Source organism: Rattus norvegicus, chromosome 1 (assembly GCF_036323735.1).
Source record: "Rattus norvegicus strain BN/NHsdMcwi chromosome 1, GRCr8, whole genome shotgun sequence".
Taxonomy (NCBI): Eukaryota; Metazoa; Chordata; class Mammalia; order Rodentia; family Muridae; genus Rattus; species Rattus norvegicus.
In genome coordinates this window covers 65,095,816-65,238,582 of record NC_086019.1, presented here as the reverse complement: position 1 = coordinate 65,238,582, position 142,767 = coordinate 65,095,816, and the positions used below count along the sequence as shown (strand labels likewise).

Sequence of the window (142,767 nt, the reverse complement as noted above, 5' to 3'; positions counted from 1 at the left end):
AAGTAAAGTGGAAGGATGTCTTAACTGATGAATGGCGTGGCCCAGATCCTGTGATTTCGAGATCTAGGGGAGCGATTTGTGTTTTTCCGCAGAATCAAGAAAATCCAATTTGGGTACCTGAGCGTTTGACTCGAAGATTGTCTTCTGCTCTTCCTGAAGATGAGACTACGAACCCTACTATTACTACTGGGAATGGTAATACAGGTTAATTCGCCCACTCTGTGGGCTATTGCCAGATCCTGGCCAGGACCCATGCCAGTTCATAGCAATTCTACTGTTTTGAGAATAAGACTGGCAAGCATAATCTCTGGCCTTGGTTCCAATGGATGCTGTCCAATGAGCAAGGGGCATATACATCCCTGACCCCCTTTGCTAGGTTGATGGGTGAGAACTTCGTGCTGTATAATGTTTCAGCTACCAGAAAAAGGTGATACCAGGTTGATCAATATTCAATATAATAACCTCTTGGTAAATAATACTGCCACTAGTACTTCAGTATGTGCTAGATCACCTTTTTTCTGATAAGCACTAATGTAAGCAGTGGTGCTTTAAATTGTAATAGCTCTGATGTAGTCTGCTATTTAGCTGAATGCTGGGATGGCACTAATGACACCGCAGTGATGGTTAAGATTCCCTCCTTTGTGCCAATCCCAGTGGAGGCAAACCCAGATAGCTTTCCTATTCTTAATTTGCTGAGAGCCAAAAGAGATTTTGGAATTACGGCAGCCATAATTTCAGCCATTGTGCTGTCTGCTGCCGCAGCTACCACAGCTGAAATCGCTATGACCAATCAAATACAGACAGCTGAGACTGTCAATCAGATTGTAGAAAGAACTGCAGTGGTGCTAGAGATACAAGAAGAATTTAATACCCATTTGGCATCTGGCCTTCTATTAGCCAATCAAAGGATAGATTTAGTTCAAGAACAAATTGAAGCACTGTATCATATGACACAGCTGTCTTGTGTTTCCTCCCTTAGAGGTTTATGCATTATTCCTTTGTGAGCTAACTTTTCTCAGAATTTTCAACAGAGCAAAGAAATCTCGAATTATCTGAAAGGAAACTGGTCCATGAAAGCAGAGCAACTATCAAGACAATTGCTGATGCAGATTGCTGTCCTCAACAGCACTAGGCTGGACCCCATCACAGTTGAAGACTTTACCTCATGGATTACCAATGCTTTCTCCCTTTTCAAGGAGTGGGCGGGCATGTTTGTCCCGGGGAGCTATTGTCCTCCTGGGATGCGGAGTAGGTCTCTGGCTTATTGGCTGTTTAAAAAGAGAACATGCCAGACACAAAATGGTTGTTTACCAGGCTATGACCACCATTAAAAAGGGTGCTTCTCCCAACATATGGCTGGCCTCTTTGAAAGATCAAGAGTTCGCCCTAGATCATTTTTGTCACAGTCATGTGGAGTCATTGTATCCAGGGACGGGCAACTTTCCTCGAACTCGGACCAACCTAAGACACGGGGCCCGGTGGCGATAGGGTAACTCTATGACGGGTAAGGCCGAGTTTGGATGAGAACGACCTAAGACAGGAGCAATGACAAGATTGACGTGACACCCAGATCTAGACCAGTCATTTTATTAAACAAAAAAGGGGGAGATGTAGAGAGCGGCGCGGCGAAACAAAGATGGCGCCGACATCCAGCCTTGTCTGGATATAAACGACTTACTGCGCATGTGCAGGCTTGTCCCCTTGCTAGGGCTCCCTCTAGTGGTGAACAGCGGTACTGCACATGTGCGGTTTATTCACCAGGTGTTAGTTGACCGTTAATATGCTAATGAGGCGATTCATTCTCCGCCAATCCCTGGAGGACAAGTAGTGGGGTGATCCAAGCCCCACCAATCCCTGAGAGATAATTAGCATACTGCTGTCTATATAAGCCGAGCGATTTTGCTGCTCGGGGTCCCTGTTCAGAAGAGCTGTAACACTGAGAAGAGCTGTAACACTGAGAAGAGCTGTAACACTGAGAAGAGCTGTAACACTGAGAAGAGCTGTAACACAGTAAAGGCTTGCTCGCAGAAGAATCCTGTTGCCGCGCGTCGTTCTTACTGGCGGGACATTGGGCGCGCGACACTGAGCCATCTCTCCAGCCCCCTCCCCCTTTTTAAATATTTTTATTTGTTTTTTTTTCCTTTTTTTAATGCAAGTACACTGTACTTATATGCAAGTATGCTGTCATCGTCTTAAGACACACCAGAAGAGGGCATCGGATTCCATTACACATGGTTGTGAGCTACCATGTGGTTGCTGGGAATTGAACTCAGGACCTCTGGAAGAGCAGTCCATGCTCTTAACCACTGAGCCATCTCTCCAGCTCTAACACCAGTTTTATATTACGGTCACTAGTAAACTTCTGAGTCAGAAGCTTAGAGAAACATTTGGCAGTAATTAAAGTTCACAAACTGACAGAGACCTTCTGATATGCATCATGCCTTTGTTTTGTTGTCCATGCTTGCATCTCTGAAAACCAAGAAACGCATTTGCCTGATTATACACACTTACTTAACCATGAATACCTACTAAAACTACAAAGGCGAGAAAAATTATGACCCACATAGAGCATATTGGCTGCCCAACAAGGTCTATTCTTCCTTTCCCTCAAAGAATCTATAGGACAAATAACCATGTGCAGACTCATATGACAGGTGCATTGAGGAATGTACCTGGTCTATTCATTTCCACAACGGGGACTCAGCTGTCAACTGATAAACCTTCCTCTCCTGCCTGGATTGTTTTCTCTCTAGAAAATTCTAGAGATATCATGGTAGAATATTTACCAAGATTCTATCCCTAGTAGCCTCCGCCCCACTCCCCCCACTCCCCACCCCCCCAAAAAAAAACAGAACTGGAGAAATATACCTTAGAGGTCAAGTGCCCCTGGCTGCTCTTTCAGAGAATCTAAGTTGGATTCCCAGCACCTACATGATGGCCCACAACTGTCTATAAACCCAACCCAATGGGATCCAGTGCCCTCTTTTGGCCTTTTATGGACACTACATTCCTATGATATACAGACATTCATGCAGGCAAAACCCTATATACATAAAAAATAACAAATAAATTAAATACTGAAGAGATTTTAAAATAACCAGTCACTCTTGCTGCTTTAACCAGAACTAGAAAAACTTGTGGAGTGAAACATTTTTTCTGATAATCTTGGTAGAGTAGATTTACAAATTGTTAATAGGTTGGCAGAGTAACCATATCTCCTCCTCTTTCTCTGTCTCTCTGTCTCTCTTTCTCATTATCAATACCATAGATGATGAAAATGTTCAATTAATTATAAGTTATTAGCATTCTTATTATTTTGATGCAAACATTCCAATTTTGATCAAAAGGAGTCTCTTCAGACTAGCCCTTTATTTTTGCTTTTGACTAGATTATTCATTACATTTTAATTCAAGTATAAGAAGATTTGACTTAGATTCACCTAGACACATTTAAACAGGTATGTTCACTAAAAACTAAAGATGGCTATATCATTGAGAAATTTTATCTCCCAAATATAACACACTGGTCAGCTAAGCAGATCCACTCCATTCTTATCATTCAGATATGTTGTCATTTTGTTTTCTCCTGTATTCATTTCTTACAGATTTTCATATTTTTACTAACACAGAGTCATTGAGCTATCCTAAAGTGTCTTTAGGGTAACTTTCTTATATTTAATTAGGTATTTCTTTATTGGATTCCTTTCTTTTTTTTTTTTTTACAAGAACACAAATCTACTTTTATTTATTTACTCTCCATTAGTTTAAATCCGGGATGGGTACAGCATCACACAGATTCTGTGTCCAGTGGCCTTTGCAGGAAGGTTGCTTTGGAATTTGGCACGAACCATGCCACTGTTTCCATGGGCCCGAGTTTCTTTTCCCCAGATCACTCTGGTTTTGTTTGGTTTGCCTCCAGGAGTCACTGTATTGTTTTTTGCTTTGTACACATAAGCACACCGCTTGCCTAAGTAGAACTCAGTTTCATCTCGGGCATAAACACCTTCAATTTTAAGAAGAGCCGTGTGCTCTCTTTGGTTCCTGAGGCCTCGCTTGTAGCCAGCAAAAATGGCCTTGCACCACAGCCTTCCAGACATACTTGTTTTTTAGAAGTCCTGTTCCCAGCAGGCCTCCAAAGGCGCCAAGATGGCGGAAAGAAAAAGTGGATTTCTTTCTTTTTCTTTTCTTTTTTTTTTTTAAATATTTTATTTATTTATTATATATTATGATTACACTGTCGCTATCTTCAGACACACCAGAAGAGGGCATCAGACTCATTTCAGATGGTTGTGAGCCATCATGTGGTTGCTGGGATTTGAACTCAGGACCTTGGGAAGAGCAGTCGGTGCTCTTAACCACTGAGCCATCTCTCCAGCCCTTCTTTTCTTTTTTGAGGCAGGATTGCATTGTGCATCCTGTTTCCCTGGCTGGTCTGGAACTAACAATGCAGTCTAGCTGGCCTTGAGTTCAGAGTTTCACCTGCCTCTCTTCCAAAGCACTGGGATTAAAAGCTCATGTGCTACCCTGGCATATTGTTTTTGTTAAGATTTTTTTTTTCTACTAAACTCAAAGACTAATACAAGGATTTAAGCAATAGGTTTCAGATTGGTTTTATTTCCTGGTATAAATTTTATGTTCATGGTACCACATTTTTAGCGCTCACTGTCTTATGAGGCAATATCTTGAAGCATTTTAAATTAGGTAGAGTTTAATAAACTTTCAAAATTGTGAGTCCAGCTAGAAGTTTCAAAAAATCAAAATGCCATGGGAACTTTTATGTGAATAGTCTGGTTTTGTTCAGAAATGCTCTTACAGGCTGTCCTCTGAGCATTGCCCTGCAGAAAGAATAATTTCAAGTACATATAATGCCAAATGCTTCCTCTTATATACCAATTGTAAAGAAGTCATCACTCCTTTATAGTCCTTCCCAAATATTTCTTGAATGTCTCCAATTATTTTCCTTTGAAATGTAGAAAAAATATATTTTCCCAAAATGAGTTTTTCCCATCTCATAAGTGAAATTTTGGAGTCTTTCAGCTGATAGTGTGTTGTTTGATCTATAAATCAAGATATAGCTAAGACATGTGGTTTACCCTGATAATTAAGCCTAAGTTCCCTATGTAACCAGGTGGTAACTTGCAACAGTGTAACCAGATGGTAACTTGTTACAACAGCCCTGAAAATATGGGAAGGGGTGATGAAGACATTTCTAGTCCTAGCTTTTCCTGTCCCTGGTCTACTATTAGGCATATTATTTGACAAATAATTTACCCAAAGTTTTCAGCAAGAAATATGGAAATGTAAAAATATAGTCACAGTCAATTGATTAGACACAGAACGAGGTTCTCTACATACAAAACGAGATTTTTGCATATTTATATAATTTGACTAGATCATCTCTAACATTTCAACTTCTGAAATTCTATGAATCTTTGATAATAAATCTAGTATTAAAGTCTCGTGGTGATCTTCACACCGGACTGAAACTAGCTTCTTCAACCTCAACTTCTACGATATTTGTGGTTACACTTGTGTCCCACCATGCCTTGTGATTCTAAGATTCTATTACTGGAAGACGCCACGAGGAGGCAAAGCAACTCCTTTTACCTGAAAATTCATCTTTTGTTGGACATACAGATGACTGCCAGTAGCTAGACCCACAGGATTCACATAACACTGTTAAAACGCGGTGTCTGCACTGAAGAGCACATAGTTTGGCATAATGGATGGTGACCTGAATAGCACGAGTTGTTGTTGTTGTTTTGCCTTCTACTTTTAAAATGGTGTGAACTTTTAAAATGGTGTGAACCCTCTTCCTTGTGATAAACAGGTTCACCTGACCGACACCACTGTCCCTGCATCTCTGAGTACCACCGTCTCTCCAATCCCAACGTCTTTATCCCTCGGTTTTTTCAGGTCCACTTATTCCCTAAGATTTGCAAAGGATTCACTACATGCGCGACTACACATGTTAGGTCATTGGACTTCAAGTAAACGATTGAGAAAGTATGTTCGGTTTAATGAAGCAGTGCTTCCTATAAGCGTTCTGGGAAATAGTCCTCAAAGTGTTCTGGCTGGGACATCATTGGATGCTGGCTTAGTGTCTGGAAGGCTTTAGACAGCACAAAGCATTTTGTATTTGAGGCAATTTAAACAACGACTCTTCGGGCTATATCACCTGCTCTCCAGAGCATTCACTCACTTGCGCAATTTATACAGCGGGTTCAGGAAAACAATGTCTCTGCTTCCCCCTAAGACATTCGGCAAATTCCTTACACCAGTGAAAAGATAGTATGAAAATGAAGTAAAAGTGGCAAGAAGACAATCCAAGACTTGCCTTATCTCTTTGACCTTTAAAATCTAGTTTACGGCTCTTCGGGAGCTCAGACACAATTATCCACAGGCGCGTCCTTAGTGACGAAGTAAGGAGTCCGATCTGGACTCGAATATTAGTTGAGACATTTGTTTGCTGTGTGACTTTGGGTACTGTCCTTCAGTTTTTCATCCCTAAAAACAAAACACAGCGTTTAGTGTAATATGTTTTAAATATCTGTAGCACAGTTAGCATAGTCTTTAGAATATATGACACATTCAACAAATATTAGATAGTAACTGGATGCTCGTGCTGATTTTATCTCCAAAATGTGAGGACTATTTAAAAAGCGTGTTGACACTCCGTCATTACTTCCCAAAGAGACAGCCAATGGTTCCTTGTCAGCGCAGTCAATGTCAGGCATACTCAATTTAACTCACGTCTTTCTTAGTACTTCTAAAGTCTGTTTCTGGCCCCGCCCCGCCCTGCCCCTACTTTTCTTTTTCTTTGTTCTAACTCTATCCTTTGAAGCAAATTGGTCACAAGTTCCGTGGTATCCTTCACATTTCTACTTGTGATTGAAAATGTGTCAGATTCTATCTGCCATAGTGTTATTGAAAAAACATAACTTTAAAAAAATGGCAAAAAAGGAACATTTAATAGGGACTGGTTTAGAGAATTTAGCAACATACAACAGGGCTGGAAGTCATGCTTGGCACTGTTTGCACCGCTGTGGGACCTGATGTTACAGGGCTGGAGAATAATAAATGTGAATTACTTGGTAATTACCCAGAGTCAGAGCCCTGCACTTGATATACAGGGGCGAAGTAAGAATTAGGAATTTAAGCAGCTCATCTTGCCTCTGCCATAATTTCACTGTTTGACACTGGGAAAAAAGTCATTAAGTGTTTATGATCCTCAGCTTGCTGGTCTATAAAAGAAGGACGTTCTGGGAGCAGGGGTTGTTACTCAATGGTAAAGTGCTTGTCTTTGAGGTCCAAGACTTGATTTCAATACTAGAGCAAACCAAACCAAACAAACAGACAAAAGAAATGTGGTGCTTTGCCTCTTAACCACACATAAAGAAGAAATGATAACATCAACACTGATTAATACGTGTTTTTGTGGAATAACGTGCACTAGTATGAATAGTTAACTTTAACATAGTTGCATAAAAGGCTGATTCAAACAGCCCCTTCATATTTAAAAATTGAGAAATTCCCTTTTCTGCCCAGGTCCACGGCTTCCTCGGCTTTTATCAGTCAGTGGAATGTGTCACAGGTAATTAGAGAATAAATTGTTTCCTGATCTTACTGAGTGTGAATCCAGTTGAAGTAGTTAGGAACTGCTTAGGTGGCAATGTGACAATATAGGCTTTGCTGTACAGATCCAGAGTCCTTGATGATGTCAGGTTTTGAGCTCTCTGAAAAAGCCAGGACTGTATTAAGTAAGGCAATGGAAGCACCAACAACTGATATTTTAAGCAATAGCAAACTACAGTGATATAAATTATAAATATGAATGCCTCTAAATACAAAAGTGCCACACCAATGAATAGCGAATACATTTTTACTGGCAATCACTCAGAGTAAAAATAATACCTTATGGTTGGGGATTTAGCTCAGTGGTAGAGCGCTTGCCTAGCAAGCACAAGGCCCTGGGTTCGGTCCCCAGCTCTGAAAAAAAAATAATACCTTATTTTTAGCTTTAGGACATGCTTACTATGTTCTTAATATTAACAAAAACTGGAGTCTTCCACTAGGAGCCTTCAGATGAACCCTCAGCTCCACCTGCACCATGTCTGACTGGATGCTGCCATACTCCTGTCTTGATGATAATGGACTGATCCTCTGAACCTGTAAGCCAGTCCCAATTAAATGTTGTCCTTATAAAGTTGCTTTCCATGGTATCTGTTCACAGCAGTAAAACCCTAAGACAGAAGTTGGTACCAGGACTTGAGTATTGCTGTGATAGGCCTGACCATGTTTTTGTTTAGAAGAATGGAGATTTTGGGACTTTGAATTTGGAGCGCCATGGAATGTTTTAAGTGGGGCTTAATGAGCTATCTTGGTAGGAATATGGAAGACTTTGTTGCTGTGAGTGATTTCAACTGTGCAGACCTGACCCAAGAGGTTTCAGTGGAGAAGAAATTCAGTATGTGGCCTAAATTTTCGTGAAAAATTTGGCTACTTTTGCTCTTGTCTGAAGAGTCTGCCTGAGGCTAAGGTGAAGAGATTCAGATTAATTCCATTGACAAAGGAAGTCTCAGAAACACCCATCATAGACTTTGTTCTCCAGTTAAGTCTCATGAAGAGCATTTTAAACAAGCTTAGCAAACTGAGAAAGGGAAAATATAAAGTACATGGTTCAAGCATTAAAGGGGTACGAGGAAGTGAAATGAAGTTTAATCTTGTGTTCAAGGATAATAAATTAAAGTAAGGGAGTAGTGACTTTGGGACAAGATCCCACCCACCTAAGTTTAGGTTCAGGTATGGTAGTATAAGCCCTTAATCGCAGAAGACAAAGTCAAGCAGACCTCTGAGTTGAAGGCCAGCCTTCAGCAAGTTCTAAGTGAAGAAAAACTTAAATCCAGACTTAGTGGAACATACCTTTAATCCTAGTGTTTAGGAAACAGGCATGCAGTTCTCTGAGTCCAAGGTCAATGTATAGAGCAAGTTCCAGGAAAGCCAAGCTTAAGCAGAGAGGCAGTTGGGAAACAGAAAGCTGGTAATAGAATTAGGGGGTAGGGGGGATGGGGCATGTTCCAGCCTTAGCAAGCAGCAGAACATGGCAGCTTCGTCCATGTGACTCTGGCTTTAGAGTGAAAAATAGAAGGGACTACTGGGACAATTGATGCTGGCTAGCTGGAGCTAAGAAATTAGAAGTGATTAAGAAAAGACCAACATTACTAAGGTTAAATCTTCCGGAAAGTGTTTTCTGAGAGCACAAAGAAGTTGTGTTCTAGAGTTGCAAGGTTGTACCTCATGCTGTAGCTGGACTTGGTAATGTGTAAGAGTCGCCCAGGTGGTACTGGTTTGGAAGTCATGAAGGGGTCATGAAGAGCAGCTGAGGCTGAGCACTGTGAGAGGCCATGGAAGGCCACTGGTGAAGGTGCAGCCTCAGTTGCAGCTGACGGCCCAGGACTGAAGGGGTCATGCAAAGGAGTTGAGGCTTAACACCATGAAGAGAGCCTATGGGAGGCTGTTGGTGAAGCCTAGCTGCAGCAGAAGACCCCAGTGTATTAGAGATGCCAGTACCGTGGGATGATCACCAAGAACAGCAGCAGCAGTAGAATGGAGTCAACCAGAGCCTAGAATTCTGCAGAAGGCAGAGCTGAAGTGATGCTAGTCCTTTGGAGGAGCCCAGAAGATCATGTTTGGATCCCAGACATTGAAACAAGAAACTGTAACATTGGTGCTTCCTTGGAGACCCCAAGATTTTTGAGGTGTCAGAGCCATAGGATATCTCATGAGGAGTGCTGGAGTGGAACCAGCCCAGGGGAAAGAAGTCTGTTGCAGTCAACAAAGATGAAAAAGGAGGTGGAGATATGCGAACTGCTTTGACATCGGACATGGGGATGCAGGGTTTGGAGTTTGCCCAGCCGGTTCCCTGTCTTGATTTGGGGACTGCAGTTAAGTGACTGGATGGATTTCAGAAGAGACTTTGAATTGTGGACTTTTAACATTGTTGAGACAGCTGTAGACTATGTGGACTTTGGAAGTTGAACTAAATGTACGTTTTTATTATGCTGTGGCTAGATATGGCCCCCACAGACTCATGTGTTTGAAGAAGCCTATGGGAACCAGGGAGTGGAATGTCATAGTTTGAATATGCTTGGTCCAGGGAGTGGCACTATTTGGAGGTGTGGCCTTGTTGGAGTAGGTGTGTCACTGTGGGCATGGGCTTTTACACCGTAGCCCTAGCAACTTGGAAGCCAGTCTTCCACTAGCAGCCTTTAGATGTTGAACCCTCAGTTCCACCTGCACCATGCTTACCCGGATGCTGCCATGCTCCTGTCTTGATGATAATGGACTGAACCTCTGAACCTGTAAGCCAGCCCCAATTAAATGTTGTCCTTATAGGACAAAAAAGAACTGTTCATGATTTTCAAAAGCCTTTAGGAGCACTTATAAAAATTTTGATCCACAGTTATTTATTGCACCGGGAATGACCAGGAAACAGTAGAGTTGTAAAATTGCAGGAATGTTGAATTATGCAAGACTGAATTTTAACAGGAGGTCTTTTGAGAGATATACATCTGCCTAGTCACTTTGGTTTGGCAATTAGGGTCTTTTGGAAAAGGAATTGAGCCACACTTGCATATATAAAGGGGTGGGGGGCCATGATTTTCACTGTGAAGAGACAGTTTAGATAACAGTAGCCAGGGCATGGCAGTATGCATCATTAATTCTAGCTCTTGGGAATCTGACACAGGAAGGTCTTAAGTTTGAAGTTAGCCTAGGCTACAGAACAAGTTTATGTTTAAGTCTTGGCTATATGGTGAGAACTTTTCTCAAAAACTCACTAACACACCACATTCCTGCGCACGTGTGCGCGCGTGCACACACACACACACACACACACACACACACACTGTGTATATTAAATATACACAGTGATATTTACATTCATTTAAAATGAACGAGTCAGAATTTCCTTTTTTTTTTCCTGGAGCTGGGGACCGAACCCAGGGCCTTGCGCTTGCTAGGCAAGCGCTCTACCACTGAGCTAAATCCCCAACCCCCACGAGTCAGAATTTCAAAGCATTTATTACTATCGGATCAAAAATCTAGCATCGTCTCCCTTAATTTTTGTCTTCATTTAAAAATGAGAACTTGTAGTTGTCTTCTTGAGGTTTATTTTCTTCAAAAATGACTCTAGCTTTTGTCAGTTCAGATGACAAAACTGTCTCAAACTTTAAATATAATCAATATTAGTATTTGCTGTGTTGAAAAACAAAAAAGGAGCAATACCAGATTATGATCTATTATATCTGAGGTAATGGTATTGATGGCATAAATGAAATCATTACAGGCCAATAATTGGGGTCTGGTGGCTGAGCACAATGTCAGAAGGCCCATTGAGGAGGAAGCCAAGCTTGAATTTAGCCTTGTCTTCATAGCAAGACATTGTCTCAGAAAACAAGACATACAAACAAGACAAACAAAACAAGACAAACAAAACAAGGCAAACAAAGCGTAAGCGAGAGGAGCTGGAGATAGCATTATTTTGTAAAAACACAAACTTTGGAAGTGGTAGTACATAGGTAGGGGAGGGAAATGAGGTAACTGCAGTATTGTGTCACGGTGAGCACAATAAACCAGCTTAGAGGTGGCTAGTTCCCAGGGGTTCAACTCTACACTTTCCTTTTTCACCTTAATATTATCTCTTTGTTAGGGCTGGACAAACTTAAAAAGATTTTATAGATAATTTAGGTAATTTCTTTTTGGAAATCACTTGAAAATTATCATCATCATCATCATCATCATCATCATTTTTAAGGTGGAAAGCACAGCACTCTACTGCACATGTGGAGTCAAACACAAACTTTGTAGAGTGGTTTCTGTGATGGTTTGAATGAGAATTGTCTCCATAGGCTCATGTTCGAATGCTTGGTTCCCAGTTAATGGGATTGTTTGGGAAGGATTAAGGGGTGTGGCCTTGTTGAAGGATGTGTGTTACTAGGGGCAGGTTTCAAAAACCTATGTCAGGCTCAGTCTCTGTCTGTCTGTCTGTCTGTCTGTCTGTCTCCTGCCTGTGGGTCAAAATGTAAAGTTCTCAGCTACTATCCCAGGACCAAACTATAAGCAAGCTCTCACTTAAATCTCTTCTTTTATAAGAGAGTTGCATTGGTCATGGAGGCTCATCTTAACAATGAAGCAGGACTAAGACAGTTCTCTGTTTCCATCTTTATATGGGTTCTGGGTGAACTTAGGTCTCTAGGTTTGCTTACGTCATGAAGTGGCAAATATATTTACCTGCTAAGTCACCTCACCAAGCCTCTTGAAGACTACTTTTAAATGTAAAATGTTTTAAGGAATGCTATTTGCCCAATCAGAAAAGTCCCAAGAACAGGTCCCCCACACACACACACACAGTTCACTATAATGAGCAGTATGCGAGTAATCTGGTGCAGAATCGTGTCAATGTTTTTGAGATACTCTTTTCCATCTCAGTGACCGTTGGGAAAATTTTAGTGTGCCACCTGCGACACAGAAGTTATCTTTGGAAACTTTGATTCATTTTAAGGATAAATTAGGTGCAGAAGGGAACTATTCTTTTTTTTTTTTTTTTTTTTTTCTCTTTTTCGGAGCTGGGGACCGAACCCAGGGCCTTGCGCTCGCTAGGCAAGCGCTCTAACACTGAGCTAAATCCCCAACCCCAGAAGGGAACTATTCTAACAGCAGTTTCCTCCTCTTCCTCCTCCTGCTTCTTCTTCATCTTTTGTCTTCTTCTGGCCATACGTTTGAGTGTGTAGCCACCCTTGAGAGAACTGTTGACCAACCAAGGATCACGTTTAAAGAAAACTGACTCTTCTTCCCTCAGAAGCCACCATCTGCCGATACTCCTCAGCCAGGATTTGAGTTTTGTGAATACTTCCTGCTGGAGAGTGTTGACTGGATAGACATTTTGCAGCAACCATAGATGCTGTGAGCCCACAAGTGCAGAGAATTTACTTCTTCTCTCATCCTCCCTGATCTCTATGGCTTACAGTCCTCCTGCCCTCCCCACCTCCAATCGTTCTTGAGCCTTCGAGGGAGGAATGATACAGATGTCCCATTTGTGGCTGTGCACTTCACAGGCCTGTGTACTCTGCACTTGGGCCGGTTGTGAGTTTCTTATGTAACCACTGTCCACTGCACAAGGAAACTTTTCTGAAGAGTCTTAAGAGCACATGGATATAGGGATACAGATTTACAGAGTAACTTGGTACTGTATCCATTTAGCAGAATAATTCTATTAGGTTCGCATGTGGGGGTCTATAACTTTCCCAACCATTGAGTTCTTGGCCAGATTTAGAATACCGGGTATGGGGCTGGAGAGATGGCTCAGCGGTTAAGAGCACCCGACTGCTCTTCCAGAGGTCATGAGTTCAATTCCCAGCAACCACATGGTGGCTCACAATCATCTGTAAAGAGATCCGATGCCCTCTTCTGGTGTATCTGAAGACTGCTACAGTGTACTTATATATAATAAATGAATAAAATATTAAAAAAAAAAAGAATACCGGGTATGTGTTTCCTCCTGTGGAGCTGACCTTAAACTCAAGCAGAAAGCAATTAGTTAATCCCATAACATGTATCACTCTTACCCTCACTGGCATATTTTGCCAGGTTGGTTCTTATTACCGTTCTCAGTGTTCATAGCTGTAAGACTGTTGTTAGTGGCCCCTACCTCCAGCCTCCTGCATAGTACCTTCTGGCATATGAAAACTAGGCATTGGGGAGAAAGTGTCTTGGTCAGTGCCAGCTTGCTTTCTATATGCTGATTGGTCAGAACATGTGGTTCTTCAGCAACAGTCTCACAGCAAGTTCTAGCGGACAGCCAAGAACATAGGCTGTAACCTGTATTATTTTGGTTTCACCTCTAGCCAACACCACGAGGGTAAGTATTCTCCTTTACCTTTTGGTATAGGACTTTTTATTTAGGTAATAATGGCTTCCAGGGGTATCATTGTCTCCTGTATAGGGCAGTTCAAATATATAATGCATACATTACAATATATACAATAATAATATGTTATACATATATATTTTATTATTCATGTTATTCATTACATATATACTTAGGAAATTTATAAAATAGGTTTTCATATAGTATTTTTAAACATTATTATTGTCAATCACTCCTGTTCCCACCCCCTCTTCCACCCTCTCTTCCTGTTTCCTTCTCCTTCTGCAATCCTTCCCTGGATTCCCCCACTATCCCTGTTCCCATCAGTGGTCCTTTTTTTTTTTTTTAAACTCTTCCTGGGTTCAAAGGATACACCAAATTAAACACATACATCTAAAAATCCAGTACCAAGATCCGCCTATCAGTGAGAACATGTGATGCTTGTGTTTTTGAGTCAGGATACAATGAGAAACAAAACGTGACGTTCCAACGCTATGAAGTTATGAATTATAAAGAAACAATATGTCACATGCCTATAATTGTAGCATTTGGGAGTTGGTAAAATGAAGAGCCTAAAACCAAGGCCAGTCTCAAGGAAAAACAAGCTAAGAAGCAAGCAAACAATAACCAATACTCAGCAAATAAATGTCTCATTTAATTACTTTATTCTTGTGGGTTGAGACATCTCTGAACTTCAGTTACTCTTTGAAAACATCTATACCAGGCAATCGCTTTTACTTCATGTTTCAGTTACATTGTGCACATACCCATTCTATATCATTGCTTCATAGTTACCAGTAAAGGAAAAACTACTTTCCATGTTCCTTTCAGACTTTTATTCTTGATAAAATTATAACTAAAATTAACCTTGACTACACTTTGCTAAGCTTATTGGTCTGTACAGCTGAGAGATAAGCACAACTTTGTCAATTTCAAATTACTAAACATAGATACTGTAGCAAAACTCAGAGTCAGTAATCAGAAAGTTGCTCCTCTCTGTTACTTTGCCCTACACTCAGTCTTTAGACTTTCCTGTCACAACCGTGTATTAGCATTTTAAATGATTATGAAGCACGTAAAGGGTAAACATCTCATTGTAAATCAATAGTGCAATCCTGTCTCCTTCAACCTAACCCCCCCACTCCCTTTTAAACTCCAGTTCCTTGTAGAGTGTGTTCCACCGTATAGGGCTCATTCTGTGTGCTGCTTGGGGTTGTTAACTTTTCTTTAATCTTATTTCAAATCCTCCTCCACTTCCTGGCTGCTGGGGTGTTTTGTTCTTCACTGACCGGGTGGTGGGGGCGTGTGAGAAGTACTGTGTGCAAACAGAGGGCAGAAAAGGACATTGTGGACTCTAAGATTAGATAGTTTAGGTAGCTGCTGTATAGGGTACCAATACCAAGGAAGTAGTCCCAAAGATCTGACTTCTTTCCACGAAGTCTCACTTCTTCATAGTTGAATTCCACGGGCTAGGGCCATGCCTTGAACACACAGGTCTTTAGAGAAGACTCAAGACCAAACTATAGCACCTAGGGTTAGATTCCCCACTACCAACATGTTTCAGGACTTTTTTTTTAGCAGAGTGAATTTTCCTCACTTATAAATAGTCATAATTTTAACCTAACAAAGCTTTATGGTTATGGGTATTAAATGACTTAATTTAGGGCTTTACATATGCTAGGCAAATATTCCACTACTAAGTGACAGCCCCAGCCCTCCTCATGCTTGATAATAGGTGTGTGTTCCATGCCCAGTTTACTCTGTCCTGGTAATGGGACTCAGAGATTCGTGGAGACTAGGTAAGTTCTCTGCCAAATGAGCTACATTTCTAGTTCAACTATAGGAATTGTTATTGTTGTTGTTGTTGTTGTTGTTATTATTATTACTATTAATTATTGCTGTTGGTGTGTCCCATTTGTGACTGTGCACTTCACAGGCCTGTATACTCTGCTTTTGGGCTGGTTGTGAGTTTTGATGTGTGTGTGTGTGTGTGTGTGTGTGTGTGTGTGTGTGTGTGTGTGTGTACACTTGTGTGAGTTAGAGGACAACTTTCAGTAATTGTTTCTTCCACCATGTGTGTCCCAGGGATAGAACTCAGATTGTCAGGCTTGGCAGCAAGCACCCTTTACCCTCCTAGCCACCTTCCTGCCCCAACATCAGAATTCTTTACAATCATAATGTACCAGAGATAAGTGAAAAAAATGTTAATTTTGGTATTAAAACACTGAGAATTCAAAATTGATATCAGTGAAGGGATTTATCCTCTTTTTTCTTCTGCTCATAGCAACTGAAAGATCTCTGGCTCCGTGTAGCTCTGGGATGTGGGGAAGCAGAGAGTAAGAGTGGGAAGGTGAGGAGAATAGGGGATGTGGTAGTAAAATTATAACAACTTGATGGGTCTGAGAAGCACAGGTGATATGGCCCAGTTCTCTCTCTCTCTCTCTCTCTCTCTCTCTCTCTCTCTCTCTCTCTCTCTCTCTGTGTGTGTGTGTGTGTGTGTGTGTGTGTGTGTGTGTGTGTGTGTTAAGGCATGTGGGTAGGTAACAAAATCACCAGGGCATTATAGGGAGGTAGTAAATATAAGAGGGAGTTCCATGGGAGACACAGGTTCCTGGTATTCCTCTGGGCTGTAACCTTCCCTGGTTCCTCCTTGTAACCCTCTCTTATTTCCTTCAAATTGGTGGTGAGGTGTTCTGCTCAGTCATGTCCTCCCGCAGGAGACATGGTAGACTTCTGAAATTGCTAAGTCCTCCCTCCTATAGTCTGTCTCCATTGGGCACCTCATCACATCAACATACAAGAACTAAGATGAGAATATACAGAAGGCTGCAGAGGCTGTGGGAGGAAGGAGATATGGGAGCTTCTGATGGACGGTTTTTCTTCCTGTGTTTAGGTTGGCCCTTTGGAATTGCTATAAATATCTTGAACGTTGGAGAAGTTAGATGTGGCACATTTGTTTTTTGGGTTTTTTTGTTTGTTTGTTTGTTTTTTGGTTTGTTTTTTTTTTTTTTTGTAGTGGGGGAGTCCCTCAGTGGTTCACACTTCTTACGTAGTCTCCAACACTAAAAAGTGCTACCCTGGGTAGCCAGACAGATATTGTGAAAATGGTGAGTTATACAATATCAGCTTCTGCCCTATCTCCCCTGGTCCTTCATGCCTGGGGCAGCCTGTTGCTATGGTATTGGGCTCTTCAAACTACCCTACAAGTCAAGAAGCAAGGAGCTCAGCTCTCCTTCTGATACCCGTGTTCCAGGAAAGCTTGAAGGTGTGTTGCCTAGCCTCAGCCAAGCCTTCAGATGCCTGCGTCTGAATGGTACTGAATGTCTTAAGAGACCTTAAGCCAGACACCACTGAGATTCTCCTGAATACCTGACCCCAAGCAAACTATGGGATAATTCATCTTTGTTGTTTTAAGTCACCAGGTGTTGAGGTAATGTATTACAGCAGTGGAAAATTAATACACGGACGAAGAAATTAAAAAGAGGCTCTTCAAGATTTCCAGGTTCTGAGGATTCTGCAGCAGCAGTAAACACCGTGCTCTACCCTGAGCAGTTTGTTCAATATTTTCAGTTCCATGCACCTGCTTGGCTTTTTCACAGTAAGGACTCTGGACTTTATTACCTCACCTCTCTATTACAAGGGGTGTGGTGTTCTGGTTACATTTTTATGTGTAGAAAGGAACAGTGCAAGATACAATGGTCTACTGTAACTCATCAGCCCCATTTACATACACACATAACTAGATACAGTTAGCAGAGACTGAAAACTCTGAAGAAGATTGTTCTCCACCCATTTGCTGTAACCACCAGGACTGCGTTTTCTTGCTGAAAAGTTCCCCAATCCTACTGGCATTTTCTTTTATTGTTAAAGAAATTCATTTAAACCCAATTATATTGTAATTTGCCATCATATTTCTGCCACCACCGCCTCCTCCCCTTAAAAAGCAATTTTTAAAAAGCTCTGTTCATAGGGCTGGTGGGATGGCTTGGTGGGTAGAGGTGCTTGTGCGCAATCACGACAAGCAGAGTTTGAAAGCCCATCCTCCTAGGTGGCAGAGAGACTTAACCATGAGAGTTGTCATCTGACCTCCACAATGTATGCTGTGGCATAAGTGTGCCTGAAACTTTCAACTCTCTCCCTCTCCTTCTGCCTTCTGCCTCTCTCTCTCTCTCTCTCTCTCCCTCTCCCTCCCCCTCCCCCCTCTGTCTCTCTTCCTCTCCCTGTCTTCTCCCTCCCCCAACACAGAGACACACAAATACACATTGAGAAAACTTTCTTTTCATAACAGAGTGTTCTAAGACCTCCTTCGTATTCCACATTACAGCTCATTTCAAACACAAATCCTTAAAATTATTGCTTAGCTGATTAGCACACCATAGTTTTATAGACAATGTTTATAAGCAATTTAAAAAGCAACACATATCAATGATCCTAATAATGAAAGCTCTTCTGATTTTTTTCTGACTTTTTCAAGTGAAGAAAAGTTTATTAAAATTAATTCATTAACAACAACAACAACAACAACAACAACAAAAGCATCACAGGGCAGTGGTAGCACAGGCCTTTAATCCCAGCACTTGGGAGGCAGAGATAGGCCCACCTCTGAGTTCAAGGGCAAACTGGTCTACAGAGTTAGTTCTAGCACAGTCAGGGATACAAAGAGAAACCTTGGAGAGAGAGAGAGAGAGAGAGAGAGAGAGAGAGAGAGAGAGAGAGAGAGAGAGAGAGAGACAGAGAGAGACAGAGACAGAGACAGAGAGACAGAGACAGACAGAGAGAGAGAAGGAGGAGGAGAAGGAGGAGGAGGAGAAGGAGGAGGAGGAGGGGGGGAGGAGGAGGGGAAGATGGGAGAGAGAAAAGGAGAAGTGGTGAGAGAAAGAGAGCATAGTATTCACCAGGGCAATTTCAAACAGAATGGCCTCTCTCGTTCAGACGCAGCTGTTACAGAGTAAACATCCTAGACATGAACCACAATTAAGCACAGTCAGATTACACCTATTGCTTTTCCTTTAGTCGCCAAGCATGGTTATTTTAAAAAGTTAGCTTCTAGCGCCCTCTGATGGATAAGTCTATGAGTGCTTAGGCTTGCTGTGTCTGCTTCCTTAGGGTTTAGGAAAATCAGGATGACTTGAGTTCTGTGCCAATGTGATTCACTTCTTGCTCAGCCACAGAACTGAGGAACTGAGATATATTTTTATTGTGGAGTAGGAGAAATTAATACAAGAGAAAAGCTTGGCTTCCCTTGGCTTTGGCAATAGGATACTGAGTCTCCAGGAATGCATCTTTGAATATGACACTTTTGTACTTTGATACATTCGTGTTATTTCCTCAAAACAAACTGGAGCCTCACATTAAGGGAAATAAGTTACTCCAACAATTCAGTCCAATAATTCAGGTTCCAGGAGGTCTCCTCGGGAGGATGGAGGACATACAAGGGGACGTCATCATAGGACAAGCACATTTGATCTGTGTTTTGACTTTTACTTTTTACACACAGTTTTTTTACTGAGTGAAAAAGATGTCTTGGTCTTTCTTTTTTTGCCCAAAGGCTCTTTGCCTTCAGTGTTGAAGCACTAGTTTATTATCTTCTCAACAGACAAGAATGCTTGTCTAAAACTTAGTGACAGCTAGTACCCACCAAAACTTATGCTAAAGTTTAAATGTTTTAATTAATATTCATTTATTGATATTCATTTTTATCGTCCAGTGGGTACTGGATATGCAAATATTTTCTAGTATTAAATTTCTAAATATTCCAATTAATTAGTTAATTTGTATGTATATTGTGTGTTTGGATGTCCACCATGCCATAGTGGACATCTTGCAGGAGTCCATTTTGTTCTTTCTGTCTGTGGTAGGTCCTGGGGGTTGAACTTGGGTTGTCAGACTTAGTAACAAGTACTTTTATGCACTGAGCCATGTTACCAGCCCACGTAATTACACTTCTAAATATATAGGCTGGAAAATCAGTTCTAATGCCAAATTTCACTCTTTATCAGCTTAAGAAGGATGATTTAAAGGATAACGGTTTGAAAACCACCGGCACGCAATTGGAATGTTTTCATACAATTTTGGTGGTTACTCTTATTCTCAAAGGATTGGACATTAACTGGCGTTTGAATTAGGTTATTAGTTGTGGTTTGGAATTAGTCATTAGGACATAAATGGGAAAGCAAATAAAATACAGGAGAAAAAGGTGTGTAGACAGTCACTTAAATGGGGGGGGGGGGGAATCAAGTCTAGCAGGAGGCAATGCTGGCTAGAGAATCTCTCTCACTCCCGAGTCACATGAGAAAAGTTTGTCAGAGTGAACCCAAACTACAAGCTCGTGGTTATTAAAATAGCAGCACTGGGATTTGGAGTGATGGCTGCAATATCTTCTGCAGAGATGCCAATTACAATTCATCACCCACTAATATTTATCAAAGTCCTATCTCAGGACCTTTTTTCTAAATCTCACCTACTGGTTTAAAATGGGGCTAAGGAATATAGGACGCTCAGGGAACAGACTAGAGTGATTGTAATAACTGCTTTTTTGGCATTTTCTAAAGACTTGGAAAAATGGGGTTCAAAATAATCTATTGGGCTTTTTAAATAGCCCCAAATCTCACTACCCTTTTTCATGCATATGAAATTTATTACCACTATGTATTTAGCATTAGGATTACAACTGTCCTTGCTTTTGTATACATTTACATAGGAGAAAGAGACACGTTGGCTTCATTGACAACCAAAAGCAGATAAGATATAGACGCCTGGATTTTCCCAGGATTCTTGATCAGCTGGACCCCAACACATTCCCACTGGCAGAATTTGACTATTTGGTTTCGATTTTCTTTCCTCTCTTCCCCTCCCCTCCCCTTCCCTCTCCTTCCCTCCCCTCCTCTCCCCTCCTCTAAAATTGGAATTAAACCTAAGACTTCATGCACGCTAGGCAAGCACTCTGTCACTCAGTTATATCTTCAGCCCAATTCCCATATTTTCTAGCACAGGTCCCTTTGCACACACAGAGGGTGGGGCCTTCTGGGCTATAGGTTTTCGTGTGTTGCTCATTGTGGAACTGTGACGTCAGCACATGGTAATCCTACATGGGAAAGGGAAATGGCAAATTCTCTTTATGTTCTGTGTCTAGAACCAAGCCCTGGTTCAATCGTCTCCCACCTGATCAAGTGTCTTCATCTCCCGGTTCTTTATTGATTAATTTCGGCATGAAGCCTCATAAGATTCATCTTCGACAGATGGCTAGGATGCGACATGTGTGTTAATCAAGGCAATGGGTAATTGTATGTTCAACTTGGTTTGGCCATGGAATCTAGGTAGTGTGTCTTAAAATAATATTTGTATTGTTTTTTGAGAATCTAATATGTGCACACTCTGTATTTTTATTACTTTTTATTATATTCATCCTCTACTCCTCACTCAAACGCCCTGATCTATCATGCCTTCTACCCACCATATGTCCTGTTGTTTTCTTTTTAGTAGCCCGTGGGTTCCACTTCTGATATTCTAGGGTGTGGGGCCGTCCACTGGAGCAAGTTGACATACCAGGGCCACACTTTTAAAGAAAACCGTCTTTCCTTCCCCAGAAACCACCAACTATGAATAACTCCTCGGCGACATAAACCAGGCTTATTGCTTCTTTTGAGGTATTTTAAGTGTGATTAGCTGTTGTTGTTGTTTTGAGATGGGACCTCGCTGTGCCAACTATGTTGAATTTAAACTTAAGATCCTCCTGCCTCAGCCTCCCGAGTGCTGGCATCGAAGGGCACACCACCATATCAGTAAGATTCAGTTTGGGTTTCGATATAGACTCAGGGTGCTCAGTGTAATCTGACCTCAAACTCTTGGCGACCCTCCTGCCTCAGCCTCCCGAGTGCTGGAAAGACAACCACACATGGCTCGAAGATACATTTCTGAAAGTCTTTCTTCGACTGGGATGGTCGACGATATCCTCAATATACCGAGGTGACCGCAGCTCACACAAACACCCCCTCAAAACACAAAGCTCAAAAATAAATGTTATCTTTGAGTTAACTCTTTCTTATCAGATGCTGAAAATGCCGTAGCCACTCCCACGTCGCTCTCCCGGAAGAGATATGCAAGTAATACCATTATACAAGATATGCAATACAGATAGAGGAAAATTTAGGATGGAAAGAGATTTTAAGATAAAATGTATTAATTTTTTGGATTAATTGCACAAAATTGCACAATTGCACAAAATTGTTTTGTCATATGAATCTGACAAAGCCTTGGGTAATTAAGATTCCCCCTCACTGTAAGCTCCTGGCTCCCACTGCGATACAACATCCTTCCCTTTGCCCACTTAAAAATTATGTTGTAGGGGGCTGGAGAGATGGCTCAGCGGTTAAGAGCACCCGACTGCTCTTCCAGAGGTTATGAGTTCAATTCCCAGCAACCACATGGTGGCTCACAGCCATCTGTAAAGAGATCCGATGCCCTCTTCTGGTGTATCTGAAGACAGCTACAGCGTGTACTTATATATAATAAATAAATAAATCTTAAAAAAAAAATTATGTTGTAGGGAACTAGAAAGACATCTCCATGGTTTACAACACTTGTTCTCTTACAGAGGACTCAGGTTCGATCCCAGTATACACACGGCAACTTACAACCATCCAGAAGCGCAGTTCCTCTGCGTCTGGCACCCTCTTGGAGCCTCTGAGGGCACAGGGCATGCAACTGGTGCACATATCTACATGCAGGAAAAATATTCATACTTACAAAAACAGATAAACCTTTTAAAATTACTTTGTAATTTTTATTACAAATATAAATTTGTTAATGCATTTTCATACTAATATAGCTGATTATAAAAATTTCCAAAATGAACTGTAAATATTTATATTGTGAGCATGTAAGCCGTCCGTGACTTTCAGCAAAGACTTCTGAGTGGTGTGATTGAACATTGCATGTATTTGGGTTGTCATACAATAGTGACAGCTGTTCATTTCAAAATGACCGTCTTTTTCGTCTCAAGAAGGGCAGGTAAAAGCTACAGAAAAAAATGGAAACTGGACTTAGTGGTGTGTACCCCTGCACCCAGGAGGCAGAAGCGAGAGGGTATCTCCTGAGTTTGAGGCCAATTTGGACTACATATTGAGTTTCAGGCTAGTTGGGGATACAGGGTGAGATCCTGCCTGAAACTAAAAAAGTAAAAACTGTATAGTCAGAGGAACGCGCTTCAGAAAACAAATACACGGAGTTGAGTCATTCGTAGTTAGAACTGGTCCAAAAATAAAGTTACCATTGACTTTCAAATGGCAATTTCACGGGTAATTTCACGATGTTCTCAGTGTGTTGTTAAAGGACTGATCATCCTAAACGACACTGTTTCCTAGGGCTTCCAGGTTGATTGAAATTGATACTTCTGAGATTGGGGTTTATTTGTGCTTCCTTTGCTCTTTTAAATGAATGCTATTGTTCCCCCCCCCCTCCAAGGTATTTTTTTCTGTATTAACTTGACTATTTCTTATTTACATTTCGATTGTTATTCCCTTTCCCAGTTTCCGGGCCAACATCCCCCTAACCCCTCCCCCTCCCCTTCTATATGGGTGTTCCCCTCCCCATCCTCCCCCCATTACCGCCCTCCCCACAACAATCACATTCACTGAAGGTTCAGTCTTAGCAGGACCAAGGGCTTCCCCTTCCACTGGTGCTCTTACTAGGCTATTCATTGCTACCTATGAGGTTAGAGCCCAGGGTCAGTCCATGTATAGTCTTTGGGTAGTGGCTTAGTCCCTGGAAACTCTGGTTGGTTGGCATTGTTGTTCATATGGGGTCTCGAGCCCCTTCAAGCTCTTCCAGTTCTTTCTCTGATCCCTTCAACGGGGGTCCCGTTCTCAGTTCAGTGGTTTGCTGCTGGCATTCGTCTATGTATTTGCTGTATTCTGGCTGTGTCTCTCAGGAGAGATCTACATCCGGTTCCTGTCGGCCCGCACTTCTTTGCTTCATCCATCTCGTCTAATTGGGTGGCTGATTATGTATGGGCCCCATGTGGGGCAGGCTCTGAATGGGTGTTCTCACTGTTAGATAGGGCGAGGCACGGCTGACTCAGCGTGGGACTGGCAGGGCTAACAAGTCAGGTTCCACTCTGCTTTCGTTTTTTCGATTGAGCCAGTTCTTTGGCATCTTACTTGCTCTAAAGAAGGTTTATACATGGCTGTGAATCATTACCTGTGGCGGGCAGATGCGTTCTGCTGCTCCCAATACTCATTTCTTTACAATGATGGTACTGGTCATGTGGCAAGTAAGGCTTGTCAAGGGCTTATACATCCAAAGTATGTGTCTTGAAAAACTCCCGGATTTCAATGTAGAAATCACACTGCAAAAAAGTTCTAGATCCTATTGCTTGAGAAAAAACAAAATCAGGTAGCACAGCTCGTGGTGTGGAAAGCTGTGTGGAGAGGGCGGTCATGTGTTAGATCAAAGTGCGCCAGTCAAGTTTCTTATTGAATGTATCCTTGTGAGCAACCCCACTTAACAGTACCTGGAACAGGGGTTGGGGATTACGTCAGTGGTAGAGCACTTGCCTAGCAAGCGCAAGGCCCTGAGTTCGGTCCCCAGCTCCGGAAAAACAAAACAAAACAAAACAAAACAAAAAACAGTACCTGGAACAGAACCACCCAGTCAAACAAGAATGTAGTAAGTAACATGTCAGTGTATTTTTAACCCAAAGCTTTGGTTATGCAAGGTTGCAATAGATTATGGAAAAAGGAACATATTCATCACACCATTCTTACCTCTATGATTGGTAAGTGCTATTTTCAGGGTTTTGTGTTTGTTTTTTGTTTCGTTTTGTTTTGTTTGTTTGTTTGTTTGTTTGTTCCCTGACAGGATTTCACTATGTATCCCTGGCTGGACTTCAACTCCCAGATATCCACCTGTCTTTGTCTTCCAAGTACTAGGATTAAAGGTGTTTACTTGTAGTGTCTCTCCTGTTAAGCAGGTTTCCTCTAAGATATCAGACAATCTTGCTCGGTTATTTGCTGAGACAGCTTATCTCACCATGGGCAGGCAACTCCGGAAGGGAGGGACTATGGGAGGAAATGTATACTGCATGCTGTAGCTACTCCTACCCCTATCAAAGGTCACTGCCATTTCTTTCCACAGGAAATCTCAAACAGCCATGTGTGTCCGTAGACTCATTCTGGTCTAGCATCCAAGATCAGGCCGCTGTCTTTTTTTCTGTTTTCTGTCTCTTTAAACTGCCTTAGAAATCTAACTTATGGTGCCAAATCTAATGTACAGGGCACAGTCCTGGAGGGACATTCTGTATTATGATTAGTTTTAATGTCTTTTCCTAAGAAAATGATGTCTGAGTCTTTCTCGGAAAATCCTAAAATTAACTTTAAAATCTAACATATGGTGCCAAGTCCCAGGAAGGGAATTTGAACCCACTAATCACCCACAGGCTCCCTGGCTCTCACTTGCTTAAGGATCCTGGGCCGAATGGGCCTATAGGGCCACCATTTCTCTGAGGCCATTTCTTTCCCATCTCTCACTTACCTCAGTATAGCTCTGTCACAGTCTGAGGCCACACTCCATCTCACAGACCACACATGCCACCTAGCGAAAACGCCGGGACAAGGTGAGCATGGAACCTAAGCCAGAGGTGCCTCTGTTACGTTGGCCACGTGCTTATGGGAGCCCCCTTTGTCTTGAGACTCAATGACATCCCAGTTCCAGTTTACAGCCACACCTAGAACTGAATGCCTGCTAAGCCTGAATAGTTTGTCTCTTTACAATGGTTAACTAAGATAGCATAAGACTCTTAACTTATGCCTTTGTTTTTTTCTGTACCACCAAGACATATCCAGGACATATCTTTATAAAAGAGGGGAATAAAAAATCTTGTTAAGCTTTTCAAGTTGTCTGCCCCTGTCTGAAGACACACAGTTAGGAACTCTGGAAGAGAGAGATGTGGAGGAAGTTCGGTGCATGAAACTGAGGAGAGGTAACTGGCTGCATGGCAGACACAGAATAGTAAGTGGGAAACAAGCCTCACTTAAGGCTTAGGAATTACTTCACAAATAAGTCTCTGTGTCATTATTTGGGAACTGGGTCGGACATAGAAAAGCGTGAATGGTTACACGTACGCACAAATTGGTTGTACATATGAGATCACTGGATTTAGTCTTACAGAGATTCAAATGTATTCTGGGTATTGCTAATACTGCAAAGTTTTTTCTTTTTTTTTTTTTTTTTTTTTTTTTCGGAGCTGGGGATTGAACTCAGGGCCTTGCACATGCTAGGCAAGCGCTCTACCACTGAGCTAAATCCCCAACCCCTAATACTGCAAAGTTATACTGACTGGTTGTGTGTCAATTTGACCCAAGCTCGAGTCATCACAGAGAAAGGATCAGTGGAGGAAATGCCTCCTTGAGATCCAGCTGTAAGGAATTCTCAATTAGTGAGGGAGGGAGGAGGGACAACCCTTTCGGGGTGTGCCATCGCTGGGCTGGTAGTCCTGGGTTCTATAAGAAAGCAAGATGAGAAAGCCAGGGGAAGTAAGCCAATAGCCAGCACCCACCCCTTCATGGCCTCTGTATCAGCTCCTGCCTCCAGGTTCCTGCCCTGCTTGAGTTCCTGTGAACAGCAATGTGGAAGTGTAAGCTCAATAAACCCTTTCTTCCTCAACTTGCTTTTGGTCCTGGTGTTTCATTACAAGAACAGAAACCCTAAGACAGATGACTGTTTGGGGAAATTCGGTATTTTAAAAGGGGGTGGAGGGAATGGGTGTGCCTGATAGGCTCACTTTAAGCAAATTCCCATGTTGGTTGCTGCCATCAGAATGGAAGCAATCATGTGCTTAACTGCCGTGTTTGCTAATGTTATAAAGAAGGTTAAGTGTCATGTGACTTCACTGCTGTCTTAGTTAATGCAACCATATGGCATAAACCAATTTATGGTAGCAACTATAAAACTTCCTAGTCCTACTGATCCATCTGGTTATAATCCTCTCCCTCACCCCCCATTTCTTAAATTAGACTAAGGCCTCCAAGATAGTTTGTTTTATTTCCCCTAGACTTAGGAGAAAATACCAAGCTTCTGAAATATTTTCAATAATAACAGATTTTTTTTGTATGATACATTTGTCCAAAAAGTAAAAAATAATATTTAAGAACAAAACCATGAACAGGGTTTAAGGAAAATAGGGTTTATGGACAACATATGTTTGATGATTAAGGTTTATAAATTCCTAAGGTTTTAAAGGTCTATTCAGGCTAACAGAAACTGACTTAAAGATGGCCATCTAAATACTTATGTCTCTGCTAACTTTGTTAAGCTTTCGCTATTTGGAGAAAATGAGTCATAAAAAAACTGTGATATCTTGTAAAAGGACACCATAAAAGGGTCAGGAAAATGAAGTTCTCAGTCTCTCCATAGACTGTATTTACAGTTTAAAGTTTATTTTTATACTGAAGCATCTTTAATTCAAAAATTATAATTTTAAGCCTCAAACTTAAGAGGGGTAAAATTGTAACAGGGTAAGACAGTGCAAAAGTTCCTCAGTCTTGTATTTTTGCTGAGGCCATTTAAGGTTTTACTAGAATTTGATATCCCTGATAGAAAGTCCCATAAAAAGGAACCCAACTCTATTCTAGGAAGCCAAGGTCAGAATGTCCTAACTAACTTCTGTCAGATTGCTTGCTCACCCTTCCCCAGAGCTGCAGAGCAGGATGCCAGGGTATAGTTTCTGCCTTTAAAACCCCCGGTTTTCTGGGCATTCTGGGCTATATATGAGTGTAGTTACAGTCAGTTGGAAAGAAGACTTACAACTGGCTAAAAACTCTGAGTGGTCGTCTCTGGTAGACTCCTTATAGCAAAATCAAATCCCAATCTTGTAAAAGTTACTAACTTGCTGATTGGTGGTGGCTTATGCCTTTAATCCCAGTACTTGGGAGGCAGAAGTAGGAGAATCTCTGAGTTCTAGGCCAGCCTGGTCTACAGAGTTCCAGGACAGTGAGGACTACATAGAAAAACACTGTCTTAACCACCACCACTCCCCCCATGCCCCCAAAAAGGAAATAGGTGGTTCAGTCATATCCACTGGAATCAGGGGGAATCATGAAGCCAGCACCACTGTTTGATACAATTCCAGCCAAGCTGAGCTGAATGCTACAATCACTGTCTTTCTGTCTTTCACTTTGGGGTTTTGGTCTCTGTGTGTTGCACTCCCGCGGACATTCTGTATTATAATTAGTTTTAATGTCTTTTCCTAAGAAAATGATGTCTGAGTCTTTCTAGGAAAATCCTAAAATTAACTTTATCTGGCCCTATCTGGAGTCTCTCTCTCTCTCTCTTTTTTTTTCTTTTTTCTTTTTTTTGATTTATTTATGTATATGTGAGTATACTGTCGCTGTCTTCAGACACACCAGAAGAGGGCATCAGATCTCATTACAGATGGTTGTGAGCCACCATGTGGTTGCTGGGATTTGAACTCAGGACCTCTGAAAGAGCAGTCAGTGCTCTTAACCTCTGAGCCATCTCTCCAGCCCCTGGAGTCTCCTTTATGCTGTGGAGAATGTTAAACACAGATAAGTTCAGAGCTAGGTGAGGGGGCTATACAGGGTACAGCCCTGGAGGGACAGAAGCCATACAGGGCACAACCCTGGAAGGACAGAACTCAGTAAATATAATAGACTGACTAAAATAAACTTTTCCTGCTTTATATCATAGATGATGAAACGTATAGTAAAAGAAGTTAGGTATTAGTATTTGTTATTCGTAAAAAGGCCCGTTCAGATACTTTCTGTATGTCTGGAGTGATTTCAAAGCCCAAACACTGCCAGCCTAAAAGACAGGCTGTCGGGCTGGAGAGATGGCTCAGTGGTTAAGAGCACTGACTGCTCTTCCAGAGGTCCTGAGTTCAAATCCCAGTAACCACATGGTGGCTCACAACCATCTGTAATGGGATCTGATGCCCTCTTCTGGTGTATCTGAGCAGCTACAGTGTACTTACATATAATACGTTTTTTTTAAAAAAAAGCAGGCTGTCATATAATACATGTGTTCGCTCTGGAGGAAACATTCTTTAGGTTCTTTAAGTTGGAGTTATAGGCCTGATAATAAAAATAAAATCTGTTCTATTTGTATTTTCTAATTGTAACTGAACTTGTAGCCCTGAACATACAATATAAAATCAAACATATACTCTGTACTTCATGAATAACCATTAGTCTGTCCTTGTTCTGTGAAATCTGAATAAATAAAGAAGCTCCTGATTGCTTGTCAGCCAGAGCTGGGAGATTCCCCAAATCACCTGTGCCTGACTCACTCCTCCCCGGCTGACTCCTTATCTCCTGTAGGGGGCACTGTTGAAACAGCCAGGAGCAGGACCCTGGCAAGAAACCCTGACTGTGGGGCTTGGGTGGAGTTACTCACTACTGTAATCTGTTAAAGATAACTAAGATGTACAACTTAATGGTCAGTCACCTTATAAATGGTCAAATTCTTTAATGTACTCAGAACTATGTTTATAAGCATGGCAAGTCATTGACAGAGACAATCTTGGCGAGAAAGACCAATTTACATCTCCCATTATACACTCTTCTGCATATGTTAAAATTAAGCCTAAGGGGCTGGGGATTTAGCTCAGTGGTAGAGCGCTTACCTAGGAAGCACAAGGCCCTGGGTTCGGTCCCCAGCTCCGAAAAAAAGAACCAAAAAAAAAAAAAATTAAGCCTAAAACAAATAACTCAAAACAAATTTAAAGTGAACTTAAAGGTTAAATAACATTCAAAATCAAATATTCTTTTAAATTTTATTTCTTTTTTTTTTTTTTTTTTACACTCCAGATTTTATCCCCCTCTGGGTCTACTCTCTGACTGTTCCACATCCCATACCTCCTCCTCCGGTCTCCACGAGGATGCTCCCCCATCAGACCTCCCCTCTCCTGGGACCTCCAGTCTCGAGAGTTAGGTGCATCTTCTCTGACTGTACGCAGACCTGGCAGTCCTCTGCTGTATATGTGCTGGGGGCCTCATATCAGCTGGTGCATGCTGCCTGGTTGGTGGTCCAGTGTCTGAGAGATCTCAGGGTCCAGGTTGAGACTGCTGGTCCTCCTACAGGGTTGCCCTCCTCCTCAGTTTCCTCCAGCTTCTCCCTAATTCAACCACAGAGGTCAGCAGCTTCTGTCCATTGCTTGGGTGTAAATATCAGCACCTGACTCTTTCAGCTGCTTGTTAGGTCTTTCAGAGGGCAGTCATGATATGTCCCCTTTTGCAAGCATTCCATAGCCTCAGTAATAGTGTCAGGCCTTGGGGCCTCCCCTTGAGCTGGATCCCACTTTGGGCCTGACACTGGACCTTCTTTTCCTCAGGCTCTTTTCCATTTTTATCCCAGCAGTTCTTTCAGACAGGAACAATTATGGGTCAGAGTTTTGACTGTGGGATGGCAACTCGATCCCTGACTTGATGCCCTGTCTTTCTGCTGGAGGTGGTTCCCTCTCCCCACTGTAGGGCATTTCACCTAAGATTCCTCCCTTTGAGTCCCGAGAGTCTCTCACCTCCCAGGTGTCTGGTACATTCTGGACGGTCCCCCCACCCTCTACCTCCCAAGGTCTCCTGCTGGCCCTCAGGGCTTCAGTCCTTTTCCCCCACCCAATACCTGATCATGCTCCCCTCTTCCCCTCCCTGTCCCTTCCTACCCAGGTTCTTCCCTCCCTCCCCAGAATTGGATGAATGAGTAAAACAGTTTAAATTTATAATACATTTGCATGGCAAGATGTCCCTGGGCCCCAGTCCCTCTCTTGCTTGAAGCACAGTCCCTCCAGAGTAAGTCGCATTCCAGGACAGGATGCACAGAGAGGGAAGACCTGCCAGAAGCCTACTATTTCTGCCCACAGCTGTGTAGGCCTAACCAGCACTGGTCGTGTTGGCCAACCCAGGCAAACCTCCTTATCAACAGAAAAGATGAATTGCTGCTCGTGTCTCACATGACAGGGAGATGGATTCTCTTGCCCAATGGAAGACCTCAGAGTCTATATCCACATCCTAAATGTCTAAAACAAGAGAGGGACAAATAGCAAGTGCTCTGCCCTCCAAGTCTCCAGTACTGGCATACGAGGCTGCTGTCTGTGAACAGGGGCACATTGTACCTAAGTCCATCACCTGACTCGGATGTGACCTGCATGCTGGTTCAATGGGTCATTCCCTTTACCCTGGCACACCTTAGCAAAAGCTAATTCTAGGCTCAATACCCTGACTAAAAGAGGCTGCCAGATACAATCATCAAACTCACCATTTTGGAAAGTTGTTCAGGATACCCAAGTAGTGTCTTCGGAACTTTGCCAGACAGTCCTATAAAAATGCCTAAGTAGCATCCTCCTTCTCTTTTAAATTATCAACTAGATGCTGAATTTAACTGACCTCCTTTTACACCACTTCCAGGTACTTACATGCAGGAGTCTGATGTAAACTAACAGTTATTATAGTTAAGGTATCCCTCTGCAGAATGCCAGTACATGATCTAGCCATTTGTACAATTACATTTAACTTGGTGACAAGTTTATATTTAACCTTATATTAGCTTTTGTTGATCTTGACATAAAAATTATCTTCATTCACTTTGCCTCTTGATGTTCCCTACACAATTGTACAGCTATTACTTCATGACTTATGTTCTGTATCTTTGCCAGTTTACCATGGCCCTTGGGATGGACCCTCTTCTGAGGCACTCTAATTGCTGCTCCTTGTCCCTTGTTGTGGTAAATTAAAAAAAAAAAAAATCAGGCACCAACCCATGCTCTTGCCGGCACTGGTGGGCAACATGGCATCTGCGGGGTATTTTCATCTTAATCAGCAAACTGTCTCAACCTGACTCACTAAGTTTCTCAATTTCCATCCCATGCTGTTGCCAGCTACTCTCTGGCCCCATCAGCAGCCCCCACTCTTTCGACTCTCTGCTGTGAACTCTGTTCACAGTCCCAGCATCCACTTCCTGTGGTTATTGTCAAAACTCCCAGGAACACATTAAAATCAAAACACAATAAGCTTGTAATTTATCCATCAGATTTATATCGTAAATTCTCACCCCACAAAATGCACACACAATAAACACTGAACCAATTAATATTGATATAAACTGCCCAGCTAGGTAAGACAAATTGTCCTCTAAAAATGCATCCCTTATACGATATTCATATCTACCTGTGGCTATTTGAAGCCACGGGGGTGGGTCATCCATCTCCTTCTCCATCTCCTCTTCTTCTTACCTTTTCACTGCCCGATCACAGGCCTTGCCTTACCTTGTGCCTGTCCTCACTTGCATATAGACAACAATCCACATTTCCCCCTCTCTGTCTAATTAGAAAAGGAACTTTTCTCTCAGATGTAAGCTGAGCACAACTATTACTACTCTGTAATTTATAAAGTATAAGATATACCTAACACCCAGTCCATCATTTTCATCAATTAAAGAGAATACTCTGTTATCTGTTCTAACTTAAGAAAGGCTAAAAATTCATATGTTATGTCTTGGCTAGCTTGTATACTATCTGAAAGCTATCCAATTAAATATGTATTCTCAATGTTAAATAGCCTGGGTAGGCTATGAGACTATAATTAGTCTTCAACACCATCAGAAATCTGAGAACGACCAACACTATCTGAAAATACAGGAAGCCTAACACAGCTTGCAGAACTGAGACAAGCTGTAGAGACAACTGCCTACCTATACAGTACCCCATTAGCCACACATAAGAGCATCAGTCTTCAGCCTTCCCGCCCAGGATCATCTGACAGACCTTTGTAATACAGAATTTTTTTTAAGATAGTTTTTTTTTTCTTTTCTTTTTTTTTTTTTTTTTTTTTGGAGCTGGGGACCGAACCCAGGGCCTTGCACTTGCTAGGCAAGTGCTCTACCACTGAGCTAAATCCCCAACCACAGAATTTTGAAGGACCAATTATTCTAACTTGGTAGAGATTATCAGTTTCCCTAACAGTAATCTCAGGGACATAAATTTGTTATCTGGCCCTTAACTCACATGCTTAATCATCTCAGATCAGTTTATAATAGCAGTTACAGGACTGGGTCTAAGCCTTGTATTCTTAAATGTGTTGTATATGCACAATACCTATATGAAGTAACAATATCAATCTCAGTTTTATATCAATACGAAATTCATATGAATGAAAACCCTAAATTTGTATCAAATAAATTCTGTACCAACGTAAGAGATTATAATTTTAATTTAGTAACAAATATAAGGATTTCTACCAAATGAGATTATGGCTGCACAATCAATTCTGGCTAATTTCTTCCTGTTAAATTATGACCATTTCCAAATTCCCATTAGGCTCTGGACACATTCCAGAGCTATATGGATCAGATTTGATAGAGGGAGACTCCTGGAAGAACTAGATTCGAGAGAATAAAACAAAAAAGAAACAGAATTTCATCCTAACCAGTCTGTACACCCTACAGACTGATACAATCCACACAGATATCTTGACGGTACTAAACTTTTGTTTTGAGATTTATATATTACAACATGTACAACTTTAGTGAGTCTCATAGTCAGACTTGCTGAACTGACCTGCTTGAACTCCTGATCTCAGGGACTTTTGGCCAGATCCAGTCAGGACAAACATCAGAGACTGCACCAATTGTTGGGTGGCCTTCTTAAGGCCATTTTCCCTAGCCCCCATCAAGATATCTCAACATCCATATTCAGCCTGAAGAAGTTGTGAAGAGTCGTTGACCCAGTGTCCTGGACTTGGGAGGCTGAGGGTGGTTGTTCTGAGTTGTCTTTCTGGGGAATTTAGAAATGGTCAGAATTTAACAGGAAGAGATTAACTGAACAGTTTGCTGATTAAGATGAAAATACCTCGTAGATGCCATGTGGCCCACTGGTGCCGGCAATAGCATGGGTTGGTGCCTGATTTTTTTTTTTAAATTTACCATAATAGTCCCCTCATCAATCCTTTGTCAGCTCAAAACAGTTAAACAGAGATTGGTGCCCTCAAAGTCCTGAAAGTAGTTTGGTGACCCCTGAGTCATGAGCCATCCAACTCTTCCCCATCTCTGTCTCCCCGGGGAATGCAGAATGACAATATGATCCATAACAGCCAATCAGGTTAAAGCTCTCCTCCTGCTAAGTGGCCAGAGGACCCCTCTTCCACAGAGCCAGAACTACCCGACTCCAGCAATGGCACTCCTCTACAGCCCTGCCCCCAACCCCCTGCTGTTTTTTATATCCCTTTGTTTGAGATAATGCAGTGTCTCCCTTATAAAACAGGGTTCCTCCAAGATTACAAATAGTCTTATTATCTGCTGAAATGCCTGTCTGAACTTTGGCTGGCAGCTCCAGAAGAGAGGGACTACAGGAAGACATGTAAGCTAGGAGCTACAATCATTCCCACCCCATCATTGGTAGCGGCCATCTTTTTCTGAAGGCAATCACTCTCCCACACTTCTGAGTAGACCCACCACTCACTATATATGCCAATAAACATGGGCCTGTCTATGGAAGATCATACTGCTGTCTCTTTTTCTGTCTTCCATCTCTTTAAGCTGCCTCAGAAGGTGCATGCTAGATAACATGTACCATCCCACATGCTAGTCTTATATGCATGGTAGCCACACTTGAGTAAGAACATTTAGCATTCTGATAAAAATTAGGTTTAACAGAGTTAGTTCCATCAGCATCACCTTGCTTCCAAATTAAAGTCACACCCAGCTTTGGGAAGGGAGACTGCAACTTAGAAAAACACTTAGAATTTTGTCACAGCATTTACCTATGGTATGCCATTTATGGAATAGTTGTCAATAATCCTCACTTCCCGGTTCCACCCTTTTATATGCTACACTTGGGTACTAGATCTATTGGCTTTTCTTTGAGCATGAGATTCAACAAAAGAGCTAAGATTGCTTTGTCATAACCACCTGTGATATTTACCTTCTGTGACATTTTTGGCTCTCCTCACTCTTCTTGCTGTGATAAAGCAAACGGTTTGGTTGTGAGCTACTCAATGATCATGATGGTAAAATGTGGCCACTGGTTAGTGGAGATCTGAGCCTTCTTGTCAAAAGCCTGCAAAAAGCGAGATCCTGCCAGAAGTCACCAGGGGAAAAAAACATGGGTTAAGAAAGAATTCTTATCCTCAGGTTACTTTTCTTTGACTCTGTATCTTTTCCATTAATTGTTCCATATCTCTTACCACAGAGATGAGCAAGCACACTTCTGCAGACTACAAAACATGCCTCTTTGTACCAAGACCCTTAACTTTAAAATAACTTCAGGGGGCTGGAGAGATGGCTCAGTGGTTAAGAGTGCTGACTGCTCTTCCAGAGGTCCTGAGCTCAATTCCCAGCAACCACATGGCGGCTGACAACCATCTCTAATGAGATCTGATGCCCTCTTCTGGTGTATCTAAGAATAGCAAGAGTGTAGTCACATACATAAACTAAAGCCAGTGATAAAGTACCTGTGCCATTATGTTCCTGGTGTTAAGAATGGATAAAGATAATTCATTCTCCCACAGAGCTTCGAGTCAGAGCGTTTTTATACTAAACCAACCAACAGATTAACTTGGATGTTAATTGTGTTTTGAAGTCTGGACTTCAATTCTGTCTTAGTGTTTTATTGCTGTGAAGCGCACCATGATGAAGTAAACTCTTATAAAGGAAAACATTTCATTGAGGCTTGCTTACAGTTTCGGAGGTTTAGTCCATTACCATCATGGCACTGTCACGGCAGACATAGTACTAGAGCAGGAGCTGAGAGTTCATGGTTTTGGGCAGCCGAAGGAGACTGTGTGACGCACTGGGTGTAGCTTGAGGATATAAGACCTCAAAGCCCAACCCACAGTGACACACTTCCAACAACAAGGCCACACGCAAACAGTCCTTATAATGCTGTGCTATTAAAAACATTACAGCAATCTCATGTAAACAGCCTTCTCACCAAATGGGAAAACGTCTGGTAGGGGATGCTACAGGCTGCCACTGGGAATCCTCTCTGTTGAGTGTGCCTCAGGACCTAACCTGCATCCCCAGGGAAGTCGTTCTGCTGTGGCAGGCTAGGAGGACTGTACTGTTCCAGAAGATCCTTGAGAGTCTCATGTGAGCTCTGACAAAGCAGGCATGTGTAAACTTGGCAGTGGTGCTGAGACCTCTAAAACCCTGGGGATGAAAAAATTTCAGTTTCCCAGGGAAGAAGCAAGGCTCCATGGGAGCGTCACAGACAATGAGTCTTTAATAAAGGATGGCCCTGACATTTGGCCAAAGGGGAGGAGAAGCCCAGAGCTAAGTCCTGGAATTTCTTCAAGGCATCAACAAAATGATAAAGCTAATATATAAAACTTAGATAGCAACCAATGTGAAGTGTGTTAATGTAACTGTGCTTACCTAGCCAATCATGTTAGAGATTACCTAACTCTTCCAGAAAATTCCCCTAGCTCTGCACAAAAGGAATTTGCTAGCTCCTCTTGGGGGTCACCATTTTGTAACAGTAATTGACCTGCACAGATAGTATTCTTCCTCTTTGCCTTTGCAAACTTGAGCTGGGCTCCTCCTTCAGCGACTCTCACACTTTTACGGTGCCAAAAACTCAACAGTCACCGGAGCCAGAGTCACAAAGCAGCCAGTGTCAAGAGTTCCTTTGTCATTGGAGATAAGCCAAGAATTTGAGATGAAATGTTTTGAGGGCACAGTAGTAAGATCCTGGGGCCAGCACCAAAGTTGGAGTTTTTGTGCTGTTCCAGTGGGCACTCCTACTGCTTTATCAGGGCTCGCTGCTTAGGGTTGATTCATCAACATATCACAGCCTGCCTTAAGCTTGCCTCATATAGGAGCTACCTTGAGATGGGCTCCTTAACACATCTCAGAAGCATTACATTATTCCAAGTCACACAAAATGGCTTCGCCTATCCTAACAACTCTGGACATGAAGAGAGGAAGGGAAAACTCTTTAATGATGTTGGTCCGTTGGCTAATGCTCTAGGAAGATTCCCGCCTTGAATAGAATATTTCACAAACATATAAATACCTTAGGCATTTACATTTTACCTATGCTGTCATCCTCAAATCTCAGACCGAGGTTACATTGTGAACAATTTGAATGGAGACAGGAGAACTCAAGTTCAGCCACTTGGGCAGATGGAAAATTTACACGGCTAAGATATTGTCAGGATTATTTCTTAAGTACATTGGTATTGTTCTTTTTCAGATAGTTGTTACCCAGGTCACCTTGCCCACATAGAAGAATTATGATTTTTTTTTAAATAAGATCATAGAGAACATAATGATGGCTGTGAACCTCGGGCTGCCTGTTAGAGCATGTTCTTTGGGGATGGGCCTAACAGCTGGTGATCTTGGTGAACACACATTCTAGCATTGTTAATTTTGTTTATCTCTAACACACCTGGGCAGTGTTCCTTAGCTTTGTGGTGTTCTATTAGTGCTCACTTGGCTAAGTTCTACTTTTTTCTGATTTAATGCTTCCTATTAACGATTGCTTGGTTAAATCAATTCTTACATTGAGTTTCTTCTATATCAGTATGTGCTGATAGTTGAGTCTTTATGAGAGGAAGATTAATGCGTACGGCATTGATTAAGGAATAGTCTGGGGATCAACATGAAAAAATGGGACTGCTCTGATGAGTTCTCAGTGAATACTTCAGCTAACTCTACTTTCCAATCAGAACCTTAGTATACCTTTCCTTAGTATAGTAGACTTATTTCAGCTGAGAGTCTAATTTACTGGAATTTAGCTTTGTGTGTGTGTGGTACTAGGACTCAATGTAGAGCTCCATGCATGCTACCAACCCCTTTACCACTGAGCTACACTCCCAGCTTTCTTCTTTCATTTTGAGACAGTCTCACTAAGTGGTACACAAAGCCCTTGTATTTTCCTCCTTCTGTGAGCTCCCAAGAATCCAGTAGTACGGACTTATGCCACCAGTCCCAGCTGAACTTGCCTGGTTCTCTTTGTTTGTGTCTGTTTTTAAGATTAAGATTCATTTACTATATATGCAGTATTCTGCCTGCATACCAGAAGAGGGCACCAGATCTCATCTAGATGGTTGTGAGCCACCATGTGCTTGCTGGGAATTGAACTCAGGACCTCTGGAAGAGCAGTCTGTTCTTTTAACCTCTCAGCCATCTCTCCAGCCCCTTGCCTATTCTTAAAATGAACTTCAGAGCCCTATCTGTAGATATGTGTGTCGCCCAACAGTAGGAAATTGAGTTCCTCAGTTTTGCTTGTATTAACAATCAGTCTCAGATTTCTGTCTTTTGCGGAGCTGCATTTGAGGTTTAGAAAAGCCTAATTCCTGTGTATCTGTACTTGCTCTTTTCTTTTTTTTTTTTTTTTTTTTTTTTTGGTTCTTTTTTTCGGAGCTGGGGACCGAACCCAGGGCCTTGCGCTTCCTAGGCAAGCGCTCTACCACTGAGCTAAATCCCCAACCCCTGCTCTTTTCTTATATATCTCAACAGGCATGTATAAATTATTAAGCCACTTCTTTCCATTGCCGTTCTTAGTTCATTGCTTGTCAATATTTCAAGGACTGAACTGCTATGTTTTAGTAGAGAATGTGTGTTGTCACAGGACAACTTTGTGCAGTCTTTCTCCCTCCACCTTTATGTGGAGCCATCAAGCTCCTAATTCGTTTAGGTTTTACACCTACCATTACAGTTCTTTAAATATTTACCCTAAGCAATCTCTGCCAAGTTTTAGACCAACAATTGGTGAGAGACGAACTAAGAAGTCAGTCAATAGATTTAAGCTGATTGTGTCTACTTATTTCAAACTCATGGCAGCCAATAAACAGTGCACTCATAGCACCCCCAAAAGTCCTTAAATCTTGCAAACTATATTTTTAAAAGCCTAATATTGCTTAGGTAGGAACATTGAAGGGAAAGTCAAACTAGAGTTGGGGAGTTGCACTTGTGCCTGTTTATTTTGCTCTAGCAGTGGGTAGTTCGTATTCTTATCACTAGAAATTTTAAATTAGGGGTTGGGGATTTAGCTCAGTGGTAGAGCGCTTGCCTAGGAAGCGCAAGGCCCTGGGTTCGGTCCCCAGCTCCGAAAAAAAGAACCAAAAAAAAAAAAAAAAGAAATTTTAAATTAGGGGAGCTGGAGAGATGGCTCAGCGGTTTAAGAGCACTGGTTGCATGGGTTGAGGATTGTGAGCTGCCCCACGATGGTGCTGTAAGAGACTGTGTACTCTGCAAGAGCAGCAAGTGCTCTTAGCCACTGCGCCATCTCTCCACCCCTCTTATAAACTAATTTGTATTAATAACGATTTATATTAACCAAGGCACTCTTTTAGCACGTCACGAAAATTTTAGTAAACCTATGTGCTTATTTATTAAAGTTATTGTTAAATTAGAGGCTTTTTAAATATTATTAAAAAAAACTTTCACAGCTTGACTTTTAGGTTCTTTTCCGGAGACCCACATTTGCTCTGATTTTGTCTATATATTTGATCTAGCTACTTATCTCAAGCGAGACTTGAGCTCAGGGTACTCCAGATAGCTGGACTTCCGGTTCTACCCTCACCCCCCCACCCCCACCCCGCGGTTTCCCAGTGTCCAGCTCCAACTGGAGATTAGTGAAACTCCACTCTAGAACATACCTAAACGCTTAAAGCCCTGCTCCGTGGTTTTAAGACCTTTTGTAGACTGGACACAAGCCAGGGAACATAGCTTGCCAAAAGTGGAAAGTCTGGAGAAACGGACGCCGCGCAGAGAATAAGTATGCGCCTGCGCGCTGGACACCACCTGATTCGTGCAGGGGCCTGGCAATCCCAGCGAGGGGCGGGGCAGCCTGAAGGAAACCAGGGGCAGGAATTGTACCCTGACTGACAGGCAGAGCTCCGCCCTCCGCCTTTCTGTTCCCGCCCCTTGGCCAGCTGTCTGTCAATTGGTGGATTCTCCTGTCAGCCTCGGAACTCCTCAGAAGGACGAACGGCGGCGGTGGCTGCAGAGCCACAGGATTCTGGACCATGAGTACAGGCGAAACCTTCAAGACCAGCGAGACTTTCTAGGCTCAGCCCGTGAGACCCCATATCCCCTAAATTAGATTCGGACCCCCTCAGCGTGACACAAGTGCGCGCTCACACGCACACGCCCCGTCACCTCAGCTTCTCCAAGTGCCCTTTGGCTTAGGTCCCAAATGCACCTGTGCAGAACCAACCCACCCTCTGCCTGAGGAACCTGGTAGCTCGCCTCAGAGACTAAATTTCCAGACAGGAAACCTGGACTCTTAGCGTAGAGACCCTCCTAAGTTCCAGAGACTCTAAACGCCCTTAGACTCGAGGACCTGTCACTCCTTAAGATAGGCTTCCAAGGTCCTAAATGCTCTCATCCAGCAGGACCCTAACTATCTTCAACATGACAAACCCCAAATCTTCTTGACATAATCGTCAAATCTTGTCAGTTTGCAAGCCCCCAAACCTTATTTCACAGCCTGAAAGACTCCCCTAGCCTACAAACCCAATTCCCTTAATCTGATGAACCCCAATCCTCAGCCCGAGGTTTCCTAAATTAAAATCTCAGCCAGAGGGTCCCTAAATTTTCACCAGAGGGACTTCAATCCCGTATACTCAGGATTCCCGAATCCGTCTACCTGAAAACATCTCTCAGACCCAAGTGCTCTGCCCTGACTGACTCCTTGGGCCAGATGAAGAGAAGTGGAGGTGGTGGCGGGGGGGGGGTGTGTGGACCCCAATTGGCGGGAAGAATCTTTCTTCACTTGCTGTTGCAGGCCCTGACCCGGATGTAGGGTCGGTGCCTAGGTTTAGGGGTCAGTCCAGAATCGGAGTCTGAAGAAGCCGCTGTGATGGCTGCATGGATTCCCAGCCTCCAGCTCCTTCCCATGTGCTGGTGGGCATCCCTGCTCGCCCTTAGTTAGTTCTTCATCCATAGGACCATAGGACCCTGATCTTCTCCAGGGAAATGTCCCGCACCATGAACACCAACAAGCCGGAAGAGAATAGTACTGAAGGAGATGCAGGGAAACTCGAGTGGAAACCCAAGGTAGAACAAAGTTATCCTAGAATCAGTAAGATCATGGGGTGGACAGAGGCAAAACCCTTGAGAACCATAGACTCTTGGTCTACACTACCATATTGATCTTCCTATGACAAGATGGTGGTTCTGGATATGTGAGAGAGGAAAGGCTCATTAGCAACTGCTCTGTCAGCATGAACATCCAGTTTTTGCTTAAAGGGGCTTCTGGGAATGGGAGGAAAACCTTGATCACTGAGACCACAGTCCACAGTTCCAAATCCTGCCCAACATGTTCCCATTTTTGTTTTTATTTTTTCCTCCAGGTCAAAGATGAGTTCAAAGACATTTCCATATACTTCTCCAAAGAAGAATGGGCAGAGATGGGAGAGTGGGAGAAAATTCGCTATAGAAATGTGAAAAGGAACTATAAAATGCTGATTTCTATAGGTAACAAGAAGTCTTGGGTTGAACCAACCTAGATAAAAAACAAGTCTCCAATTCCCTTGTTATGTTAGTGCTGTCTCAGGTATCTAGAGTGGTACAGTTCCCAATGGAGACAAGTTTAGAAGAAATGTGTGTGTGTGTGTGTGTGTGTGTGTGTGTGTGTGTGTGTGTGTGTGTGTGTGTGAGACAGAGAGAGAGAGAGAGAGAGAGAGAGAGAGAGAGAGAGATCTCATTTCCACACCAAGAGCCTACCTGGCCTTGTGATACTTTTCGTCCCATCCTCCAGGACCTGCTTCATTTTTTAAGAGGAACATCTTGCTTCTTTTCAGGTCTCAGAGCCCCTAGACCAGCTTTCATGTGTTACCAAAGGCAGGCAATCAAGCCCCAGATAAATGACAATGAGGATTCTGATGAGGAATGGACACCAAAGCAGCAAGGTGAGAAGGGGCTAGGAGAGTTTAGAAGGGAGGCGAGGAGTCAGGAGGATTTAGAAGTACCCATCTGATACCAACCCACATTTAGGTTTCAAAAATGTCTCAGAATTAACTCCTGAAAATTGGGGGTTTTTTCACCTAAGAATCAAAGGTCAGCAAACAAACAAGATGCAATGCAAAATACAGTAAGAAGCTATTCCTGTACATTTTAAAATATGTTAAAACTATACACTATTTATAAATACAATAATTATAAAATATATACAAATCTGGGCATGAACAAGAAATATCAAACCCAAAGTAGTTAGCATAAGTGCTTTTCTTAGTCTGTAGTCTGCTTGCTTATCATTAATAATGTAAATATGATACATGCAAATGTGTCTGTCTCTAAGGTCTTATTTTCACTTTTTATATGTACATAAAGAAATCTGAATTGTAAAGTAATTCTATTTTCATTTTTGAGGGACTTAGTATTTCTGGTAGCTGCACCATTTTATATTTCCACCAAAGGTGATCATTCAAGCATTCCAGTTTTTCCTCATCCTTGCCATTAACAAAGAGAAGATAAGTTCTGTCTAATTGAATAAGCCTAAATAAAACACCAATGACCCCAGCAGAATGATAGGGTTGATAATATTTTAGAAATAATTTCCATATCACCCTTGGGTCATCCTTGAAGTCTTCACTCAGTTATTCAGAATTCTCTATTCCTGGTGAGAATCCCAAATGTAAAAACTATATAGCAACCCAAACCCTGATTTCCCATACCTTTTTTTCAGTCAGTTCTCCTTGGGTGCCTTTCCGGGTGAAGCACAGTAAACAACAGAAGGTAAGTGATTTCCAAAGCCTACAGACAAGAAAACCTTCCTCATGGATCCAAGCACAGGTAAGAAAAGGAAAAAGCTTAGAGTACTCTGGGAATTGCTACCTTCCCAGTCTCTTCTACACACTATCTCTCTTCCTCCCGGTCATTTGAATTAATAAGAACATCACTCACTTGAGTGTTCCTACCTCGGTTTTATTCTGCTATGTCAAAGGGAGAAATTTACTAATGTACTCTAAGGATAGTTTACGAATATACAGAGGATTTTTACTTTGGATGGCATGGATAAAGGAGATATGATCCTCTTCCTCATAAAGACTCATTCTGATAAGAAACAATAGCTCTCATCCCTAAGAAGATTCAAGTTTGATAGCAAGGGCTTCACAAATGAGAAAATGACTTAATCAGGCATGGTGGTGCTTGTCTGTAATTACATAGAATCAGAGTCCCAAGAAATACTGTGAGTTTGAGACCAGCCTAGTCTACTTAAGGAGTTCCAGGCCTGCCACAGGTATCCAGCATCATAGTGAGTTTTGGAATGGGGAAGAGAAAAGGATGTAAGATTTCAGATAGGCAAATAATTTCCATGGAAATGTCATCTGTGGGAGAGACTATAAAAGAAGCTAGTAATCTCACATTAATAATATATTCAATTGCACATGTTCTAGTCAGAATCACAAAAAGAATTATTATATGTGGGTGGTTGGAGAGAGGGCTCAGTGGTTAATAGCACTTCTTGTTCTTCCAGAGGTCCTGAGTTTGGTTTTTAGCTGTACAGTTTTAAACTGCCTTTAACTCCAACACCAAGAGATTGAATGTCCTTGTCTGACCCTGACAGAACCTGTGCAACACACACACACACACACACACACACACACACACACACATACACACACATGAAAATAAATCTTTTTCTAAAAAAGATTTATTTATTTTATGTATGCGAACACACTGTCTCTCTCTTCAGACACACCAACAGAGGGCATCGGATCCCATTACAGATGGTTGTGAGCCACCATGTGGTTGCTGGGAATCGAACTCAGGACCTCTAGAAGAGCAGTCAGTGCTCTTAACCGCTGAGCCATCTCTCCAGCCCAGAAAATAAATCTTTAAAAATAAACAATTAGCATGTATATTTATGAAGAAAAATTAGTGAATTTTCTGGAAAAATTAGTACAAGAATTAGTTAATCTAATTCCAGAGTCATCCTAAGTATTGTGTAACTCAAGGACTTGAAGGGCTAAGGTAGGAGGAATCCTGTGAGTTTAAGGTCAGCCTCCATAATGAGACCCTGTTTCAAACAAGCAACCTAATTCTAGAATCAACTATTTCCAACATGCCAATTTACAATTTTAGCATCACTTTGTTAGTTGTAGCGGTACATTTCTACCACCATCTCTTCATTTTCTTCCCAGAGATACTGCTAAGCTCTCACTTCCTTTTACAGATGTGTGTTTAACTTTAACTTTGTTTTCTACATTTCTCATTTGATCACTATTTCCTACTTTGTAAATATAGTCTCTTTCTCTCTGTAAGCTTTATCTTCTTCATGGCAAGCTTTGCTGCCCTTCCAGGTACTCTTCCCAAATATCCCTGTCCCAAGCCTGAAAGAAGCCTGAAGGGAGAAAGCCTAGCATATGGCCTTGTGCGCTGAATTCATTTAAGTTCTTCCTCGTCTCTTTCTTATTCAGACACTCCACACATTAACTAAAGTCACGGGTGAAAATTTATAAAAAGCTTTAAAGAACTACAGAAATGCCTATTGTGGTTTTTATATGTGACTCTAATTAAAGGAAACACCCAGAATGCCATTAAGTGATAAATCTAGTGTGAAGGAAGTATTTGGAATAGAAAATTTGCTGAACACAAGTGGCTCAGAGCATGCCCAGAAACCAGTGTGCTCCCCTGAAGAAGGGAATACCTCCGGACAGCACTTTGGAAAAAAACTGAGTAAGAATAAATAATTTGGGAACTTAAATCCTCTAGATTACCTAGGAAGGTTAATGGGAATGGTCTGGAATGGTCAGTGTAGTAACTTTAAAGAGTTCTAAACTTGGTCTTGTCTAAGCTGTGGCATTGGTTGTGGGCATGCTACTAAGTAGTATGTTGGAACACTGACTTTAAAGGCACGCACTTGGGTTGTTATTTGCATGGAGGTGCTGGGACTTGGGCAAGCTCTGTGACCTTGTGAAAGTTAATATGTGGAAATAAGGATATGGTAGCTCTGTGTTGCTCTCAAACAGCAAGTGGAGCATAAAGTAACGGGTCCAATAAATCTCTGCGGCAATAGGAGCCAAATACTCTCAGTGCTGTTTGCCCAGGCCTTTGCTCAATGCCCAATTGCCGTGTGCCCTTACAAATATTTTACAAATGAATCAACATGTGAATGGACCTTTTTAAATAGAAAATGTGGGTAAGTAGAAATTAAACCCGAAGAGTCGGAAATTAAAATTCGATTAGACATCTGTTGTCAGATAAATGTGAGATTTTAGCTTCTTTAAACACAAAGTTAAAGGGGGAGCATATGGCAGTAAATTCCACATTCTTTTTAAACATTTTAAAATATATTTTAGATTTTTAAAGATTTATTTTGGGGTTGGGGATTTAGCTCAGTGGTAGAGTGCTTGCCTAGGAAGCGCAAGGCCCTGGGTTCGGTCCCCAGCTCCGAAAAAAAGAACCAAAAAAAAAATAATAAAGATTTATTTTCACACGCATGTGGATGTCTGCCTCCACGCATATATGTGTACTATGTACAAGCCTGATGCCTGCAGAGATGGGATGGGAGTATTTGATTACCTAGAACTGGAGATACAGATGGTTGTGGGCCACGGTGTGAGTGCTGGGAACCAGACCCAGGCCCTTTATAAGAACAGCGTGTGCTTTAGCTGTTGAACTAGTTCCCCAGGCCTAGAGTTTAGATTTTATGAAGAAACAGGGATAAATGCTCAAAATTCACATACTTCAAGTCACCTTTGTTCTCCAATCCAGAACTCAGGAGAAAGAATGTTGAAGTGAATAGGTACAGGCTGCGAGAGAGAAAGGACCTTGCATATGAAGAGGTCAGCGAGCCCCAGGATGATGACTACCTCTGTAAGTGTCCACCAGGCTATCTTATGTAGGAGACAGTTATGTCCTAGTCTAGTGATACATCTGGTCATGTGGAATCCAGATCATGTCTACTCTAGTGACTTTGGGTACAGATTGTGAAAGTGACAGGAGTGCTGCGTTCTTTCTGAAGACCTTTAGATCTGGGGATGTTCACACACCTTCTCCAATCCTTGCTGTTTTTATTTTAGATTGTGAGAAGTGCCAGAATTTCTTCATCGACAGTTGTCCCAACCATGGGCCTCCTGTATTTGTAAAAGACAGTGTGGTGGACAGGGGGCATCCCAACCACTCAGTCCTCAGTCTGCCCCCTGGGCTGAGAATTGGTCCATCAGGCATCCCTGAAGCTGGACTTGGAGTATGGAATGAAGCATCTGATCTACCAGTGGGTCTGCACTTTGGTCCCTATAAGGGCCAGATTACAGAGGATGAAGAGGCAGCCAACAGTGGATACTCCTGGCTGGTGAGAAATGCCTTCTTTCCCTTCATCCTCTGTCTCCCCCCTTCCTTTTTGTGCTTCTGGTGTGACAAACTAGGATATGGACAGGGACAACATGACTAATTGTGTGTACTGAATGGTCTTTGTACAACATGGGTGGGAGTCCCGCTTCAAGATCTGAAGGTAAGTAGGGTTAGCCACTTTCAGGCTAGCGGTAGTGGTCCAGAGACAAAGAAAGCACACGTGTACATGATGACTCAGAAGCCTCATGTGTGGTCACTGTGAGTGGCTGAGTCCAACACTCAGGGAGCACTGGTGAGTGTGCAGTGACATGATTTCATTATTGTCATTCCCAGAGTCTTAATGTATTTTTTTCTGAAACTTAGATCACCAAGGGAAGAAACTGCTATGAGTATGTGGATGGGCAGGATGAGTCCCAAGCCAACTGGATGAGGTAAGGCCATTAGGTCTCTGAGTTCCAAGAAAGACTGTCACCCATAAGACTTGTTCCTTACTTTCTCATCATGACTTCTCCCATATGCTCTGCCCATTTTTTCTCTGCACAGTACTTCTTTTATATTGTGAAAGTAAGGAAAAATAAATTAATATTATCATTAACTTTTATCGAAGCACAAATCTACTCAGCAAAATTGGAATACTGGAGCCTATATTCACTGAAAACACTGGGCTTACAATTTATTCAATATTTAGGAAACATTTATTTTTTGAGTCCTAGTTCAGAAAATAGATTTCATTACTTGAGCAGGTCATACAACTTGAGTCCTTACAGGAGGCATATTCCAGATATTTTATTAAAAGACAGTTTGACCATAGGTCTCGTATTTTATGAGAAGTACACAGTGCTGAAACAACCTATAACAGAGGATCTTTAGATCAGGAGCCATACTGGGTTCTAGAAGGATGTAGGTTTGGATGCTGTGCACGCTAGTTCTTTTCTATAAGGATGAACTTAAATTTCTTATCCTCTTGATCTCATTTCTTGATTATAGGCATACACCATACCTATTTTATGTGGTGCTGGGAATGGAGCCTAGGGTTCTGTGTATGCAGGCAGGCGCTCTTCCAACCGAACTATATCTTCAGCCTTATTTTCTGTGTTGTCTTGCTAAAGGATCTCTTATGCTTTTATGGTAGCCTGGGCAGGTAGTGAGGAGAACTTTCAAACAAAGTTGGGATGAGTGTAGGATGGAATAGAATGACCTAGAAGCAGCATATATGACTGCTGCCAGGCTCTAACATATACACTGGAAGACTTAGAGTGTAGGAAAGCAAGAAGTCATTGCTTTCTCACTAGTACAGATAGAAAACTGAAGTAGGGCTTTGGAAACTGGGCTCTTGGGGAAAGAAAGGCCTTTGAGACAGATGAACAGGGCTTAGAGCTAGGATACCTGTAACATCAAAGGATAGATGAGACTAGAAGGTTCTTTGGAATGTGGTAGGGAGATTGGAAACATCATAGCATGGGGGCACTGGACACCTAGAAGGGACTAGTGCAGTCATGGAGCTGCCTACCTGCTATTTTCTTCCTTTTCCTTCCATTCCACTCCAGGTATGTGAACTGTGCCCGGGATGACGAAGAGCAGAACCTGGTGGCCTTTCAATATCACAGGAAAATCTTCTATCGGACCTGCCGGGTCATCAGGCCAGGTCGCGAGCTTCTGGTCTGGTATGGGGATGAGTATGGCCAAGAGCTGGGCATCAAGTGGGGAAGCAAGATGAAGAAAGGATTCACAGCAGGAAGAGGTGGGTACCACTATGATTCCCTAAAAGAGAAAGAGAAGATGGATTTCTCCTTGAGAATTTTCATTTTCTAACTACTTTTTAAAACATGATTTATGGTAAATTGAAAATGTTTAAATTCATTAGGGAAAATGAAAATGACAAACAGTTCTATAGGACTTATAGTGTCAAGTGCTAAAAGCTCACCATAAACCAACTGCATAAAAATCAGCATCTAGAACATCCAGAAATCGGGGTTGGGGATTTAGCTCAGCGGTAGAGCGCTTGCCTAGCAAACGCAAGGCCCTGGGTTCGGTCCCAGCTCCAAAAAAAAAAAAGGAAGAAAAAAAAAAGAACATCCAGAAATCATAATATAGTAGGGAAAAGGAAGAAAAATGAGAGGGGGGTAAAACAAGAAAATGAAACGTGAACAGGAACCCTCAAAGGCATTTTTAGGGATAAGATTTCACAACAAGGAGCAGATACAATACTGGCCAGGAATGAGACCCTGGATGCAACAGAAAGCAGCTCATAAGTGGGATAAATGAAAGATAAGAAATATAGTTCAAAACCCTAGATTGCTTAATACAGATACTATTGCCCCACCCATCCCACTCCAGATTCAGAATGAAGTGTGGTCAAACACAGACCAGAGCTGTGGTGGTGGCTATTCAGTTGTCAACTTGACTGTATCTGGAACAAACTATAATCTAGAAGTCCAGTGCACACTTATGAGATTTTCTGCTTGGTTTGAAGTGGGTGAATTCACTTCTTTTTTTTTTCTTTTCTTTTTTTTTTTTTTTTCGGAGCTGGGGATCGAACCCAGGGCCTTGCGCTTGCTAGGCAAGCGCTCTACCACTGAGCCAAATCCCCAACCCCTCACTTCTTTTTTTAAAAAAAGATTTATTTATTTATTTATTATATATGAGTACACTGTAGCTGTCTTCAGACACACCAGAAGAGGGCATCAGATCACATTACGGATGGTTGTGAGCCACCAGGTGGTTGCTGGGATTTGAACTCAGGACCTCTGGAAGACCACTGAGCCATCTCTCCAGTCTGGGTGAATTCACTTCTAATGCAGAAGTCTGAGTTAGAAAGACACAAACCTTTGATCCAGATCTTAAGGCTGGAAGACACAGGCCATTAATTTGGATGTTGAGGTAGAAAGACATGTGACATGCCTTTAATCCAAGCCTTGTAGAGGGAAGACATCTTTAATACAGATGGTGTTTTTTGCTGGAAGTCTATGTAAGGACATAGGAGAAGGATGCTTTTGCTCTTTGCTTGCTGGCTCGCACCTTGCTAGAACATCCATTCCCTTGTTGGCATTGGAGCCAACTTCTTTGGGATTCCAGCATATACAGAAGACCAACTGAGACACCCAGGCTTGTGGGGACTGAACAACTACTAGACTCTTGAACTTCCCACTCACAGCCAGTCGTTATTGGATTAGCTTAATTGCAGCCTGTAACACACACACACACACACACACACATATGTATATATGTATATATATATATATAGAGAGAGAGGGGGTGGGGTGGGGGGGAGGGAGAAATTGATTCCATAAGTTCTGTGAGTGTAGAGAACCCTGACTAATACAACTATAGACTTTTACTCTGGAAAACCCATGTCAGGAACATATTATTTTGTTCATATATGTTTGACATGAAAAGTAGTATGTCAAAGGAGGACTTATGGAAGGTATATTTTCAAATAATCAGCAGAATCTCAGACTTCATAGCCTCCTCCTGTGGCAATTCTACCCAGTGGTTATCAAGCTGTCCTGGTTTGTTCCTGACAACAAAACTGGTGGTTCTCTGAGCACCTCTTTCTACATATCTTAATGCTACAAACACTTCTGGGAATATTCACTGAAAAATCCTCTTCCTTAAAACCATTTAAAAGCAGAGACTCTGCCCATTCACAGTGAGAACACGTAGGACAGACAGGGCAAGTTGCCAGTGTGTTTAACACTCGGGTGGTGCCCTCCCTACTCTGCCTTGACTACCTCAGCATCAGGAGGAAACCTTTCTCCATTACACCTCTATTTAGTGTGACGGTCCTTATGTAGGATGTGGTGGGTCAAGCAGTCTCCAACTTTTGCCTACCCATCAACATAAAAACTTTATAAAGATATTAAAACTGGGCGAATTCAAGACTGACTCAAAATAAATTCAGGGTTAGGAGTGCAGCTCAGTTGCCCAGCATGTACAAGCTCCCCTAACCCCCCCCCTCACTCACCAAGAAAAAACATAATCAAAACTGGGACAGGGGTATAGTTCTGTGGTAGATAACTGCCCAGCATGCACAAGACCCTGACTCCCATAACCAGAATCACAAATTAAAGGGAAGACAAGAGAAAGGGAGGGAAAGAAGAAAGGGAAAAGGAAATGGAGAGGGGATTCAATGCTTACATATTTTAGTAATGCTCAGAAAGATTTACCACAAACATATTGATTCTAATCTAATGAACTGATGTTTGAAAATTTTCTAAACTGATAAGACCTTCTAAGGAATGGTGATACTAAACTAAGTTACAGCAACACACACAAATAAGTACAAATACACTGGAGATGGGAAGCCGCTTGAGCAAGCCAGGGATAGCACACCATAAACAACACTCCTGATGGCCTCTGCATCAGCTCCTGTTTCTGACTTCCCTCAGTGACGGACTGTTACCTGGAAGTATGCGTTGACATAAACCGTTTCCTCTCCAAGTTGTGGAGAAGTGTTTCATCACAGCAACGGTAACCTTAACTAGGACACATGATCAACCAAAACCCACAGAGGACTTGTAAAATGAAAACTTCCTTGTAGTTCTCAATGTGGAACCCTGGGCCTCAGGTATGGTTCATGAAGACTGAAGACTGTACCACTGAGCCCCTTCCTCCCTCTAGAGAACAACAGCGACCAATCCTAAACGCAGTTTAGACATCAAAATGAATTCCTAATCTAGCATCAGTTGCTTGATTTTGCAATCCAGAGGGGGGAAATGTGAATGGTTCTATGTATCCATAAGAATGTGAAAGATCAAACATACTCCAGTGGCTGGGTTCTCACAAACCATGCTTGTTCAGCTTAAAATGTTTATCTGTCAGGATATTCAGTTGTTAAGAGGAAACAATTCAAAAGTTGATATCACAGCTGATAAGCCAGGGCGAAGGAGCCATCCAGACTTTGCCCTGCAGAACCCTTTTCTGGATAACAGTGAAACAGATCTTCATAGATGATGGATTGTGCATAGAATTAGGTTTGACATGGTAAATTAAAAGGTTAATAATATTCTGTAAATATTAATGCTGGAAATTAATACATCAGCAAACAGTCCTTGACCAGCTTTTCTCTAATAACCACAGAGAGACCTATTAATATTTTAAAGCCTTAGGCCTTAGCTGGGCAGGCTCTCACCTAGCTCATGTAAGTTAACCTCATCCAGCCACCTGGCTAGCTACAGCTATACCTTACAGGTCCACAGTCATGTTTGTCTCCTCTCATATCTCCTGGCAAAAGTCTTTGTCCTTCTTCCCAGAGTTTTTTCTCCCTCCCAGGAAATCCAAGCCAGAGAATGCCTTAGGTAGGTGGGGAAGGACAGAGACACGATTTCACACAGCATACTCCAATAGCACGTAATTGTGTTGACCTTGGTGTGAGTCTGACTTGGACTTTCTACAAGGCCCTTGTCTCTGCTGCAGCAATGAGCTTAAGGTCCTTTGGATAGTGTTTGAAGTTTCTCCCCACAAAAGAAGTAACATCCATCAAGAGGCTTTGGCAACAGCTGTTCTCTGTTAAGCCTTCTCCTCAGAGGACCTCCGTGAAACTTTGTGCTTTCCTTCCTGTTCGTATACTTTGGCTTTGCAGCTATGCTTTCACCCGATCAAACTTGAAGAGCCATCACCCGTTTGAGAATCCCAAGCATACAAGTACTTTGAGCTTCATCAACAGGGATACTGACATGAGTCACTGTCCCGTCAAACTCAGCACACTTTTGAAACCTTCAGAACTATCTCAAGTTTGCTGAGCACGTTTCTGTTGCTCTGAAGAATGCCCAGCATTCATGACTAAGCCCTTGTTAGTGGAAAACGTTCCATTCTTCTCTGGTAGCAACAATAATAACCACACATTGTCTGTGTGGTGCTTTGAATAAGAATGATCCCTTAGCTCATCTTTGAATGCTTAGTTGTCAGGGAGTGGAACTCTTTGATAGGATTAGGAGGTGTGGCCTTGATAGAGAAAGTGTGTTGCTGGGCTTGGGCCTTGAGGTTTCAAAAGCCCATATGAGACCCAGTATCTCTTATTTTGCCTGCTAATCAGGGTGTAGCTCTCAACTACTTCTCCAGTACCATGCTTATTGCCATACTTCTTGCCATGATGATAATTTACTAACCTCTAAAACTGTAAGCAAGTCCTCTAATTAAATGCTTTCTTTTACAAGAGTTACCTTGGTAATGGTGTCTCTTCACAACAACAGAACAGTCACTAAGACAGTCTGTATAACCCATGGGTCACACATCAAATATATTAACAGCATTCCTGGAGAAACCATTGGACAATACGACCATTACTAGATCCATGTTCCCATTTGTTTTGCAAGATGAGGTTGTGGGTTTTTCTAATAGTGTTCACCAAAGCATTATGCTGGTCACATTCATCCAGGTGCCCAGGATTGCAGGTTTCACACAATGGTGTCCATTCAGCATGGTCTTGAACATTTGAGTCATTTCTATTTTGCGCAAAGTATTCAATAGAGAGTACACTGCCATTAATAGAAGCAATATGAAGCAAAAATCTCCCCTCTGTGATGTTTTCCCCTCTCTCCATAATGTTGGGTGACAGCTTCACTATGGAGGGGTTTGACATCATTTGTGTGTGAGCTGAGTTGTTCAGGAGAGGTGAAAGTGTGCCTGGTGAAAGGCTATTGGAGTCAACTGATACATTAATATTTCTCTCTTTTTTTTTTAAGATTTATTCATTTATTATATATAAGTACACTATAGCTGTCTTCAGATACACCAGAAGAGGGCATCGGATCCCTTTACAGGTTGTGAGCCACCATGTGGTTGCTGGGAATTGAACTCAGGACCTCGGGAAGAGCAGTCGGGTGCTCTTAACCGCTGAGCCATCTCTCCAGCCCAAAGGGAAGCATGGAATTTTTTTTCCTTTTTTTTTTTTTTCGGAGTTGGGGACTGAACCCAGGGCCTTGCGCTTGCTAGGCAAGTGCTCTACCACTGAGCTAAATCCCCAACCCCACTGAGCTAAATCCCCAACCCCAATATTTCTCTTGAGTGTTACATAAACTTGAAGTTGACAACAGGAAGTGAAGAACAGTCACTAGTATGTTTTCTACAAGTTAATATTGGCCTAACAAATGTTGGAGTGTTGGTTCCCACATCTTTTAAAAGTAGGATTGGGAGACCTGCTGTAACGTTTGGGGTTTCCATTATGTCCTACTGAATGAAATCTTTTATACAGACTTTCCTCTCAGGATGCTCTTCACTCTGGCTCACAGTGTCTGGAGACACTATATGCTCAGCTAATGTTAATGGAGACTTCAGTCAAGCTTTCAGACAATTCAGATTCTACAACAGAGCCACTGGCTAAATGGTCTGTTTCACCATTTACTGGTGGTTGTCTGCAGAAGGAGGCTCTCTAATTCCTCTTTGGTATAAAATCTACTATTTTCTTCCCTGGCCTTATATATCACTTCTGGTTGATCTCAGATAAATATTCCTTCTACTGCTTTTTTGTAGATATTTTTAGAAGCTGCTTTAGCCCTGTTAGAAGCAAGTTCATGAGGACTTGTAGAAACAAATTAATATACACTGAAGCACGACAGAGTTTGTCATCCTTTTGTCTTTTACGGCTGGGTCTGTACTGTGTTCATACAATTTATTTACAACATATCAGATCTTCTTACTTTGAGGGCTAAATCACATTTCTATTGAATTATTCTTCCTTTCTTCATCACCAAATAAAATTGCCCAGGGGTGTCATCTTTTGGATCTAAAACTTTATTATCATGTAGCAAGTTTTGAAGCTTATTATAAAGCTGGACCATACTGTCCAATTACCTGTTTATCTTGAAGTCTTGGATCTAAGCTGGGATGTAATATGTTGGACATCCTGTTCCAACATAGTCACTTGTACAATCATTACAGAAGATATGCCCACACCCTTTTTTTATTGGATATTTTATGAATTTACATTTCAAATGTTATCCCCTTTCCCAGTTCCTCCCTCTCCAATACCCCCTCCTCCTGCTTCTATGAGGATGCTCTCCCTCCTCAACACCCTGGCATTTCCCTACACTGGAGAAATGAACCTTCACAGGACCAAGGGCTTCTCCTCCTATTGATGCCAAATAATGCCATTCTCTGCTACATATGCAGGTGGAGTCATAGGTTCCTCCATGTGTACTCTTTGGTTGGTGGTTTAGTCCCTGGGTACTCTGGGCCCTGGTCAGTTGATATTGTTGTTCTTCCTATGGGGTTGCAAATCCCTTCAGCTCCTTCAGTCCTTTCTCCAACTCTGCCATTGGAGTCCCCATGCTCAGTCTGATGGTTAGCTGCAAGCATCCTCATCTGTATCAGTAAGTCTCTGGCAGAGCCTCTCAGGAGACATCCATATCAGGCTTCTGTCAGCAAGCAATTCTTGGCATCAGCAATAGTGACTGGGTTTGGTGGCTGCATATGGGGTGGATCCCCAGATGGGGCAGTCTCTGGATGGCCTTTCCTTCAGTCCCTGCTCCACTCTTTGCCCTTGTATTTCCTCTGGAGTATTTTGTTCCCCCTTATAAGAACTGAAGCATTCACAGTTTGGTCTTCCTTCTTCTTGAGCTTCATATGGTCTGTGAATTGTATCTTGTGTATTCCAAGCTTTGGGCTAATATCCACTTATCAGTGAATACATACCATGTGTATTTTTTTGTTACCTCACTCAGGATATTTTCTAGTTCCATACATTTGCCTAAGAATTTCATGTAGTCATTGTTTTTAATAGTGGAGTAGTACTCCATTGTGTAAATATACCACATTTTCTGTATCCATTCCTCTGTTGAGGGACATCTGGGTTCTTTTCAGCTTCTGGCTATTATAAATAAGGCCACTATGAATATAGTGAAGTATGTGCCCTTGTTATATGTGGAGCATCTTTTGGGTATATGCCCAGGAGTGGTATAGCTGGGTCCTCAGGTAGCACTATGTCCAATTTTCTGAGGAACCTCCAGACTCATTTCCCAAGTGGTTGCATCAGCTTGCAATCCTACCAACAATGGAGGAGTGTTCCTCTTTGTCCACATCCTCACCAGCACCTGCTGTCACCTGAGTTTTTGATCTTAGCCATTCTGACTGGTATGAGGTGGAAATCTCAGAGTTGTTTTGATTTGCATTTCCCTGATGACTAAGGATATTGAACATTTCTTTAGGTGCTTCTTGTCCATTCAATATTCTTCAGTTGAGAATTCTTTGTTTAGCTCTGTTCTCCATTTCTAATAGGATTATTTGAGTCTCTGGAGTCTAACTTCTTGAGTTCTTTGTATATACTAGATATTAACTCTCTATCAGATGTAGGATTGGTAAAGATCTTTTCCCATTCTTTTGGTTGCCCACATCCTTCTAAATGCACAGGCTTCTTTTAGTGGGAGCACTGGCTTCTACAGGAGCACAAGTGCTGCACGGATATGGACCTAGGGCCTCTCGGTAGCTTCATGACTGCATGCAACTGGAAAATGCTTTTTCCTGAAGCAGACTTCCTGAGCTTTATGAATCCCCTTGGAGGATGGGTGCACTCAGACTGCAGAACACTGTTGTTTGGAGTTTCAGAGCCCTCAGGACATCTTGTGTTTCAATTCTTAAGCTAAATGAAATGAAATATAAACAGTAAATTTTCAAGAACTTCTGAAATTAAAGATCATTTTGTGTACTTTTAAGTGTTGTAACATTTTTATGTTTTTAAATATTCTAATTTTAAAAAGGATTGTTGTACTTATTTTATATGTATGAGTGTTTGCTTGCATGCATATATGTGCCCGCAGTGCCTGCTGAAGCCAGGAAAAAGTGATGGATCTCCCGGAAATGGAGTTATAGATAGTTGTGAGCTACCATGTAGGTACCAAAATCAAACCTAGATCTTCTGTAAGAGCAGCAAGAACTCTTAATATCCGAACCATTTCTCTAGCCTAAATTTATTTCAAGTACATTATGAACAAAATTTATAACAACATATAGTGCTATAAGGTTAGAGGCCAGAAAAAAGAAACAAGTTTTCAAGTACCCATTAACTTTTTTGCTGAATTGGTTTATCCTGGGCCTTCCTTTTGGTTTCTTAATTTTCTTCATACTTGTAAATAATATAAATGTATCACCATGCATTGTGTCAGTTAGTTGTCAGGTATGTTATAGCCCTGTGTCAGGAGAGGGAAAAATAAATTAACCCAGGAAAAATGTTTAGAGACCCGTGGAGTAGGGGTAAACATAAAGGACACTGAAGGAAGGTAACATTTGGTAGGGGCAAACGGATAGTTGAAAGGTCTCAGATAGAGGAGGTAACTGTTGAAGACAGGTCGAAGTCATTTCGTGGAAGAAGGCAGACACCAGAGAAGTGCACATGAGCTCTTTAATGTAGAGCCTGTGACTGGTCCCAGGACAGTGGAGAGGGAGGCAATTGTGGAGGTTCAGTTCTGTGTTCTAAAATGATGCTTTGGCTAATTTTCAAAAATATAATGCAGTGTGCAATCAACTTAGAGATTGCTTCAATTTCCAGGGGGAAAGGATTGTATGGAATGGACTAGGTGGTCACAGAGAAGACATCTGACTAAAGATATGTTTTGAAACAGGATTTTTCTGTTATACTTGAAATGGGCTAAAAGTAGATGAAATAAGCATGAATACTTGGTGTGAGAAAGGAATTAACTTTCATTTTACAATTTGTGGGTCATTGAGACAGACACTTCATAGCCAAGGTGTGGCAGCAGAAGCCAGCAACGTTTAGTCAATAGGACCCAGAACATCTTGCCTTCTTTAACCTAAAGGAGAACCCCCAACTGAATATGTCTTTTAGAATAAGAAGACAATTTCAAACTCGTATATGCTGCTTTTATCAACAACTCTACCTAGGTACACATAGTTGTTGATCTTCTAGCTGGATGGACTCCAATTACTTTAACTTTCCTATTTTTAAGAAAAGTCAGAAGGGAAATTCCGCCTAAGGAAGTGTTGTAATGTCTCAATAGTATGATGTAGGTGCAGAGAGTGTATAGCGAAAGGTGATTAGGCATCTGTGTAAGTGGAGCTGGGTGAGGCAGAGTTGTTGGGTAAGGTAGGATATAAAAACCAAGAACAACTTATAGTTTGTAGGGCATGCTCACTGTTGCATTGTTTACACCAGGAATAAGGTGGCCCTGGTCCTACTTGGAGGACCAGAGTCTGGCTGCTATGTAGAAGGCCCCTAATGTAAACATTTATAGATTTCTGTAAAAGATGTAGTTAAATAATGTTGTTGTAAAAATATAAAAAAAAGTATCGGTTGGTCTTTTACCCCGCTGGGTCTACACCTTGGTGCCCCAAGATATCTCCTAGATATCTTGGCGGAAAGACAGCCTAGCCGCACACTTTCCTACACTCAAACCCTCACATAAAAGAACACACAACACAATAATCTTAGATCCAATTTGTAAGATATAATTGCCCACTTAAACATACAAAGCCCGGTACTATCCATCCCTTGAGAACATTAATAACAACCTGTAAATACACAGAGCAGAATCTTAACATCACCTGCCATCTTGTCCTGCCACGGCTTCTCAGCCCCTCTCTCCCTCTCCTCTCTCCTCCTCTCTCCTCCCTTCCTTCAAACTTCTCTCCCACCCATCCTTCCTTCTCCTCCAATGACAGGCCTCCTTCTATCCTGTACCTGCCCCTCACCTGTACTTTACAAATTCAATGGGGAAAAGGTTCTGATCAAGTCACCTGATTCCTGAGTATGTGACTAGGCAGCTGTCCTAGGGGCAGTGGAATTAGCATCAAAATACAGATAACTTCAGGGCAAACCACAACAAAATAAATATAGAATAAGGGCTGGAGAGATGGCTCTGCGGTTAAGAGCACTGACTGCTCTTCCAGAGGTCCTGAGTTCAATTCCCAGCAACCACATGGTGGCTCACAACCATCTGTAAAGGGATGCTCTCTTCGGGAGGCAGAGGCAGGAGGATCTCTGTGATTTCAAGGCCACTCTTGTCTACAAAATGAGTTCCAGGATAGCCCGGAATATACAGAGAAACTGTCTTGAAAAAACAAACCAAAATGACAACAACAAAAAAACCCCAAACAAACAAAAATAACAACAATAACAAAAAAAAAAATACCAAAGAAATGAGGGAATGTGCCCACTGTTTGCACTTGATGGGAGACAGACAACTTGTGTTGGCTATTGCTTGTCTTGAGGCAAGAGTCTTACCTCATTGACCAGTTTGTCCTTGAACTAACGGTGATTAGACATGAACAATCAAACCTATCTGAGTGTGTGTTGACTCATGAAGACTGAGTAACGGGGTAGGCCTGACCACATAGAAAATCAGATGCCTAGGCAATTTATTATGTTCAGTCTCACCAAAAACTTCATCTTTCCACAGAACTAAGGACAGAGATTCATCCTTGTTTTTTGTGCTCTTTGGCCTTCTCAAGTCAGAAATTCCTCACTCAACATGTAGAATGGAATCATCGCACAGAAATCTTCCCAGGAGCATCTGCAAGGATAAATCCTAAGCCAGGAGATCCCTGTCCAGATCAGCTTCAGGAACATTTTGATTCACAGAACAAGAATGACAAAGCCAGCAATGAAGTCAAAAGAAAATCCAAACCCAGGCATAAATGGACAAGACAGAGGATTTCAACAGCCTTTTCCAGTACTCTCAAAGAACAAATGAGATCTGAGGAAAGTAAGAGAACTGTAGAAGAAGAGCTTAGAACAGGCCAGACAACAAATATAGAGGACACAGCCAAATCATTTATTGCATCAGAAACCTCAAGAATTGAAAGGCAATGTGGGCAATGTTTCAGTGATAAGTCAAATGTCAGTGAGCACCAGAGGACACACACAGGGGAGAAGCCCTACATTTGCAGGGAGTGTGGGCGGGGCTTTTCACAGAAGTCAGACCTCATCAAGCACCAGAGGACACACACAGAGGAGAAGCCCTACATTTGCAGGGAGTGTGGGCGGGGCTTTACACAGAAGTCAGACCTCATCAAGCACCAGAGGACACACACAGAGGAGAAGCCCTACATTTGCAGGGAGTGTGGGCGGGGCTTTACACAGAAGTCAGACCTCATCAAGCACCAGAGGACACACACAGGGGAGAAGCCCTACATTTGCAGGGAGTGTGGGCGGGGCTTTACACAGAAGTCAGACCTCATCAAGCACCAGAGGACACACACAGAGGAGAAGCCCTACATTTGCAGGGAGTGTGGGCGGGGCTTTACACAGAAGTCAAGCCTCATCCGGCACCAGAGGACACACACAGGGGAGAAGCCCTACATTTGCAGGGAGTGTGGGCTGGGCTTTACACAGAAGTCAAACCTCATCCGGCACCTGAGGACACACACAGGGGAGAAGCCCTACATTTGCAGGGAGTGTGGGCTGGGCTTTACACGGAAGTCAAACCTCATCCAGCACCAGAGGACACACACAGGGGAGAAGCCCTACATTTGCAGGGAGTGTGGGCAGGGCCTTACATGGAAGTCAAGCCTCATCCAGCACCAGAGGACACACACAGGGGAGAAGCCCTACATTTGCAGGGAGTGTGGGCGGGGCTTTACATGGAAGTCAAGCCTCATCCAGCACCAGAGGACACACACAGTGGAGAAGTAATATCTTTTCAAAAAGAATGAGAAAGCCAATAGCAATAAAACCGCATCTCAACAATTACAGAAAGACCACTAAACATCTTCCCACCTGTTCTACTAAAACTTCTGAGAAGTCTGATTTTCAAAACTAGAGTATAAAATGATTAAAAAGGAAAATTAAATCCCCTTTTCTTTTCCTTTTCGTTTTTTAAAGACAGATTTCTCTGTGCCGCCTGGCTGTCCTGGAACTTGTTCTGTAGACCAGACTGGCTTCAAAATCAGATTTGCTAGCTTTGAAAGACCCCCAAACTTGGGGAGACTCTTGCTCCAGTCACGGGTTGGGGTACCCCCAGGAAACACGAGTAGCCGGTCTTGATGTAATCAGCAAGAGGCAGTTTTATTTACGAGATCTCGGGCTGACACATATCCCACACAGGAGATTGAGTCAAGCCCCGAGCCTCTCTAGGCAGGAACTTATATAGGGAAAACCAGGGGTTTCGTGTGGATACACATAATTGGCTAATACAAAGGGTGCACAGTTACTTTTGGCATGGAGTTACATCAACAAAACATACGTGTAATCTAGCATCTCAGCAATGTGGGCAGGGCAACTCATCTCACTGCAGCAGGGGGATGACCCATCCTCAGAGAGTGAAGGAAGGGGAGGGGGTGGCTCCAGATGACCAGTGTCCTTGGGAGCTGATAGTCGGGCCAGTGAGCCCTATCTCAAATTCTCTCAGGCATGTCTGGACTTTGTTTGAGACTAACTTTTTGAAATTTAACTCTTCAGCTTCTGCCTCCCTATTGCTAGGAGTAAAGTTGTATGCTGAAGGCCCCATTACAAATTATCATCTTCATGTGAGATGAGTTAGAAAGCAAAACAAAACAAACAAACATCCCCCCAAAGAAACAAACAAAACAAAAATAAACAGAACAGAAGAAGGTTCCTTGGATACACAAGGATGTCTCTCAGTTCTTTCTCCCACAAATCCCCTCTGTTTTTTGTTTTTATTTATTTTTTTTATTTAGCCTCATAGTCTGATTAAGTTTTTCTCCATACAAATCTGAAGCCCAAGTAGTTCATTCCCTATTAATCACTGGGGAAGGTCCCTGGAAAGGTATAAGTATGGGATCACTATAGTGAATAAAGTATTAGTGACTCATAGCCAGGCATGGTGATGTATGCCTTTAAATGCAGCCGTTGGGAGGCAGAAGTAGGTGGATTTCTGTGAATTCAATGTAAGCCTGTACTACATAGTGAATGTCTAGGACATCTAGAGCTACACAGAGAGAACCTATTTTTTAAAAAAAAAGTATTAAAGAATCAAGTCTGGGATCCACTGAGAACTATCTGAGATTTGAAGCATAATTGGGTGTTTTAGTTATAGTTTCTATTGTGTGATAAGATGACAAAAAGCAACTTGGCAAGAAAAGGGTTTATTTTATCATACACTTCCAAGTTATAGTCTATCATTGAAGGAAATGATGGCAGAAACTCAAGCGGGGCAGGAATTTGGGAGCATGAAGTAATTCAGAGGCCATAGAGCAGTACTGCTTTACTGATTTGTTCCTCATGGCTTGCACAGCCTGCTTTCTTATAGCACCAAGATCACCAGCCCAGATGTGGTATACCCACAATGAGCTGGAACCTCCCACATCAATCCTTACTTGAGAAAATCACCATAGGCAAGTCTAGTGGGGACATTTTCTCAGTTGAGAGACCCTCTTCTAAAGGGATTCTAGCTTGTATAAATTTGACATAAAACTAGCCAGCACACTGGATCAAGAACGAAGATTTCACAGTTAACTATTATTTTCTCTATTCTCCTGCCAGGCTTGTTGGCTCTTGTCGTCTTCCAACCTCTGAAGACTCAGAGATGAAATTCAGCAGGGTTGTGTGTGCACATATGAGTACATGTGTGGCTATGTTTTATGTACCTTACATGCATGTATGAAAATGTTTATGGATGTGGCCTAGGTATATGCATTATTGTGTGCCTGATGGTTATGTAGGTACACCTACACACATGTGTACATTTTATGTCTGTGCATGTGTGGGTGCATTTGTTTGGGGCTACTGATCAGAGAAATAATGTATTCCATCTCTCTAGAGTAAACCTTAGAGCCTCTTGTGTGTGTGTGTGTGTGTGTGTGTGTGTGTGTACAAGTAGACTATAGATAGACGAATAAATAGATACATAGATACATACATAGATAGTTAGAGAGATAGATAGTAGATAATTAGTCATTAAATCAGATAAAAATCATTTCCAAGAAAGCTGATATAATTAGATATGTTTAGCAAAATATGCCAAACTCAGAAACCCGAGTATTATAGGTTTTTCTCTCATGTGTGAAGATCTAAACAAACAAAAGACATGCAAGTACAAGAGGATCTATTACAGAATAAGATTAGGGAATTAGTGAGCTGAAACAAGTGTGGGTAATAGGGAAGATAAATACCTTACATACAGGTGTGAAAATGTCACAATGAAGGCTGGAGAGATGGCTCAGTGGTTAGAGCACTGACTGCTCTTCCAGAGGTCCTGAGTTCAAATCCCAGAAACCACATGGTGGCTCACAACCATCTGTAATGAGATCTGATGCCCTCTTCTGGTGTACTTATTTATAATAAATGCATTTTAAAAATTAAAAGAAAGGAAAATGTCACAATGAAATCCACTACATACACTAATGTAGAAAAATGCCACCTTTAAAAAAGACTACTAAAGCCAGGTATTGTAGCATATGCCTTCAATCCCAGCATACAGGAGACAACGGCAGGTGGATCTCTGTGAATTTGAGGTCAGTCTGGTCTATAAAGAGAGTTCCAGGACAGCTAGGACTCAGAGAAACTCTGTCTTGAAAAACAAACAAACAAACAAACAAACAAACAAACAAGACTATTGCCTCCACCACCCATACCTAGACTTCCCACATCCTCCTCCAGGGTTCAGCCTGGTGACTTTCCACTACCACCCTATACTTGTTGTAGTCTGGGTCCCATAGCCAATGCTCCAGCCTAGGCTGGCCTCCAGCACTTGAAGCAGCTGACCACTGGGCTTCCTCAATGTCCCATATGCTGTGTCCATGAGAGGGCAGAGTTAGCCAGAACCTGGCTGACTTCATGACTGGCTGCAAACTGCCAGTTTAGGGGACTAGGCCTAAGTTTATGTTTCACAGAACTTGGAAAGTCTAAAACAGTCAATTCCAGAAAAAAAGCTATACCCCCCTGAGATAGAACCAACCAATCAAAGGAAAGAAAGGTAAAAGTAACCCACTCCTACCCTAGGACAGGCTTTAAATTGACCCTGAAAAACCCACATCTCTGTCTTACATTCAATCTATGGTAACCTCTGCATGTAGATTCTCTGCAGAACAATTGCTCTTTATGAATGAGATAGCCAGGGATATGTACCACCCTGGAAGAAGATGTGAGAAGTTTGGGAGTTGGATGGTGGAGGCAGTACACAGTGTCTGGTGGCTAGAAGATGCATAGAGGTTGACTCTGGCTTAGGAGGAGGTAGTAGGACTAGGTCTGGGTGTAAGGGTCTGTGATTTGCTGAGAATGGCACCCCAGACTCAACTACTATGCAACAGCAGAGTGTTTGTTCTGTAATTGGGGGAGGTCTGATGCTTTGACTGGGAATCTGTGTTACTGACATAGAAGGTCCTCACCCCCAATTGGTTTTTGATCTATCAATAAAGATTCCAGTGGCCAATGGCTGGGTAGTAAGAAAGAGGTGGAGCTTCCAGGTTCCTGTAGGCTAGGAGAGAGAAAGAGAATCAAGAGACTTGAGGGAGAGAAATGGAACAGACTTGTAGCTTCGGGGGAGATCTACCAAAATGTAGGCAGAAAGGGAAAGTGGCTCATAGGCTTCAGAGATGGTAACTGATCAACTAAGTTGAGGGCAGATGACCAAGCCAGCTTAGTCAGTCAACAAGTTCTGGAGGGTTTGGGGAAGAAAGCCTACTTCCCTGTTCTAACCCAAAGTCAAATTCTTGCCTGAAGCCTACTTCCTTGTTCTGGCCCAATGTCAAATTTCTGCCAAGTTTCTAGAAGTGGCTCCAAAAGCTCTCCACAGGCAGATTTAGAGGTGTTGAGTTAGGAATAAAGGTAACTGAGGAGCTAAGCTGAGGGCAGATAAGTGAGACTAGGGAGCTTGACGTGAAATTCACAAAGAATCAATAAATAGTTTTTTTTTTAAAGCCTAGGCCCAAATTTATAAAAAAATTTACCAGATATCAAAAGAAATTGACACCCAGTCATTCTTAAACCATTAAAAAACAGAAACAGAGGAAGCACCTCCCAGATTACTCCTATGAGGACAATATCACTCTAATACCCAAATCATGTAAAGACACAACAACAATAACAATAACAACAACAACTACAGGCAAATATCTCTGATGAACATAGATTCAAAAATACTCAATAAAGTACTTGCAAACAAATAAAGATATACATCAAAATGTACCCACTGAGACCAAGTTGGCTTTATCCCTGAAATGGAAAGATATGCAAGTTAATAAATGTAATAAACTACACAAATTAACTTAATGAAGAAAATCATATAATTATCTGAACAGATTCAGGAAAAGCCTTTGACAAAATTCAACATGTCTTCATGACAAAAGTCTCAGGAGACCTAGGGTTAGAAGGAACACACATCAACATAATAAAAGCTATGTACAGTCAACACACAGCCAACACCATTCTAAATGGAGAAAAGCTTGAAGCAAGCACACTGCAGTCAGAAATGAAACAAGGATGTCCATTGATGTCCATTATCCATACTCCTTTCCAACACTGTGCTCAAAGTACTCATTGAGGCAATAAGGCAAGAGAAGGAAATTAGCAGGATGAAAGTAGGGCTGGAGAGATGGCTCAGTGGTTAAGAGCACTGACTGGTCTTCTAGAGGTCCGGAGTTTAATTCCCAGCAACCATCTACAATGGGATTCAATGCCTTCTTCTGGTATGTCTGACAGTGTACTAACATACATAAAAAACAGATAAATAATTTTTTTAAAGACGGGGGATACAAGTAGAGAGTGAAGAAGTCAAACTATCCCTATTTGAAATGATATGATACTAGACATTAGAGATCCCCAAAAGTTGACCAGATATCCTTTATCTATAAAAATAAAATTTAGCAATGTGGCATGATTCAGAATCAACTTATATAATCAATAAATTTTCTATATACACCAACAAGTCAGCTTTAAGTCTTAGTGAAAAAAAAATAAAACAAGTCAGACAGACAAAGAAGGAGATCATGGACACAGTCCCATTCACAATAACCTTAAATAAAATAAAATATCTGGGAATAAATCTAACCAACGCAGTGAGGACCTCTACAATGAAAAGTTTAAACCTCTGAGAGATAAAGACACTGGAACATGGAAGGACACCATGGATTGGTAGAGTTAGCATTGTGAAATGACCATTTTACCAAAAGCTATTTATAGATTCAATATAATGCCAATGAAATCTCCATCTCATTTTCCCCTTAAGTAGAAAAAACTATTCTAAAATTCATATGGAACCACAAAAAGGCTTCAGGTAGACAAAACAATCCTGATAGAGGTGGGGTTGGACAATGCTGGAGGAATTACAAGTCCAGATCTTAAGATATATCACAGAGCTGTAGTGATAAAAATAATATGGTATTGCATAAAAAGAGACATGTTTACCAATGGAACAAAACTGAAGGCCAAAACCCGAGCACACATAACTTCAGCCTCTTAACACTTGACAAATGCCAAAATTATAGGCTGCAAAAAGGAAGTATCGTCAACAAACTGTGCTGGAAAAAAATAGATGTCCACATGCAGATGAATGAAATTAGACCTGTATCTATCTTTGCACAAAATGAACTCCTGAAACATTGAAACTTAGAAGAAAGTATACGCAGTTATCTTAGTTATTGTTTGCATTGCTGTGAACAGACACCATAACCAAGGCAACTCTTATAAAAACAACATTTAATTGGGGCTGACTTACAGGTTCAAAGACTCAGTCCATTATCATCAAGATGGGAACATGGCAGCATCTAGGCAGACATGGTGCAGTAGGAGCTGAGAGTTCTACATCTTCATCTGAAGGCTGCTAGGAGAAAACTGATTCCTATGTGGTTAGGAAGAGGGTCTCATTGTCCAACCCCACAGTGACACACTTTCTCCAACAAGGCCCCCTAATAGTGGCATTCCTGACACAAGCATATTCAAACCACCACAGCAGTATTCTCTTTACATGATGTATGTGTAGGAAAGGACTTCATGAATTGGACTCAATTTGTCCAAGAATTAAGGCCAACAATTGGCATGTGTAAATTCATAAAACTAAGATTTTCTGCACAGCTAAAGAAACAATCAACCAGGTAAACCAAAAGCCCACAGAATAGGAGAAATGTTTTTTTTTTCTAGCTATACATCAGACAGATGTTAAATATCCAGAATATGCAAAGATTTCAAAAAACAAAGAGCCAAAAAAAAAAAAATCAGAAAACTGGACCTGGGACCTGTTCTCAAAAGAACAACAAAAACAATTTCCACTTCAAGTTCTTATTTCCAAGACATCATGCACTTTAGTAACAGGGCCCAGAGGCCCTTAAGCTGGAGCTAAATTGACTATCTTATCCCAGAGGCCTGGTTTTTATAGTATCTGAGAGCATCATGCAAGCTTCGAAGGAGGGAGGCAACTAACGGCCCTATTCAACCACAGTCCTATTCAACCATGATGCTTATGAACCAACATCAATGCCCAGCATGGCACAATGTAGCACAAATAACTTGGTTGTACTTAAGACTCACTCAACAAGAGGAATACCGTGTCTGGTACTGGAAACTAAGTGCTAGTGAAGTCATGGCTACTGGAGGAGAATCTACAACTACAAATGTACTAAACCCATATAATTCCTGAGAACAATCTATTACCGTTTGTCCTTATATCCATCGGAAACTGTAGTCTTCACCACTCACCAAGGAAATTTCTTTTTGCGACTGGTGGAGACCACTGCAGAAAACCTCTGTCAATCAAAATGCAGAGGTGTTGAGCCCGGTTCCAATGGATACAGCTACAAGACACTCCAACACCTAGGATTAGGATATGTTGCAGAAGACGGGGTGGAAATGTTGTAAGAGCTAGAGGATCAGGAAGTTTGCTGGGAGATTGTTTCCCAGTAACATCTGAACCTACAGTCATAAAGTCTCTCGAGCATGACCACCCAACTTGCGAGCTGAATGAAGACAGTATCAATGAACATGTGAGACTGGAGAGAGAAAAGCTCAGGAGGCCTCAACCCTGCACAAAGAACTGTAGGTAACTGAGTAACAGCAGCAGTAGCAGGAGTAGCAGCTTCTGCGGCTACTAGCTGTAGCCTTTGTATACCCTCTCAAGAGTCCCCAGAACTTCAAACGTAATACGCAAGCAGAAACTATCTGCAGCTGATGAAAATCACACCCCTGCTAGGGCACGGGACAAGTCATAGTTACTGTGGACAATCTGAAGCAGCCCCCATATCCCATACCTGCGATCAAAACAAAACATATTCCCACAACATTTCTGTGTTTTTAAAGAAACAAAAAAATTCTCATTCTAGTCAGTTACTGCAAAGACCATAGGGAATAGCCAAGGAACATAGACCCTACAGGCCTGAAGTCCTATATGCTTGTCCCTCACCTTGTGTCTCTTGTCCCCAGTTTATCAAACTGAAGTTCTGTGGCCATCTTTCTCGTGTGCTCTTATAGTACACCATAAACATAACCAAGAGCTCCTTCTCCATTCATTTACCTCTTTGCAACAAGAACTTGAAACTCCTCAAAGAGCAGATTCTGTGTTTATTGGACCAACTGGCCAATTGGGGCACAACTAGAAAAAGCTTCTACATGGACAATGGAAGAACTATGGCCCACTCACTGCCCATCCTAATGCATACCAACAACCCAACAGTTATAAAGGCAGCTAACTATTTAGCCTCAGGACTGAAACTTCATGACCAGCAAGTCCAAGTATGACATGCCATGACCACATAACCCTGAGAGTGATATGTCGTGATCACAATTGTGCCAGGAGTTGTATCATGAAGCACAGTGAGTTTACAATCTGAGTTCGCTGAGTGCAAAGACAAAAATCATAGTCCATGCAAGAGTGAAGATTCGCATTGCCTCTAAGCAGGAGTGTATAGCTTTCAAAGATGGCATCCTCTCCCCGAACAAAGAAAGGGCAAGACATTTAGTTGGGAAGCCTGTACATATTCATATGGAGATGTTTAGGTTTGGTCTTCTGCTATCTATCGTAATGCTGAGTGTGTGTCCCCAAGACTTGGTTGTCTCCAAAACTAGAGAGTCTGTGCATACGCCTTGGCCCCAAGTTATTTCTGATTGGTAAATAAAGATGCCGACAGCCAATACCTAGGCAGAAGAGACATAGGTGGGTTTAGGTTTCCCTGGCTTAGGGATCAAAGAGAGAACCATGAGGAGAAGGGGAGTACAGGAAGAGGAAGGAGAAGCTGCCACGGATTAGGAGTCAAGAGAACACGGCCCCGAGAGCTGCCCAACTGGAGTTAAGGACAGTCCAAGTGAAACATAGTAAGTAATAACTAGGGGTTATCTATAGGAAAGTAGATTCTAACAACAGAGAGTACTGTCTGCCCAGCTCTTGTGTTGTTTAAGGCTTACTGTAAATATAAAGTGTATGTGTGTCTTTCATCCAAGAACTTAAATAGCAAAGGCGGGGTAGAAACCTCAGGCTGGGAGTTAAATAAATTTCTACAAGATTGGGAAGGTATTTTGGGATGTGTGCATAGCTGTAGATGTTCAATTTAAGATAAACGCTTATGGGCATGTTCAGTTATACTCTGTCTTAGTTAGGGTTTTATTGCTTTCAACAGACACCATGACCAATGCAAGTTTTATAAAGGACAACATTTAGTTGGGGCTGGCTTACAGGTTCAGAGGTTCAGTCCATTATCATCAAGGTGGGAACATGGCAGCATCCAGGCAGGCATGGTGCAGGAGGATCTGAGAGTTCTACATCTTCATCTGAAGGAAGTCAGGTACAGACTGAGTATCCTCAGGCAGTTAGGAGGAGGGTCTCATTGCCGGCTCCCACAGTAACACACTTCCTCCAACAAGGCCACACCTTCTAATAGTGCCACTCCCTGGGCTAAGCATATGCAAACCATCACATACTCACTGTTCAAGAGGAAAATGTGGTAGAAAGGACTGCCTATACAAATTGTGACAAAGTTGTAAAGACAAGGAGAAATAAAATTTCTGGGGCAATCAGCACACATCACAGTCACTTAACAATAGTGGGGACCTGCTGATTGCTTCCAGCCATCCTTATTAGTCTCTGACAACTACAGTAGAAAGAAAACTCTAAAAGTTCCAGGAGACTAACCCCATTTCCCTAGACCCCTCCCCTAGCCTTACAGTTTCCTAGCAACCTGAGGCTCCTTAATCTTCCTGTAAACAATCATATTCCTTAAACGTTTATATGTGACCTGAGAAGGGTAGGTTTCAAATTGTCAGTTAAGGAGACAAGGCCTAAATCTCTGTTTCCAAGAACTGGGGAATTCCAGGCAAGTCCAGGCCTCAGAAGCTGCCCCACCACTTGGTCTGAGGCAAGGACAATGGGTCAGCAGCAGTTTCCAGACTTCCTCAGCCAACAGTTTCCAGACCTTCCCAGAAAATTTCCACCCCCCACACTCCAGTAATGGAATGTTCATAGAGTTGGACCCAACAGATTAACACAGAGGGCACCTACCCCAGAATTCCCTGTTATGCTTTAAATCAGGCCTGAGAGCTCACTTGATTATCTCTCTGTCTTGGTAATGGGGGGACCCCAGCATGCTGAACTTCTGCAGAATAAAACATTCTTTGTGTTTACATACTATTTGAGTCCAGGGTATCATTTCCTGGCAAATCATGGACCATTACAACCAAAGAAAGAACACCTTTGAAGAAGAGTTAAAAAATGATTTGTTGGGGTTGGGGATTTAGCTCAGTGGTAGAGCGCTTGCCTAGCAAGCACAAGGCCCTGGGTTCGGTCCCCAGCTCCGAAAAAAAGAAAAGAAAAAAAATGATTTGTCTCCAGATCCTTCATATTTTGGGGGTTACTAACAGCACAGTGGTCATTAGCTTTGGCTCTTGGAGAGCCAAAGTTAGCCCAGACCAAAAGAATTCCCTGCTAAGTCTAGCTCAAATCACCACCCTGAAGAACCACAAACTAATAAATCATGTTTCTGTTCTGTTACTTAGATTTCAGGTGGAGGCCCTGAGTGGTGATGATATATGCATGATCTTAGCACTCAGAAGGCAGAGGCTGGCTGATCTCTAAGTTGAAGGTAGTATGGGCTATATTGAATTCCAGGCCAGCCAGGGCTACAAAGTGAGACCGTGTCTCTAAAGTTTGGCGGGGAGGGGATTCAAGTTCTTTTGTTTTGCTTCTGGTCTGCCACCTGCAGTAGAACTGCTGCCAAAAGGCAGTTGCATTAAACACTTGTATAGAGAAGCTCATCATGCTTAGGATTGAACCTTCCAAACACTATAGAAAATATAAGGGCCAAGGTGCTGGATAAGGAAGGAGTTGTTTCTATTCAGTAAAGTTGATCTTTGCTGTTAAGTAACTGGAACATGGATACACTTTATCTTACTACAGCATTCAAAAGGAGCTCGTCCTTCATCTTATGTTGAGACTTTATGGTGGTGCTGAGTAGGGAAATCAGTTGCATCCTACTTCTAAGGAGACTACGAGGAAGTTAAAATGGCTGTATTGAAATACTGTGAGGTGGATGAAGTGGCAAAATTCATTAACTTCATGGAGAATGCCCTTCAGATGAATGTGAAAATTTGATAAAATTGATAAAATTGTTTGTGGCAAGTGTTGTCTCACTGCTTTTACAAAAGACAATTGTGCATGAATTAATAAAAAGTCAACAATTGGGGTTGGGGATTTAGCTCAGTGGTAGAGTGTTTGCCTAGCAAGCGCAAGGTCCTGGGTTCGGGCCCCAGCTCCGAAAAAAAGAAAAAGAAAAAAAAAAAGTCAACAATTGAACACCTCCCCAAGAGGATTTCAGATGGTTATGACACAAAAGCTTGTGCACAGCTTTAAAAATTTTTTTCTTTCTCTTTCTCCTTCTGTGAGGTCCAAACTGTGAAGCCATGGAAACAGGGTCACTGAAAACCGAGAGGTTGAAAATGGAAGGATTCATAAGCCAATACAACACACTTTATTTAGTGGGACAAAGGCACTCACCTTTGGTCTCAGGGGTAGTGAGGTGGTCTGAAAGAAAATGGTCCCCACATACTCATAGGGAGCAGCATTATTGAAGGTTTGGGCTTGTCGGAGTGGGTGTGGCCTTGTTAGAGTGGGTGTGGCCTTGTTGGAGGAAGTGTGTCACTGTGAGAAATTTGAGATTTATAAAGCCCAAGCTGGGGTTGGGGATTTAGCTCAGTGGTAGAGCGCTTGCTTAGCTTTAGCACCATGTCTGCTGGAATGCCGCCATGCTTCCTGCTATGGTGTCAATGAACTAAACCTCTGAACTGCAAGCCAGCCCCAATTAAATGTTTTCCTTTGTAAGAGGTGCCATGGTCACGGTGCATATTGGGTGGGCCATGGTGTCAAGAGGGACCTTTTAAAAGCACATGTTGCATAGGAAAATATGCAACTTAGCAACAGTGGAAATGTGCTGAGCCTTGCTGCAGCTGCTGACATAAGTGGAAATGTGCTGAGCCTGGCCGCAGCTGATGACGTAAGTGGAAATGTGCTGAGCCTGGCCGCAGCTGATGACGTAAGCTGCTGGCACTGAGCTGCTGAGGGTAGAGTGGGAGAGTGCCCAATGTATAAAACAAAGTCTCCTTTGTCTTCAGCTAAAATTTTAAGGTGTAAGCTGACCATACCAGGAATTATATAGTCTAGAGATCTTGATCAGGTCTATTTTCTCTGCCAGTAAAGAATTAAAAGGGAAAATCTCAAGTGTAATAAATAACAGGCAGAAATCTCAAACACCACAAACAGTAGACAGAAGAATCAGCAGTTGAAGAGAGGCTTTTATTATGGGTGAGGAAACACACACATGTAGTAGGTATAGAGAGAAAGGACTTAAAAAAGCAGAGAGGGGGACTTTAGGAAACCAAAAAAAAAAAAAAATCCATTCTCTTCTCTCTCTTAAAAAAAAAAAGATTTATTTTATGTATGTGAATACACTATAGCTGTTGTCAGAAACATCAGAGGAGGGCAGCAGATACCATTACCGATGGTTGTGAGCCACCAAGTGGTTGCATGGACTTGAACTCATGACCTCTGGAAGAGTAGGCAGTGCTCTTAACCCCTGAGTCATCTCTCAAGCCCCCAGTCTCTTTTTGAAGTTCTCTCTCTCTCTCTCTCTCTCTCTCTCTCTCTCTCTCTCTCTCTCTCTCTCTGTCCCTGTCCCTGTCTCTGTCTCCCTCCCTCTCTGCTCTTTGGAGCTTCTGACACCCACAAACAATTGTTGTGGGGACTAATCTTGTTAAATCAGCCCATCAGCAGGGAGCCGGCTAAGGAGAAAAAAACAAAACAAAGCAAAACAAAACAAAACACAACACAACTTTGCTTTAAGCTGCCAGACTTTGACTGAGGTCAGGAGGGTGAAGCTGGCAATCTTAGAAGTTTGATACCTTTATTGGCTAGCCATGGCACCCCTCCAATTCTTTCTGCCCACCATCTAACTTGCAGTCCTTCAGAAGTATTCCAAGACATCACCCATTTTTGTTTTTGAGACAGGGTTTTCTGTGTAGCCTGGCTGTCCTGGAACTCAGTCTGAAGAACAGGCTGTCTTTAACTCAGAGATCCATCCCCTCTGCCTCTTGAGTGCCAGCATTAAATGTGGGCCACCACCCCACCCCTATCTTTTTCTTTACACCTGTGCTCCAGGACTTTGAACTGAGCTTGGTACCCCACCTCCCACCCTGGCCAAATGTGTCTATCTTTTCTTTTAAAATTGTATGTGGATAGGTGTTTTGTTTGCATTCATATTTGAATATTACTTTTGTGCCTGGTGCCCAAGAAGGCCAGAAGAGAGTGTTGCATCTCCTGGAACAAGTTAGAGGTTCTGAGCCACCATGCAGGTTCTGGGAATTGAGCCCAGGTTCTCTAGAAGAACAGCCAGTGCTCTTAACTGCTGAACCATCTCTTCAGCTCCAAGCTTTTCTTTTGAAAGAAAATAACCTTAAGGCAGGGAATAGTGACCATGTCTTTATGTCCTGTGTTTTGCTTCTATAATCTATCAGCGGAACACTCCCCTCTTGGCAAGAAACAATTACAAAATAATTGTTCTAACATCATAGTTTCGTCTTCTGTAAATATGGTTGCTCATGAGCCTTACTCATGTAGGCTAAAATTCACATTCATTTTCCCTTTAGTCACAGGCTAAACTAATCAATAACTGGAAAAAGTAGAAAATGATGCTGGGCTAACAATACATATAAAATCTGCATCGGGGCTGAGTTCCTCAGAGCATTAGCTTTATGGGTCTTCCAGGTAGGCCTGACAGCATAATAAAGACAAATCCTCCAACTCTCCAAGTGTGGTTTGGTTTCAAGGTCTGACTTATACGACCCATGAAAACACTATGTCTGAAAGAAAAAGGTAGAAGGAGGAGAAGGATTTAATGATCGCAAATGTACTCTTTAACTGAACATGTTTAGAAATAGGCCAGCCCTTCTGAATTCCTCATGAATAAAGCCTCATACTTCACATGAATAAAATCTCCTTGATTCTGTTGTTCAGAGGGACCACTGCTTTGCGTATTACTCCTGTGCTTTCCTTGCTCACTCAAAGGAATTAGTCTTTCTCCACTCTTCAGTCTTGGGTGTGCTTTATTTGGCTCTGCACCCACCAAGATGGGAACCCACTTCATTCAGTTACATTTCTAATGTTGATGCAAAAAACTACAGCTCTCACCTCAAAGGGAGTTAAATTTTATTTGGAGCCGAATTCGAATGATCATGGCCCGGGAACATATATTCAGGTCTTCCCAAGTACAATGTTCCAATGTGGAAGCACTGTCATGGAGTTTTTACAGTAACAGAACAAAGAAAATGTGAAATGAAGGTATTTTAACAATGCACTGGTAGAAACATTAAATAGTCAGTTTCAGAAGAATCTCACATAAAGATCTCAGATGCCATCTGATAGCCTTTTGATTGGTGGAGAAAAGTATTTTGTTAATACTGTCCAATAGTCTTTATCTGTTTATCAGGGTGTTAGGTCTGACACAAAAGTGGCTACTAAGGGCTCTTTAAGGAGCTAAAGACAACCCAAGAGAAAGAGTATCATTTTTAAAGATTCTAAACTCTTCAAAGTAAAAAAAGTTTTATTAGTTGACCCGACTTTGCAAACAGCTTCTTTCTAGGAATTCTTGTTTTCATTAGCCAATAACACTTTTGTCTTTCCATTTTGCTGGGATCCTGTCTAAATCCAACAACACACAGGGACGTGACTATGGGAGCACCCAACTATGTGAAGCAGATCTTTTTCATTTACATTTGTTTCTAATGCTCATCCTCAATTGTATTTGTTCATCTTCCACCCCATTTTTGAACATCCTTTAACTGCATGGGGACAGGTTTCAAGGGTCTGTGTCGGTTTGCCCCCAACCTCAATTCTTCCACAGGAGGGTAGACTCTCCCTTTGAAAGAGAGGAGGAAAATAGCAAACTTTAACATTAATTGTGATTAGCGACATTACCATGTATTCAGTTTCATAAAGATAAGAGAATAAGAAACTGTCTCTGATCTAAGACAACAGAGTTAACTGCTGACTTCTGCTTTGGGAAGCCGACTTGCCCCTTTCTCTTCCAAAGGGAGCATACGTCTGTTCTCCCTTAAGAACTGACTACCACCAATATCCACTTAGCAAGTTCCATTTGCTAAAGATAAAATTGTCCTAATAGAAATCTGAAAATTCGCTTCTGTAAAACCTGCTCAGCTCCGGGAAATTCCTCTTTTGAAAACGGCCACCCTAAAATAATCACAAAGATTATGACAATATCTAACGGTATAAAATCATGAAATGTTTCTGATCCGGGCTGAGTCTCTTACCCAATAGCTAAAGGAGGCTAATGCTGCGAACTAATTAGTTTTTCTTTTGTCTCCGAGTGCTGAGTACGACCCCACTCCCCTCACCAGCCTTAGAACCTAGAACCAACACCTTAAGCTCGGAGGTCTGAAAGACAGCCCGGCCTTCTGGCCCATCAGCATTCTTTAATCATTTTTGCTAACCACCTGGTAAGTCACCATCATCCGGGTCCCAGCTCCAGGACCTCGCCTTCCGCCTTCCGGCCTAACACGTGACCACACTCTTCCGGTCTGGTGGGCAGAGTCCTGCTGGGAGCATGGCTGCCGTTGTGCCAGTTACGGTGGAGTTGGGCTTCGTTGAGGAGGCACCGGCCTGGAGGCTGCGCAGCGAGCAGTTTCCAAGCAAAGTGGGCGGGCGGCCTGCGTGGTTGGCCCTGGCGGAGCTGCCCGGACCTGGGGCGCTGGCGTGCGCGCGTTGCGGCCGCCCGCTCGCCTTCCTGCTGCAAGTGTACGCACCGCTTCCGGGTCGGGACGAAGCCTTCCACCGTAGCCTCTTTCTCTTCTGCTGTCGAGAGCCGCTGTGTTGCGCCGGCCTGCGAGGTGAGCGGTCGCGGGGCAGGGCTGCCACGGCGGCTGAACCCCGGACGTAGGACGACTGGTTCCTGCGGGTGATTGTATTCCGGTGTCAGAATTGTGGTCTTAATTCCGGTCTTAGAATCGTGCTCCTCTCTCTATCTTTGGCACGGACTCTTTAGAGCCAGCAAGATACTCTTGTCAGACGGAGCTCCTCACGGTTTTAAAGCTCTTTAGTTTTCATTTTTATTCCCTCTCATATAAAAACTGCCCCCTGAAAGCGAAAACCTTAGTTTTCCTACTTAAGTGACATTTTATGAGGTGAAGCACTGAAGACGGTTCAGATGTTTGAGTTATTTTGTTTCACTGAAAAATACTCACGTACCTTTTTCTCTTCATTTTAGTTTTTCGTAATCAGCTACCAAGGAAAAATGCATTTTACTCATATGAGCCCCCTTCTGAAACGGGAGCTTCGGATACAGAATGTGTGTGCCTCCAACTTAAGTCTGGAGCTCATCTCTGCAGGGTTTGTGGTTGCTTGGCCCCTATGACATGCTCTAGGTGCAAACAGGCACATTACTGCAGCAAGGAACATCAGACATTAGACTGGCAGCTCGGCCACAAGCAGGCTTGTACACAGTCAGGTAAGAAATGCATCCTTGTTTTCAGTTTAAGCTTCACTGCCTCTGTCAACTGAGGTACTTCAGTTTCTGGTTAAAGTTGAAATTTGAAAACATACTTGAAAAGTTTTATGAACTGGTAACGTGAACACTTTACTAATCTAAAACACAACCAGCTTTATTAGCAGGGGAACAGTGGTTAACAGTGGTCATCCAAAAAGCTTCCTTATCTTTTGGTTGACTGCACACACATGCATCCCTAATCTGATAAGGTTATAATGAATTGTTTGATGACTTTAATAGACTGTATCTCTTCACTTTATTCATACTTGTGTTGGTGTAAACAGTGTTAGTACAGGAAGTTATGTATCACAACAGTTGTATTTATTGTCCTACCATAGCAATTCTGATGTTCAAACTGTGATAAATTCACTCAACCCAGATTTCAGAACTTACGCTTTAGAAATGGGAAAACTTTAGGTTTTCAAAACTGTTTATTAATGATGCTAATAATTTTCTTGTAGACCATTTAGACCATATGGTTCCAGACCATAACTTCCTGTTTCCAGAATTTGAAATTGTAACAGAAACAGAAGACGAGATTGGGCCTGAGGTGGTGGAAATGGAGGATTACTCTGAAGTTATAGGAAGCATGGGTAAGGAGGAGTCTATGCTTTGATTTTACAGGACCAAATGTACCTTAGGAAAAACAAAATGGCAGGGAGGCACCATCAGTGTTTGTCTGGTGAGGCAGAGAATGTCGTGGTAGAAGATTGTAGACCCCAGGTCACTGCAGAACCTCTGACGAGAGAGGCCCTTTGTAATGTAGTCTTCTAGCTTCCTCTAGAGTCCGTGTTCTAGCACTGTCTTTGGTGACCACTGAACAGACCTGAGTAGTGACCTACAAGTGCCCACAAGTGCTGCTCATCAATCCAGCATTCACCCTGCCCCAAAGTTGCTTATGCATGGGCTCAAACACCCAGCAACACATTTTGCCTCATGCTTCCAGTGAAGAAACTGAAGTTCTAGGTATCATGTGTTTGAACAAAGAACTTAAGTTTTTATAGTTTGAATCTAGCTCTTAGTGACGGTAGAATCTGAACTTTTAAACCATAAAATCAGGTTTATAGAACTAAATTAGAATCTCAGTTTACTGGCTCATTTGCTCATGCTTGGTAACAGAAATACACATCAGAAGAAGTGTGTGTGTATGTGTGTGTGTGTGAATGTGAGGGGGCTCTTCTTAGGAGGGAAACCACAGAATGCTTAGCCAAGTAAAATGTCTTCTGACTGATAAAATTAAGGTCTGGAGAGATGGCTCAGAGGTGACGAGCAACTGCTAGTCTTGCAAAGGACCCTGGTTTGGTCCCTAAAACCTACATGGCAGTTTCCTAACTCCAGTTCCAGGTGATTCAAGGCCCTCTTCCAGCCTTGATGTGCACATACATACCTACATACATATGGGCAAAACATTCTATAAAAATACATGTGCTATAGGAACTACCTGGATGTACCTACACTGTGTCTACTTGTGTATGTATTATTACTCATGTTTTCAGTGGCAAGTCATGAAAATGTTTTCCTTCAGAAAGGATGTTAATGGGAGGGCTGGTGTACACAAGAGTTGACTGTAGGACCTGGCAATCCTTAATATAAGTAATCACATAAGAAGCAACCCTAAAAGTAAATAGTTGAATTATATAACCACTTAACTCAAGCCACTGATTTGACAGTAAATTCCTAACTAAAATATTCTCAAAGAAGGGAAAAATTTTGAAAAATTAAATGCACGTTTTTTTTTTCTTTTGAGACATTCTCAAGAAGGCCAAGCTGGCCTTGAACTGACTTCTGCTTCTACCTCCAGAAAGCAAATATTACAGGTTGATTGCTGTTACTTTATTCAGTAAATTTATGCCTTGGGTCTGGGAAAAGAATAGTACAGATTTTCAAAAAGATGAAGGTCTGAATTTTTAATGGACGATGCCAGCAACTTTTTTACATTTATCTACAACAAAGGTTTAGAAATAATGTCACCTTACTTGTAGTTGGCACTCCATATCTATAAAATGTTCTATTTAGAGAGGTGGTTGATTCTAGAACTAGTGAGGAAATACTCATTATGAAAAAAGTGGTTATTATAAGAAATTGAAGAAGTTACTAGTTACAAACTAGTTCAGTTCCCAGCAACCACATGGTGGCTCATAACAATCTGTAATGAGATCTGATGCCCTCTTCTGCTGTGTCTGAAGAGAACGACAGTGCACTCATATACATAAATAAATCTTAAAAAAGAAAAAGAATTCAATTATCATGCTTTTAATCCCAGCATGAAGGAGGCAGAGGCAGGATCTTGCAGTTCAAGGCCAGCAAGTCCACAGAGTAGGTTCTAGGAGGGCTACACACACATTGAAATCCTTTCTCAGAAAATAAGAGAATTCAGTTATTAGTGGGTCTAGTGAGAGATGTGTAATCCCAGCTGCTCGGGAGGCTTAAGGCAGGTTTGAAGTCACTACCAGAGGAGGTCAAGGCAAGCCCGAACAAACTCCTGAGACCCTATCTAGAAGAATAAAGGCCATGGGGTTGAACTCAGCATAGGGCATTTTGCCTAATGTGTACCAGGTGCTTGATTTAATTCCTGGTTCTGAAAAAACAAAAATCTCATTAATTATCAAAGATTATTTGTAGATAAAATGAAGTGATTTGGAGATCTTGAAATTTTATATGAAGCATATTCTTGGTACTTGACAATTAACTATAGTGTATGTGCAATATTTACAAGGTGAAATTTTTAGAATGCTTCCCTGAAGTTACTGTGTCATAGCTGAGAACTGGTTTGGGTTGCAAGGAGAAAGACTGGGAGGGAGAAGACAGGTTTGCCTCTGGGAGTTTTAGGGCTCCCTAAATTATCCATGTTTTGCCTTACACCTGAGAGAAAGCCACTCTGAGGGGATTTCCATTTTCCCTGCATCCTGGCTCTTTATGACAGGTAAGTGCCATTAGTTAACGCTGCCCCGCCCCAAAGACGGACTGCTGTGGTCCTGAACCAGCATCCACATTTTAATTTGAAACCTTAAAGATTAGATTTATAATGACTACATAATGTTACCTAGAAATAAGCACTAATGTTACTTGAGTAGAAGAAGCTGTCTAATTAGAACTAGGCCCTCCAGACATTTGAACTGTGAAAGTGTGGGATTATCCCAGCATTCCATAATTCTTGTGTTGTTTTTCCCAGAGGGAGTACCTGAGGAAGAACTAGATTCCATGGCAAAGCATGAATCCAAGGAGGATCACATATTCCAAAAGTTTAAATCCAAAATAGCCCTTGAACCAGAGCAGGTAAAAATGGTGTTTATACTTCCTTGTGTTCTCAAAATGGTGGCCACATCTACTTTTGGCTTATAAAACCTATATGATTCACATGCCTATACACTGTACACATGTATATATTTACACAAGTATTAAAAAAAAATACATGATATATTGATGTCAAGTTTTCCCGACTGAGTTGCGTTATCATAAACAAAAATTACTAAAGGCTGCTTCCTAAAACACTGGATCAAGTAAGTGTCCAGGACAACAGAAGCTTTGATCTGACTCTAACACTTAAGGTGGTTTTTTTGGAAAAACACTCTGAAGCTGATTATAGTGAATTTACTTTTTAAAACAATTTAACCAACCCCATGCTTGATGTCCTTTTTAAGTATTTAAGGATCCTGACTATATGAAGATAGTGCTAACTAGCTACCTTGGGCCACATCGTGTGTGCAGACTCTAGTATTGAGTTAGGCCAGTGATAGAACTAGCATTCCAGTGCCTGTGGCCGAACTGATAACCTGAGTTTGATCCTTGGGGCCCACACAATGGAAGCAGTTGACTTCCACAAGTTACCATCTGACTTCCATACTTACACTTTGACTCGAGTGTTGCCATGTGCATGTATGTACACAGTAACATTTAACTGTCTTAGAAGATTCTGACATTTTAGGGAGGAATATCATTAAGAAAATCAGGTGAAATAATGGGTTTTGAGGTTTAGGGGTGTTGGCAGCGTATAGGAGCCCACATGGCTCTTCTTCAAACGATCCTTAGATTGTGGTTGCATTGGAAATTCTTAGATGAGATATGTTGATTTTTAGATTCTCAGGTATGGAAGAGGTATTAAACCCATCTGGATTTCTGGTGAAAATATTCCTCAAGAAAAAGATATTCCAGATTGCTCATGTGGTGCCAAGAGAATATTTGAATTCCAGGTATGACCTTAAATAATTAGGATTTCTAGGAAACTTGCTCTAGGTGGCTCAGCATGCCAAAGTGCCTTCCTTGAAACATTCTTATGTTGCCCTCTTCTCAGGTCATGCCTCAGCTGTTGAACCACCTAAAGGCAGACAGACTGGGTACAAGTGTGGACTGGGGCATCTTGGCTGTCTTCACCTGTGCTGAGAGCTGCAGCCTGGGCATCGGGTACACAGAAGAATTTGTGTGGAAACAGGATGTGACAGAGACACCGTGAAAGGTGTTAAATTCTTAAAAATAAATGTTCCTTATGCCTCACTACCTCACAATTCCATCTCCATCTCCAGGACTTTATCCTAAATAGACAGTTACCAAAGACAGAAGTATGAAGATGTTGATTTATACTGTCTATGCATTACTAAAGCAAGTGTCCAATGATAGGGAATTAAATTTGAGCTATATCCACAGCAAAGGGCACTAGTAGTAACGCTCTAAATGTAGACATCAAGAGGGGTATAACTAACACCAGGATATCATTGATGTTCATGGCATGTTAATTGTATAGAAATATTCATGTGTGTAAAGAAAATCTGCTAGAGATGGCTCAGCTGTTTGTTATTACTATTGTTATTTTAAGTACATTCATGGTTTGTCTGCGTGCATATGCACCACAAAGTACCTAGTGTCTCTGTCTTCAGAGGCCAAATGATGATATTGGGTTCTGTGGAGCTGGAATTAAGACACTTGTGAGCAGCTGGGTGAGGACTAAGAGTCAAATCTGGGTCTTTTGCAAAAATAGCTAGGGCTCAGTTAACTCTCAGTCCGCTCTCCAGCTCCGTTACTAAGAGTGCTTGCTATTCTTCCAAAGGACCTGAGTTCAGTTCATAGCGCTCCATCAGGAAGCACACGACTACCTGTAACACCCGCTCCAGAGGATCTGATGCTCTTTTCTGGCCCCTGTGGGCATGCATACATATGTGGCATAACTCTCTCAGATACACAAAACATACACATAAAGTCTTAAGAGTATCTGGAAAGGGAAGCTTTACACATCTATTTCCTATAAACCACCACACCCACAGCATTTCCCCACCTTTAAATTTCCACAGTTAAAGAGGTAGGTAAGACTGAAGTAGACAAAGTCCGTCTGGTACAGAGCAAAGACAAACTGAGGTTTGTCAGACCAAGTAGGACAAAGAAGCAGCCAGTAAAGTTAGAAGTACAAGGGATGGTGGGAGCCTGGATCTGAGACCCTACTTCAGAGCTAACCTTGAAAAGCCAAGGAACTGCTTATAGAAGATTGACAAACTAGACCCTTGTCTTCCCTTTGCACAAACTGTCTTCACAGGTTGACAGAGGAAAGTGAACAGAGAAGAAACTGGCCCTGGAAGCAGTAACCTGAGTAAAAAGAGGGCCTGGGCCATCTTTCAAGTGTGGGGTACTCCATATGACACACTGCCAAGCACTGGCCAGATCTTAAGATGTTAATGTTTCTCATTGTCACTCAAAAGTGAATTCTCAACCTCAGAGATCCAGACTAAGACACACCAGAAGACAGCTTTGGATCCCATTACAGATTGTTGTGAGCCACCATGTGGTTGCTGGGAATTGATGGAAGAGCAGTTAGTGCTCTTAACCACTGAGCCATCTCTCCAGCCAGCCTTCAAAATTTTAAGAGGTCACATCATACTCTACAACACTGACTTTCTGACTACAGCATATACAGAGTCCTGGCCTGTGAGTTCATACCACCTATTTGTATATTAAGACAAATGGGATCATTAAGAGATTTCTATGGGGAACATTTGTAATTACCAAGCTACTTTTAAGTGGGGAATGCTGTTCATTTTAACTTGAGGAACTTGATAAGAACCACATAGAACTAGTAGTATAGTCCACAGCTGTGGAAGGAATTTGCATCAGTTAGTGGCAAACATGTAGAAACAATGACTCAGGAAAAGACTCGGACAGAGATGTGAGTGTGGCTTCACATCCCAAATTACCAGCAATGCTGTCTGCTCAGAATGTATTACAGAAGTTCTAAATGCTATGGGCTTTTAAAAGTAAATGCACTTATAAATGACAAGGGCTGCTATTTGAGGATATCCCTAGGCAGTGTGGACATGAATGTACCCATCAAGGCACATACTTGAGTACATCTAGGTCAATCTTGGAAGTCCACAGATCGAAGGCTTCCCTGGACCACAAACTGAGTACCTGATCAGCCTAGACTAGTGGTAGCAAGATCCCTACTCACTAAAACCACTGTCTTCATTGGTTTTTGTCAACTTGACACAAATTTAGACATAACTGGAAAGAAGGAATCTTGAGAAAATGCTTTGTAAGACTAGCCTGTAAGCAAGTCTGGGGAGTATTGTCTTGACTGATGTGGGCAAGCCCAGCTCAGTGTGGGTGCTGCCACCCTTGCGCAGGTAGTCCTGGGTTGTATAAGAAAGAAGGCGGAGGGCTGGAGAGATGGCTCAGTGGTTAAGAGCACTGACTGCTCTTCCACAGGTCCTGAGTTCAAATCCCAGCAACCACATGGTGGCTCACAGCCATCTGTAATGGATTCAATGCCCTCTTCTGGTGTGAAGACAGCTTCAGTGTACTCACATAAAATAAAATAAAAAAACTTTAAAAAAAAAAAAAAAAAAGAGAAGGCTGAGCAAGCCAGCAAGGAGGATTCTTTCATAGACTACAACTATACACTGAAATAAGCCCTTTCCTCCACAAAAGTTGCTTTTGGTCATGTTACTTTAAGACAATCACAGTTTCAAAAAGTCTGCTGCATGTGTCATTTAGGTATCTACACTTAACATTCTATTCGAGTACATGCTTAGGGTTCTACTCTGGATGCAGGTCAGTTACAGAGGCCATTCCCTGCAAGCATGAGATCCTGTGTTCTTATCCTCAGTAAGGATAAAAGGATATGCATAATACAGAACCGGTTAAATGAAGACCTTGGTGAGCTTTAGTGGCTTATAATCCCAGTTACTTGAAAAAATAAGGCAGAATCACCGAGTTCATGGCCACCTGGGTTACACAACGCTAGCCATGACACCCTGTCTCAAACAAACAAACAAACAAACAAACGAAAAAAACCAAAAAACAAGGTATGTTAAAGTCCCAGCCATTGAAATGTTGAAATACCAGAAAGAAAAAACAAAATTACTACTACTCAACTATTATATGCCTAGAACTTAGGGTTCAAATGCAATCAACTCTTAGTAGTAGTAAAAAAAACCTTCAACAAATAGATTGGAAAAAGTTAAATATGCATCAGCATTTTCCCTTAACATGTTACAAACAAAACAGGAAATCATGATGAAATAATTAACTTTTATGAATTGGAAAGGCCCTATATAAAAAGAATTATAAAACTTTAAAAGAAACGGGACCCCAGCTCCGAAAAAAAGAACCAAAAAAAAAAAAAAAAAAAAAAAAAAAAAAAAAAAAAAAAAACAAAACCGTGGGGAAATGGTCTTAGAGAAATACTAGAATAATGTCTTTTTTTTTTTTCCAGAGCTGGGGACCGAACCCAGGGCCTTGCGCTTGCTAGGCAAGCGGTCTACCACTGAGCTAAATCCCCAACCCTGAATAATGTCTTTCCAAATAGTCCATACCTTACTGACCTCAGTGATGCCTGGGAGTGCAAGAAAGGGTACTTCGTACACTTCTGTGGGGGTGGAAATCTAGTAGTACTGATTTGTCAAAATTTAAATCACATAAGCTGTCTATAATATAGCAATTCCTCTTGTAAAAGTATGCTATAGGAATCTATGTATGTATTCAAGCCACACACAGAAGAATATCTGGTTCAATGCTGTGTAACTGTGTACTACCATCGCTAGGGGAATAGTCCAAATCAAGGTATCCAAGAAGATATAACATTGCATTGTGGAAGTATAGCTGATACACTGACTGCACAAAAGTCACAAGAGAACATATGCTTCAGTATTTTTCCAAAAGTGAGATGAAAAGCATCCCCAAAGGACGGATTTGCACACTAAAAATTATAAAAGCAACACAGCTGGTAACTTTAGCATTCTAGTCCATCATCACCATACCACACTTACAGTAAGGCAAAACCCACCCCACCCACTCACTCCATAGTTCCTTCCCATACTTGGTCCTGAGGGACAGGGTAGCTGGTGAGCACGAAGGCCTAAAGCCTTATTCTCCTGGCTGTTGGCATTCAATGGCGCTCTACTCAGTCTTGTCTCACAGTACTCTAGTAACCCCAAAGTTCCAGGACACTCAAGCCACCTGACAGTCACTTACTAGTGTTCCCTCCCTGCCTGCAGCACACTGGAGAACTCAGTCATAATATAGTGGAAGATGAAGAGTTACAAGACACCCACTCACTAATCTGGAAGTTACCCCCCTGGGGAGACAGGAAAGGCCAGGAAGACAAAGACTTCCTTCTGATTACACATACTTGGAACTGCAAAATGTACTTTTAGAATTAAAAAGGACAGAATGCCCGGCAAAATAACCTAAGGCTTTATAAATGCCTACCTGATATTTCAAGAGAAAACAGCCATGACAAAAATTATTATCCCAGAGAAGAAGCTATCTGTGGGATAGGGCACCAATTTCTATACCTGAATTACTTACTCAGAGCCCTCCTATGTCTCTTAAAAGATATGGGACTTTGGGCAAGGCTTTGTCAAAGGCCAGAAAAGGAACAGAACAACTAATTTGGTGAAGATCCCAAGCAAGGTGGACTATCTAGGACACGAGGGTGTTCAATGGGGATCATAAAATCAGTGGCATGTCCATTCTCATTGCTCCAGACAATAAATGTTTAACAAAAAATACAAAAATCAGACAAGCAAACAAAACAATGGTCTCAGGCATTATATCTAAAATAAATTTCTTTGACAGTATGATCACATGACTTACAAGGTATCATTTATAACAAAAATCTAACAATTTACAGCTGCACTTTTGTGCAGAGTACTCAGGAAAGAAAAGTATGTACAGTCATTTGTTTTGATGAATACCACTATTCAGTCCTGCAATACTGGGAAGGCGGAATGTATCTGGCACAAAAAGAACTCCTAAGAGTTACAAACTAGAAAAACAACACTTTTAAAAAAGATTTTTACTTTTCTGGTAGAAATATAAAAACTTGCTTGTGTGGGAAAGGTTAAAATAAAAAGTCCAATTGTACAGGTGGCTTGAACACTTAAAAGTTCTGTCCCTTAAACCAACAATCACCAGCAGCAGTGTTTACAATCTAAATATAAATAAATGGGCAGTGCCGCCCAAGTAGCAGCACAGAGCAAGCAACTCACAGTGATGCTGCAGGGTGATCTCAGTGCAGAGGAGGGAACCTTTCTAGTATCCTGCAGTAGGACACACAGTGTCACTTCATGCTGCCACCTGTAACTGAGTGTCCTCACAACTGTACCTTCAGTGGTACCAAAACTGACTGGTTTTAAAAAAAAAAACACGTGGGTAGGGGAGACAGGAGTCCATGGCAGACAACTATGTGGTCTTCCTGAATCCCTTTAAGATGGGGTAGATGTTTTCAAATGCTTCATAAATCTCTGCTCTAACTTTAGCACCTACAAAGACACATTGGAACAGAAACGAGATGGTTAAGTAACATATCTTAAAATAGAAAGTAACATCATTACCTTAAAACATAAGTACAGTTCTCTCCATACCCAATTAAGACAAAAAATGGCATTGAAACAAGTGGCGGGATCCTCTTATCACAATCCTAGCTGCTGCACCCCTCTACCACACTTCCTTTTTTTTTTTTTTTTTTTGAGACAGGGTTTCTCTTGTAGCTTTGGCTGTCCTGGAACTTGAAAACTTGAATAGACCAGGCTGGCCTGTCTCTGCCTTCCAATTGCTAGGAGGATTAAGGGTCATGTCCAGCTAGCTCTTCAGCTATGTTTTTAAAACAGTATTTTCTTAGTATTTTAAAAAGTGATACATCTAGTGACCTTTAAACACCCTAGACCATCATTTCCTCACTATATAGTTGGTCCTAGGCCAGGGTCCACAAGTCAGCAAGACAATATCCACTCCCTAGTCTAGTTCCTTCCCATACTTGGTCCTGAGTGACATAGTAGCTGAGAAGCACTGAGGACTGAAACCTTACTCTCCCAACAGTTGATGTTCAAGTGAACTCTTTTCAATCTTGTTATCTCAGAATTGTACTCTAATAATTTCAGTGCAGGGGCCAACTGAAAACAGGCAGTGTTCCCTCCCTGCCTGCCGCCACAATCGAGCTTAAGTAGCTGACAGCTATAGCAGCTGCTCTTCTCACTCTTCCACCCTTCTCATGAAGTTAGGATGGGGTGCAAAACTTCAACAAAAGCATCCTCCAAGTGGGCAGACAACTGTCCCAACACAGAAGATCCCATCCCAACGTCCTTTGCAGTTTCAGTACACCACTTCCCTTTCAACTTACCTGTTAATACAACTTTTCCAGAAACAAAAATAAGGAGAACAATTCTGGGTTTGATCATTCTGTAGATTAATCCAGGAAATAATTCTGGCTCATAGCTAGAAAGAAAATGGGAATACAGGTTAGAAATTAACAGTTTTTTGTGTTTCTAGATACAAAGAGGCTATGTGCCAGAAAGGACTGAGTGAGCAGTCCAGGTGTAGGAAGAAAACCTCTGCCAGTCAGGAGCCACGTATCATGGACATGGGGACTAATTACTGACTGCAGGTTCTCTCCTACCACTTAATGCTAGCTTCACAGATTCTAGATTTTCTGTGATGAAAACAAGACTTGTATGCTCAGTCTGATCGCTATTTAGAGTCACTTTTGAGTTAGTCTAGGTATAGCAGCTTATCAATACCTCACTATTCATTCCTAAGCTAAGAGTGACAGTCAGCCTTGTAATCATCTCGCCTTCCTGAATAGAACTATGCTGGAGCTGTTTTTCTAACATCTGAAATTAACATTAACCATCTACCTGAATTAACACTAGTTAATGTACTCTAACAGAGTGATCTCAGATTTCTTTGTTCTGCCTTTCTTGGGAGTGATCTGGAGATAAACTCAGGACAGGTCTATATGAGGAAGAGCAACATGAGCGAACTCCTGAAACTCAAACAGGAGTTTCTATGTTGAAAATTGTACCCAATATGGCAGGATTAAAAGTATCATGTGCAGAGGACATGGAGCAAGAGGAATCTGGTGAGTGTGAGGGTACTGGTGAGCGTGTGGCTGCAACTAGGAAACAGATGCCAAGATAAAGATATGAGTAGGGATGCTAAGCAAATACCCAGGCTGAGAAAGGCCAGGAGGAAACTGGGCAGTCCACCTCTGCAGCTCATCTGTACACTGTGCTGCTATGTTGTCACCAGGAGAAAAGTGATGGAATTAACTACCAATTCATGTATTTACATCTAGTGATTGACTAACCAACTGGTGAGCAGAAGTGAACTAAGTCATTCCAGTGAGAGAGTCAGGGTGTCATGTGACAAGGAAATGGGACTTGTAAGAACAGTAGAGAGAGAGCAGTAGCACAAGTGTAGCAATACCTTGTGTTTACAAATATTTAACTTCAACTACATCATACATGCTTAGAAACTGCACATCTTACGTGTAATTCATCCTAAATGATACCTGAGAAGATTATAAATGGACTGTTGGAAAACTCCTCCCCACACTTCTTAGACCTACCTACTGAACTGCTGGTGGGTCAACACAAGGCCTTCCAGCCTTATGGGGAACTTCACATCACAGCTCCCCACCATGTTCTGGATCTTGAAGTCTAAGAACTTAGCTGGGAAGCCCAGCTTCTGCACAACTCTAGCGTATTTTCTTGCTGCTAGTCTGGATTGTTCTTCACTACAGAAAGGAAAATCAGTGAGTTATATACGGAAGCTTAATGGAATAATTTAGACGAATAACAGAGTCTAAATTAGGAAAGTAAACTATTCCTGTGTCCTTAACAGAAACCATAAATCTACCAAAACTCAGCCTTCTATCTGGCACATTACTGCCAAGCCCTAGGATTTAAAGGACTCCATGTAGCCTGTGGTTCAATTAGCATGATCACATTCTGACCTATATTTTCTACTGACATGAAAACTTCATTTTTACCAAAAAAATTAGTAAAGTTTATTATTGAGGAAGACAAATTCTATCTTCCTTTACATCAAATCTCTATCCATTTTTAGGATCCCACTATGGGATAAAACTGTGATTTTCCAACTCAGAGTTTATGTGAACAGCAGAATCTCACAGGAGATCAGGAGAAAAAATGGGAGTGTGGGGCACCAAAGCTATGCAAAGTAACTAGAGCAAAGTATTCAAAAGTAATGTGAAAAGTGCTAGCCTGGTAACACAAGGACAGTAGAGCCTTTTTTTCTTTCACAATTCATCCACCATAAACAAAGCATTTCTTAAGGATACCTCTTGGCTCCTGTGCACACCATTTTCCCAGAACTGAAGATCAACGCAGTTGTTCGTGGCTCTCTTATTCTCATGATGACTGCAGCAAACCGCTGAAATGGTCAGAAAGAAGCATTAACAAGGTGTGAATGGAGGGTGCCTTCTTCTGTTGACTAAGAGTCTGTGTGACTGAGCGAAGCTGCAGTGCTGCAGGCCCCAGGCCACACGATCTTCACTACACCAGACATTCCTATCAATGAACTTAAACAGGATCATTTCAAACGTTTTTTAACGTTTTCTTACATTTATCTATTCTTTGTATTTCTTTTTTTTTTTTTTTTTTTTTTTGGTTCTTTTTTTCGGAGCTGGGGACCGAACCCAGGGCCTTGCGCTTCCTAGGCAAGCGCTCTACCACTGAGCTAAATCCCCAGCCCCCTCTTTGTATTTCTTTATAAAGTTTTACATTTATTTTTAAAATGCTTGATCTTCTTTCTACCATTTTGTAATTCTCCTTTCTTCTCTTTTGAACTTCCCAAGTTTGTCCAACTAAAGCAACCCACAAGTACTGAAATCTCACTGCAGAAAATACTTAAAGCAATGCTACACACAAAGGAAAAAAGTCAGACATGAAAGTTCAGGAAAGAGTAAGAATCAATCTTATGAGGAACAGATGAATACATGAGAACTAAGAATCAACCCTGTCAGACTCAGAAAAGCAACTAATTCCTAATGAGAATAGGAGAGAAAGCCAACCAGAAAAATAAATCAAAGTTTCAGGAATCAGATAGTTTCCCAATAACAGCTCTAAATGAAAATAGTCTTAACTATCTAATGACAAGACAGAGGCTATTGTTTACTCTAATCCACCATTTGCTGACTGTAAGAAACACACCTCAATAGTAAAGATCTGTGCAAACTCAAAGTAAATGCAAAGGAAAATAATAAAGTAAATAGAAACACAAAGCAAGCAGGGTAACTACACTCATCTGACAACGTGGGCTTCAAGCAAAAATGAGATGAGGTTACTACATCTTTGTAAGGGTGAATGGTCACCAAGTAGATACAATAGTTGTAAATATTAAAAATAATAAAAACTTGGTTAGCTGAAACTGACCAGTGACCGATTGATTCTTTATCATTAATCTTCCAGTTAGCCTTATACTCAACTAAAAAACTGGACATGAAATAGACCCCACATTTCCTGTATTTAAGACCATTCTTTCCTTCAACCTCCAGATACTGCTACACTGCCAGTTTTAAGATGACACACAGCTAATGAGATTATAATACAAAGAACAGTGACATACACTTTTAATTCCAGCATTCAGAAGGCAGAGACAGAAGAAACATAAGGTAGGTAGTGTTTATACAGAACAGCTTTACAACCTAGGACTCCACTTGGTTTGGGCTATGAACACACCCTTCTGCTAATAATGAACCTGGCAGCCTGAGACCCTTACTTGCATGCACAATCCACACACAGTCCTCTCCAAACCCAGAAACTCAGGACCCACGCCTACACAGATCTCTCTCTCTCTCTCTCTCTCTCTCTCTCTCTCTCTCTCACACACACACACACACACACACACACACACACACACACACACACACGTACATATATACATACATACACAGGACACTTAAGAACAGTGGAATAAGTTTCTCCTTCCTTTGATCATCGTCAAACACAGATATTCAGTTATGGCCAAGTACAAGGTGTGTGTGGTGGGTGGGTGGTGATTGATTAATCCTGATACTTTTGGATGCCTGTGTCCTCTGAGTGAATGTTTATGGGGAACCCCCTATTACCATCTTATATCCATGCAAACTAGGCATGCACATCACTAAACTCAGCTGCACCACAACTTCACAATAGACACGTTATATAACCTGATCTTGTTTGTCAAGTAGAAAGCCAAGCCCCTAATAACCAAACTCCTCTCTCCTGTAGCTCTCTATATCCCAGGAATCTGAGGCCCTCGAGGCCTTTCTCGCTCATGTAGCACACCCTCATTCCTAACAGTCTATTTCTTTTTGACCTGAACTAATGCCTATAAAGGAAATCTGTGTGGACCTTTAATTCCTTGAATAAAAAGCCAAGAGGCTCACAGGAGGATGCATAAGGCACCCCACAGAAGAAACTAAAGGCTCTCATGGCCAATATCCACTAAAAATATATGAAAGGTGTGGGGTGGGGGACTGAGATTCACTGGTGAAGGAAATGGGGCTAACCCAGCAAAACTGGTTAGGGTACTGAGACCAACAGCCAGGTTATAGTATAGAAAATTTCCAGGTGTCTGAAGAATTTACAAATAACTAGAACTGTGTGTTCCTTAATGACCTATCAAGTTGTAAAAGGACAAAATGCCTGATTAGCCTCTTCCTGGCCACCAGCTATCAGTAGCTGTTCTGAGTTCTTTCTGTTGCCTTTTCTTTTTCATTAATAACACTTATATATGTGTACATGCATGTGTGTGATTGTGTACGCACACACACCTTGTTTTCCTCTATTAAAGGGAATCTATGAGGTATTGGTTTCCACAGTATAGGTTTACAGGTACTAGATGGTCCTTGGATGAATGCTTCTCATTTCAGGAAACTTCTACAAATTTTCTCAACCTAGCTTTCTCTTTCAACATCTAGGCACCCAGGCAGCTCCCCATCTAGACCTCACAACTATCTGCTCATCTGCCATGCAGATGTTCCCTATGGAAAAAAAGAGAAAAAAATCTTTCCTACTGGTGCAGGTACACACAGTAGGCTGTTGTGGTGGTTTGTATATGCTTGGTTCAGGAAGTGGCACTATTAGGTGTGGCCTTGTTGGAGTAGGTGTGTCACTGTGGGTGTGGGTTTAAGACCCTCATCCTAGCTGCCTGGAAGTCAGTCTTTCACTAGTAGCCTTCAGATGAAGATGTAGAACTCTCAGCTCTGCCTGTACCATGCCTGCCTGGATGCTGCCATGTCCCCACCTTGATGATAATGGACTGAACTGCTGAACCTGTAAACCAGTCCCAATTAAATGTTGTTCTTTATAAAACTTGCATTGGTCATGGTGCCTGTTCACAGCAGTTGGTACCAGGGACTGGGGTGTTGCTGTAATAGGCCCAACCATGCTTTTGTTTGGAAGAATGTGGACTTGGGGACTTTGGATTTGGAAATCAGTAGAATGGTATAAATGGGGCTAATGGGCCATCCTAGTAGGAATATGCAGGACTTTGCTGCTGTTGAGTGATCTGAAATATGTAGACCTGGCTCAAGAGGTGTCAGAGAAGAATTTCAGAATGTAGGATAGAGACTGGTTTTGGTGGTATTTTGGCGAAGAATGGAGTTGCTTTTGCCTCTGTCTTAAGAGTCTACCAGAGGCTAAGGTGAAGAGATTTATGTTAACTGCACTGAAAAGAAAGTCTCAAAAAAGCCCAGCAGAGACTTTGTTTTCTGGTTAAGTCTCCTGAAGAGGGCAGAGCTGGAGAAGTGAAGCCAGCACTTTGGAGGAGTCCAGAAGATTATGTGTGGATCACGCACATTGAAACGAGAAGCCGTAACACTGAAGTTGCCTTGGAGACCTCAAGATAATCAAGATTCCAGAGCCATGACCTATCTGAACAAGTGCAGCAAGCTTAGAAAGGAAAAATACAAAATATATGGTTGGAGTATTAAAGGGGCACCAGGAAGTGAAAAGGATCTGAATCCTGTGTTCTAGGAGATAGCAGATTAAGGGAGGGGGACTTTGGGGCAAGATCCTTCCCAGCTAATTTAGATCCAGGCACACCTTTAATCCCAGGAGATAAAGCCAAGCAGAGTTCAAAACCAACATGAGACAGAGCAAGTTCTAAGTGAAGAAAAGCTTAAATCCAGGCATGGTGGTGTACACCTTCAATCCCAGGAGACAGGAATGCAGATCTCCAAATTCAAGGTCAATCTACAGAGCAAGATCCAGAACAGCCAAGTTTACCCAGTGAAGGAGTGGAAAAGAGGAAGCTAGTGATAATGAAACTGGGAGGTATGTTCCAGCTCCTGCAAGCAGCAGACCTCTGCAGCTTCTGACTTTATTGTCAACAGGAGACTATGGGGACAATTGTGCTGGTTAGCTGGAGCTAAGAAATAGTGGTGATTAAGAAGAGAACAGCATCACTAAGGTGAACTCTTTTGGGATGTGTTTTCTTTTTTTCGGAGCTGGGGACCGAACCTAGGGCCTTGCGCTTCCTAGGCAAGCGCTCTACCACTGAGCTAAATCCCCAACCCCTGGGATGTGTTTTCTAAGAGCACAAAGAAGCTGCGTGCGTTCCAGAAATGGCCAAGGTTGTACCTCATGTTGCAGCTGTACTTGGTAATGTGTAAGAGTCGCCCAGGTGGTACTGGTTTTGAAGTCATGAAGAGGTCATGAAGAGTAGCTGAGGCTGAGCACTGTGAGAGGCCATGGAAGGCCACTGGTGAAGGTGCAGCCTCAGTTGCAGCTGATAGCCCGAGACTGAAAGGGTGATGCAAAGGATTTGAGGCTTAACACCATGAAGAGAGCCTATGAGAGGTTACTGGTGAAGCCTAGCTGCAGAAGACCACCTCCGTGTATTAGAGATGCAAGTACCATGGGATGATCACCAAGAACAGCAGCAACAGTGGAATAGATCAACCTGAGCTTAGAGTGCTTCAGAGGGCGGAGCTGGAGAAGTGAAGCCAGCACTTTGGAGGAGTCCAGAAGATTATGTGTGGATCACGCACATTGAAACGAGAAGCCGTAACACTGAAGTTGCCTCGGAGACCTCAAGATAATCAAGATTCCAGAGCCATGACCTATCTGCTGAGGAAAAGTGCTAATAGGGAGTGAAACCAGCCCAAAAATGAAAGAAGTGTGTTGAGTCAACGAAGATGAAAAAGGAGTTGAAGATCTCAAAACCACTTTGTCATCAGACATGGAGATGCAAGAGTTTGAAGTTTGCCCAGCTGGTTTCCTATCTTGCTTTGGGGATTACAGTTAAGTGACTGGATGGATCTCAGAAGGGACTTTGAACTTTGGACTTTAACATTGTTGAGACTGCTATAGACTAAGGGACTTTTGAAGTTGGACTAAATGTATTTACATTATGCTATGTTTAGGTATGGACCCCATAGACTCATATGTTTGGACAAGCCTATGGGGGCCAGGGAATGGAATGTGATGGTTTGTATATGCTTGGGCCAGGAAGTGGCACTATTAGAAAGTGAGGCTCTGTTGGAGTAGGTATGTCACCGTGGGGGGCAGGCTTAAGACCCTCCCTCCTCCTAGCAGCCTTCAGATGAAGATGTAGAACTCTCAGCTCTGCCTGCACCATGCCTGCCTGGATGCTGCCATATCCCCACCTTGATGACAGTGGACTGAACCGCTGAACCTGTAAGCTTGCCACAAATAAATGTTGTCCTTTATAAGACTCGCCTTGATCATGGTGTCTGTTCAGAGGAACAAAACCTTAACTAAGACAATCTTGTCGATCAAAAAAAAACCTTACAAGTTATACAAAGGTAGGGAAACATGTAATAAACTTCTTGTACTTGTAGCCAACAATTATTACTGACCAATCTTTTACCACCCACATAACCTATGGCCAACTCTTCCACAGGACTACTAAAGTAGACATTCCAAGTATGTCACCAGCTACGCTTCAGGATCTAAATGGAATAGTCTGTTTTCCAACTTCATGCTGGGTGGTGCCCAGCACAATGTGAGTGTATAGAAACTTAGTTTAGTTGGGGATTTAGCTCAGTGGTAGAGCGCTTGCCTAGCAAGTGCAAGGCCCTGGGTTCGGTCCCCAGCTCTGGAAAAAAAAAAAAAAAAAAAAGAAACTTAGTTTATTGTATGGACTTCTACATTTAGAAGGCCACATGTATAGTAGGTATTTAATAAAATACAAGTTAAAGAACTGAGGACACACTTAGTGGACAGCCCTATTGTGATTAAGGTCCGAGGTTAAAACTCCAATACTGCAAAAACAGGAAACCCAAACAAATGAAAACATCCCAGAATGACCTTTTCCTATGCACTTAACATTAAAGATAAGCAGGATACATACTCATTTGGCTGATATCAAGAAACAAGCACAATACAAGTTTTCTCACCAACATTTAGGAAGAATTTCCTGTTTATCTCATACAGTATAAAATACATGAAAATGGGTCTGACCTTGGGATTATATTCAGCATTTCTGGCACGAAGTGCAATGGTCTTTAGGTCAAGTTTACAGCCAAGATTCACGGTGGATACAATATTTCTATAAGAAATTTGAAAATATGATAAGTGAAAATACATAACTTTTAAACAATGTCTTTAGGTAAAGTTTGCAACCAAGATTTTTCTTTGAATACAATATTTCTACAAGAAATTTGAAAAGAAAACATGATTAAGATTGATAATTCATTGTTTTTCACCAAGCTTTAATTTAAAAAACATAACCAAACCCTGCTGACTTTAAATGTGCCCCTAAAAGGTGCCCCATACCAGATACCCTCACTTAGTACTCAAAATGTACTGTGAGGCGGTACCTATTACACCATTATCAGACAATCCACTGGGCCTCTCGGGAATGGACTGTCTTTGGCTTGGGATGCATATGACAAGCCAGCTTAGCAAACCAGCAAACTTCATGCTAGTGACAAATCCCATCTTCAAAACCAGGGTGGGTAGTGTCCTGAGAAACAACACTTCAGATTCTCCAACATACAGAGGGAAGTGCATGTACACACGTGCAAAAATTACCATTATCCACCTGGGCCTAAAGCACTGCTTCATGCCACTGTATCCCATTCTTCCAGTATTCTAGGAAATACTTTTCTTTTCATCTTGAGACCCGTTTCTCGGTGTAGCCCTGGCTATCCTGGAGCTTGCTCTGTAGACTAGGTTGTCTTGGAAAACACAAAGGTCTGCCTACCCCTGCTTCCTCAGTGCTGGGACTAAAGGTGTGGGCTTCCACCACCTGGCCTAGAACTTTTAATAAAAACTTATTAGTGCAAATCTGCAACCCAGCATGTGGGAGGCTTAGGTAGGAGAATTATCAAGAATTCAAAAAATTAAGAATTGTATTGTATAAACAGCACCATGCTAGCCAGGTTTGTCAAATCAGATAGTCTCAAAAATAGCCCCCAAAATTGAATTTAAAAATTAAATTTTATTAGACTAGTTTTCTCTAAACATAATCATAAAGCCAGGTAGCCAGTTTTTGCTTTTCTAATATCTATTTCCCCCTAACCAAGGTAACACTAAGAAAAAAATTCTTGTTTTACTTAAAAACGAGTTTGACTCAGCATGCCCATACCTGAACTGAATTTTCAGGTTCACTTTGGTGTACCTGTCACAAATTTAGTCAGTCAAATGATAAATGTATTCCTATTTTAGAAAGTTAAATATTGTGAGGGGGCAACATTTGGAATGTAGGTAATAAAATAATAAATTTAAAAAAGAAAGTTAAATATTTACCTGAATTCTTTATAAGTCTACTGAACTGACACCTAATAAGAAATACTATTAGATAATGGAAACAGTAATGTGGGTAAATTGCGTGCTCTGTGGATATTGAAACAAGTTATGTCCTAAGCTCATAAGTGATTTGATTGATTGATTGATTGATTTTCCGGAGCTGGGGACTGAACCCAGGGCCTTGCACTTGCTAGGCAAGTGCTCTACCACTGAGCTAAATCCCCAACCCCTCATAAGTGATTTTAATCAGAAGTATAAACCTGGATGCCTGTGGACGTCAAGCAGGCACGGAGAAATAGTTTAGAGCAGTTCAGACAAAAGGAGTGCTTACAGAACTTATCCCTTTAAACTCAAAAGTAATTTAAAATTGTACACAGGCAAGGTATAGTCAGGTTATGCCACTTAGTTTAAAAAAGGGATTGGGGCTGGGGATTTAGCTCAGTGGTAGAGCGCTTACCTAGGAAGCGCAAGGCCCTGGGTTCGGTCCCCAGCTCCGAAAAAAAAAAAAAAAAAAAAAAAAGAACCAAAAAAAAAAAAAAGAAAAAAAAAAAGGAGCTGGCATGGCTTACAAATGACACTATCTATGCAGAAAACTAAGTGGAAATGGGAAACAGAGTTGAAAGTAGGAAGGAAGAGTTATTAAACACAAAAACCGATAGTGTTGTCTGTGAAGAACCGTTTAATCAGCCACTAAGCTGTCTTAAAATAAAGCTATATATATATATTCTTGTTACTAAGTGGTGTTTGGAAAGTCTGGGCTGTTTCAGAAAGAAAAAAGCCCGAACCTTCCACCTTTTTTACATGTGAGAAATACTTCTCTGAGGCAAAAAATTCCTCAAGACAACTGCTATCCTCACTCTAAGAGTGACTAAGATCTCCAAAGATATAAATACAGCCCTCACAGCCAAAACTGAAGAAAAACCTGGACCCCTAAGACCTGTGCTGACACTATGGCAGAGGCTGTGATACAACTGGCCTGTGACTCTGCCACTTAGCTATAAAGAATTGTCCACAGCATCAGTGAAGGTCAGTTTGCATTCCAGTGGCCAAAATACATAAACACAAGCAACTCCATTTCTAAGGGAAAGTCTCTGCTGAGAGCACTGACCCACTATGTAGCTTTAATTCCTTGTCAAGAACAAATGAAGTCACAGTATAACCGAATTACCACTGGGTCACTTCCTTAAGTAAATCCACTGTCAGAAAGCAAATAGTGTAATAGCACCGAGTACCTCTTCTGGTGCAGAGACATAGGGCAGGGGACACAGGACAGGAAACACAAACAGAAAAACCTCGCTCACTCACTCACTCACTCACTCACTCACTCACTCACTCACTCACTGTTACACACAGGGGGTTGGGGGCGGTGTGTACACAAGTGAGAGGTACTCACTGGAGCTGTGGTACAATCCCAGAGCTCTCAGAGGCTGGTGTGGCAGGAGTGATAGGGGTCATAGGAGTCATTGGTGAAGGATACAAGGGGGTGGTGCCTGGCAATGGTGCTGTGGTTAGAGTTTGAGAATGGAAGAGTTGTGGGGTCTGGCCTGAGGCACCCTGTGTGGGCTGCTGAGATGTTGATTGCTGTACTGAGGCTGCTGCAGTTGCTACTGCCTGCTGTTGCTGCTGCTGTTGCTGCTGCTGCTGCTGCTGCTGCTGTCTTTGTTGCTCTTCCAAAATAGATAAACTATTGGTGTTCTGAACAGGCTGTGGAGTAAGCCCTGTGCCGTAAGGCATCATTGGACTGAAGATGGGAATTCCAGGAGTCATGGCACCCTGTAGAAAGCAAAGAGAGCAATGACTAAGAGACTGATGGTGGCTCATTTAGCTTTTCCTTAGTAGATAAGTATTTCAGTATATGTCATTCAGTAGTAGAGAAGAATCTGTGTCCTGAGATGCACCACTATCTTCTGTAGTACTGAACACAGTAGACGAGCACTTGGGATTTGAAATCTGGCTGTTACTTATGATATGATATAAGAAAGATGCTTAGCCTCTCAAGCATATCTAGACCATAAAGAAAAAGCATATGTCCCTATTTAAAGTACCACTCAGTATCCAGGCATCTTAGCTCTGGAGGCAGAGGCAGGTGGATCTCTGTGAGTTCGAAGCTAACCTGGTTTATAACACAAGTTTCAGAGCTGCTATGACACAGAGAAACCCTGTCTCAAAACACCAACACCTCCCCTCCAAAGTACTATTCAGTATATGCAGATTATCCACTAACAAAGACTGTGTCAATTCTGGATGATGGATCACATGGTCACCTAGAGGTTCGAGATGACAGGCTCATGGACGCCTCTATCATACTACTCTAAAAAGCAATTTACTCTACTAAAAACAAAAGTCAACAAAGTCTGTAATATACTGTCAACTGCCTTTTCTATAATGCTTCTATGTTTTACAAATATAGATTTAATTCTAATTGAAAATTTTATTTATAAAAATAAGGTAGATTTAATTAATTATGTGGAGGTAGAAGAACAACAGAGATGGTAAAGTTTATACTGAATTGGTAATAATCTAGGTGTAATTCTATTGCAAACACACACACATGCACACGTTTAACATCAAAACTAATGTTTAATTCAAAGCAGATTTGGTAGTAATCTTGTAATAGGAACGTGACTGCAATAGGAGCAAGAAGGAACCTTCTGGAGTAAATAAAAGTTTTACAGCTCATATAGTTGGAACAGTCTTCTAAATAAATTAGGTTCCAAATAAATTTCCCAAACAAAAGAGCATCATATCTACCTAAATCAGAAATTTTCACAAAGTAAAACAAGACTTACAAACCCATGTTCAATACTGCATGGTTACATGTCACTTTCTCTTGCTTTCTCTTAAAGGGAATGCCAGCCCTCCTTTCCCTTCCCTCCTGCTCTATTACCTGTGGGGAGGCCAAGCCCTGAGCATAAGGTGGAAGGCTGTTGTTCTGGTCCATGACTCTCACTTTCTTCGGTACTCAGATTTTTCCTAGAGCATCCTCTTATCTCCTTAGAAACGTCTTCGACTTTCTGGGTTATCGTCACGCACCATGAAACAGTGATGCTGCTTGGAAAAATATGTTTTAAGTTTAATGGACACAGGTTTCATGCTCACACAAAATAAACACATAGAACTGTTTTGGAGTGTGTGTGTAAATGTGTAAATACACACACACACACACACACACACACACACACACACGAATATATGTATCCTTTACTCCCAAAGCCTAGTCTATGTTTCCTGTGACTCATGTAAAACCACCAACAAAACCAAAAACTTATGTGGCTGTGTGCTTAAATATTCTAAATATTCTAATAGTACTGAAAATTAAGGTATCGAGATCAATAGTAAAAATTATTGGAGAACGGGTTGGTAAGAAGTGGTTCAGTAGGTAAAGGCATGTGCTGCCTAGATCCTCAGATCCTAATAATCTGAGTTTAACCAAATGGTGAAAGGAGAGAACAGGCTCTCACAAGCTGATTCCTCACATAAAGGTAATTGATTTTATATGTGTGGGTATTTTGCCTACGTGTATGCCTGTATATCACTTTCATGCCTTGGTGTCTGCAGAGGCCAGAAGAGAGAGTCAGATGCCCTGGAACTGAGCCACCATGGCATCATATTAAAATAAACATGGGTCTTTGGATATACAATTTGTAACTTTGAAACCTGTGTGTTCTTTGTGAACTTAGACAATAAATGTTTAGATTAAGATCAAATTGTAGGGTGTGAGAGATGGCTCCAACCTGGTTCTCTGGAGGAGTAGGCAGTGCTTGTAACCTCTGAGCCATCTCTTTTAAGAACCAGCATCAGGGACCAGCCCTTTGTACCACCTTCACCCTCATGCCCCACCCCCAGCAAAGGCCTCGGCAAACTAAAGGCCGAGGGAAAACTAATTCGTAAGCAAACTGTACTGTAAGAAAAGAACACTTACTAGGCACTGTTTGTACAGCTCTATTAAGTCAATTCTGGTTTTATACCATTCCCAATACCTCAAGCTTAAAGTATCATATTGAACTGGACACAATATGCTTTAGGTAATCATTTTTTGTGTGTTCTAATTTTAATTAAAGGCAGACTAAACAACAGATGAAACATTAGCTCATTAGATCACATTAATTCAAACCACGCCTGGAACTGAGTTTCTTAAATCATCAGCTCTTTAGTGGTCATGGATGTGAAATATGAATATGGATTAGGAGACTATGAAATGTGCTCTCTTTTCCTTTGTAAAGGCAGTAGTGATAGAATCCAGAGCCTCCTAAATGGCAGGCAAACGCCCATCCTCAATTCCTTAAAGATACTTTATTTTTAAAAATCAGCTCAGTTCATATAGACCAATGGCTTGCTCAGAGATGCCATAAGAAGTGAACGAATCAACATTCCAGATACAAAGATAAAGAGGATACGGTCCTTATCAAACAGTTCGGTATAAAACAATACGGAGACAACTATAAATACTTAGCAAACACTAAAACTGCAGGCGTTTACGAAGTAAGGCAAGCTATTGGAAAGCTGAAACCAACATTAGTGTCTTCAAGACACCTGCACCTACCTATGACTGGTCTCGGCATTTGTGACCGTGAATGAATGTTATGGAAGAGTACAGATTAGAGTCAAGAGGTGGCAGAATGTTCTGCAGTCAAGAGCACTGCTGCTCTTCAGAAGGACTAGTTTTGATTCCTAGTACCCACATAGCTACTTACAACTAGCTATAAATCCAGTCCCAGGGAATCCAAAGCTCTCTTTTGTCTTCTATGGGCCCGGGCATGCACGTGATACACATAAAGACATATAAGCAAAACAGTCATATATGTAAATCTTTTAAAAGTTAAGACGGAATTGAAGTACCCTTTCCAGAGGTCTGAGCTCTCACAAAGCAGGGACAATCTAACACAGGTCTAGCAAGAGGAACAAAACCACACAAATCAGCACTATCGCAGTACAAGTCACAGACATGAAAGGGGGACAAAGCCTTGCATGTAGTATGTGACAGGCTTAGAATGTAAAGTCACTACAAAAGATGACAAAGCAGCTAGCTGTAGATAGGGTTGCATAATTCAGGGTATAAGATGTCACTACACAGACAATGGGAACAGTTAAAGGATGTTAAGGTGCAGTTTGAATATCTTCTTGGTCCAAGAGCGGATAAATCTGAGAAAACTGAAGACTGAAAATTCAATTTCAGAGATCACTGTTTTGGTTGGGGAAAAAAAAAAAGGCTGGATTTAATGTCCAAAGTATAACCAGAGATTTATCCAGATCACTTTCTGCAAACAAAGTTTACTGAACGCTCGCTTATATAAGACTGGGGAATGTGTAGTATCCTTCGCTGAGGTCATCTCACACCTGCAGACGATATTAAACTACCTTTTCTCATCTGCATCTTAAAACCGCAATAATCGCTGCACAAACTTATTTTTAGGTTGTTTTCAACTTTTGGAAACTGAGCCATCAAACTGAATATTTGGGAAACCAATTCTGCAGTCTTCAAGCGTCTGCTTCACCCAGTCCGGCATCTTTTCCCAGAAAAGCCTACCCGGAGTTTTGGAAAACCACGTTAACTCGAACCTAAAGACTGACAGCGTGTAAATAAAGAAGCGTGCGTTTTTATGTTAAGCTCGACTGAGCTTGAATCTCGAGCTTCTGACGAGATGCTCCGTCTCAAGAACCGCTTCCTAATAGAATTATTCTTACTGGGGACAAAACGAGCAGCCGCAGGCCTGGGTAAAACTGTCTTCCACCGGGGGAAGCAGCTGAGATGTACGGTGCGCCGAGCTGTCCGGTGCCAGCCCCTTGGAGAGGCTCACACTTGGCACTGGATTTCATGACCCCGCCGAGGCGGTGGTCCAGAGACTGGTACTCCCGGAGCCGCCGCAGCCCGCGCGGAGGACCGTTCCCCGCCCGGCCGCGCGCCCATTCCGCGTCTCCTCCGGCAAACTCCAGGGACCCGCTGCAGAAGTCGCTTTTGTTAAGGCCTCCAAGCAGAGAAAAGGATGAAAGAACCGTTACCTGGGCACTGCGGAGAAAATGACGCGACCGCAGAAACCTAGCCAAACCGCCAGCAGATACCCGCCACCGCTACCGGACTCGACCCCACCGAACGCCTGACGCACATCTGATGCCGTCACTTCCGCCAGTTGCGCTCTCGACTGGAGCCCGGCTTGTTGTGCTTAAACTGTGAGACACTCGTGAAAGAAAGGGGTTGGGTTGGTGTCCCAGCATTTTCGGGACCAGGCCTCTGACCGCCCTTTCTAGCTGTCAAAGAGAGATGTAGAGTGTGTAGCGGGAACAGTATTGGGGATGTGGCTATGGGGATCAGGCTCAAGCAAGCGTTCTACCACTGAACTGTATACATCCTCGATCTTCCACGTGTTGTTTTTGTTTTTTTGAGAGTTTCTCCTTGTCGCTCTGGCTGTCTTGGGACTCACTCTTGTAGAACAGGCTGGTCTTGAACTCAAGAGATCGCTTGGCAAGCTCACTGGGTCCTCCACTTTGCTCTGTAGAGTTGAATGATAGTAGTAGTTGCCTCTTAGAGATTTGTGAGATGGATAACGTGAATGGCAAGCAGACGCTTCTTATTATGTTCTCAGTAAATGTCAACTTGCGTCCAAAGAGGAACAGCAAAACAAGCGGCTTTGTAGTCACAGACTCATTTCTATTTTAACTCTGCTACTACCAGCTCTCGTCCTTGCTGTCACAAGAAAACGTCAGCTGTTTCTTAGACTGGTTCTTAATGCTTGATTTGATTCCAACATACCTTAATTTTTTCCTTCCATGGTTCACCTAGGCATATACATGTGTTGTTGTGCTTACTCCCCCCCCCCCCGGTGTGTGTGTGTGTGTGTGTGTGTGTGTGTGTGTGTGATAGAGAGAAAGAGAAAGAGAGAGAGAGAGAGAGAGAGAGAGAGAGAGAGAGAGAGAGAGAAGAGAATCTGTGTGTTGTGTATAGCTGTTGAATAGGTTGCCATATGCATAGACTCTAATAAGTACAATAGTATTGTGTATCTATTTTCTCCTAAAGGAAACATTTTCTCTTGGAAGTACAGGAAACCACAGAAGACTGGGGAATTAAGAAAACTTAACAAAGGCCTGACAAGAGACAATTTATGGGAAGCAGATTTATTTTGGCTTAGTGCTTGAGGGGCTACAATCCAGGGGAGAGCATGACACCTGGACTGCATCCACAAATCGGAAGCATAAATTAGATAAATATTAGTTCGCTTCTTTATTTAGTCCGGAAATCCAGGCAATGAGGTGGTACTGCTTATATTTTGGTTGGGTCTTTCCTCTTCTATTAAACCTTCTTGAAACACCCGCATAGACATGCCCATGGGTTTTACCTAGGTGATGCTAAATTCTGTGAAGTTAACAATATTAACCATCAGATTCTGACTGGAAACCTAGTATTGCTTCCTGGGTCTCATGGCTGCATACACCACACAGTTGACTACGCATCCCGATTCTCAGGCCTTGAATGCAGCAGGAACCACTAACCCTTCCCAAACGCTATGCCACTTCACCAATGTGACATCCGAGTTGTCGTTACTCTGTAATTGGGTTAATTTGTTGGTATAGTCGGACTTTTAATTTTCTATCCGCCATGAGTAAATCCAAATGTTTTCTTGGGATTATAAAACAGGTCTCTCGGAATCGGCAGATCCAGGTTGTGCGGTAGTTGGATGCAGGCGTGGACCTCCAAGAGCAGCGACGAGTACAGGCTAGAGGAGCCCAAGGGGCGGGGCGAGGGAGGCGGAAGTGGACCGGTCCCAGCGGCCATTTTGCCGTGAGACAGCAGGAGTTAGGCGCGATGCTTTCCACTGCCGCTTACCGGGACCCGGACCGAGAGCTGGTAATGGGGCCTCAGGGCTCCGCCGGCCCTGTGCAGATGCGTTTCTCGCCTTATGCCTTCAACGGAGGGTAAAATCCTGGGTGTGCTGCGCTCATCTTGGTTGAGTCCTGGGGTCGCTGCGGGCGGGTGTGGGAATGGCGGAGATGTAGCCTGCTGCCCGGCACTCCAGAGTTGTGCATGAACGCCCTTGGTGCCGTTTGCTTCAGCAGGGCGGGTCCCACTTTAACTCTTAGCTCTATGGGCTATCGTTTGGTAGGGCTTAAACACGTTTCTAAAGCCAGCGCGTGAACATGAAGTTATGAATTGTCTTGATTGTTAGACGAGTAGCTGTTTATTATCGCTGAGTCGTCTGATCATTTATTATATTAAAAGGAAAATAATATAATTAGCCAGACCTAATTCCAGGGATGAAAAGTTAAGGTGGTTCTACTCTTGAGAGACGTAATCTGCTGGGCAAGTTCTACTGAGCTGCATCCCCAGCCTTAGACAGTCGGACCCTTTGTGTGTGTTTATTTTTACTCTCAAATTACTTGTGCATTTTAATCATCCGTTTTATTCGAAGGGATGGTCCTTTCAGTTATTTGAGCTACTTTATAGGTTGAGGAAGACTCAAAGTGGTTACTCTTTTTTTGTAAATTTCAAGCAGTTAAGTGAATATTTTATACTCTTAGTTCTTGGCTCTTGGCATTTTAAACAGCCCAGGTCATAGAGCTGGTGTGAATTAGAACTGGTTTTCAGTTCATAGCGTTCTCAGCCTTGTCCAGTTTCGGTTTGCTTTTCCAGTTGCTTAACTCTGCACGTGAACACTAAGTACTTACATCGTAAGGTGTGTTAATATAATAATTTCCAGGTGTTTCAAATGCAGTACTCACGATTCACTTTTTAACTCTCAGTTCTTACCTGTCACTTTGTTCATAGTTACTTAAACCTGCCTGATAAATAACCTTTCTCCTTTCTCTTTCATACCTTTTAGCATTTATTGCAACTAGCCCTTCATGCAGCTTCTGATTCTACAGTATATTAATTTCTCTTTGTAGCTTCCAGGTTTTGTTACTTTAGACCTTTACTTGCCTCATCCCTGGGAACATAATTCCCAAGTCTGTTTCTGTAACTTTATTTCTCAAAAGTCCCCTCAGTTCTGGCCTCGTTGTAAAACCATTTCTAACTGCATTTTCAGTTCTCAACATAACTCAAGTTAGTAAACAAAATAAGCGAGGTAGTTACTGCTACTCCTTCCTTGAACGGACCCCTTGTGATGATGTATGTCATCACCCTGCTTGGGTCAGTTTAAAGGGGTGGGGTATGTTGTTTTCCTCACTAAGCACATTTAGGGAGTAGTAAAACCTTGGTTGCACACAGTGGTATTGTATTTGAATTTGTCCTTCTTCCTCTGTCATCCTTTCTCCCTTCTGTTTCACCACTTGTATTGGAGCAGTATTTATGTCCCATTTCACATGCTGTACTATTGTCAGAATTGTCCTAAAACCTCACTTTGCAAATGGAGCATTCTCATTCTTGTTCTTTGTGACCTTCAGGACTCCTTGCTAAAATTCTAAACTCTAGCTTGGCACAGTCCATCACATGAGGATTATGTCTCTGGTTACACAAAAATGACCACCTTAATTAAGTTGCCTGAGTGGCCTGTGGTGATACTTCTTTTTTCCTTCTGTTGCTGTTCATAGGTATTTGGAATGCCATTCTTTTTTGCTTTGGAATTTTAGTACAAAACTTGCCTCAGTAAAAATAGTAGGTAATGTTTTCTGGATGTTTATTTCCAAGAAGGAAATATGTTAGGTACTCTATGTAACTTGTGTGTTTAATTCTCACACCCTGTGTAACACAACAATACCGTGATTACCATCAGTTTGAACATGAAGATTTAAAAGTCACACAGGTAATAAGTGGCATGAGTAATTTCAGTGCCCAGGTACTTAGTTATCACATAGTGCAGTCCCACTGTATTTTACCATGGTTATTGTTCACTTCCTAGAAGAACAGGCGAATGTCAGGTGCACTTTATAGTTAACTCCTTTAATCCTGTCAGCACGCTAACATGAGATGGTTACTGTTAAGTAATCTCATATATTTTAAGGAAATTGAAGTTTTTAGAAGTTAGGTAATTTGCTTGGGAAAACATTAATATCTAGGTTCTACTTTTGTGTTTTTTCTCTGGGGCTCTTCAGCAAGTTAACAGAAATTGTACAGGAAGAAAAAGAAAAATCTTGTTTTTTGACTATGGTATGACCACTTTTCCTGGGAAGACACATACACACCTGCTCTGTGATTGGCTAAAGTTTAATTTGGAGAACTAATTGATTTTTATTGGGATTACTATGATAGGAACATGGGTTAAGAGATATTTAGAGAAGCAAGGATGACCCAGAATCAACTGTATCATAAAAAAGTTTACCCCAGTACAGTTGACAACTTGTAAAAGCTGTGGCTCTGGATTTCTGTACAACTTGTAGGTAGCCCACAAGTAGGAAAAATGTCTTCTTATATCTTGGCTGGTCAGAATCTCCTCCCCAACAGTTAAGACAGCATCTCATTATGTAACCCAGCTGGCCTAGAATTCACAGAGACTGCCTTTCCCCTTTAAATGCCAGAGTTCAAGGTGTGCATAGGTGTGTGTGGCAGGGGTGGGGCTGAGGGGATGGGGGTGGGGGTGCGCCAAAAATCTCATGAGTTTCCCCTGGATATAAATTGGTTTCCCTCAAGTATTTACCTTAGGAGTTTCATGAGCCTCCTACCCGACAAGGGATATTTTGGTTGAGAGGAGACTGCTCTAGACACCATTCATTTAATAATGCTGTCTTGCACCTCTCATGTGAGGAAATAGAGATAGTCCTTCTGGTCTGAACTGACTTGCTTATAGGACTGTTATTTATATCTGGTCTTCAAGACTACATACAGCTTGCTTGGTAATACCAGTGTTTGCTTACATGAATATTTTTGTTCTTTAGTGATGAAGGTATGATTGGTATCTTTCCTATTATCTCAGTGAGGTACTGGAACAGTATGTCCCATTTTACATTCTGTGTTACATATCAGAAAATTGAGGTCTTTCAGAAGTTTATTTGCCTACTGGCTTATAACTGCTTAATGGGGAAGGCTCTAGTAGATTCTGGGTTAGGGATTTTTCAGGATGACATGTAGTCAGGAATCCTTTCCTCCAATCTTTTGTCTTTCGTTTGAATTAGGCCTTTATGTCTAGTAAATTTACCCAGATAGGGCCTGTAGGACACACTCTTTGAAGTGAAGACTACTATTTGAAGGGACAGAATTACTACCTTGAAGAATTAATGTTCGCTCTCTCTCTCCCTCTCCCCACCCCTCCTTCCCTTCCTCCCTCCCTCCATCAGTACTGTATTGGCAATTGCTGGAGAAGATTTTTCCATCGTTGCTTCAGACACTCGGTTGAGTGAAGGGTTTTCAATTCATACCCGAGATAGCCCCAAATGTTACAAACTGTAAGTAAATCTCTCTTTCATTTTTTAATAAGATTTATTTTAAGTACATGTTTGTTTTGCTCGTACATATGTTTGCATATAATATGGGTACTGGGAATTGAACCCACCTAGGTCCTGTGGAAGAACAGCCGTGCTCTTACCCATTGAGTATCTTTCCAGCTCATAAGGAAATACTCATAAAGACATCTCACTTCCCTTTCTGGTGGCAGCTGGGACAATCTCTTCAGCGGCTAATCACAAAACTGTTATTCTAGAATGGACATGGAAATACAACCACAAGGCTTGAGTTTTCTCCATAGAGGTTTCAAGTGATAAGGAATAGAAAACGAGGAGAACAGCTTAGCTGTGTGTGGGTTCTAAGCATGGCCCACGTCTACCAAAGAAGCAGTGAAGTCTTGTCTTCCTTGTTCCCAGCTACCCAATTTTTCTAACTTATTAACTGTTCTTTCATAAGGAAATTAGAATTAGACTGTTAGTCATATGTCCATATATCTTTAACTTCTTATTTTCTGTAGAAGCAGTCAGTTTATGAAGCTTCTATATGACCCTTGGGTTGCACCATGCTTCCCCTTCTCCAGCCCCAGATTGTAAAATAGTCACCCTATTTTCTTAGCCTAGTCATAGTCTATCTTTGGCCCACCAAAAATGAATTTGGTATAAGGAGATGTCGGTATGTCTGCTCCCATGCCTCAAAAGCACTGACTAGTTGTCAGTTTGTGAGCCTTGCTTTATCAACTCATTTTCCTGAAATTGGCTTTTTACAGAACAGACAAAACAGTAATTGGCTGCAGTGGCTTTCATGGAGATTGTCTCACCTTGACAAAGATTATTGAAGCAAGATTAAAGGTAGGTGCTCTTGAACATTTCTGCCATGTTGAAACAGTTCACAGGACAGCTGCATTGAGGGAGAGAGCAAGTTAGCAGGTGAGTTAGCATATCCTAGAACTAGAGCAGGACCAACACTGGCTATTGAGGTCATTCAGGTAGCAGGGAACTGCAGCACGTTCAGTCTGCTAAACCTGTGCCTTGTCAGGGCTCTTGTGAAGCATCGCCTTCTGACGTGTGTCAGATCTGTATGGCAGAAGATAGCCTGGGCACCTGCTGGATGGAGCACGTCTGCTGACCTTTCCTGCTTCACAGCTCTCCACTCCAGTAGACAGCACAGAGAGGAAAAACTGTTCTGGAATACGATGCGGGGCGGCAGCCCATCATTTGGCAGGCTTCTGTAGTGGGGATGGTGTGACGCAGGCTTCTGTAGTAGAGATGGTGTGATGTAGGCTTCTGTAGTAGGGATGGTGTGATGTAGGCTTCTGTAGTGGGGATGGTGTGACGCAGGCTTCTGTAGTAGGGATGGTGTGATAGGGACATTTTGGGGACTGAGGGTGGCCACTTCGGTAACCTAAGGGGATACATCACATAGTCATGAAATGTTTACTTGGACTTGCTATGGGGCTGTATAGAAATTATTTCACAGTATTTTAGAACATTTAGTATTGAAAGCTTCAGAAAATTATTACATTTATTAGCAGATATATCATGCCTTCTAATTCATATTTTACTTATCTTAGAAATTATTCTGTGTTTGTCTGCCTCTAGTCATACAGCTTTTTGTAATTGTTCCATGCTCTGACCTTGACTTACAGTACTTAGGCTTTGTTTTAGAAATGCTTGCCATGGGACCAAACAACTCAGCCAGGTGTGGTGGTACACACTTCTTTTTTTTTTTTTTTTTTTTTTTTGGTTTTTTTTTTTTTTTTGGTTTTTTTTTTCGGAGCTGGGGACCAAACCCAGGGCCTTGCGCTTCCGAGGTAAGCGCTCTACCACTGAGCTAAATCCCCAGCCCCCACACTTCTAATCCCAATCGAGAGATGGGCAGGCAGATCTCTGAGTTTGAGCCCAACCTGAGTGAGCTCTAGTGCAGCCATGGGGGCTACTACACAGAGAAACCCCGTCTCAATAAGCAACAACAAAAATGGTGAACTTAATTCATTTTATGCTTACATTTTTTGTGGAAACTTTTAGCCTAATCATTTCATTTATTTATCTTATGTGTATGGGGGTTTGGTCTACAAAAATGTTTGTACACCATGGGCATGCCTGGTACTTAAAGAGGTTAGAAAATGGTGCCAGATCCCTTAGAACAGTCTGTAAACAGTTGTAAGCTGCCATGGAGGTGCTAGGAACCAAACCTAGGTTTGCGTCAAGTGCTCTGCTGAGCCATCTCTCCAGTCCTTATGGTCATGTTTTATACTGTTTTCTTGGTAGACAATTTGAGAAACAAAACTGCTGCCCCTCAATGATTTGTTTGTCCAGGAGTAAAAAAAAGCAGGACCCCAAATGATGTAGTCAACTGGTTTCTGTTTGTAAGAAACCAGGTCATAAATATTTTAAACTCAAGGGCCATTTCATTTCTGTCCAGCTGCCAAGTTGGATTGAGAAGGCAGCATAAACAACCTGGCTATACCTGAGGAAATTTTTATTTGTAGTAGCATGTAGCAGGTCAGGCTCCTGGTGCTGGTATCATTGGGGTGCATAGTGCAGGAAGAGATCCATTTGGAACACCTTCCCCAGGCTCACTTTATATTACCTCACATGCCCTGCATATTATATTGTTGAATTAGTAGTACCTGAAAGAAGAGATGAAGTTAAGAGGTTCTTTAAACCAACCTTCTTGACATTCTTCCCCTTAAAAACTATTTGTTTTGAGACAGGATTTGTATGTAGTCATGGCTGTCCTAGAGTTTGATGTGTAGACCAGGCTGGTCACAAACTCATTTCTTTAATGCTGGGATAACTGTCTATTTGCTCAAGATAGAGAAGCACTACAGACCAGAGTAATAACTCTACAAACAATGAGTTCATTGGTTTTTTAGAGAGGAGCTGGTGGGTGAGGCCTTTCTTAATGGAGCATAAGCACCTGAGCGCAGCTGCATCACCATACGCTCATCCAGCCTAGATGACACTTCAGGAAGGCTGCTTCCCTTGAAATCCCTCCCATCAACATACAGGCAGCTGAGTGATAAGTTTTCTTCTCAGCAATTGTTTACTGTTTGTATAACCCTGACGAAGGCCCTCTTGAATCTTACTGGTTTTAGCTTTCCTTGCATGGGTCAGATTCATTCACATCCTTGCTCCTTTTTTCCAGGAAATGTTTCTGATCTGAAAGACGTGCTACTGACCACCTGAAATATATGTATTAAAATATTAGTTTATGTTAGTAACATTGTATTATTTGGCCATAAAAGAAATAAGCTTTTGTGTTTCAGTAAGGAATACCTGTAGTATGTACTGATTGTTATTGAAGGTTGACAGATTTTTGTCTCTACTGAATCTCCCTGTTGCTTCTTTGTTATGTCTCCCTCCTGTGCCCTGCCCCTAAAACCTACTCAAAAACCACGAAGATGTACAAGCATTCCAATAACAAGGCCATGACAACAGGGGCGATTGCTGCAATGCTGTCTACCATCCTGTACTCACGGCGTTTCTTCCCTTACTATGTCTACAACATCATTGGAGGACTTGATGAAGAAGGTAACATCTTGCTTTCTGGCAGACGTCAAAGTGTTATTTCATAAGTGTGTGCTTCTGCCTGGAGTTGAGCTACCTAGTCCAGCAGCTTTGCTTTTGATCATGAAAGTAGAACAAACTGAAGCTAAGAGATAAATACCATTCAGAGGCACACAGCAGGTACTGTGTATGGTACCTGGTGACCTGTTAGTTATCTGTTTAGGATCTTAGGATCTGGGATTTGTTGAAAGTTAGTATCGTTCATCTTACAGTTTACATAACATAGTTAATTCAAATAGTTCTTTTTTTAAAAAAAAATATATTTTATGTGCATTGGTGTTTTGCCTGCATGTATGTCTGTGAGGGTGTGGGATCCCCTGGAGATAAGAGTTATAGGCAGTTGTGGGCTGCCATGTGGGTTCTGGGAATTGTACCCAAGTCCTCTGGAAGAAGAGTAGCCACTGCTCTTAACAGCCAAGCTGTCTCTCCAGTCCCCTCAAAAAGTTCTTGAAAAGGAATTTCTGGGGCTGGAGGAACTCATGGTTAAGAGCAATTATCGCTTCTGCACAAGACCTGAATTTAGTTCCCAGAACCATCATGGTGTCTCACAACCATTTGTCACTCCAGTCCCAGGGGGTCTGATGCCTTCTGGGGATCTGATCTGACCTCTGAGGATATTAGGTGTGCATGTGGTGCTCATACTGATGTGTAACAGATTTTCCTGGGAAGATAACACAAGCATCTACTCACCCACATGGGTAGTCCACAACAGACCAAAGTATAGTTATCGCCGAGTCCATTGTGGTGAACCAATGAGTTTTATTGAGATTACTTGCAGAACTGTGGGTGAGGGGTTACTTACGGGAACAGAAATGGCTCAAAGGCAGCTACATCACCAAAGCTGTAAACCTGGAGCACACTTAAAGCCTGCAGATAGTTCAACAGGTTGGAGAATGTCCCTTGTAGGTAGATGGTTGAGTTGAGTGACACATTTCCAGGCAGCTCAGCTAATTGCTGCTTCTTTTTTGTAGCTTGGCTTTAAGTGACTCTCAGCAGTGTTTATTGTTTACTCTTGAGAGGGAGAGGGGTCTTATAAATCTGATTTGTTTCAGGGACTTCCTGAAGCTGTTATAAGTTGTTTACCTTCTGTCTTAGCTTCCCTGCAGGATGCAATGTTTTAATCAGGAAGGAAACTGCTACACAACACATTCATACATTCAGGCAAAAGATGTAGACTCATAAAATAGAAATAAATCTGTTTTTTTGTTCATTTGTTTTTGTTTTTTGTTTTTTTAAAAATGTAGTATGGTAATATGTGCCTATAACCCCAGCACTTGGCAGCTAAAACAGGATTGTATCTTTCATGGACTATTAAAGACCTTGACTCCAAAAACAAAGGTGATTTGGATTAGTTAGTACCTATAGTGCTCTCAGGGTATGTATCTTTTGTTTTATTCTGTCAGAGTAAGATAGGATATGTTTTTTTAAGACTTAGGCTGGATCTGGTGGCACATGGAATCACAGCACTTAAGGGCAGAAGACTCTGAGTCTGAGGCTAACCTAGTCTACAGGTTCCAGAACAGCTAGGGCTATGTAGAGGAGGCTAACCTAGTTTACAGGTTCCAGAACAGCTAGGGCTATGTAGAGGAGGCTAACCTAGTCTACAGGTTCCAGAGCAGCTAGGGCTATGTAGAGGAGGCTAACCTAGTCTACAGGTTCCAGAACAGCTAGGGCTATGTAGAGGAGGCTAACCTAGTCTACAGGTTCCAGAGCAGCTAGGGCTATGTAGAGGAGGCTAACCTAGTCTACAGGTTCCAGAACAGCTAGGGCTATGTAGAGGAGGCTAACCTAGTCTACAGGTTCCAGAACAGCTAGGGCTATGTAGAGGAGGCTAACCTAGTCTACAGGTTCCAGAGCAGCTAGGGCTATGTAAAGGAGGCTAACCTAGTTTACAGGTTCCAGAACAGCTAGGGCTATGTAGAGGAGGCTAACCTAGTCTACAGGTTCCAGAGCAGCTAGGGCTATGTAGAGGAGGCTAACCTAGTCTATAGGTTCCAGAACAGCTAGGCCTATGTAGAGGAGGCTAACCTAGTCTACAGGTTCCAGAGCAGCTAGGCCTATGTAGAGGAGGCTAACCTAGTTTACAGGTTCCAGAACAGCTAGGCCTATGTAGAGGAGGCTAACCTAGTCTACAGGTTCCAGAGCAGCTAGGGCTATGTAGAGGAGGCTAACCTAGTCTATAGGTTCCAGAACAGCTAGGGCTCTGTAGAGGAGGCTAACCTAGTCTACAGGTTCCAGAGCAGCTAGGGCTATGTAGAGGAGGCTAACCTAGTTTACAGGTTCCAGAACAGCTAGGGCTCTGTAGAGGAATCCCAAAAAACAAAACAACGAAAGGTTTTGTGTGTCTGTATTTGCTCCCCCGTCTCATGTTTTATTAGTTCCTGGAGAATTTTGTGCAGTGTATTTTGATCATACTCACCCACCTCCTCTATTCCTTCCAGATACACCACTCCCTAATTTCCTTACCACCCAACTGCCTATCCTCTTTGTTCTCATCTTTAAACCAGCAAGTACAGTCTTTGTTCCTCATACTCTTGGATGTTTGGCCTCCACTAGAATGTGGTTAGCTTGCTAGGGGACACAGCCTTAAAACTGACTCCCTCTACCAATGTACTATGTACTTTTTGTCCACTATGCTGGGATGTTTGTTTGGCTTGAGCTTGCTCAGGTCTTGTATACAAATGACAACTGCTGTGAGTTTCTGTGTGGAAATGCCCTTCAGTGTCCAGAAAACAGTTCCTTTGTAGTCAGCACCACCTCTCAATCTTTTCCCCCATATAAATACACATAATGAAAACTCAATCTTAAGAAGCCCTTTGCCTTTTTCATTGTGTGTGGGAGTGTGATATGCATGTGCAGTGCCTTCAGAGACCGGATGTGTCAGAGCTGCTGTTTATTAGACACTGCCGTGAGCTACCCAGCAGGTGCTAGGAATCCTAACTTCCGTCTTCTGAAGAGCACTAAGTACACAGTCTTAACCACTGAGCCATCTCTCCAGTCCAGATATTCGTTGTTTTAAGTTTGGAGCTAAGACTTAAGAAAAGTTAGTCTTTGGGGTGGGGGGTGGGGTGTAAAAACAGTGCATTATATCTATGTATAAAATTGTCAAACAAGTAATTTAAATTATAAAAATTATACGACCAGTATCTAAATAATTTTTTTTAATAGCACCTCTAAAGAGGTGATCTGATCTGTCTTTTCCTACCTGAATCACAGCAAGGGGCTCTGGTGATGGAATGTGGGTGCAACTGAAGACTTTGGCTCAGGGTTAATACATTTTACCCCTGCCTTTCCTCTTTCCAGGGTGGATGGCTCCTCTGAGCCTGATACATGGTGCCTCCCTGGATTGTTCTGACCATCACAAAGAAGTCCTTTGCCTTGTCCCTTGTTTTGAGTCCATTTTTCATGCTTTCTTTCTATGTTTGCTTTGGCGGTGTATGCCTTTCCCCTGGTCTGGTGGGGGGTGGAATGCTGTTTTGGATCTCTGCTGGATCCTTTTGCTTGGTTCTGACACTTCACGGTGACCCTCAGATTGATCCTCTTCACTGTTTCCTTGTCCTCGTCATCCATTCCTGTCTGTCCTGATTTTCTCCACGATTGCAGCTTATTTGTTCCTCATTCTTACTTGTTGCTTGTGGATAGTCCATCTTTTTGTCCGGTACAAAAGTAACTTTATTCTCTTGATGTTAGAAGGTTGCTACCTCTGTCTGCTAACTTAGTCTTAGTCCTGGAAGCATCTAGCCTAGGCCTCGAATGTTTTCAGCATCTGAGACTTGTTGCTGAATAAACTCACCCTTCCTATTCTTTCTGAACTCTGGCTGGCTCAACACTCCACGCTGATTCAAACTGGCTTCTCTCAGCTTCTGACTGGAGTGCTCTGCTTGACCTCATCGTAACTTTGGCAATATGTTTTAATCTTCTGGCTCCTCCTTCTCTGGCTTGTTCTGTCCTCACCTGTGTCTCTGCCTTGTTCTCTTCTCTGCAACCTGTCTCTGTACAACTGTCCCAGTAAAACTGTCTTCTCTTTCTGCACTGCTCTCTTAAGTCATCTCTCTCTCCTCTGTTCTCATTTCCTTGCTGTTCTCATGAGAGTTGGCATATCCTAGTCTGTCAAATCTTATTCGTTCCTTTTCTGCCACTCACTGACATCATTTTCAGACATGGGTGCTTCCTTCTAAAACTAACTTTACCTTTATTGTTTGGGATTAAAGGTTTGTGCTGAGGCTGAGCGGCACCACACTAGAAACAGGTGTTTCCAGTAAACAGCACAGTGTGATCAAATAGCCTGCGATGGTGAAAAATGTCCCCCCCCCCCCGTTTATTTTTTAAATTCCATTGTTACTTTTATTTCTAGTGTCTTTAAGTTTTTTAAAATTATGTTTTTGTTACTTTTGTTGCTTTATTAGGAGTTCTATGTTCTCTGCATTTCTTTTTCTTTCTTTTTTTTTAATTCTTGTATTCTGTATTTTATATTGGTGTTCTTAATTCTAATGGGGTGTTAATTTAGGGCTCTTCCTTCAGCAGTCCTAAACAATATTCTAGTGTGCTATTATTACTACTATAATTTTTAATACCTTAGTTCTGTGATAATTTCATACATACACATAATACATTACAGTTTCCATATACCTCAGGATGAGTGATCTTTAGTCTTCTAAGCTTACAGCTGCAGCTTTTTGTTGGTCAGTTTTCTGTTTCTGATTCATGCTTCTGTTCTTTCCTGTCCACTCAGCCTAGGTCACCAAGTCTGCTAAAATCTCCAACGACTTAACTGGCTTTTAGGTAGTAGGACAGGGGTTGGGTATAGTTTTCTTACCTTTTAGAGTTTGAAGTAAGCCTTCTTAGCTTTCAAAATTTCAGTTGAATAATCTGATTTTTGTCTGATGGGTTTACCTGTTTTTTTCTTTTTTTTTTTTTTTTATTTTTTATTAACTTGAGTATTTCTTATATGCATTTCGAGTGTTATTCCCTTTCCCGGTTTCCGGACAAACATCCCCCTCCCCCCTCCCCTTCCTTATGGGTGTTCCCCTCCCAACCCTCCCCCCATTGCCGCCCTCCCCCCATAGACTAGTTCACTGGGGGTTCAGTCTTAGCAGGACCCAGGGCTTCCCCTTCCACTGGTGCTCTTACTAGGATATTCATTGCTACCTATGGGGTCAGAGTCCAGGGTCAGTCCATGTATAGTCTTTAGGTAGTGGCTTAGTCCCTGGAAGCTCTGGTTGCTTGGCATTGTTGTACTTTTGGGGTCTCGAGCCCCTTCAAGCTCTTCCAGTTCTTTCTCTGATTCCTTCAACAGGGGACCTATTCTCAGTTCACTGGTTTGCTGCTGGCATTCGCCTCTGTATTTGCTGTATTCTGGCTGTGTCTCTCAGGAGCGATCTACATCCGGCTCCTGTCGGTCTGCACTTCTTTGCTTCATCCATCTTGTCTAATTGGGTGGCTGTATATGTATGGGCCACATGTGGGGCAGGCTCTGAATGGGTGTTCCTTCAGTCTCTGTTTTAATCTTTGCCTCTCTATACCCTGCCAAGGGTATTCTTGTTCCCCTTTTTTTTTTTTTTATTAACTTGAGTATTTCTTATATACATTTCGAGTGTTATTCCCTTTCCCGGTTTCCGGGCAAACATCCCCCTCCCCCCTCCCCTTCCTTATGGGTGTTCCCCTCCCAACCCTCCCCCCATTGCCGCCCTCCCCCCATAGACTAGTTCACTGGGGGTTCAGTCTTAGCAGGACCCAGGGCTTCCCCTTCCACTGGTGCTCTTACCCTGTTTTTTTCTTACCACATTCCGTATACTCTCTTTGTTCTAGATACTAGGTGGGTTTTGTTTTGTTTTTCCCCCCCTTAAGATAGGGTTTCTCTGTATATCCCTGGCTATTTTGGCACTCCCTCTTTAGACCAGGCTGGCTTTAAACTCAGAGATCCACCTGCCTCTGCCTTCCAAGCTCTGGGATTGAAGGCATGCACCACTGTTTCTTCTTAACTCCAGGAACTTTTCTGTTACAATTCTTTTAAGAATGTTTTCTTTGGGGGTTGGGGATTTAGCTCAGTGGTAGAGCGCTTGCCTAGCAAGCGCAAAGCCCTGGGTTCGGTTCCCAGCTCCAAAAAAAAAGAAAAAAAAAAAAAGAATGTTTTCTTTGCCACTAGAACAAATTCTTCTGTGCAACCCTGAACAGTTGATTTGGTCTTATTATCTCAGTTATGCTGGAGACAAGCATAAGATTATGCCCCCAGTACTTTCTTATATCTTATCTTTGTTGAATTCTCTACCTTGTCTTCAAGCTCAGATGGTCTGTTCTTTCAGTGATCCATTCTGTGCTGAGGCTTTCCACTGGTTTGTTTTTTGTTTTGTTTTGTTGTTGTTGTTGTTGTTGTTGTTGTTTTTAAATTAACTTACTGTGATTTGTTTCTGGTGTTTCATTTACATTAGTTTTTCTTCAGTATTTCTATCCCTTGTTGACTTCCTCTTTGCTTATAACCATCACTACTTACTTGATTTCTTTGTTAAGATTTATTTTATGTATGTTACTGTCTACATATATTCATATGTACCACATGTATGTCTGGTAGCTGTAGAGTCCATCAGATCCCCAGAACTATATTTGTGATCCACCGTGTGGGTGTCGGAAACCAAACTTAGAGCAGTAAGTGTTGAACTCTCCAACCTTTCCTGATTCTATTCAACTGTTTGGACCTTTGAACGTATTTTGAATTTTCTGGATTTCATCTAACTCTGATTAGATGTGACTGCTACAGGGTTAATATTTTTTGGAGTTGTGTTCATTTTTCTGGTTTGGTTATTTTGTGATTTCCATGTCTATGTTTTGCTGATTTTGTTATCAGCTCTGTTCTTTCAGTTGACTATTTATTCAGGCGGAATGTGAGTCTTGGTGGCCCTTGAATACATAATTCAGAAGACAGTTCCTTAGACCAGGAGCTCTGGGTTCCTCATGTAAGCTCCATCTTATTCCGAGTAGGATACTATGTGGGGAGAGAAGCCACAACTGTTTGATATTTCTGCTATGCAGTTGTGCTAGCCACTTAATAATGGTGTCTTCTTAGACGTCAGTAGCTGTTGGAGGTAAATAAACAAGGGTTGTTAGTACCCAGCATATTTGTTGGGTTTTAGTTAATAAGATTAGGAGTGGGAGGGAAGTGGGGTAGATAAGGATTAAATATTAGGTCACCTTGAAGTCCTTCATTCTCAAGGTGGATGAAGTGGCCAGGAGGCAAAGCTAGGGAACTGTTGAGGTCTGCAGATCTCAGAGATTGTTTAAGTTATGGAAATTGAGAATTACGTCAAAAGAGGGGAACTCAAGGACAGGAAGATGTAGGAGTTAAAGTGGAAGGGTGTATGAGGTATGGCTAAAGAATAAAATACTGTCTTTGGGGACAGCCTGGTCTACAGAGGGAGTTCCTGAACTGCTAGGACTAGACTGAGAAAACCTGTCTTGAAATACCCAAACAAACAAAAAACCCCACATTATATACAAATAAAAGCAAAACCATTATGACACATATGCAAGAATAGAAATTAAATAATAGAAAATAAGAGATAAAGGGGATATTTGCGAAATAAATTGCTGGTACATCAGAGCTGAATTGAAAGAAGAGTTCTCAAATCCCCTTGGTGTGCTGGAAGGGAAAATGGGACACATTTTCCCTGCAGTCTGTTCTTGGTGTTCTCTGCGGCTGTTGAAGTTAGAGGCCTGCTTCTGTGATCATCTCTTGTTTCATCAGGGGTTTAGTCCGCAGTCTTGCCATTTCCTAAGTCAGACCTTGTAAATGGTCTGTGATTTCTTGTGGTTTGGGTTTGAGAATTTTTTTTTAAGGTCTCTGTAGCCCAGGCTGACCTTAAGTTTGTTGTTGTCCTCCAACTCCCATCTTCTCAGCTGATGGGGTGACAGACAGCAGTCACCACACTTGACTCCATAGTTGTCTTTAAAAGACCTCTTTAAAGGCTAGAGAGATGGCTTAGCACTTGCTACTCTTTCAAAGAACCCAGGGGTTCAGTTTCCAGCACCCATATGACATCTCACAAAGGTTTGTAACCTAAGTCCCAAGGGCATCAGTCCCACGACTTCCTCTGGCCTCATCAGGCACTACACACATGCTGTGTGCTTACAGGCATACAAACAAAACATTCGTGCACAGTTTTTAAAAACGTTATCTAAGATAAAGTAGTGACGTGTTCTTTGATAATAGTTGAAGCAATATATAAGCTTATGGTACATTCCAATTTTTCTCAAATGTAGAAAATTTTAAAGTTCTGTTTTAAAGTTAGCTCCTTGGGTGGGGTGTGTTTGCCATGGTGCAGATTTGTGAAAGTCAGGGGACAACTTTCCAAAGCTGGTTCTTGCCTGCCACCAGGTAGGTTCTGGGGGTCCAGTTCAAGTCAGCAGCTTTGTAGCAAGTGCCATTACCATCCTTCTGGCCCTGGCCCCAGTCTTACCAATGCTGACTCATTCTGAGCGCATTCTAACCTCTGAGGAACTTGAGTGTACTGACCTGATCAGTAACTGAAACCACAAGTTACAGCAGGATGGAGCAGTTTGGCTCCAAGATTTGCTTTCTTTAGCTTTTAGGCAGTGGTATGTTTTTATGAGTGAGTACCACCTTTCTAATAACTTTTAAAATGTCTGGGGTTTTTTTGCTATTTTAATATTGCAGAAATATCTGCTTCTATTAGAAACACACAGTAATTTCAGTGTTTCACAAAGAATACACAAAGTCAAAGTAGCTTAGTAAGGCAGTTCTCTTTGCAAAAGATGCGCCAGAACCCAAGCCAGGCTGGCAGCACACCAGGGTTGTTTTTATCCTATTTTGGTTTTGGTTGGTTTTTTTTTTTTATCCTTGGTGGCAGTGCCTGATCCCATTGGTGAGAACTCGGCATCACTAACTGGCATAGTTGGCAATGGCTGTGAAGGTGAAGAGTGAGGAAAATGATTTCCTTACCAGTTGCTTTTGGTTTACTTTTTTCTTACAAATATGTAAGAAATGTATATATGCAACTACCTTTTAGGATAGATCCTGCTCTGTACGTACAATCATTGTTGTGTTATGGGTATGGGCCTGTTTGCATTGAACAGCTACTGATGCCAAATGACTTCTGCAAAAGAAGCAATTTGATTTCAGTGGAGTCTGCAGGGACCACTGGTTTGTTGTATTGAGTTGTGTTTCTCTTACCAAAAACAAGTTACTCTTGGGCTGGAGAGATGGGTTAGCATTTAGAGTGTTTGGTGCTCTCAGAGGACCATTTGGATTCCAGCACACACAGTGGGTAACTTAGACTTGCCTGTGACTCAGTCCCAAGGACTCTTCTGGCCCTATGGATACTAATACATATGATGTAGACATTCACATTCTCTATTTTTTAAGTTATTCCTTATTCCAATATTTCAAAGCAAACTGCATCATTTTGGGCAAAACAAAGCTTTTAATGGTACACATTTGTGTTTTTGCTAAAACCCTTTATTAAACATTAAATCAATAATTAAATATTGCCATTAAATAGGGTTTGGTGGTATTTGGCAGGGGTGGTTCTCATTCTGTACCTGAGTGCCATGAATTTACTATCCTCCTGCCTTAGCCTAAAACATGGTTTTTTAGTTGGGGTTTCTATTGCTCCAGTGAAACCATGACCAAAAAGCAAGTTGGGAAGAAAGTTTATTTAACTTACATTTTCATATTGTTGTTCATCATTGAGCAAAGTCAGGATGGAACTCAAAGGCAGGAACCTGGAAGCTGGAGCTGATACAGAAGCCATGGAGGGTGCTACTTACTGGCTTGCTCCTCAGCCTGCTTTCTGATAGGACCCAGGGTCACTGGCCCAGAAAGAGACCACCCACAGTGTCTGGGCCCTCCTGCATCAGTCGCTAAGAAAATGCACTGCAGATCTGCCTACAGCCCAGTCTTATGGAGGCAGCTTTCAGTTGAGGTTCTCTCCTCTCTGATGACTCTAGCTTGTGTCAAGTTGACATAAAACTAGTTAATACATTGGCTTTTTACAATGTATTGTAAAGAGTATGCTTATTTAATACTAAATACATACAATAATTCTTTGGCATTATTACTTAAAAGGAAAATTTAAACTGTCGGTCCTCTGCTAAAACTCTACAAGCTTACTTGTTAGGAATAGCATGAAGGTTTTGGTTAGGATTTCAGGTAAGGCCTGTGATCATTACCCAGTAAGATTGAATGGCCTGCCTGTCCATGGATATGAGACAGTTGTCAATGACATTAGTTCTAGGCAAGTTGACCAGTGTTAGGTCACTAAGATGTGAACCTCTTGTCTCCGACCTCATTCCATAAAGAATTGTCTGTTCTGACCTTTGTCAGAAATTTCGCTAAGTAGATAGCACGCTGCATCACTCTGACTTGCCTTTCATAGTGCTGTATGTACTCTTTCTTCTTTAAGGAAAGGGAGCCGTGTACAGCTTTGACCCAGTAGGCTCTTACCAGAGAGACTCTTTCAAAGCCGGAGGCTCAGCAAGTGCCATGCTGCAGCCGCTGCTCGACAACCAGGTAATGCGCTGGAGCCTCTGCCTGAGGCAGCCTGGGCAGCTACGGGAACCTCCCGTGTTCTCATTCTGCTGACACGCAGCTGGGCTCTTCTGAAACTGCTTTTTTCTCTTCTGCCAGTGCCCTTTAGTGCTTACCTACGTGCCCATGGCTTTGTAGACTGTCTGTAGCCATTGGTCGAGGCTCATCTATCCCCTGCCATCTTTACCTTCCATCACACAATGCCTCCTTCCTTCCCCTACTGTGTCTGGGTTATAGTCGATTTCCCAAACTTTTAATTTGTCCCTCCTTTTTTTTTAGCTACCACTTTGATCCAGTCCTGCATTTATTGGGTTTTCTCCTAATGCTTTCGGCCTCCACGCTCAGTTACACTCGGTGCTGCTCATGGCTCCTGTGCCTTGCTTTCTGCTGCTCTGTGTTCTCCTCACCTGGCACACTTGGCCTCTTCTTTTTCCCGAAATGCTGTCTCCTCCTGTCTGATCCCACACGTTAATTAGGAACCATTGGCGCTCTTCTCTTTCATGCCTTCTCACTGCCGTTATAAAAGTACCATGACCAAAAGCAACTTAGGGAGGAAAGGGTTTACTTCAGTTTGACAGCTTGTACTCTGTGATGGAGGAAAGTTGAGGCAGGAACTGAAGTAGAGACCATGGAGGGATGGAATGATGCTTACTGGCTTGTTACCTGTCGATGGCTCAACCTGCTCCTTGTACAGGCTGTGACCACCTGCCCACAGTGGGCTGGGTCCTCCAGCATCAAACATTAATCTGGAAAATATCCCATAGACTTGCCTGCAGGCCACATTGATGGAGACATTTTCTTAGCTGAAGCCCCCTCTTCCTACATAACCCTGCCCAAATTTTTCTGATGCAGCTGTGTACTAATGGGTTGTCTTGGCCCCCTTTCCCTCCTTGCTATTTTTTACAGTATATCTGCCTCCATGTTTTTGTGCTTTTGAGAAATTGGGAGCTTTGCCCCATTTCTGTTGTGTTTGAGCTGGGTCTAGAATATCCTGAATCTGGAAGACATCCTGATACATCCAGTTCAAATCCTGGGATATGGAGATGTATGCTGTGGGAGGTTGGGGCCTCTTAGGTCGTAGGGTCACATGATGCTTCATATGAGATTCTGTCTCTCCAGGTTGGCTTCAAAAATATGCAGAATGTGGAGCATGTCCCCCTGACTCTGGACAGAGCCATGAGGCTGGTGAAAGACGTCTTCATTTCTGCAGCCGAGAGGGATGTGTACACTGGAGACGCCCTCAGGATCTGCATCGTGACCAAAGAGGGCATCAGGGAGGAGACTGTTCCCCTTCGGAAAGACTGATGTGGGGCCAGGGTTTGGAGCTGTGGCACGTTTGTTTTATTAAAAAGAAATGTAAAGGACTCGTTTTCTTACACCGTGTCTTCTCTAAGCATGACAGATTGTGAAGAATTTCTCCCTTGGGGGTTGGAGAGTTAACTCATCAATTAAGAAAGTACGGCTCTTGTGGAGGATCTAAGTTTGATTCCCAGCACTCACCTGTAACCGAGTTCCAGGGGATACAGTGTCCTCTTCTGGCCTCAACAGGCACGTGCACATGCCCACATACAAGTATATGTATAATGAAAAATAAAACCATTAATAATTTCTCTTTCTTTGTCTGGATATATTAATTTATTTTGAAATTAACTTTTCATTATGTGTGTGTTTATGTGAACATGTGCCACATATATGCAGGTGCCCAGGGAAGCCAGAAGCAGACGTCAGTTCCCCTGGGGCTGGAATTACAGGTGGCTATGAGATGTCAAATGGGTCATCTAGAAGAGCCACACACTTAACTATTGAGCCGTCTCTCCAGCTCTGTATTTTTATATTTTAAGAATAAGGAAAGTAGGACTAAGTGGGTGAAGGTACTTGCCACCAAGCCAGACAACCTGAGTTCTATCCCTTGGACCTGTGTGGTGGAAAGAACTGAATTATGTAATTTGCTCTAGGGCTAATAATACACACATCTTGTTTTCCTTTTTTTTTTTTTTTTCTTTTTTCTTTTTTTCTTTTTTTCGGAGCTGGGGACCGAACCCAGGGCCTTGCGCTTGCTAGGCAAGCGCTCTACCACTGAGCTAAATCCCCAGCCCCGTTGTTTTCCTTTTTTAACGTGTGCGTGTGTCTGCCTGTCTGTCTGCCTGTTTGCACGCACACAGGTGCCCACAGAAGCCAGAGCACAGTGTCATGCTCCTAGATTGAGTCATAGACAGTTGTGAGGCAACTGTATGCTTGTCTTCATCAGGGTTTTACCATTTGGTTCTGGGAGCATTAAGACCAATGGCAACATCATGTATTGTTTGGGGGCAGAGGGGTGCTCTGGGGCCTTCCTAAATAACTCATAGGAAGGCATCCCATACTGGACCCTGGGATTTGTTTTGTTTAATAACCCATGGCTTCTGGGATCATCTTTCCGTCCATGCAGGGTATCTCCATTCAAACTTTTGTTTAATTCTATTTATCAAGTGGTTGGATTCTACATGGCTTATTCAGTTGTTTTGTTTTGTTTTATAAAGATGTATTTATCTTATGTATGTGAGTACACTGTATCTGTTCTCAAACCCACTAGAAGAGGGCATCAGATCCCATTACAGATGGTTGTGAGCCACCATGTGGTTGCTGGGAATTGAACTCAGGACCTCTGGAAGAGCAGTCAGTGCCCTTAACCACTGAGCCATCTCTCCAGCCCCATACCCTCAGTTTTAATCAAGCCTTCTACTACTTTGTCACTATGTCCCTATCCATGTTTAAGCCCTGCAAATTTCACAATTTAATTTTTATTTACAGTTGAATAAAATTCTACTTTGTACATGTCCTATATTTTCATCATCAATTTCAATTGGTGAACATCTGCCTGACATCATTTCCTCAAAAATTGTGGATAAATGTGGACATGCAAGTATCTCTACTGGGATATAAATTTCTTTAGGAATGGTATAGCTGGGTCCTATAAAAAGGATGTTTTTGGCTTTTTTGCTTTTTTTTTTTTTTTTTTTAATAAATTTCCATTCTGACTTCATAGTGGCCGTACTAGTTTACACTCACACCAACATAATGTGTAAGGGTCCCCTTTACCCAAATCAATGTCAGTACTTGTCATTTGTATTCTTGATCATTTGTTTGGGTTTTCGAGACAGGATTCCTCTGTGTAACAGCCTCTGACTGTCTTGGAACTTTGTTCAGTAGACTGAACCTCACACTCAGATCTGCTTGCCTCTGCCTCCTGAGTGCTGGGGTTAGAGGCCTGAGCCATCACTGCCCTTTTATATTCTTGATGTTCATTCTGACTGGTGGGAGGTGGAATCTCAAAGTGGTTTTAATCTGGAAGCTAAGGATACTAAATCGTTTTTAAAGTGTTTACTAGCTATTTATATTTCTTTTGAGAAACTCTGCTCGTTGTTCCTGTCCTGGTTGGTTTTGTTTGTTCTTTTATTATTGTCAAATTGACAACCTGGAGTAACACGGGAAGAAGAAACCATTATCACAGATGTCTGCAACCAGATGTGTCTGGATGGCCAGAGCTGTAAGAAATCTTGATTGATGGTAGAGGAGGACCTAGCCAGTGGGCAGCACTGTCCGTAGGCAGGTGGAGCTTGCTCTGTATAAGAAAGCTAGTTTGGGCTGGAGAAATGTCTTGACTAGTTAAGAGTGTTTCTAGAGGACTAACATTTGATTTCCAGAACCTGCATTAGGTGACTTACAATAGTCTATAACTCCAGTTCCAATGGATCCAACACTCTTCTGGCTTCCATGGGGATCTGCACACACATGGCACACAGACATTCATGCATACACAGTTTAAAAAAATAGTTTTGAAACGTGCTTGCAGCAAAGAAAGGAGAAGAAAGCTAGCTGAGCATGCGCCAGTGAGCAAGACAGTAACTGGGATTTTTCCAGGATTCTCATCCCAGTTTCCTGCCCGGAGTGGCCACCTGAACTTCCCTCGGTGAGGCATTATAACCTTGGAGTGTAAGCCAAAGGGCTCTTTGCTCTCCTGTGATGCTTTTGGTAATCGTGAAGTAGAACAGAAACTGGTACCAGGAGTGGGGTTGTTGTTTCAGTGAACCTGTGTTGATTTGTAAAAGGAGTGGGGAAGTGTTTGGGACTTTGAGCTGGGAAAACCATTGAGTGCTCAGAACTTAATGGATTGTTCTGTGGGAGGTTGGAAGATAGTGCTGTAAAAAATATGGAGTCTATGGAGACCTGGATTGTGGCGCCTTCGAAGGAAGAAAGACTATCAGGCCATTTGGATTAAGAATCTGTGGTTGCTTTTTAGAGCTGAAGAATCAGCTATGATTAACAAGATAACAACATCCATAACCAGGACACGGATTCTGGTCATCTGGGGCTAAAATATCAGCTGTGATTAATAGATTGTTATCATTGAAATAAAATCTGGAAAGTACTTACTAGGGATAAACACAGAAACTGGTCTAATGGGGTCAAATCTGTATGTCAACCTGTTAGCTGAATTTGGCAGTGTGTAAGAGTCACCCACCCGCTACTGGTTTTAAAGGCAGGAAAGCTCTTGATTGAAGGGATCATAAAAAGAAGATGAGGCCTGGCACCCAGTGGCAGGGTTGGGGTGCCTGCAGAGGCCCAAGAGCAAAACATGACTTACAGCAGAAAACCTGGGATATTGGAGAAGCTAAGGCATCTGCTAAGAACAGTGGCAAGTGTGGATTGAATCTGGCCTGTGCATGCTGGGGATAGCAGAGTTGGAGAGCCCATTAGAGCACAGACTATAGTGTAAGAGGACCAGATGTTGGACGTTCTACACAGCTAGACTTTGGTTTTGCTTAAGTGTGTTTGTTTATGTCTTGTTTCTTCCCTTTTGGAATAAGAAAATCATTTGTCTTTCCACAGGAGCCCATATTTAAGGGTCTTTGGGTTTGTTTATGAATTAATTAATTAATTAATTAATTTTTGAGATAAGATCTCTCTATGAAGCCTCAGTTGACCTGTAATTCACTATGTAGACCACAAACTCACACTCAAACTCACAGAGATCCGACTGCCACTGCCTCTGCCTCTTGAGTGTTGAGATTAAAGGCATGTGTCACCATGCCCAGCAAGACTAGATTTTAAAAGAAACCTTGTGCTTTTAAAAGAGTTGTTTATTTAATGTATATGAGTACATTGTCACTGGCTTACTGGAAGAGGGCATCGGATCCCACTACAGATAGCTGTGAGCCACCATGTGGTTGCTGAGAATTAAACTCAGGACCTCTGAAGAGTAGCCAGTGCTCTCATCTGCTGAGCATCTCTCCAGCCTGACTCATTGTACTTTTAAAGCACTGGAATATTTAAACTTTAGTTTTATTTTTAAGAGGGAGAGGGTGTATGTGTGTGTGTGCGTGTGCATCTTGGAGAGTGGAGGATCTATAAAACATCTGTATCTATCATCTGATATCCCTGAATCTGGAGTTACATCTGACATGGTTGCTAGGGATTGAACTCAGTTCCTCTAGAAATGCTCTTACCTGCTGAAGCATCACAGTTGAACATTTTAAAGACAGCTTTTTTAAAATTGTATTTTACATTATGTTAACATGAGAAAATGGTGGCGAACAAAAAGTAAAAGGTTATGGCTTACAGTGGTTTGTTTGCAGTGCTAAGTTGGCAAGGAGTGAGGCGTCCTGACTGTCATCTGGGAAGAGGGAATCACTACTGAAGAATTGCCTTGATCAGACTGGGCTGTGGCCATGTCTGTAAGAGACTGAGTGTGAGGGCCCAGCCTACTACGTGCAGCAGTATCCCTTGGTATGTAGGCCTGAGCAATATGGGAAATAGCTGATTACAAGTCCCAGAACATGGCATAGAACATAGTAAGCAGCACCCCTCCATGATTCCTACCTTCAGGCTCCTTCCTTGAGTTCCTGCCCTACCTTCTTCCAAGAGATGATGACCTGGAAGTACAAGCCAAATAAATCCTTTCCTCCAAGCTTTTGGTCATGGTGTTTATAAAAGCTACTGTTATAAAACAGTTCCATAACCAACGTTTTAGAGTTAGGATATGGGGCTGGAGAGATGTTAAGAACACTTAACAATAGTTAACACTTGTCTGCTTTTTCAGAAGACCAAAGTTTAGTTCTCAGCACCCGCATGACAACTCTTGACTATCTCTAACTCCAGACCCAGGGGATCTACCACCTTCTTTTAGGATATGTGGACAACAGGAAGGCATGTGGTATACGTGGGCAAAACATCTGTACACATAAATAAAAGTAAACAAAAAATGGGTTATTTTTAAAATTAATGGGTTTGTGTATACACACACACACACACACACACACACACACACACACACTCTCTCTCTCTCTCTCTCTCTCTCTCTCTCTCACATTCTCACAAGCCATAGTGCAAATGTTGTGGTCAGAGGACAATATATCAATTCTCCTACTATATGGACCCTGGGGACGGAACTTGGGTAGTGTTGTGTAGCAATTTCCGTATTGAAATGTTGTTGTAATATTATAAAAATAAAACGGTAATGTTGGTCTTTTACCCGCTAGGTCCTGCACCACAGTGCCCCAAGATATCTGCTAGATATCTTGGTGGAAACACATCCCAGCCGCACACTTTCCTACACTCAAACCCTCACAAAACACACAACACAATAACCTTTGACCCAATTGGTAAGATATAATTGCCCACTTAAACATACAATGCCTGGTACCATCCATCCCTTGAGAACATTAATAACAACCTATAAATACACAGAACAGAATCTTAACATCACCTGCCTTGGCTTCTACCCTCTCTCCATCTCCTGTCTCCTCCTCTCTCAGTTCCCCAACGTGTGTTTAAACAGTCCCTTTCCCACTTTTTTCATTACTAACTCTCCCAACTATATCAACTGTTCAATGCTTTCCCTCCCTGCTCAGGTTCTACTGGCTCAACTGTCGCCAACTGTCTTCTCTAACCCTATTCTCTGATTCTAATCCCCCTCTCAGGAACCTCTCCTGAGTTTTGCTATCCTCCCCTCTCGCTCCCGACTCCTCCCTCTGCCCAAATCTCACGCTCTTGCCTTTATTTTACAAATTCAGAGAGAACTCCAAGGTAAACCACAACATTGAAACATTCCACCCTACAGGTAAGTGCTTTGAGACAGAAGGTAAACAATTTAAACTACCTGAAGGGAGTCCCTGATGAGAATCCTCCCTCCAGGATTAAAGAATACAGACCGTTGAGAGTTACTCTCAGACAAACCAAGCTACAAAGGCTTTGAGACTAGACCAGTTACCTGGAAGCAGAAACCAGCAGATGTTCCTGGAAGAGGTTTAGACCAACCAAGGCACCCAGATAGGACACTCCAACCTGTTGAGCTGCCTGCAGGCTCTAACGTGTGATCCAAGTTTCCAGCTTTTGTGAGCTGTCATCTGCACTGGAGTGGGCTTTGGTTATGCAGCCATCTTTGGGTCATTTCTCCTCCTGTCACTCCTCACTCATGTTGTAAATATCCTCAATAAAACTCATTGGTGCACCAAGTTGGACTTTGGTAGGGTCCATACATCAGTCTATTCTGGGCTCCCTCTGGAGGGTGAGTATGTTGCCCCTCCCTAGGGAAAGTCTGCCACATACAGTGGTCAGCATTTTTTTTTTTTTTTGGTTCTTTTTTTCGGAGCTGGGGACCGAACCCAGGGCCTTGCGCTTCCTAGGTAAGCGCTCTACCACTGAGCTAAATCCCCAGCCCCATGGTCAGCATTTTTACCCATTGTTTTCTTGGTGTGTTTTTGTTGTTGTCATAGTTCTTTGTATATTCTAGACAATATATATTCTATCAAACACATAGCAGTCAGAGATTTTCTTCTATTCTGTGAGCTGCTCTTCTCTTGGTTGACTTTTCTTTATTGTACAGAAACTTTATTTTTCTCAAGCTCTCATTTGTTAATTGTTAATTTCCCATGCAACTGCAATCCTATTCATAAAGTTCTTATCTATGCCTATGTGGTGACATGTACTCTTTAAAAATGTTTATCTTGGGGTTGGGGATTTAGCTCAGCGGTAGAGCGCTTGCCTAGGAAGCACAAGGCCCTGGGTTCGGTCCCCAGCTCCGAAAAAAAGAACCAAAAAAAAAAGTTTATCTTTATTTTATGTTTATGGGTATTTTGCCTGCATGTATGTCTGTGCACCATGGAAGCCAGAAGGCATCAGGCCCTCTAGAACAGATTGGGAGACACTTTCTGGATACTGGGAATCGAACACAGAGCTTCAGGGAGAGCAGTCATTGCTCTAGCTCCAGAGTCCCTACTTTCTCCTCTAAATGTTTCAGGTTCTGTGTTGAGGTGTTAATTTTTGTGCAGAATGAGAGAGAATCGTTTCATTCTATATACTTTTCCCAGCAGCACCTGCTGTCTTTTCTCTAATGTATATTTTTGGCAACATTGTTGAAACCAGGTGGCTGAAGATGCATAGATTTAGATCTATTCTATTCATCTAGATGTCTGGTTTTGAGCCTGTATCATGCTGTTTTTATTACTATGGCATAACTTGAAGTCAGGTACAGTGATGCCATTGACAGTGTTCTTTCTGTTCAGGGTTGTTTTGGAAATCTTTTGTGCTTCCAGATTCGTTTTAAGAATTTTGTTGTTGTTCTCTTCATCTCTGAATAATGGTTCTAGAATTTTCACTGAAATTGTACTGCATCTGTGTTTTAAGTTTAGGTTAGAGTTTTTTTTTTTTTTTTTTTTGGTTCTTTTTTTCGGAGCTGGAGACCGAACCCAGGGCCTTGCGCTTCCTAAGCAATCGCTCTACCACTGAGCTAAATCCCCAACCCCTAGGTTAGAGTTTTTATTACTGTCTTGAAACACCATGACCAAAAAGGAAGTTGGGGAGGAAAGAGTTGATTTGGTTTGTACTCCTACAGAACTGTTCTCTATTGAAGGAAGTCAGGACAGGAACTGAAACAGGGCAAGGTTCTAAAGGCAGGAGCTGGTGCTGACTTGCTTCTCAAGACTTGCTTAGTGGTAGAGCGCTTGCCTAGCAAGCACAAGGCCCTGGGTTCGGTCCTCAGCTCCAGAAAAAAAAAAAAAAAGACTTGTTTAGCCTGCTTTCTTATAGAAGCCAGGACCACTGACCCAGGGATGGAACCACCCACAAGGAGTTGGGCTTTCCTACATCAATCACCAGTTAAGAAAATGCCTGGGCTAGGGAGGTGGCTCAGCGGTTAAGAGCACTGACTATTCTTCCAGAGGTCCTGAGTTCAATTCCCAGCAACCACATGGTGGCTCACAACCATTTGTATAGGATCTGATGCCCTCTTCTGGTGTGCATGAAGACAGGTAAGTGTACTCACATACATAAATAAAAAAGTTTTTTTTTTTTAAAAAATAGAAGAAAATAAATGTCTTACAGCAGGATCTTATGGAAGCATTTCCTCAGCTAAGTTTCCCTCCTTTCAGATAACCCTAGTTTCTGTGTCACGTTGACATAAAGACTAGCCAGCAAACATCTGTTGCTGTTTGTAAGATGGCCATTTGGACAATATTAAATTCTAATACATACACATAGAACATCTTTCCATCTCCTCATTTCTTCCTTAGTTTCTTTCTTCAGTGTCCTTATTTAAAGGTTTTCTTGTAGAAAGTTTTTTTGTTTACTTGGTGTGATGGTTCCAATATGCTTGGGCAAGTAAGTGGTACTATTAAAAAGTGTGCCTTGTTGGAGTAGGTGTGTCACTGGGTGTGGGCTCTAATATCCTAGTCCTAGCAACCTGTAAGTCAGTATTCTGCTAGCAGCCTTCAGATGAACTCTCTCAGCACCTCCTGCACCATGCCTGACTGGATGCTGCCACGTTCTCCCCTCGATGATACTGGACTGAACCTCTGTCCACTAAGGCATTAAGGCAGCCCCAATTAAATGTTGTCCTTAAAAGAGTTGCCTTGGTCTTGGTGTCTGCTCATAGCAATAAGAGCCTAAGACACTTGGTTAAATTTATTCCAACCAAGGTAGTATGAATGTGTGAATGCATGTGTGAGTGTGTGTTTGTTGTAAATGAGGTTATTGACTTCTCAGCATGCTTGGCATTGGTGTGTAAGAGCTTCTGCTTTTTCACATGCTAATTTTGTAACCTAACACTTTGAAAGTTCTAGGGGTTTTTCTATTGGAGTGGATAGTATCTTTTATATTAAAAGCATTTCATCTGCAAACAGGAATATTTTCACTTCTTTCCTATTTATACCTATTTTTTTCTCTTGTCTTACTGCTCTAAGACTTCAAGCACTATGTTGAATAGGAATGGAGAAAGTTTTTCATTTTAGTAAAAATGCTTCAACTTTTTCTACCTTTAGAATAACATTGTTCGTGGGTTTGTTGTGTGTTGATTTTATTATGTTGTGTATTATGTCCCCTGTATCCATCTAGCAAATATTTCATGAAGAGATACTGGATTTAGTCAAAGATCTTTCCTGAATCTATTTGGCCTGTATCCTTGAGTCCACTTACATGTTGAATCTTCTCTTTAATGAAGTCAATTTGATGGCAGTGAATGGTATTTTTTGATATGATCTTGAATTAGTTTGCTAGTATTCCATTGAGAACTTTTGCATCTGTGTTGATCAGAGAGATCAGTCTATAATTTTCTTAATGTTGTCTCAGCCTGATTTTGGTATCAGCATGAACCCCCCCCCAAAAAAAAAGATTTGGAAGTTTCCCTTCCTTTTCTACTTTATAGGGTGTTTTGCAATATATTAGTCTGAGTTCTTCTGTGAAGGATAGATAGAACTGTGTAGTAAATGCATCTGAACCTGGGGTTTTTCTTCACTTGGGAGGTTTTTATGACTGTGCCAGTCTTGCTGCTCTATATAGGACTATTTAAGTTGGTTTTTTTTTTAATCTTGATTTGATTTTGATAGGTCATATGACTACCGATTTCATTTGTTTCTTTTAGATTTTTAAATTTTAGTGGAATATAGGTTCATAAGGTATGTTCCTGGGCTGGAGAGATGGCTCAGCTGTTAAAGGCTAGGCTCACAACTAAAACTAGAAGGTATGTTCTTAACGATTTTCTGTATCTTGGTGAAATCTATTGCAATGTCTTCCAAGGTTAGGTCTTCTCTTTTAGTTCATTTAGGTAAGGGTTTGTCAGTCTTTTGAAAGAAATACCTTCATTTCACTGATTCTTTTTTGTATTCACTGTTTCTATTTCATGAATTTCTGCCCTTAAGTATTTCTCCTCATCTCCTATTGGGGTTTGGTTTGTTCTGACTTTCCTAAGGCTTTAAGGTGCATCATTAAGTTATTTGAGTTTTCTTTGTTTTCTTGCTTTTAAACATGCGGGCACTTAGAGACAAATGCTTTCCTATCAGGACTGCTATTTGCTCTTGGGTGGCTCCCTAGACCTTGTGAATCATATTTAGAAATTTTTTCTTCCGTAACAGGGAAGTATTTAGAACTTGACGCGGAGTGTGGGCTGATGTCCGTAAGGCTGGGTGTCTGGCAAACACCACTGTTTTGAACTGGGGGCTCCATTGTGACCTCAAGCAGACCCATGACCTGACCCTGCTTTGAGACAAGCTACAAAGGTGGCTGAAAGCTGTCAAAGGATGAATGGCAGGCTCTGTGTCACTCTCCTGGAGGCCACCAGGTGGCACTGTGGATTTACCTCTGGTGGCCCAACTTTGCGGCAAGCATTTCCCTAGGATTGAGTTTAGTTTCTGCTGTAGGCAGGAAATAGAACTTGAGCCCAGTAGTGAATATTGTTCTTTCTGAATTTGGCAAAAGGACATTTTGTGGCTACTTATAATCTCAATTCCTGTACTTATTAAAATGCAAAGGACAGAAGAAGATAAACTCAGACTGGTCATAACTATACTGAATGTGTGTGTTTGATCTGGAGGGGAGAGAAAAGACAGGAGGAGGAGGAGAAAGGGAACTGACACGAACACAAAAAGACAAAGATCAGAACACTGGAGCTGTGTTCTTTTTAAAATGGGTCTCCCTATGTGTAGAGCCCCTACTGACCTAGAACTGTCTATATATGCCAATTTCAAGTTCTGAGAGATCTTCCTGCCTCTGCTTCCCAAGTTCTGGCATTAAAGACATGTGTCATCATGCCTGGTGACTTATTTTTATTATTTCAAAGGCAATAGACAGATCCGACTTTTCTCTACCTTCTCAATTCTCCTCCTATTGTCTCGTACCCACTTTTTAGACTAGATGGTTGAGATTCAGTTGTAAAGCCTAGAAGATAAGGACAACGATGCTCTGTGGTAGTCTTACCAAATTTTCACCTCATTTAGAATATTAGGAACATGCATCTACAGAGCCCAAGCATGGGCAGCTCCACGTGGCATGTCCACCAGCCTGTCTCTGCCCTTGGGAGCGAAGCTTTCGTAATCTAAAGTGTTCTCCCAGCATAGCGAAGCCTACGCAGGACTTGCGTCGCGTTTCGCACCTGGATTCCAGAGGGGGGCGCTCAAACGTTTTAGACTTAGTATAACATTCCCTGGAAATTGTACTTTCTTTGTAAAACTTCTCAGTAAGAACGCTCTGTTTACAGAGACTCTCAAGGAACCCATGTGATCTGGAAAGAGACTTGGATCTGGTTCTAAGCAGTGGTTGCGGAAAGCATGGGAAGAGCAAAGCTGTAGACACGATGCTCCTGTTTTGTTCTGTTATGGATGTGTCTGTGCATTGGTACACAGAGCACATGTGTGTTTTCGTTCCTCTGTTCCTTCCTTTATCATGTAGTGTAACATAAGTTGAGATGGTATCAAAGGTAATTATCATATGTAACTTATGAGTCACCAAGAGACTTAAGTGTTACTCAAGGGGCATCACCACCTTTCTCCAAAATGCTTAATGCATTTTCAGTTGTGTTTGTGATAGTTATATCATATTAGGTAGAATTATGACCTGACTATTGTTTTCTTTTGGAAATTAAGCGTAACAGAAGGATATGTGATTTGTGTGTCAAGGGGTACACTGATCTTGGGTTGCTAACTGCATTTAAAATCAACTAAAACCCAAGCACCCGGGCACACCCGTGAGAGGTTTTCTTGGTTGGATCATTTGGGGTGGGAACACCTACCGTAAATCCGGCCGATACCTTCTGGTGCCAGTGCACATGAAAGGCCGCTCAAGACAAAAGCTTTGGCTTTTCCCAGGGTTGCCCTTGCTCCCACTGTCAACTCCGCCAATCCTCAGGCATTTCTTCACTAGAGTTAGGACCTACTTCTTCCTGATTCCAATGTTGACTGAAAACCAGAAGCTCTCCTGGAATCCTCAGGGACTAGGTTAAAACTACCAGATTAGGACTACCAAGATATGTAGAACAACAACTGATTACACACACACACACACACACACACACACACACACACACACACACACTCACACACACACAGGCCCGATCGACTGAACAAATGTTGGATAAATTTTCAATCTTATAATCCATGTATCATTTGTCTTTAAATTTTAGAACAGTTCGTAAATGTAAGAGTATGTTTATTAATATATATATTCATTCTTTTTATCAGTTCTGTTCCCTTAGAGAGCTCTGAATAATAGAGTAACATAGAAATGGTGGAGTAACTAATATTCACTACACGGACTATTGTGCAGCCAGCCATTCGGGGTAGAGGCTCTGAGGGCCTTAATGCAACGTGACAGAATATTAAGGCACAAGAGGAATAAAAATATTCAAAACCGGGGCTGGGGATTTAGCTCAGTGGTAGAGCGCTTGCCTAGCAAGCACAAGGTCCTGGGTTCGGTCCTCAGCTCTGAAAAAAAGATATTCAAAACTGTAAAGAGTGCTCACAGGTGTATGGACGCATCAATACAGATGTAAATGTACAGGTAAAAGACCACCTAAATGCACAGAGTGCCCTAATCCTAGATGAATTCTATTCTATATGCATTGTATCATGGGTCTTTGTCACTTATTTTTAAATTTTAGTATGGAAGTTCATAAGTTTAGAATTCCATATTTAAAAGTTCAAACTTTACAAGATTCCAAAAAAATCAACCAAATTTTATAAAATATTTACAATCATTGTGGCTATTGTCGATTAATCAGCCTGAAGAATACAGCTGGCCCTTGGCCAGAATTAACAGAAGATGCATCTCAGAGAGCAACTATTCCACTTACATAACCAGTATATGACCTTCATTAGATAGGCCATATCTGGCCTAAACTGAGACACTGAAGAATGAGCGATACTATCTCATCTGTCTTTAAACTGCCAGTGTACTTGATTTAGATCATCACTAAGCACAAGCAACTTTTCCTCTGAATTTCTCTAAATCCTTATGTGCTTACCTCTGTCTTTTATGTGAAACATATAAGATACATACAAATGACATAGACCAGCACAGCAACCCCCCCCCCAGGTACCTCTCACAAGTCATTGACTACTCATAGCTAACCTTGGGTCATTATCCACTACATCCCCAACCAGATTATTTTGAAACAAATCTCAGAATGCCTACGATTTTATCGTGTAAGCATTTTAGTGCTTCAAAAGATCATGACTATGTTTTTATAATAACATCACAGTATCATAAACACACCTCCAAAACTAACTATAATTCCTTAGTATTTAATGTCCCATCTGTTAAAATTCCCTTGACATAAGTGTTTGTAACAGTTTGTTCAGATCTGAAGCTCCCCCCAAGTCATTCCCCCACCCCCCAACCCCCAAGTCATTCACTCACTTGAAATTTACCTACTAAAGAAACAAGGTGGTTTTCTTGCAAGGTTCCCATTTTCACTCTTGTAGTTTTTGTTCCTCTTTTCCTGGAAATGTGTAGACTTGGGGCCTTGATTACATCTGTTCGGTTTTTCTTTTCACCAACTGAACAATTTAAATTCATGTAAGCCTTACTGCTTAGAGAAGCAGTTTGGACTCATTTCTATAGTTAAGTAGTAATGTAATGGGGTGGAAGTCTTTAAAAATGAAATTAGATTTATCTATTCTATGTGTATGAGCGCTTTTGCCTAAATGCGTTTGTACCACATGTGTGCCTGTTGCCCACAGAAGTCAGAAGAGGGCATCAGACCCCCTGGAACTGGAGTCATAAATGGTTGTATGGTTGTGTCCCACTAAGTGGGTGCTAAGAACTTAACTCAGGCGCTCAGAGATCTGCCTGCCTCTGCCTCTGCCTCTGCCTCTGCCCCTGCCCCTGCCCCTGCCCCTGCCCCTGCCCCTGCCCCTGCCCCTGCCCCTGCCTCTGCCTCTGCCTCTGCCTCTGCCTCTGCCTCTGCCTCTGCCTCTCTGCCTCTCTGCCTCTCTGCCTCTGCCTCTGCCTCTGCCTCTGCCTCTGCCTCTCTCTGCCTCTGCCTCTGCCTCTGCCTCTGCCTCTGCCTCTGCCTCTGCCTCTGCCTCTGCCTCTGCCTCTGCCTCTGCCTCTGCCTCTCTGCCTCTCTGCCTCTCTGCCTCTCTACCTCTGCCCCTGCCCCTGCCCCTGCCCCTGCCCCTGCCCCTGCCCCTGCCTCTGCCTCTGCCTCTGCCTCTCTGCCTCTCTGCCTCTCTGCCTCTGCCTCTGCCTCTGCCTCTGCCTCTCTCTGCCTCTGCCTCTGCCTCTGCCTCTGCCTCTGCCTCTGCCTCTGCCTCTGCCTCTGCCTCTGCCTCTGCCTCTGCCTCTCTGCCTCTCTGCCTCTCTGCCTCTCTGCCTCTGCCTCTGCCTCTGCCCCTGCCCCTGCCCCTGCCCCTGCCCCTGCCCCTGCCCCTGCCCCTGCCCCTGCCCCTGCCTCTGCCTCTGCCTCTGCCTCTGCCTCTGCCTCTCTGCCTCTCTGCCTCTCTGCCTCTGCCTCTGCCTCTGCCTCTCTCTGCCTCTGCCTCTGCCTCTGCCTCTGCCTCTGCCTCTGCCTCTGCCTCTGCCTCTCTGCCTCTCTGCCTCTGCCTCTGCCTCTCTGCCTCTGCCTCTGCCTCTGCCCCTGCCCCTGCCCCTGCCCCTGCCCCTGCCCCTGCCCCTGCCCCTGCCTCTGCCTCTGCCTCTGCCTCTGCCTCTGCCTCTGCCTCTGCCTCTGCCTCTCTGCCTCTCTGCCTCTCTGCCTCTGCCTCTGCCTCTGCCTCTGCCTCTGTCTCTCTCTGCCTCTGCCTCTGCCTCTGCCTCTGCCTCTGCCTCTCTGCCTCTCTGCCTCTCTGCCTCTCTGCCTCTGCCTCTGCCTCTGCCTCTGCCTCTGCCTCTGCCTCTGCCTCTGCCTCTCTGCCTCTCTGCCTCTGCCTCTGCCTCTGCCTCTCTGCCTCTCTGCCTCTCTGCCTCTGCCTCTGCCTCTTTCTCTGCCTCTGCCTCTGCCTCTGCCTCTCTGCCTCTGCCTCTGCCTCTGCCTCTCTGCCTCTGCCTCTGCCTCTGCCTCTGCCTCTCTGCCTCTCTGCCTCTGCCTCTGCCTCTGCCTCTCTCTGCCTCTGCCTCTGCCTCTGCCTCTGCCTCTGCCTCTGCCTCTGCCTCTGCCTCTGCCTCTGCCTCTGCCTCTCTGCCTCTCTGCCTCTCTGCCTCTCTGCCTCTGCCTCTGCCCCTGTCCCTGCCCCTGCCCCTGCCCCTGCCCCTGCCCCTGCCTCTGCCTCTGCCTCTCTGCCTCTCTGCCTCTCTGCCTCTGCCTCTGCCTCTGCCTCTGCCTCTCTCTGCCTCTGCCTCTGCCTCTGCCTCTGCCTCTGCCTCTCTGCCTCTCTGCCTCTCTGCCTCTGCCTCTGCCTCTGCCTCTCTGCCTCTCTGCCTCTCTGCCTCTGCCTCTGTCTCTGCCTCTCTCTGCCTCTGCCTCTGCCTCTGCCTCTGCCTCTGCCTCTCTGCCTCTCTGCCTCTCTGCCTCTCTGCCTCTCTGCCTCTCTGCCTCTGCCTCTGCCTCTGCCCCTGCCCCTGCCCCTGCCCCTGCCCCTGCCCCTGCCCCTGCCTCTGCCTCTGCCTCTGCCTCTGCCTCTGCCTCTGCCTCTGCCTCTGCCTCTGCCTCTCTGCCTCTCTGCCTCTCTGCCTCTGCCTCTGCCTCTGTCTCTCTCTGCCTCTGCCTCTGCCTCTGCCTCTGCCTCTGCCTCTGCCTCTCTGCCTCTCTGCCTCTCTGCCTCTGCCTCTGCCTCTGCCTCTGCCTCTGCCTCTGCCTCTGCCTCTGCCTCTCTGCCTCTCTGCCTCTGCCTCTGCCTCTGCCTCTGCCTCTCTGCCTCTCTGCCTCTCTGCCTCTGCCTCTGCCTCTTTCTCTGCCTCTGCCTCTGCCTCTGCCTCTCTGCCTCTGCCTCTGCCTCTGCCTCTCTGCCTCTGCCTCTGCCTCTGCCTCTGCCTCTGCCTCTGCCTCTCTGCCTCTCTGCCTCTGCCTCTGCCTCTGCCTCTGCCTCTGCCTCTGCCTCTCTGCCTCTGCCTCTGCCTCTGCCTCTGCCTCTCTGCCTCTGCCTCTGCCTCTGCCTCTGCCTCTGCCTCTGCCTCTGCCTCTGCCTCTGCCTCTGCCTCTGCCTCTGCCTCTGCCTCTGCCTCTGCCTCTGCCGGGATTAAAGGTGTGCACCACTACCACTACCAGACCAGACTTTTTTTAATATCAGAGTATGATTTTGTTTTGTTTTGGTAAATATGACATAAACTGCAGTTTCTAAGCACTTGGCCTGTTCTCTCACAGGGTCTTCCTGCCCATCTGGAGAGTAGCCCCCGACCTCTAAGAGGTACTTTTGGCTTGAGAGCCCCTTGCACCCACTCAGGCAGCACTGGGTATAGTTTGCAGGGAGTCATGTTATCTCATCTCGGCTTCTACAAGGAAATTCATTTTTCTATTTTTCTACCTTGGCATCTTACCTCAGTCTGTGTTAATATAAATATCGCTCATATTCTCTAGTAACAAGTTTTCCACACTTATTGGTTATGATGGTTAGGATTTTTTAAAGATTTATTTTTGTTATTTTAGGGTTTTTTTGCTCATATTTTTATTTCTTTGATGAAGGGTGAGTGTGACACAACACACGTGTGGAGATCAGCAGACAGCGTGTAGGAGCTGGTCCTCTCTTGAACCATGTATGTCTTGGGCATCAGGTGTGTCCTGGCCATCAGACTCAGGTTGTCAAGCTTGTAGGCAGCTGGGTTTTTTTTTTTTTAAAGATTATTTATATTATTCATATGAGTACACTGTAGCTATCTTCAGACATCAGAAGAGGGCATCAGATTTCATTACAGATGGCTGTGAGCCACCATGTGGTTGCTGGGAATTGAACTCAGGACCTCTGGAAGAACAGTCGGAGTTCTTAACCACTGAGACATTTCTTAAGCTCCCTGTAGACAGCTGTTTTGCCCACTGAGCCATCCCATTAGCCCTATTTTTGCTTTTTTGTTTTTTTTTTTTTAGTTATGTTTTTATGTGCCCAAGCATGCCAGAAGAGTGTTGGATTACCTGGAACTTAGCCATAGGCAGTCGACAACTTCTGAACAAAGGTGCTGGGAACAGACTCTGCAAGAGAAGTTTGTGCCCTTTTGACTAAGCCATTTCTTTTTCTTTTTTTTTTTTTAATTTTTTTTTAATTAACTTGAGTATTTCTTATTTACATTTCGAGTGTTATTCCCTTTCCCGGTTTCCAGGCCAACATCCCCCTAGTCCCTCCCCCTCCCCTTCGTTATGGGTGTTCCCCTCCCCACCCTCCCCCCAACAATCACGTTCACTGGGGGTTCAGTCTTAGCAGGACCCAGGGCTTCCCCTTCCACTGGTGCTCTTACTAGGATATTCATTGCTACCTATGAGGTTGAAGCCCAGGGTCAGTCCATGTATAGTCTTTAGGTAGTGGCTTAGTCCCTGGAAGCTCTGGTTGCTTGGCATTGTTGTACATATGGGGTCTCGAGTCCCTTCAAGCTCTTCCAGTTCTTTCTCTGATTCCTTCAACGGGGATCCCGTTCTCAGTTCAGTGGTTTGCTACTGGCATTCGCCTCTGTGTTTGCTGTATTCTGGCTGTGTCTCTCAGGAGAGATCTACATCCGGTTCCTGTCAGCCTGCACTTCTTTGCTTCATCCATCTTGTCTAAGTGGATGGCTGTATATGTATGGGCCACATGGGGGGCAGGCTCTGAATGGGTGTTCCTTCTGCCTCTGTTTTAATCTTTGACTAATCCATTTCTTGATGGTCATGATGGTTGTTACTTTTGTGGACTTGAAGCAAGATGAAGCCCCTGGAGAAGAGCGTCTTAATGAGGGATTGTGGCTCAGTTCGGTCTGTCTTGATTCCTCAGTTGATCTGAGAAGACCTATTTTGAGTGTAGGCGGCACCATATCTTGGCTTGGGGTGCTTGGTCTGTGTAAGTACAGAGGAAACTAGCTGTACCTTCTGCAGGGATGCAATCATTTCTCCCTGCTCTTTTTAAAAATTATTTTTTAGATTTATATGTTTGTTTTGTGGGTCTGGGGGCTTGTGTGGAAGTCAGAGAACTTAATAGGAATAGGTTCTCTCCTACCATGTGGGGTCCTGGGGTGGAATTAGGATCGTCCGACCTGTTAGCAAGTGCTTTTCCCTGCTTAGTTATCTCTCAGCTCTTGACTATGGGAGTGATAGAACCATCTGCTTTAATGTCCTGCCACATTGGGTTCTCTTCCATAATGGACTATACCCCAGAACTGTGAGTCAAAATAAATCCTTTCTCTTGTAAGTTACCTTTTGTCAGAACATTTTATCTCAGCAACAGAAACGAAGCTAGACCCTTTGGTCTAATAACTTTCCTCAGTGCTGTGGTTCCATTTCCAGTCTAGCATTCTGTTTTCTGTGCTTTCTGCTGGTGAGCTCTGAGTCACGCATTTTATTCTGAGGGACAGCAGTCATGTGCCCTGCCCACAGTCTCTTTACCACCTCTGCCATTATCGTTATTACTGTGGACTATTTCTGGATCGAGCCACAACAGCTGTAGGCTAGATTTAACTCACACAGCTGAGGTTCACAAAGTTCACTCCATGCACACGGTCTTCCCTGGTACACAGTGGCAGCAGCAGGGTCAAAGTGTCTTGGGCATCATCTCTGCGAGGCTCAGGTGGCCTAGCTTCCTTTTTAGGAACTCAAGGTTCAGGCTGTGTGTGGTGGTGACTTGCACACTACTTGCCTGGCTAGCTCCCTGCCTGTGGCTCAGGTCCCCGGAAGAGATATCCCTCTGAGTCAGCATGCAGCAGGAGCCAGCAGCTTGTCCTGGAACATGAAGCCAAGGAAACACAGCCAGGTGGGCTTAGGAGTCTGGAAGAGCCACAGGTGTCGATATCAGGCTGGGACACAGCAAGGAAAGGCAACACCTAGGGAAGCACATTCAGCCATGTGGCTGGTGGTCTTGGCTAGTACCTTCTCTTTAGACTTGGGATCACCATGGCCAGGGGCAGAAGTGGCCCTGATGTCCCCTTTGCTGACCGTTAGAATACTGTGTTTCTCCAGGTCATGGATACTGTGAAACTTGGATCATGTGACCCAGGACTGGTCACTTTCCTCCTCTTCTTACTTATCACTGACCAAATATACTTAGAGTGTATGACTGCAGGATCTAGAATCTAACGCACACATAACTGGGTGTTCATCTTCTCCTACCTGAGCTCCCTGCCTGTGCGATAAACAGTGAAGGACCCAAAGGGGTCTATGGGAGACATCTTCTTGGGGCCAAAGTTTTAGTAGTTCTTGTGTGAATCAGTTGTTCCTATGAAGTCTCACGCACTATGTCAGTCCTCTGAAGAGACTACAGCCCACGTCCCATCTGCCTGGAACTCAGAGTCACTTTCAAATACTGGTGTCACCGTGTTTCTTTATGAAGTCTTGACATCTCCCCATCTCTTCCTTCTGCTTCTGTGCTGACCCCCAAACTCCATGTCTACTCTATAATACTGTCCTTAGAATGCCAGGGTTGCAAGCACTTTGCCCTGGCGTCAACTCCAGGCCTACTCTCTTGGCTTAATTATTTCTTTAATTAATTAAGTTGGACATGATGGCTCATACCCATAATCCTAGTACTCAGGAAACTGAAGCAAAAGTATCCCCTTGAATCTGAGGCCAGCCTGGGCTATTGCAAGCTGCTGTATTAGTAATAAAATAATACTAATTTAAATTTGTGGACGACAAACTAAGACTGATCATTATAAAATGTCTAATTCTAGAAGAGTGCTTTCTTTGTGGGAAAAGCCTTTTTAATATATTACAGGGCTGAGTTGAACAAACTGACTTTAGACAGTGTGTTGGCAAGTTTTATATCAATTTGCACAGGCTGAAGTCATTGAAGGAAAACTGTTAAGAAAATACCTCCATAAGACTGGGCTGTAGACAAGCCTATAAGGCATTTTCTTAATCAGTGATCAATAGAGAAAGGCTCAGCCAAGTGCCTGGACTGGGTTCTATAAAAAAAAAAAAACTAGGCTGAGCAAGTCAGTAAGCAGCACCTGTTTATGGCCCCTACA

General features: G+C 42.4%; 5 protein-coding genes, 1 long non-coding RNA gene and 1 pseudogene across 18 annotated transcripts; 3 read left to right on the top strand and 4 right to left on the bottom strand.

Annotated features, from left to right (window-relative positions):
- Positions 1–3,155: 3,155 nt before the first annotated feature.
- LOC108349835 (60S ribosomal protein L35a pseudogene) lies at positions 3,156–4,144 on the bottom strand. Its single transcript, XM_063280902.1, has one exon. The coding sequence runs from the start codon at positions 4,094–4,096 to the stop codon at positions 3,764–3,766; it is 333 nt and encodes a 110-aa protein (XP_063136972.1). The 5' UTR covers positions 4,097–4,144; the 3' UTR covers positions 3,156–3,763.
- A 22-nt stretch (positions 4,145–4,166) lies between these two features.
- Positions 4,167–39,713, bottom strand: LOC102551889 (uncharacterized). Of its 7 annotated transcripts, none has more exons than XR_005498094.2 (4): positions 39,531–39,689; positions 34,850–35,001; positions 7,627–7,735; positions 4,167–6,506 (listed from the first exon to the last, which is right to left on the bottom strand). It is a non-coding gene; the product is annotated as an uncharacterized LOC102551889 (long non-coding RNA). The 7 variants fall into 7 exon arrangements; XR_005498092.2 differs by lacking the exons at positions 4,167–6,506; positions 7,627–7,735 and adding exons at positions 16,879–22,942; positions 33,488–33,703; XR_005498091.2 differs by lacking the exons at positions 4,167–6,506; positions 7,627–7,735 and adding exons at positions 29,700–30,055; positions 33,488–33,703.
- An 18-nt stretch (positions 39,714–39,731) lies between these two features.
- Prdm9 (PR/SET domain 9) lies at positions 39,732–59,917 on the top strand. 2 transcript variants are annotated; one of them, NM_001108903.2, is made up of 11 exons: positions 39,846–39,950; positions 40,822–40,932; positions 41,229–41,352; positions 41,679–41,786; positions 42,563–42,612; positions 44,400–44,556; positions 45,595–45,696; positions 45,903–46,174; positions 46,537–46,604; positions 47,721–47,914; positions 58,521–59,917. In NM_001108903.2, the coding sequence occupies exons 2-11, from the start codon at positions 40,852–40,854 to the stop codon at positions 59,753–59,755; spliced, it is 2,391 nt and encodes a 796-aa protein (NP_001102373.2). In that variant the 5' UTR covers positions 39,846–39,950; positions 40,822–40,851; the 3' UTR covers positions 59,756–59,917. The 2 variants fall into 2 exon arrangements, with proteins under 2 accessions (XP_038940774.1, NP_001102373.2); XM_039084846.2 differs by lacking the exon at positions 58,521–59,917 and having other exon boundaries at positions 39,732–40,932; positions 47,721–48,641.
- Positions 53,255–56,060, bottom strand: Bard1-ps1 (BRCA1 associated RING domain 1, pseudogene 1; annotated as a pseudogene).
- A 15,141-nt stretch (positions 59,918–75,058) lies between the features above and the next one.
- Positions 75,059–80,549, top strand: Pdcd2 (programmed cell death 2). The gene is made up of 6 exons (NM_031638.1): positions 75,059–75,391; positions 75,769–76,008; positions 76,509–76,640; positions 79,220–79,323; positions 80,124–80,237; positions 80,339–80,549. The coding sequence occupies exons 1-6, from the start codon at positions 75,109–75,111 to the stop codon at positions 80,495–80,497; spliced, it is 1,032 nt and encodes a 343-aa protein (NP_113826.1). The 5' UTR covers positions 75,059–75,108; the 3' UTR covers positions 80,498–80,549.
- A 4,518-nt stretch (positions 80,550–85,067) lies between these two features.
- On the bottom strand, positions 85,068–102,163 carry Tbp (TATA box binding protein). Of its 3 annotated transcripts, none has more exons than NM_001004198.1 (8): positions 101,718–101,875; positions 98,920–99,080; positions 97,426–97,805; positions 94,743–94,830; positions 88,613–88,704; positions 87,878–88,045; positions 86,651–86,745; positions 85,068–85,793 (listed from the first exon to the last, which is right to left on the bottom strand). In NM_001004198.1, the coding sequence occupies exons 2-8, from the start codon at positions 98,971–98,973 to the stop codon at positions 85,714–85,716; spliced, it is 957 nt and encodes a 318-aa protein (NP_001004198.1). In that variant the 5' UTR covers positions 98,974–99,080; positions 101,718–101,875; the 3' UTR covers positions 85,068–85,713. The 3 variants fall into 3 exon arrangements, with proteins under 3 accessions (NP_001004198.1, XP_006228042.1, XP_063124459.1); XM_006227980.5 differs by lacking the exon at positions 101,718–101,875 and adding an exon at positions 102,033–102,163 and having other exon boundaries at positions 85,080–85,793; XM_063268389.1 differs by lacking the exons at positions 85,068–85,793; positions 101,718–101,875 and adding an exon at positions 102,033–102,163 and having other exon boundaries at positions 85,802–86,745.
- Positions 102,067–122,813, top strand: Psmb1 (proteasome 20S subunit beta 1). Of its 4 annotated transcripts, XM_063276002.1 has the most exons (7): positions 103,040–103,277; positions 103,663–103,940; positions 107,235–107,342; positions 108,107–108,188; positions 110,744–110,873; positions 121,325–121,431; positions 122,569–122,813. In XM_063276002.1, exons 2-7 carry the CDS (start codon positions 103,831–103,833, stop codon positions 122,752–122,754), a joined length of 723 nt encoding a protein of 240 aa, XP_063132072.1. In that variant the 5' UTR covers positions 103,040–103,277; positions 103,663–103,830; the 3' UTR covers positions 122,755–122,813.
- The last annotated feature ends 19,954 nt before the right edge of the window (positions 122,814–142,767 follow it).

Coding starts and splice junctions, on each gene's coding strand:
- Psmb1 (XM_063276002.1), top strand. CDS start 103,831: ATGCTTTCCACTGCCGCTTACCGGGACCCGGACCGAGAGCTGGTAATG. Junction 110,874..121,324: donor TGGAGGACTTGATGAAGAAG/GTAACATCTTGC, acceptor TTCTTCTTTAAG/GAAAGGGAGCCGTGTACAGC. Junction 121,432..122,568: donor AGCCGCTGCTCGACAACCAG/GTAATGCGCTGG, acceptor CTGTCTCTCCAG/GTTGGCTTCAAAAATATGCA.
- Pdcd2 (NM_031638.1), top strand. CDS start 75,109: ATGGCTGCCGTTGTGCCAGTTACGGTGGAGTTGGGCTTCGTTGAGGAG. Junction 76,641..79,219: donor TGAAGTTATAGGAAGCATGG/GTAAGGAGGAGT, acceptor TGTTTTTCCCAG/AGGGAGTACCTGAGGAAGAA. Junction 80,238..80,338: donor AGAGAATATTTGAATTCCAG/GTATGACCTTAA, acceptor CCCTCTTCTCAG/GTCATGCCTCAGCTGTTGAA.
- Tbp (XM_063268389.1), bottom strand. CDS start 98,973: ATGGACCAGAACAACAGCCTTCCACCTTATGCTCAGGGCTTGGCCTCC. Junction 94,831..97,425: donor GGGATTGTACCACAGCTCCA/GTGAGTACCTCT, acceptor AATTTCTTATAG/AAATATTGTATCCACCGTGA. Junction 86,746..87,877: donor ACCCACCAGCAGTTCAGTAG/GTAGGTCTAAGA, acceptor TTTTCTTTCTAG/CTATGAGCCAGAATTATTTC.
- Prdm9 (NM_001108903.2), top strand. CDS start 40,852: ATGTCCCGCACCATGAACACCAACAAGCCGGAAGAGAATAGTACTGAA. Junction 42,613..44,399: donor AGCACAGTAAACAACAGAAG/GTAAGTGATTTC, acceptor CTCTAATTAAAG/GAAACACCCAGAATGCCATT. Junction 44,557..45,594: donor GCACTTTGGAAAAAAACTGA/GTAAGAATAAAT, acceptor TCTCCAATCCAG/AACTCAGGAGAAAGAATGTT.
- LOC108349835 (XM_063280902.1), bottom strand. CDS start 4,096: ATGTCTGGAAGGCTGTGGTGCAAGGCCATTTTTGCTGGCTACAAGCGA.